The sequence below is a fragment of the Dipodomys merriami genome, unplaced genomic scaffold (genome assembly GCF_024711535.1).
Source record: "Dipodomys merriami isolate MVZ:Mamm:240054 unplaced genomic scaffold, mDipMer1.0.p SCAF_6, whole genome shotgun sequence".
NCBI lineage: Eukaryota > Metazoa > Chordata > Mammalia > Rodentia > Heteromyidae > Dipodomys > Dipodomys merriami.
Window position 1 is genome coordinate 18,528,012 of NW_027206179.1, and position 131,886 is coordinate 18,659,897.

At 40.8% G+C, this 131,886-nt stretch overlaps 2 protein-coding genes across 5 annotated transcripts; one reads left to right on the forward strand and one right to left on the reverse strand.

Moving 5' to 3' along the window:
* Positions 1-1,210: 1,210 nt before the first annotated feature.
* Mettl21c (methyltransferase 21C, AARS1 lysine) lies at positions 1,211-9,614 on the forward strand. 2 transcript variants are annotated; one of them, XM_070002655.1, is made up of 6 exons: positions 1,211-1,273; positions 1,970-2,011; positions 3,135-3,266; positions 5,729-5,880; positions 8,088-8,205; positions 8,660-9,614. In XM_070002655.1, the coding sequence occupies exons 3-6, from the start codon at positions 3,143-3,145 to the stop codon at positions 9,052-9,054; spliced, it is 789 nt and encodes a 262-aa protein (XP_069858756.1). In that variant the 5' UTR covers positions 1,211-1,273; positions 1,970-2,011; positions 3,135-3,142; the 3' UTR covers positions 9,055-9,614. The 2 variants fall into 2 exon arrangements, with proteins under 2 accessions (XP_069858756.1, XP_069858757.1); XM_070002656.1 differs by lacking the exons at positions 1,211-1,273; positions 1,970-2,011 and having other exon boundaries at positions 3,091-3,266.
* Positions 9,615-12,538: 2,924 nt separating this feature from the next.
* Positions 12,539-74,432, reverse strand: Tpp2 (tripeptidyl peptidase 2). 3 transcript variants are annotated; one of them, XM_070002651.1, is made up of 30 exons: positions 74,174-74,432; positions 66,304-66,432; positions 62,186-62,281; positions 60,552-60,656; positions 58,205-58,329; positions 54,032-54,195; positions 51,035-51,189; positions 50,163-50,239; positions 48,115-48,242; positions 47,295-47,394; positions 43,350-43,498; positions 41,563-41,678; positions 40,833-41,001; positions 39,893-40,050; positions 39,173-39,249; positions 37,777-37,883; positions 36,261-36,415; positions 34,932-35,048; positions 34,237-34,337; positions 32,183-32,279; positions 31,290-31,427; positions 29,558-29,802; positions 29,242-29,320; positions 27,513-27,551; positions 23,025-23,176; positions 19,878-19,974; positions 19,244-19,374; positions 17,186-17,393; positions 14,453-14,572; positions 12,539-13,454 (listed from the first exon to the last, which is right to left on the reverse strand). In XM_070002651.1, exons 1-30 carry the CDS (start codon positions 74,336-74,338, stop codon positions 13,365-13,367), a joined length of 3,789 nt encoding a protein of 1,262 aa, XP_069858752.1. In that variant the 5' UTR covers positions 74,339-74,432; the 3' UTR covers positions 12,539-13,364. The 3 variants fall into 3 exon arrangements, with proteins under 3 accessions (XP_069858752.1, XP_069858753.1, XP_069858754.1); XM_070002652.1 differs by lacking the exon at positions 27,513-27,551; XM_070002653.1 differs by lacking the exons at positions 12,539-13,454; positions 14,453-14,572 and having other exon boundaries at positions 17,275-17,393; positions 19,233-19,374; positions 74,174-74,400.
* Positions 74,433-131,886: the final 57,454 nt, after the last annotated feature.

Sequence of the window (131,886 nt, forward strand, 5' to 3'; positions counted from 1 at the left end):
TTGTTGTTGTTATTATTGGTGGCGGTGGTTGTGGGGCTTGATCTTGGGCCTGGGTGCTGTCCCTGAGCCCCACTTCTGGTTTTCTGACCGAATCCTTTCCTGCCTGGGCTAGCTTCAAGCTGTAATCCTCACATCTCAGCCTCCTGAGTAGCTAGGATTATAGCTGTGAACCATAAGTGCCAGCTTCTACTAGCCCTCATTTCAATTAAACAAAGCACAATGACTTCCTTTTGTTTTTTTTGAAGAATCTGACATCCTCTTCCACCCCCCCCCCCTCGCCAATCACCTTCAGTGCTACTCCCTGCCATTTTTTTTTTATTGTCAAGGTGATGTACAGAGGGGTTACAGTCATATAAGTAAAGTAACAAACACATTTCTTAGCTGGGCACCAGTGGCTCATGCCTGTAATCCTAGCTACTCAGGAGGCTCAGATCTGAGGATTGTGGTTCAAAGCCAGCCAGGGCAGGAAAGTCCGTGAGACTCTTATCTCGAAGGAACCACCGGAAGTGGTGCTGTGGCGCAAGTGATAGAGCGCTCACCTTGAGCTGAAGAGCTCAAAGACAGCGCCCAGGCCCAGAGTTCAAGCCCCACTACCAACCAAGAAAAAAAAAAAAAGGTATATTTCTTGTCAAACTTGTTACCCCTTCCCTCATTTTTCTCCTACTTTCCTCCCCTCCCTCCCATCTCCCTGCCATCTTGTAGACAGATTTCCTCTTTTGTGGCAATGCCTTCCTGCCCCTCTGTAGATTCAGGGGTCCTGGGCGGAGCCGATAGCAGCCCGGCCCCTGGAGCTAGGTGTACCAAGTGTTCAAGCCTGTGCAAAACCCCAGCTACCATCCCCCCCCCCCCAGTCCTTTAAATGTGAAATCGAAGTCTGCATTACAAATGGCAGCACAGCAACTGGATATGGCTGGAGAAGCCTCTGTTCTCCTGGAGAGATATTTCTGGATCTTTTATGGGCAATTCCATTTCATGTCGCAAGAACTCTGTGTGTGTGTGTGTGTGTGTGTGTGTGTAACAGACAGACAGGTATGTGTGTGGGAGGGAGGGAGGGAGAGAAGAGGGAGGGAGGGAGGGAGGAGGGAAGGGAGGGAGGGAGAATTCTAGCAAAGCAATATGTCTCTGAGTACTAGCAGGTAATGCTACCCTAAATAACTTGAGCTTCCACTGGCTGGCTTTTGTTCACAACAAGTGAATCCTTTCAGGTACAGACCTATATAAAACAGAGGGACGAAAGGACGCACTGAAATCGTGATCTCTTCTGCTTCGTAAGGTAAGTCAGCATTCAACTAACAGCTGGACACTGAAGAGCACTAATGAAGAGTCACTTGAAAAGACTGCAGCAGCTCTTGGCTACACGCTGGCATGTGATACAGATATGTTCTATTAGATGAGTCACAGATACTGAGTAGACTAAGCTGGTGCTTTTGACATTGCTTTTCAATTGCTTCCTTTCCTTGCATGCAAAAGAAATGTGGTCATTGTAATATAGAGCATCTCTGGTGGCAAGGGAGGGAGGGTTCTGTGTGCTGTGGCGAATCCACAGCTCTGGAGGGGACCATCAGCAGTTGTGGGTGGGTCAGTGCATGCTCTCATCTCCCAATGTGCCACCAAGATCGCATTTTCTAGACACTGCACAAAGCAGAGCCAGCACTATAGTTGACTTCTCCTGAGGAGAAGTCTCCTTCTAGGAACTGGGCAGTAACTAGTCGTGGGGCTAGTCAGTCATGGGACTTGAACTCTGGGCTTGGGCCCTGTCCCTGACCTCTTTTGCTCAAGGAAAGCTCTCTACCACTTTGAGCCACAGCTCCATTTCTGGTTTTCTGGTGCTTTATTGGAGATAAGAGTCTCACGGACTTTCCTGCCTGGGCTGACTTTGAACTGCAATTCTCAGATCTCAGACTCCTGAGTAGGCGGGATTACAGGCGTGAGCCACCAGTGCTCAGCTTAGTCTATTTTTTTTTTAAAGGTGGAACCATTAACTTGCAAGTAAGCTGTAAAGAAGGAAGAAGTAAGTATATGTGTGAGCAGAAAAAAATGCCCTACGGAAGCAGGAACTGTCAGAGCATGCTTAGACTGGTTTGGGGGGATTGGCAAACCAGGTCAAGAGAACCCGGTTTGCAAGGCAAGTGCTCTACCACTGAGCCACCTTCCCAGCCCACGAGAACCCGGTTTGAAATCAGGCAGTGGAAGGTGGAGGAGCCGGGGTCACAGGTAAATCCCCAGTGGGACACCTGGCTCTGTCACCTGCCAACCACACCCAGGAGAATTCAGTCTGGGAATGGAGTCTGAATCCTCTTGTGTGAGACAGTGTGCAAGGACATGTGTGCATTCTGGGGGTGGTGGACAGGATTCCAGGATGCCACTTGGTGTTCTAGAACATGCTTAGTGCTCTGGCCTCACGGTGTGGCTTTGATGCCAATACGTGCTCCCCACAGCCAGCCCTCCTGTCCCGAACCTGGAGTTTTGCTGGACTTTATGAACCACCTTTGCTCCTCCATTTCTCACCACCCACCCGGCAGCTGGGCAGAGCTTCTTCTGCCCTTTTGCCTGGGAGGAAATGGGCTCAAGGGGTAGCAGGATTGCCAAGTGTGGCGAGCTGGGCCAGGTCAGGCTCTCAACTCTGGCCAGCATTCTGCTGTCTTCCAGCAGAGATTCAGAGGAGAGCAGAGCTGCCTGGAGTCTGTGCCAGGCCAGGAGCCTGTGCCAGCCCAAGAGTCTGGGCCAGCCTGTTGGTCACAAATCCCCCCAGCATGAGGAGAAATAACACTTCACGCAGCACCGAGTGAGGTGTGACCAGACTTGGAGGTGGGGTGAATGATTGCAAACCATCCGTTCACACAAACTCGCTGTGGCTGCCTGAGCAGCCCAGTGCGGTCCCTGGCCCAGCCAACACTCTGCTCCCGTGGCTCCATGCGCATCGCTGCCCGCGTGTTGAATGGTCTTTCTCCACCTTAACCACATGGCCGTTCCTTGGGTGACTGCCTGGCCGGCCTGGGAACGAAGCCAACAAGCAGCCGTTCTTTTCAGCTCAGCAGATGCTAAGGCGATAAGCTAACTCCTCTGGAGCATTCCGGGATCAGCCTTGCCCTGGGCCAGGGGTGAGGTTCTGTCCAGTTCTTTGCTCTCTGCAGGCTCCGCAATGGACGCATGTCTCAGCTCTGCGCCTCAGCACCAGGGTCTGGGAGAAGCCACAAGCCACGACTGGTTAGAAGCCCCGGAGGTGGGGGCTTTCCAGGAAAGTGACTCCGGGGGACCCCCAGGAGGTAAATCCTTCTTCAAGGCACTTTTTTCATGGCCATGGTGTTTTCAAGTCAATGTCAGAGACTAGAATTTCCATTTTCTATTACTTCTGATAATGTAGTAAAGTGCCTTTATGAAAGCAACAACATAGCATTAAGAATGTGTCCCTGTGTGTTTATTTACCTAGTTCTTGTGCCTTGTGTGTATATATCTATCTATATAAATGCAAGAATGTTGCAATTATAAACAAAAACCTGAGAAGTGCAATCTGAATTTATTTTTGATAAAGTACATTTCTACCAGCTTCTTCCTAGAATGGAACCTTGTAACCACGACATTCTTCCTTTAGGACAATGTAAGAGTTGAAAGTTGCATTTCTGGACATGGATTCAGAAGTCACATAAATAATAGACATAGCAAAGGTGTAATCAAAGCTACAGAAAACACTTACATTCATTTACGGTGGAAAAGTCCAAACTCTATTAAATAAGGATATTCTTTACTTTTACTGAATTGTTGTGTGTGTGTGTGTGTGTGTGTGTGTGTGTGTGTGTGTGTGTGTGTGTGTGTGTGTGTGTGTGTGTGTGTGTGTGTGTTTAAATGCAGCTCTACCTTACCTTTAAAATGACCAGGCTGGCATAGCTAAAATCAATTAAAAGATTTGAAGTGCACTAACTAAACTTTTTCATCTGTGCAAAACGTAAGAGATTTATGGGGCAGGGTGAGTGGGAGAAAAATGAGGGAGGCTTAATAAGTTAGACAAGAAATGAGCTCACTATCTTATGTATGTAACTAACCCCTCTGTACATCACCTTGACAATAAAAATTTTTTAAAATGTATGGAACAAGAGTTGTATGCCAGCCTTTATAAATGATGTTGAGATGGGGGTGTGTACAATACACACCTGTAATCCCAACACATGGGAGGCTGAGGCAGGAGAATCATGAGTTCAAGACCAGCCTGGACTCCTTCCTTTTCCTGTAGCCTCCTTCCACCCCCCTTCCGGGCAGCAGGAAGTAACTAGAGGAGATTTGTGGGTCCATTAAAGCTCAGTGAAACTCAGCTTTGTGGTGGGGGTGGACGGTGGAGGCCGTGAAGGTGAAATAACCAACCTCCACATCCTGTGAGCTCAGAAACGACTCGCTCTACTCCCATGGGTCACGGACCATTTCCTGACGCGCTGTGTGCTCTTACTGTTGTCAAATGCGACAAGAATGAATTTCTAGAAAAATACAATGGAAACATCTACAAATAGGTAACACCCAAGCCTTCTGATCTTACTCAACAGACATCCGATAGGAGCGTTTTAAAAAGCACCTGCTGCGTTTCTGTACTGTGAACCTGTTGTGACGGCAGCGGGGATGCTAGAATTTGGGGTACTTGAAACCGCCATAGGATGGCCCCTGTTGACCATGACTCCATTCCCTGGGGGACACGGTGTTGGTGTTCCCTTCTTCCACCTCAGGTGGTCATTGCTGATGATAGCGTTTCACCTTCTCCCTCGCTGCCCCTGATCTAGCGAGTTTCTAGATTCCACCCCAGGGCAAAGACGACCTGGGCCACAAAGACAACTGCGATGCAGGTAGAACTGAGCCCCTCGCCAGCTCCACTGGGAAGGCCTCCCCGCTGGGGCTAGCAGCTCCTCCCCTGCCAGCCGCGGCACCCAAGGGTGCCCTGCTCAGCTTTCTCCCTCCTGACATTTCACCTCTTTGCTCTTGGAATTCTTCAATGCTTGCGAATATGTGTGGTGATGTGTGATTCCTGCTGCTGTGTGCTATCCCAGAGCGCCTCGCGTGGTCACGGGGTCAAAGCAGTATTTAAAGCAATAGAAACTTAATAGCCAGGGCTCAGCTGACAGCCACCTGCCCCACAACCGCAGGGTGGGCATGTCTGCGGGTGGCCCGTGCCTTTGGAGGGGCATTTGTGGTGAGCCTTTACAGAACATACTCCAACCAACACGTGCAACTGTGACTTCAAGACCTAAAACTAGTTGGGTCCACATTTATTTAGTTTCTCGTTCCAGAAAGCTCTCTTGGGCCATTTTGCTTCCTCCAGGCATCCAAACACGGGGTAGGAGTTGGATGTGGTGCACCATACCTGCAGTCCTGGCACTTGCGAAGTGGAGGCAGGGGTATCCTAACTTGGAGGCCGGCTTGGTCTTCATAGCCATGGCCCGCCTCAAACAAGGAAACCAACAAAACCCAGAGGGGGAGACGTTCCTCATGGCTCTCCTGGCCCGAGGAAGCAAACCCGAAGATGACCTCGGGCAGGGGGTCTCATTCCATAAATGCTGCCTCAAAGCTCCCTGCCCCGGGAGCTGTGTTATTTCATGCAGGGGTGGGGGTAGGCTAATTTGCTGCCATTGTGGGTGGCTGCCTTTATTGGAAGACTGTTGAACTCATCCCTATCTTGCTAACTGCACCATCAGTATATGTGCATGGGATTAATAAATCACGCATTTCATCTTATCTTTCTGCTTCACAGATTTGAACAAGACAGAGCCATCTCTTCAGAGCCTCCAGAAATTCATTCCTACCGACTATGCCAGCTACACACAGGAGCACTATTGCTTTGCTGGGAGGAAGATCGTCATGCAGGAATGCATCGAGAGCTATGGAGCGGTGGTGTGGCCCGGGGTGAGAGAACACTTCCATGGTGGTGGCGTCAGGCTCTGGGGAGATAAAAGCCACAGTCTGTCCAGGGTGTCTTGGGAACTGGTCCTCGGCTTTCACCTTGTGTGCTTGGGCTTTGCAGAGACCTGACATTTCTTCAAAGCATGCTTTAAGCATGCGCCTTTGTTTTTTGTTTTCTTTTTGTGGCAGTGCTTGGATGGAGCCCAGGGCCTTTTGCATGCTAGACAAACCTCTACCACTGAGCCACACCCATCACTCTGTTTCTTGAAACATTATTTTATGTTAAATAAACCTGACCATATGGAGAAGCAGGGTGCAATGTTCATGTAACTATTAAGAAAAAGATCAGGAATTAAGAATTTAGGGTCTGGCCAGGGACTGGTGGCTCACGCCTGTAATCCTAGCTACTCAGGAGGCTGAGATCTGAGGATCGCGGTTCAAAGCCAGCCCAGGCAGAAGAGGCCATGAGACTTATCTTCAATTAACCACCAGAAAACCAGAAGTGGCGCTGTGGCTCAAGTGGTAGAGCGCTTGCCTTGAGCTGAAGAGCTGAGGGACAGCGCCCAGGCCCAGAGTAAAAGCTCCATGACTGACCAAAAGAAAAGAAAAAGGAAAAAAAAGGATTTAGGGTCTGCAATATGTATGTGTGGGCCACAGTCACACCCTCACCAGCCGTTCACGACGTGGTACGGTCCAATAGAGGATCTAGGGCTACTATCTGTGGCCTGCTGGCTGGGTGATGACCGCGTCCACTGTCTTCACTTCCATAGGGCCTGTGTGGATAGTGGTGGTATCTAGCTCCTGACTGTGTCAACTGAATTACCCTCAAGCCCCCGTTAGCTGCAGTTATATCATTATTCCCACCTCTCAGCCGAGCTCTGGGGCCTCAGAATGGTTCTTGGTTTGGCAAAGCATTCTCCCGGAGCACTCCAGGGCCATCACCACCCCTCTCCCCACTGCTCCGGCTCCAGGGCAAACTTCTATTTGTCCTGAGTCACTCCGAGATCTTGTTGAGATGCTGTGACCCCATTTCCTGTGTCTGCGGATGAGCACTGTCTGGCCGCAGGTCCCGAGCTGGGTTGCCAGGATGGAGAACAGCGGTCTATCCAGCTGTCTCCATGGGCTCTCCACCTGGACTTGGCGAGTGGTCCAAGTGGGGTGGAGAAGCAGGGCCAACAGCTCCAGGTCTTAGGGCTCTGTCCCCCTAAACAGGAAGCGCTGATAACCGATGATGACCTGTATGCTTTGTTCAAAACTGTCTCTTCCTTAACAAGTTTGAAAATACTAAACAACTTCCCACCTTCCTACTCTCATGCTTTGGCACACAGACAATTCCAGCAGTGTATAACAGACATTAGAAATAGAGCGTCTGTGTGCTTGACTTTATTTTTTCTGTATTTTTTTTTTTTTTTTTGAGACAGGGTCTTGCATAGGGACCAGTCTTGAACTGCGATCCTCCTTCCTGAGTAGCTGAGGTTATAGGTGTGAATCATTGTGCCTGGCCTCCATTTCACTTTGATTCCCAATAAGGCCTTACAGCTTTTCATATACTCCATTATAATCATTGCAATCATTGTTATAATTGTTGCAAACCCAGTGACCTGTAATGTCTGTAGAACTTCAAAGGTACAGTCAAAGGCACAGAGAAAAGCTCTTTTATGAATGAATTTATGTTCATACTTGTGTGATTTCTAGGCCAGCCAACTGATGTCACCCCACAGACAGGCAGTCTCACGAGCTGTTCAGGACATTTGTTGGTTCCCTAAAGACAGAGAAGCACTCTTCTGTTAGAGGGGTTCTTAGACAAATCACTTAAGGGAGACTGCCAAAGGCCACTGATGTAGCAGGCTTCTAATGAACCTGAATTTTGATAGGAGACCTGCCATAAAACCAATGGAAGAGATTTGTTACGCATGCATAACCTCCATCTGTAAGAGCTGACAGCAACTAGTAACCTCCTCCCAGGCCCCTTTTTCTTGGACATTGGTCAACCAATGCAGAGGACAAATTAGTTTCTGCAGTTCCCTAGGCACAATTGTACTTTTCATAGAGGTGTGGCATGATGCAAAATGTCTTTCGGTTCTGGTGAACCCTTTGCTACAGTGACAATATTTAACATCTCAGTCTGTAACTCCAGGTGGGAAGGACTTGCTCCTGTAGGTGCCAGCATTCCAATCCCAGGTGAAAATTGTTACCCTGATGATTTTTAGGCTATGGCTCTGTGCCAGTATCTAGAGGAACACACAGAAGAACTGAAGCTCCGAGATGCTAAAATACTTGAAATTGGTGCTGGACCAGGCCTGGTTTCCATTGTGGCCAGTATTTTAGGTTTGTCTTTTTTTTTTTTTTTCACTTGTCCCCAAAGACCTATACTGTGACAGCAAATGGGGCCCACACTTCGCTCGGTCTCCCCAGCATTTCTTGTGGGCAGTCATTCTGTTCTCTGCAGCTATCATGAGCATTGGGTCAAGCCATTCCAATCCACCAGTTTCCACATGGCGAAGCTGTGTACAGAGGTGACTGAATTTCTGCTGGTCCTCACAACTGGGGGGGGAGGAGGAGGAGGAGGAGTGAAGTTTGGGTCCACTGGACCAGGTGGGTGAAGACTAGGGAGGGAGGTAATCATCCAACAGTGGCCAGGACATGACCACCCCCAGGGAAGGCTAGAGCCTGAATTGTGTCACATGTGTGCCGCCATTATGGAGACAGGGACCAGGTTGAGGAGGCCAGATCCATTTTCCTGTTTCTCCCCATGGGAACTGTGTGATCCTTCCTCTCTTAGGAGCTCAAGTCACAGCAACAGATCTGCCTGATGTGCTAGGAAACCTTCAGTACAATCTTTTACGAAACACGCTGGCACACACGGCTCACGTGCCCGAGGTGAGAGAACTGGTGTGGGGAGACGAGCTGGAGCAGAAGTTGCCCAAGTCGGACTTCTACTACGACTACGTGCTGGCCTCCGACGTGGTCTACCACCACTACTTCCTGGACAAGCTGCTGGCCACCATGGTGCACCTCTGCCAGCCGGGCACCGTGCTGCTGTGGGCCAACAAGTTCCGATTCAGCACTGACTATGAATTCTTAGACAAATTCAAGCAAGTCTTTGATACAACTCTCTTGGCTGAACATCCAGAGTCAACAGTCAAACTGTTTCAGGGCATACTAAAATGGGACTAAAGAAAAGAATGTTTCTTGGTAAGCCAGTGTTTTAGAGCTGTTGGAAATTGCATTAGGAAGATCTCTTACCAGCTTCCAAGTGTTGCCTGGAGATGCCTTCTTGCTCTAGAATAAACTCATAAATGGAACTTTAGCTCACTTGCTTCGCTGGCACTCAACCTGCTTAATTTACACTTCTAGCTGGCTTTTTGCTGGTTATTTTGGAGACAAAGTCTCATGGACTTTGCTGCCTGGGCTGACTTTGAACTGTGATTCTCAGCTGTTTCCTGAGTAGGTGAGCCTACCAGTGCTCCATGTTTGATGTATGCTATTTGACATCGAGTTTGATGGGGTTAATGTATCTTGTTAAAACTACACACACAGATTTTAGCTGAAGAAGGGGGTGAATAATTCAAGTCAGAAGACAATTATAGACAACATTGATAAAAGTACAAAGTTTGGAAGCCGATAGATGCTGGAATGAGGAAGTACATGTTGACTTAGGAACTTTTACCAGTGACAATTTCAAGTTGCTGAATTGTTCTTTTTTGTCTTCAACAATTTTCCAATTAAAATCCCTGAAACACCAGGAAAGAAGATTTTGTTTCTCTAGACTGTCATAAAAAAATCAAAATAAAATATCACACTTTAAATAAGCTTCTTTGCAATTTAAAATAAACCAGCATTTCAAGATTATGAAAATTTTTAGCTAGTGTAAGGAAATAAAGCTTGTAAATTTGACAGACTAGTAAAACTTGTACTATTCACAGGCAATATGGTATTAGGCCAGGCTCTGCCACTTTTGTTGCAAGGGTCAGACAGTAGTACTACCTTGGTAAGCTTAGGGAGCTGCAAACTGTTTCTGTAGACTATTCTTGGACTTCTTTTTCTGGCTTTTACGATCATTTCTAGAAAGGCAGGCACCATTTCTGGCCTGTGGAAACAAGGTATGGCCTGGATTAGCCGGCAGCTGGAGCTCCAGGCCAGGGATTCGCTGGGACTCACAGGATGTCGAGTGTGTGCCTGTGAGGTAGGCTGGCAGAGTGCGGAGTCTCAACCATCCTGCCCGACTCAACTTGCAGTTGCTTCCTGGTCATGTGAACGAGTATGGGAGATGAGTCCATCTAGAAATCAGTGGTTTGCCAGAATGAATTTCAGTCAAGTCAGTTGGTATAGGATAGTATAGGACAGCCATGCAGGTGAATAGAATATTATAGAACCACACGTGTGGCCAACCAGTAGTGACAGAGGTACTCAGCCCAATCAGGGAAAGAATGATTTTTTTTAGGCCACTGGTCTCAGACTACTTAAAACATATACAACTTTTAAACTTCTCTAATTTAACATACAAACCCAAACTCAGATCATACACCTACACTTACATTAAGAGTTAAAGCTACAAAAATGATACAACTTCTAGAACAGTATGAAATCTGTGACTATGGGATTAGATGACGACAGCTGATACCTCTGGTAGCAAATGTTCAACTCAGCAATGAAATTTAAAATTTGCTCTTCAAAAGACATCACACTGTAGGGTGGGGTTAGATTTGCAAAACATACCCAAAGAAGGGCTTGTATCCAAACTATAGATAAACGTCTCCCATTACTCATTAAGAGTACAATTCAACGGATTCAAGTGGCAGAAAGCCTTCAAGGAATAGAAATAAATGTGTAAGGTCAGTATTAAGAAAAACTGACTTAAAAAGACTCATGAGATTCTATAACGCAAGTACTTACAACAGTCAAAGAAGATGCAGATGGGGAAAACCTAGTATAGCCCCTTAGGAACAAACAGGGTTCTTACAAGGTTTAAGCAGCAGCATGCTCTGAAATAGCAACTTTGTTCCTAAGTATATACTCCGATGAATCAATCAACGGGTAACCGGATAAACAAAATGTGGCATATCATATGAATGGAATATCACTTAGAAGCAAAAAGGACTGATAGTCTTTACAGTGTGGACAAAACTCAAGAACATTTTTATGGTTTACTATGGAAATAGCAGATTTTCTTGGTTTCTCATATTCAGACTCCTAAAGTGTCCAGGGTTTCTTTTTTGGGTGGTCTGAAGAATTAAACTCAGGACCTCATGTTTGCAAACGAAGGCACTCTGCCATTTGAGTCACACCTCCAGCCGTCAATCTTGCTTGCTTGTTCCACAAATGAGAAATCCCAATTGAGAGGTGCCGTCTCCCCGGATGCCCCACGGGTGGGTTTCTTACATCTTTGGATGTAGAAAATGAAAGTGGGAACAAGACTCAATTCAATGCTAATTTTTAAGCGAGAGCCAAGGGAACACAGCTGTTTTTGGACAAGTTGCATGGTGGCCGAGTGTTTGGCTTCCAGTGCTTGAGCCAGCATTAGATTAGATTAGATTAGATTAGATTAGGGCCAGGCTGGGCAAATAGTCACCCAGCCATTGGGCATCTCGTCAGGGGAGGGGATGACAGAGGGAGAAAGGAAGAGTTAAGATTTGCCTTGGCTGAAAGGACCAGACCAGGCTCTCCTGAGATAAAAGAGCGGCTAATTCAGCAAGCGGGTGCTATTAACAAGGAGCAAGAAGTCCATGATGGAAAAGGCCTACCCGTGACCCTGGGTCCCGCGTCTCGCTGTTGAGAGGTATTGAGTGTGCGCACCCCAGGCACCTCTACCCGGCTCCTTCAGCTCTTTTCGGCGGGTGTGGTGAGCACTGGCGACACGGAGCAGAACAGTTTTCAAAGCACCCTTCTCACTTCTTGTGTCATGTCACACACTACTTCCATCTACTCTCTAGCTTACACAGGCCCAGCATCCTGCAGCCAGCACAGGTATGACCCAGCTCAACAGCACAGACACGCAGCTTTGCCAACAGTCTCCAATGACAGGACTCGTGTCAGTGTGCAGAACAAAGCAACGGCCAGTTACCCAAGATAATGCTTACAAGGAAAGGCAAGACCTGGTTTCTAAAAGTTAACTATTTTGGCAGCATGGCCCTGGGAAGACCGTATGCACTGGAGCCTGTCAGCTCCTCTAGGAAGCAAATCCGCATGGACGGGGCGGTGAGGGGCGAGGGACGCCGCCACTGGGAACAGCAGATGCCAAACTGTCTATGTACACTAGTGCTTTCTCACAAACGTGTTGCTTTAATCAGAGGAACACAAAGCTAGGACTAGAAAAGATTGGCTGATTGGTATGCTCCATCAAATTCTAAGGAAAAAAAAGATGGAAAAAACCACGTACACACAGTTGAGTATTAGACAAGTGGCCATACACTTTTTAATACTGTCTGTTTCTATTTATTTCATGAAGGCAGGATAAGAGAAGCAGGAGTAGTAACCAGAAAGATAAAAAGTAAAACATATACAATAGTTAATCATATAATAGGAGTTGGAAATATATTCAAATAATTGCAAGCCTAAAAGAAACACTATAAATTACCTCATGTCTAATTTGTCTATGAATTTAATATATTATTTTGTTGCAACCCCAAAGTTGATTTATAAAAAATTAAGAACAAATGCAAAAGCTTCAATATTCAGTTTTATTATTTATAAAAAAAATTAAGGTATCAGAGTGCATATGGTGTATTGGGACCATGGTTTTGCACATTTATTCATGTGTTTTACATTATTTCAACGTTAATAAACATACCATGTGCGCATCTTTACAATACCGGATAAAAGTTCAGCTGTCTGGCACTTATACATGTATTACTGATTCATTCTCTGCTATGCACTTCAGATGAGAAAGTAAAAGACTTGCCTGCCATAATCCCAAGACGAAGCAAATGAACCAAATAGTTATGTTCTGTTGAGCACCACCATTTGTGCCGGTTTTATTTTTCTCCCTTAACAATGCAAATGAGTAGCCAAAAAAAAAAAAATCTGGAAGTGACGTTTTAATTTTCAGTCCAATAAATAATTTTAGCTACGTTTAATGTAGCTTTTTAAGGCCTTCATACAATTGGGAAAAAAATCAAAGTCGAGCATTTTAAAACCCTGTTCATTTATAAAATAAAAAATAAAAATTTACAGGTTTGCAGTTAAAAGAAAGATAACCGTTGAGAGCCTCTCATGCACATTAAAAAGCTGCAGTCTGCCTCAGTGGGGCCGGCAGCCAGGCCACACCTCCCTCGCCAGCTGCGTGAAGTGTCATGAAAACACCATGACATCAGAGGTCTAGACTTACATGTATTAAGCCACAAGCCAGTGAATTCTCTGATAAATACACATCATTTTAATGACCAGCATTGGAGAGTGGATGAAAACATGCAATAGACTAAAAATGCCACAAATTTCTTATATCCATTCACTATAAAACTTTCTTTAAAATGTGAAGTCTTGTTGGTTTAGAATACGCAGTAGTCGGGAGGATACATGATGGGGAGCCAGTTTTCAGTGAAAGATGCGCAGTGGGTCCAGCCTAGCAACTTCATCAGCTACAAGACAACATAATGTGTTAGGAGAACACAGACCTCCCAGTCCACTATTCAAGGTAAATTCTGTGCCAAATACTTCGTAATAATAAAGTAATAGTATGTAGAACCTTCCTTCTATCAACCCACCCACTATCTTCCCTACTAACCTCACTGCCAAACAACCCAGGCGAACAGAACAATGCCCATACAGACATCTTGCACTACCGTACATGGTCACTTGCACACCCACAGCTTAGTATTACTACAAAATGTAGCTGCTCTTGACTAGAAAGTTCAGCTGTAATTAGCACCACCAACCCTTCTCCTCTCCCTCCTTTTTTTTATGAAGAAACTAATTATGTGTCAAAGACAATATGAGACAATTTCTGTAAAAATATGTTTTTATAAAAATCAACACAAAAAGCTCAACTATAGGATTTCTCTGAATATGAGATGTGGTAAACATGTTAAACATGGTCAATCCTGTTAAGAGTAAAATGAAATATAAATTCTACAAATCCCTGAGGTAAGGCATATATATATATAGTCAGTCATGGGGCCTGAACTCTGGGCCTGGGCACTGTTCCCTCAGCTCTTCAGCTCAAGGTAAGTGCTCTACCACTTGAGCCATAGTTTCGCTTCTGGCTTTGTCTGCTTATGTGGTGTTGAGGAATTGAACCCAGGGCCTCGTGCACGCAAGGCAAGCACTCTACCACTGAGCCACCTTGTAAGGAATATTTTTAAGATGTTTCTTTCCTAAAGGAAAACTGTCTTAAAAAGTATTTTGCCCTTGCTGAAAACATCTGAAGCTAATGTAAGTTCCCTACACAGGAGTGAACAATGTTCTCAAACGCTGCAGAGCTCACAATGGCATCCCATGCATTTCTACTAGCTCACCACTTGGAATCAAGTCCTAACGCATTGTGATGAGCCCCGACCCTGTCCTACTCTTCCTGGTAGACTCCGTGCTGTGTGGCACTGAGGAGACTCTCAGCAGAGATGACTTAAATGGCACTTACTTGAATACAATTCTTCCAGTTTTCTTTTGTTGGTTTTTCTTCCACAAGTTTAGTTGCAAACTTAAGGCCTCTCCCATACATTTTATTTACCAATGCATGTTTGTATGCAAATGTCAAAACCTGTAATACAAAACAAGATAAAATTATCTATGAAATATTTACATGGTAAGCCACACAGCTTTTAATAATGGAAGCAATGAGACTTTAACCAAAGTGTAGCTTCTGAGGCGAATTTTACATTCAACATTTCTAAAAAGAATACTGAATGTCTTCACAAAGGTCTGGTAGTTCCACAGAAGAAAGAATTTATTTGGGAGTAGAAAACTATTCTTAGGAGAAATCACCAGCCAACTTCAGGCAAAATAAACCAGAGTTGACGTAAGTAATGAACAAAAAAGGAAAATTAGAGTAGAAATTCTAAAGTTTAGCGAGTCATGAAAAATCACTACAATGTAAATGAGAATGAAAATTTTAAATCGGAGTAAAAAAACATGTGCCTTTTGTCTGCTAGTATCTGTCAAATGTGATTGTTTATTTGTTTCTATTCTCTAGAATGTGCAGAATGTTCTCCAGTAAGGAATTCTATAGCACTGATTTGTTTTCCAGAGCCAAAGTACTGGCATATACATAGTGAAAGGTGAGTAATACAACAGCCTCTAAGCTGGCAGCATTACTGCAAAAATGGAATTATCTGTCACAATCTCATTTTGAGATTCGCCAAGACAAGTTTATCAACCATTGTCATACCACTTCTAAAAAATAGGACCAAGTTATGATTTTCATGTGTTTGCTTCCAGTGGTTAGCAGTGTTTAGTATTCAGGTCTTCACTGTTAGGAAACTACTATTTTGTTGGGCCCTCCCATGAATTAATATTCACTCATCACATCCAAAGTAGGCTGTCCTCATTCAACAGGTAAGTGGAAGCATCAGTGTTCAGTCACTTGCCCCTAGAACTACAGGTAAGAATGGTACAAGCAACTGTCAAACTCAAGTGACCAAATCCATGATACAAATTCTTAATCTCTGTGCAGCACTGACTCCTGGAGAGCTCTGAAAACAACTAAGTATCGTTTTTTTTTTTTGTCGGTCCTGGGGCTTGAACTCTTAGCCTGGGCACTGTCCCTCAGCTCTTCAGCTCAAGGGAGCGCTCTACCACTTGATCTACAGTGCTACTTCCAGTTTCCTGGTGGTTTATTGGAGGTAAGAGTCTCATGGACTTTCCTGCCTGGGCTGGCTTTGAACCACGATCCTCCGATCTCAGCCTCCTGAGTAGCTAGGATTACAGGCGTGAGCCACCGGAGCCCAGCTGACTATCTTCTTATAAGGCGAGGAAACCTGATGTATACAGAAAGAATGGTTCCTATTCTAAGGGCTCTTTGCTGCAAGTTACCATAGCTACTTGAGAACCAGGGTCTCATTACTCCAACAATGGTCTGTGCTGAGTGAGGAGAATGTGATTCATTTTGTTTTCCTTCACCTACACAGGAAGACTGATTTAAAAAACTGTGGCTGAAGCCAGGCGCTGGTTGGCTCATGCCTTTAACCCTAGCTACTCAGGAGGCTGATATCTGAGGATCGCAGTTCAAAGCCAGCCCAGGCAGGAAAGTCCATGAAACTCTTAACTCCAATAAACCACCAGAAATCAGAAGTGGCGCTGTGGGCTCAAGTGGTAGAGTGTTAACCTTGAGCTGAAGAGCTGAGGGACTGTGCCTGGCCCAGAGTTCAAGCCCCATGACCACCACCACCAAAACAACAACAACAACAACAACAAACTGTGGCTGTATAATCTCTAATGTGAGAATCATAGTAGAGCTAAAGGGATTAAATTTTTTTTTCCCCACTTCTACTTTTTTCCTCTACTAATGGTCTCCTTGAGCTTGTGTGGTCTGTTTGCTTTGGTGGAGCTCTACAACTTGACCCATGCCCTCAAGCCCAGCTTTCTGATGATTGTATTAGACATGGAGTCTCATGGACTTTTCTGTCCATGGCGTCTTCAAATTGCAATCCTTTGGGTCTTAACCTCCTTTGTAGGTAGCTAGGAGTATAGACATGAGCCACCAGAACCAAGTGATTCAAAATATCTTTGATAAAACATCTTCAATGGCCAAATTCTAAACCAAGTTCATTGGTGTGCCTTTGCAAAACTGGGTTTTAAAACTGGTTGGCTAAGCTGGGTGCTGTTGGCTCACGCCTCTAACTTATTAGCTACTCAGGAGGCTGAAATCTGAGGACTATATTTCACAGCCAGCCTGGGTTAACTGGAGGCTCTTAGCTCCAATTAGCCACCAGAAGACTGGAAGTGGTAGAGGGCTTGCCTTGAGTAGAAAAGCTCAAGACAGCTCTCAGACCCTGAGTTTAAGCCCCAAGACTGACAAAGAAAAACAACAAACAAACATACAAACAAACATACAAACCCATTTGTCTAAAATTTGAGATTATTAGAAATCAGAGTCCTGAGGAGAATAAATAACATCTGAACCAACCAGGATCAGCTCTTCTTCCCTTAACAAACAAGTATAGAAGATCTGGTTTACCCAATAAGCTACTACATACGTTCTGAAAATGCTTCCAAAGTTATTGTTAATTAAGCAGACCTTAGCTGACATAAAATAATGGTGACCATTGCAAGCAGGAGTACAGGGTTGACAAGGGTACTTTCCTCCTTGGCAAGCAGACAAAAAGGAGTCTGTGAGAGGCCACTAAGAATTGTGCCCCAACAAGCAGAAGGTTACCTTGTTGTCAAAAAGATCTGTCCATTTTGTAGTTTCCCAAAATGTCTCTGACAGAGAATCCAAAGTGCTCTCGCCATCCTCCTCCTTTGCCTCCGCATCCCCAGCCCCTGCCCCGTCGTGAACCTGAGCGTGGAGCACGTGGTCTGCCAGGGCACACCCTTTCCGGCACAGGGCATCTACCAGGGTGGACTTCTGCTTGTCCATATCACTGCATGTCAAATCAAACACAGTTCACACATCAGTAACATTTATCCTAAAAGACTGTCAGATCTGAAATTAAATGAATGCAGGTTTTTTTTTTTGTGGCCTAACCTATAATACAAATATTTGGTATACCCATGTACATCAAACAAGATTCCTTATTAATAAAAAAATGAACCACTATACTGAACACACAGGTTAACAGCAATAATTGAAACAAAATGCCATAAGCAACAAGGTTGAAACATTGATTGTAATTTCTGTCAGCTATGTAAACCCTTAACCAGAGCAGTTACTTTTTAAATCTATGGATTTCTTACGAATACCAGGTGTGTGTACAAATGGACAGAGGCTCTTCTAGTCATGAACATGATTTTATATATAACCAGAGTAACAAACAAAATGCTTTCTCTAAATGTGCCAGTAACTATCTTAGCATTTTATCATTTTAATTCATTTACACTCAAAACAATCCTATGAGTAAGAAATTAAGAACTACCTGCATTTTGCAAAGAAAATTGGAGGTTACAGCCCTCCCATTAGCAAGCAGTTCTGAAATCTGTGCTTCTAGTACCTTTCCAGGCAAAGAATGCCTCCATGCATTCCAAGTGCCCAGGACCCTGCCTGCCTGGTACAGACAAGACAATCATTGTTGAAACAGTCACAGCTTCACTCCACAAGAAGGTATCAGTCTAACAGATGTTTACTTGAGACTTTCTGTCCACTCATGTCTGCTGCCTGAGGCCAGAAGGGCTGAGTGATGACGGGGAGGGAGTGAGTCTCAAGGATCGGGAGCTAAGTGTGCATCCTGTGCCCTGTGGGGGCTGGCAATGACAGCCCAGCGACTTGGGGGCTGGGCTTCTCCATAAGCTTACCCACAGGAAACCCAAGTAGGGGAAAATCTGTGGCTAATACACTGCCTAAGACCAGGGGACATTCTCACAGGTTCCAAGACCCTTTGATTCTGTGATTTAATCTAAGAACCCATTCCCAGCTTTAACAAATTTGCAAGGGAGATGAAACCATTCTTGTCAAGTCACTGAGAGTTCATGCATGATACTTTCAAAGTGCTCTTTGCCCTCTGTGTGCTGTCTGTTCCGCTGCTAACATTCACAAATCAGAAGTTTAAACAAGTGTCCAGCTGACCTTACCGACTCCAAAGGGCTGCTTGGTGTAGATGCTCCCTGGTCACTTGGCTGGGGAAGGGTCCTTCACGGAGGACCAGCCTCCCCTCCCCCATCGCCCTGGCCCAGGCACTGCCTTCTGGCTGCCAGCCTAGGCCAAGAAGCCATGATATTGGTGGTATTTTTCTCCTATCCTCCAGCTCTTGCTCATTTTTTCTCTCTTGGGAAGACTCATCTGCCCAGAAGCCAGGCAGGCAGGTATCTCACACATTTGGCTGGACCAACAGAGGAAGGGATGTTCTTTCTTCCTAAGTACCAGAGGCCATGCCACTCACTTGGCCATTTAACCGCACCCTACCCTTAAATTAATCTGCTGCCTCCTCAGATCTTACTGAAACATAATCTTCAGGCCTGGTTTTAAAGGGATCAGGAATCTTACAACCAAAACTCCTCATCCCAGCCTTAGTCTTGGAGGACCAACTTGTTTTGCTTTCTCTTCTACCTCACCAATAAATACCTAACGGTAGAGAAAGCAACGTACTTTTCTGGGCTGAATCTTAAAGAATTTAAGAAAATTAGTATAACCTTTCTAAAATGAAGTAACCAACTATTGATAATCCCTATTTGGAAGATTCTAAAAAGAATACAATAACAACAGTAAATGACAGTCCCTCATTTTTAAACAAGTAACTAAGAAATGAGATGCAAGGAAGATTATTTACTGGTTAGGTACTTTTTTATAATAGCTGCATCAGGCCTGGGGTCAGTCTTCATTGCAATATAAACCGCTAAGGCTGTTTGGTCTATATGAGAAATAACAGCATTTGCAGCTTCAACAATTTCAGTCAGTCTTTTCATTCGTTCCTGGGAAGGAAAAAAGGAAACAAAAAAGGAAAAGAAATGAAGGTACTACGGTATTTCACATCTGTGGTTAGCTGCAGAATGAGGTTGGTCGCCCCCTCCACACTATCTCCCCACGCAAGCACTGCACGTGCTAGCATTTTTAGAAACTTGAGCTCAAATGATGAAAACATCCAACTGACATCCCCTGCTTAACTCCTTGTGAAGACTCCAGAAATGTGATTGGCTGTAGTATTCCATTCCACCAAGAAGACACCAATAAACAACAGCTCCAACCCCCCACCCAATCCAGCTCAGCTGATGAAACAAATGCTCTACCATTCAGGAAAAAGAAAAGATAAAACAAACAAGATTACGATCAAGAGTCTAACTAATTATGCAAGTCTTTTAAGAATCCCCTTTCAACAGGCAAAACCCTGTACATGACCTTTAAATGACTATGGTTGGCACTTTCCTAATATAAACATTATAAACAAAGATTTATGAAAGAAGTAAACACATCTAACCTTTTCAGCATCCAACTGATGAAGCCGTGCGACGTACAGAGGAAGGTAAGAAGGGTATGTTTCTTTCAGTTCATTATAAATGTCACTAGAATCCAGCCTGAGCATGTAAGAGAGAAATATTCACTATTTTCTTTTAAAAAGGAGTTTTCCAACAGAAACTGTTTATCCATGTTTAGAAGCTCCAGTCAATAAAATAAGGCAATGATTTCAGAATGTAAGTATATTCACTGATGAACATTAGCACTCCTGGCATGCATACCCAGAACACCAAGAAAACCAAATCAAACTATTTCAATTACAAATCCTAGAAAACAGGCATGTATGCAGCTTAACAACTATTACTAGATATACTAAAAATGAGATCACATTTCTATTAAAAAGGAGGAAAATACATAATATCTACATGAGGAAAATTCTAAAGTGCTGAATGAAGAGACTATCCTGTTCCTCAGTAGGGAAGCTGAAGAAAACCATGTCCATTCTTCTGCACTGTACACATTAGGGTAAAAACAATTAAAATGAATATCCAAACAGTAAATAACTACAAAGAAAGGGTACTGATGGCAAATTCACTTAAAATAACCAAATTGGCAGAAACATGATGAAAAAGTTACAGAAACAAGAAAACTGAATCCACGCAACTATGCACACTAGTTCATACTACATTCAAGCTAGGAACCAGTAGCTTATGACTGTAATCTTAGCTACTCCTGAGGCAGTCATCTGAAGATCTCTGTTCAAGCCAACTGGAGGCAGGTAAGCCTGTGAGAATCTTATCTCCAACTAATCACCAAAAAACCAGAAGTGGAGCTGTGGCTCAAGTGGTAGAGCACTAGCCTTATCCAAAATCTGAGGGACAGTGTTCAAAAGCCCAGGACTGGCACAAAAAACAAAGAATAATTGAAACTGTTTTTCTTTTTCCCCTTTCAATAATTATAAAAAAATAAACTCAGCCCTTTTATATTTAAATTTACTGCAGCTTAATTATGGAGAATGCTATTTTGGCATGTGAATATACTACATTTTGGTTATTACTCTTTAGCTGATGAACATTTGGTCTCTACCTTGTTGGCCATTGTATGAATAATGCTGTGGGCAAGCATTCACATATGAGTTTGTTTAAATGCATTTTCTTCTGCACATCCTGGGAATGCAATTTCTAGAGAAAATGGCTTTTGAAAGAAGTTGCAACATTTGATATTCCCACCAGCAGTGCCTGCGATTTCTGCTTTCTCCAAACACTTGCCAGAACTGGCTATCACTTCACTTTGGGTATAAAGCAGTATTTCCCTGTGGTTTTAGACAGTGGTCCTGAGGATCAAGGATGTTGACCACCTTTCCATATGTTTACAAGCGGACTGTAGCTTCCTTTAACAGATGTCTACTTAGATTCTTTGCCCATTTAAAAAAACTGAGCCATTACCTTGCAATTACAGAGTTATAACATTTTTTTTTTAAACTGTAGTTTTGAACTCCTACATTGGTAGGTAGTTTTAGTAGTTCTACTGCTGATCTAGACCTCTAGTCCTCATCTATCTGATTTTTTCAAATTATTTTTTATTGAGATTAAGTGATTACATACATTTTACATACTTCACAGTATTGTGGAATAGTGATACAAAGTCACAAACACATTTTAACCTTCACAGAGCAATCTGTCATTATCACGGTCTATAGTTTGTGAATTCTATGAGATTTCTGTCTCATTATTTTGAGATTATGTCATGCTTCTAGTTTGGGTGTATGCCTGAATTACAATCTATCTTTTAGGCTCCTCTTCCACTGAAATGGAGTCTTTCAGACTTTTCTGCTTGCTGGCCTTCCATGGTGAGACTACCAATCTCAGCCTCCCAAGTAACTAGGATTACTCCCAAGTAACTAGGAATGATGCCATACTGTAAAGCACAGAACTTCTTTAATTTTGAGAAGTCCAAGTTACTTTTCATTGTACTCGTACTTTTAATTTCAAACTAAGAATGCATCCAAAATCATAAACCAGTATGTACTACTATGATACAATTTAGCTGTTAAAATTAGCCCTTCGATACATTTTGAGTTAATCTGTGTAGAATATATAAGGCAGGTTCTAACTTCCATTCTTTTTCTATGGCCAGGTAGTTTCAGCCCAACCCTTTACTAAAGACTTTTTCCTCATTGGATGGTCTTGGCCTTGACACCCTTGTCAAAAGTCAGCTGACCATAGACAAGTTTTCTTTGTAGACTCGTATCCTGTTTCATTCATCTATATTCATTGCCCATTGCAGTACAATATTGTCTTGTTTACTGTTCTTAGTAATTTTGAGATCAGGATTTTGAGGCCAACTTTGTTCTTTTCGAGATGGTTTGGCTACTTTGGACCTATGTCATTCCATATGAATTGTAAAACCAATGTTAATATTTATATGGAAGTCTGAAAGGACTCTGATGGGAAAGTGCTATATTACAATTAAGCCCATGAAAATAGGGTATTTTTTCCATTACTTGGCCCTCTTTTAATTTCTTTCAATAATGTTTTGTAGTTGAGTGTGTCACATATTTGGATTTAAATTTATTCCTACATATTTTCTTTGGGATTTTTTTTTTGTGGAGTTATTTTTTGAATTTCATTTTTTTGTTGATCTAGTTGGATTGATTTGATATTTTCCCTTTTATTGTTTTAACATCTTTTTGTTTTATCAGTTTCTCTCATATGGCTAAAGCAGTAGTCTTGCACAGGAAGAGGAAGGTCCTGATGTATATTTCACCTGCTTTACAAGACAGGACAGAAGCCAGCAGCATGGCCATTTATCATTACCATGTAATATGCAAGACTTGATATGCTCAGACCTCAATAAGTAGACTATGATGTATCATTCAGGTACATATGCAAAAAATTCAGGAATGTTTGCAGTGTCAGGAAGCTTTTTTTCTTTTGCATAATTCTGCAATAAAAGTCTCATCAGAAGCAAATTAGAATTGGATAAAAATAAAATTGTAAATTATTTTCTTATAATCAGAAAAGGGAATAAGAATAATTCAAAACACCTGTGATCTTACCATCTACTATTAATAACTTTGAATATAGTCTATGCGTATGTGCACAATATTACCATAGCTGAGAAAATGATACTAAGGATTCAGAAGCTTAAAATGTACTCAGAAACCTACTTTGTCATCCACTGAATTTTAAGATCTCGTAATGCTTCAGTAAACTCTTCTTTCAAATCTTTCTCTTTTTCTGAGTCTTTGTCTTTGTCTTTGCTGCCATTCTTAGTCTTCGTTGGTGGAGGTATTAGGTAGTAATGAACAGGGATTACATCCTACAGAATGTGAGAAGAAATACTTAAATTTACTTTAAAATCATCTTCAACAGCTGAACATCATGTAACAGGGGCTGAGTCTCATGTGTTACATTGCATTCCAGATTCAGAGTTCATGAAATAAAACCAACCAGTAAATAAAAGTCACTGTAGTTTTCTCCTAACGTACTGAAGCTTTCTAAATAGCTCCTTTAAATAAAGGAGATGAGAACAAATTTGACTGTAAATACACTCCATTTGAGTGAATTTAGTATTCTTAAGTTTTACTGGGCAGACTGATACAATTTTATTGAAGCTACTTTTAAATCTGAGCAGGAGTGAGAGAAGATAAACTAAAAACTAAACGAGCAAGCATCCTGGTTTTAGGTAAACTTGAGGGGTAGTTTATTCCTTTGTGGAGTTGATAGGAGCTGCTGTGCTCCCCACAGGCAGGAGAACAGGGCAGACAAGGCCTCTCCACCCTTACAAACACTATTCTAACTGGAGAAGTGAGACAAACGTACATGTTCGTTACATGGTTAGTTACATATATGACATGAAGAAAATAAAACATAAGAAAAGGATAGAGAATGACTCTGAGGTAAAGTACAGGAACCAATGCAAAGTGGTTACAGAAAGGTAAAGGAACTTAGATAATAATGTTTATAAATAAACTTGAATTATCTAACTCAACAGAGGAAGGAGCCTATCTGGTACAGAGTGGGTGTCTGCTATTGAAGATGAAGAAGTGAAAAATTCCAAACTTGGAACATGAATACTAGCCACAGTAAGGAGGGTTTGATGGGAGTATGGGAAAAATATACAAAATATGGTGCAATATTTGGAAATGAAGTCACATTAAGACTTGTTAGATTTGTTTTGTCACAATGACTGGCTGTCTTTAAAACATAATATTAAGTCAGTTTCCTCAAATTCCATGTTTAGGTTTGTATTTAAAAATCTTATATTCCTTTTAATTAACAAAGTTTCTAAACTGGAACAAATTACTTTACCAAAAAGACAGTCACTGCCTTCAACAGTGTGCCAGAATAATGTCTCACTGAAGTTCAGTCCACACCTGACAGTCCGCACTGCCACACCTGACTCCCCCACATGCAATTTTCAGGTATGAATCAATATATCCATGCTATCAACATCCTCAAAATAAATTTTGGGTTTTCAAATGACATAGTAGTAAATAAGAGGGATAAGGTTTCACCACAAACATGTATTATCTCTTTATGATCATTAAAACATAAAAATTCACTTTGCTATGCACTATCCATCCAAACCCATACACAGCCCATGGCATACTGCCCCTCCCCCGCAGGCCCGAAGCCTGAGCCTGCCACCAGAAGCTTCCATGAGACGCACTGCTGGTGCAACAGCTTAACTGCTTGGGCTTATTCTTTCAGGACTTTGCCATCTGTCCTTTTCCTCTCCTTGAAGATCACTCTCCTGGGGGCACTGCCCTGAGCAAAATCAAAGGTGCCTGAACACAAGGCTCTAACTTACAACCAATTCTTTCTACAACAGACTGCTTCACTGTCATGTGTTAAGCACAGGCAACTACCTAGAAAGTATAGGTCTAAGTGGCCTCCGTTATTTACTTCCTATGAATACAGTGCTGTTCCCTTTGGAATCGGACTGTCCATTACCTAGCATGTTAGAATGTGAATGACACTTGCCTGGCAGTCTCCATTCATTCTAACGGCAATGTGCCTTTCCTTAGTTTCCCAGGCTAGGAAGTCTATGTGCTGAGGCAATTCTCTCCTTACTGTCAAAGGTAAGGCATTGGCTATTATTGTTTTAATACAGAGACAGAAAATAGAATTGATTTTACACTAACAAAGACCTACAGAAACAGGAAGATAATAAAGATGGGGTGAATCTTATCAAAGTACATTCCATACATGTATAAAAATGTTTCAATACAATCTCGGTACAATTAATTTATGTTAATGAAAATTCTGAAAAATAGAAATCCTATCATGGCAAGCTTAAACTATCAATAATACAGAAGAGAAGATTATGACGAATTATCTTAGAAAAAATTCAAGTTCTTAAAACAACTGCAAATGTTATTACAATCTTATATAGTATTTCAGGAAAAGAATTTATTATTATTAAAAATTTTAATCTGTATTATTAAAAATTTTAAGTCTTGATCAAAAGAAAAATGAAACTGAGGACATGGCTCAAATGGTAAAATGTTTGCCCATAGCATGAGGCCATGAGTTCAATCCCCAGTAGTGTAAAGAGAAAAATATGGAGTAGTGGTTTTCACTTGCAATATCATAACTTTATGCTCTTGCTTCAACAGGTATTTTTTCTGCTCACTTTGCAGGGTCAGTTTCATGAAATCATCTATATCTTAAAGCTGGAAAAATCCTGATTGTGGTTTAGAAAGAAAGTTTAAGAGATAATCTTTAGTGTAGAAAAGCTATAAAAAGTTGTTTATAGTAGCTACTTAGCAGTACGTTGAAAACTTACTAGCTACTCACAAAATATTTTGAAAGTGTTCAAACTGAACCATATTATTTAGAAAGTTAAACTCACCCACTCAACCAGTAAAAACTCTTTGGAAAGCACAATGCATCATCATTTGCATTCTGGCTCAAAAACTACAATTTTCTTCGTTTTTAAGTTATTGTTAATTGTAAATTCAAAAATTTAAATTTTATACAAACTAAACTACATCAACAATGCCATATTTGAGTGCTACTTATCTGTCAAAAGTAACTTTTTCAATTATATTTATATATATATATATATTTCTATATTTTTTGTAACTTGCCCCACCCTGTTTATTCTTTAACAGCTTTTGTGCACTTGCCCAAAAGGTAGGAAGGAACGGGCAGAGGCAATTCTAGCCACCAGACAGTTAAAGGTAACTATAGTTGCTGAGTTCTTTATATAAAGCTTTACTAACCATAAATTACAATAACCTTCTTCATTCACCCCTTTCCTAACTCACACAACATAATCCAAACAAAATCCAGCAAAACTACAGGAAGAAAATTTTTAATGAGTTCCTAGAATACTGTTACCCTTTTCTCCCAACTGGTGACTTTCAAACTACTTTCACACTAGAGAAAAGATGCTAATACATGGATACTAATATAAGATACAGTTTTCTGAATGCTGACTGTCCCATTCAATGAGTTTTCATAGCTGCAATGGGTCAAAACCTCCAGTTGAGAAATACTCATCATTAGTCCTTTATCTGGGAAGATGATTCCTAGTGGTATATTTTGTTTGTGGAAAGTGCTTATCAATACACAGTAAGGTAGACATTTTGCTTGTTATAAAATACATTTTACTTATTATAAAATGGCATTCCCAGTGGATTATCACTATAAATCAAGAAACATTAGGCTGGGCGCCTGCGGCTCACATCAGTAATCCTAGCTATTCAGGAGGCTGATCTGAGGACTGTGGTTTGAAGCCAGCTTGAGAAGTCCCCATGAGACCCAATTAACCATTGTGGCTCAAAGTGGCAGAGTGCCAATCTTGAGCAAAACCAGGGACAGTGCCCAGGTCCTGAGTTCAAGCCTCATGACAGACAAAAAACAAACAACAACAAAAACCATGTGTTTATATTTCTTACTGAAACATTTTTTGAAGAAATCACTGAAATGCTAAATGATGTCAGCAGGTCCTCACCAGAAAGCCATTGAGTCTCCTGAAATATGTGTCCCTTCCTCTACGATAAACTTAAAGTATCAATTTTCTGTTTTGAGTTAAATTTGGCTAGCGGTCAATAAAAATTGTATAAAAAAGCTGCAAGGAATTCAGGCAGCCCACCACAGTTCTAAGCTCTGTGCTCTTGGGCAGCAGGTTTTAATCACTGTGCTTGTTATTTCTCTAATGCTCTCTCTCTCTCTGTTGTCTCTGCCTTCCCAGAATTTGGACATATAAAAGAGCAGGGAATAAGCTTTCCTTCAAAAGGATAAAATATTTTATTAATAATCTAATTTAAAAATATTTTTAGATTTTTAACTGCTTTTGCCTCTGTGACTAAGTTATCACATGGTTCTCTTTACAGGACTATAGACAGATATTAAAAGTTTCAAAATTTATTACTTAATATTGTATCTGGAGCAAGAAATGAGTAGCATTAAATTTTTTCTATATAACACGGGAAAAACAGGGGTCTTCCATCAATTTATGGTTGAAAAAACTGAGAAAATCTAGTAGGTATAGCTAATAGCACTATACTATAGAACATAAAGAAAGGAAACTAAGGGAAAGTTTGGGTTTTTTTTTTCTTTTAAAGATTTATAATAGTGACAGAAAAAGTTTATTATGTAAATAAGGCTTTAAGACATGGTTCTTAAAAACTGACAATCAGTACCTTTTTAAATTTTCCTTGTCGTTTTGCTGCAGACTGGCCCTGGGAGTTAGAACGACATTCTGTAAGAAAACATGCACAATCTACACAGGATGGAGACACCACCTCTGTCTAACTTTCCTCCAATCTACAGAATGGTCAGGTCTGTGATTAATATGGCATGTTTTTATATAAAGCAACATTGCCACATTTATTTAAAACAAAAATGTATTCAAATATTTAGCGACCAAACTCCATTAATTATGAAAACATTTTAAAAGCATTAAATTAAGCTGACAGTCTGCAGAGTCTGACTTCACAGAATTTTACAACCATCACAGGAGCCCTATGCATAAGAAACAGGGTTATTGTAAAAGTCCAAGAGAAGTAAAATTAATATTACTATCAAAAATGTAAGTAGTATAAAACTACTGAGGACAGACTAAACCATACAATGGAAACTGTTAATTCAAGTGCTTAACATTATTGCTCTCTTCTTAAAATGTCTACCTTTCTAACTACAGTCAATCCCACACACGTAAGTACTTTAATGTCACAACTGTCTCTCAAACAATGCAGCCAGGAAGCACTTTTTCTGCACTGCTAAAAGCATTTTAGCAGTTTCTGCTAAAACTTTTCAAAGGAGTGAATTCTTAGGTCATCTGAGTGAAAATTCACAACTGAAGCCTCATAGCTATACTTTCTATGAAATAAATCTAAAAAAAAAAAAAAAAAGACCACCAGGATTTCTAAAATCATGTATGTGTCCAGTATTAACTACTGATTTACTTCAAATTACACTAAAACATGAAAGTTTAAACTGAAATGAGATCTAAGAAACATCAATGGAAACAATTTTCCTAAGAGAAAATCCCCAAATTATGCTTCAATTAGTTAACAGATGATTGGTTCAACAGTGTAAATTGTAATTTTCAGGATGTATGAGCTCAACTCATTTTGATAATAGCACTTATAGATTCCAGCATTATGAAGTAGATTCACTTAACTTTTTATGATGCTAAAGAGAAATGCAAAACTATAAGAATGACAATGGTACTGAGCTGGGATACTGTAACAAAAAGCGACAGCTATGTAAAGACTGTTCTCATAATGAATTTACAATGAAAACACAGATGGAAAAAAGTTATACCAATAAAGTTGTAACATTTACTTCTATAAATTTAGAAATTAGAAAAATGTTTCTGATAAAAAAACAATTTCAAAATTTTTAAAGGCAACGTCAAAAGAAATACCTCATATTTACTTATATAATTATGCAAGATTCCAGTAAGAGGAAAGTATGTACAAATGTGAAAAATGTTCATTAGTAACAGTTGTTCTGATTGGGTTTTAGAAACAACTCAAGAGAATCTGATTTTTTTTTCCCCTTACTATACTACTACTTTGGTCAAAATTCTATCGTCTGCTCTAATTTTAAATATCTCACTTACTTAAGCCAAGTATGATCTGAATCTACTTATTTCTTAAGCTCAAGCACATCAGCCACTGAGGTATATGGGTTCAGGGCATAAACATGTAGGCTTGTAAAAACAACTAATATTTTAAAACCACAACACATTTTAAAAGGCAGCCCAAGTATAAATTTACCTCACCAGTAACTCAAGGGAAAACCAAACCAATTACAATTGTCTCCCTACACCTAGGAATAGCTTCATCTGGCCATTCTGAAACATTTTTAAACAAACAGAAATTTTGGAATGAGTACTTTCTGTGTAAAATATGTAATACTTACAGCTTTCTTGCCAAGTTCAGTCTTTGATAATGTTAAGGATCCTGCAAGGTAGCATCCAGGTCCCGCCCCTTTAGGTACTCTAATAAGAGAATTAAAGAAGAAAAAAAAGCAACAAGAGAAAGTTTCACAAAGATAATTAAGGGAAAACATCACAATTGCAAACTGAAATAATCCCCACAGCTAAGATTTCAAAATCAAATGGAGGAATAACTTCAAATGATTAATGACAGCATACTGTAAATCTGGTCTAATTAATTCACAATAAAGAAGACAGTATGTAAAATAGGTACTCTATATCAGTAATGTCATCACTTACTTATCATCAGGTAAGGAAGTAACAAAGAATGGCTGGTTATATTTAGGTGGCAATGTCAAATTGTTTGCTTTCTTCTTTCCTAGAAGTGCAAGGCTATGATTTTCATGAATATCTAAGCTCAAGGTATTAGACAACCTATGAGAAACAATAAATGGAAGATCTTTAAGACGCTCCAAATCACTGATTTGCTCATGACGAATCTGTAGTCGAATTGTATAATCTCCTTTCTCCAATTTCAAAGAATACTAAAAAAGAAAGACAACATTTGGGAAATATAAGTTTAGCCAAGTGCACTGGAAGGGGAAAAAGGGGAACAATTCCATTTGCAGAGTGCAGACAGGGTGTGAGGGACAGAGTGCCACTCCTCAGACACATTTCTACATACTAGGTGCCTAGTGTCCTGGAGGGCAGCCAGATCAGGGACACCAAGTGCTGTGCCCAAGGACACAGAGAGTAAAGTACGAGGGAGTTGAGGTCAGGTCTGAATCCACTAAAGACCTCCTTTTGCCCACAACAAAATATTCTCATGTATTCACTATGTAGTCAGTGTCTGCTCCAACTAACAATGACTTTTTGTTCAGAGGCTCTCAGAAGGACTGTATAATATCCACAACAAAAACACATTATATGTTGATCCATGTTGTTCTCTGGTAATCGTTACCTTATAATCAAAAGATCACCCCTTTAATGCAAACAGGAAAAACAAAACTAATAAAGATCAACGAATAAAAGCTACTTTGCTGGGCTGGGAAGGTGGCTCAGTGATAGAGCGCTTGCCTTGCATGCACGGGCCCTGGGTTCCATTCCTCAGCACCACATAAGCAAAAAGAAAAAAGCCAGAAGTGGTGCTGTGGCTCAAGTGGTAGAGCGCTAGCCTTGAGCTGAAGAGCTGAGGGACAGCGCCCAGGCTGAGTTCAGGCCCCACGACCGGACCCCCCCCCCCAAAAAAAAAGCTACTTTGCTTTTCTATGCTTATGAAGTCAGACGCTGCATTCTGTATTAGTTTTTTTCTGAGAAGGTTTAAAAAGTATCAAAGTAATGACACTATAGTAATGCACTACACTGATAAAACTGCTGCTTGCCTTGAGGAAAAAGGTATTATCATTCCTTGAAGGACTAACTGAAAAAAACTCCATGAATTAATGCTAGGCTCATTTTTTCACATAAAATTTCAATCATGGGTTAAATCTCCCTAAGTTATATAATTAAAAGACCTTTTCCCCTTCAATCTAACAGCCCAAAGGAGGTGTTCAATACAGTGTTCAACAATCAGCACTTACTACATGCTTTATCCCACTCGGCCCTGAGATGGAGTCAAGGTGCTAATATATGTCAGAGGATTTCCCACTACCTGCAGACAGGTAGAACAACAACAAACATCCATGCTGAGCTCGTAGTGCTGCTCAAAAGTAGAGTACATGCTTAAGATGTTCAAGGCCTTGGGTTTAATCCTCAGCACATAAGTGTGTGTGTGTATGCACACACATACAGTCAAAGCTATGCTTGTTGGTGTCTTGGAAGCACTGTTCTGTCTTCCACTACATGATGAAACCTTATCAGTCTGCTACTCAATAACTACAACAAGAGAGCGTCTTATAGCTTGTAAAAGTACTAAATGAAACATTATAATCTTTTGTAAATATGAATATTTTATCAGAATAAGAGATCAAAAATTAATCAGTTCATGAAACAGGTTTCCGTTAATTCAAAAATTTCACTGCAAATTTTATACCTGATGTGGATAGGCATCGCCTGAACCCATTTGCCTTTTGTTCTGGTCAAAAATAATCCATAGTTGGCTGTCAAATTCTGATTCATATAACAATTCACAAAGAAGTGGGCAACTTGGAGTTACTTCTCCACTCTTGGGCTATAAAAACAGTAAAATTGATTATTGATGTGTTTGTGTATGATTTCTAATATAGATTAACCTGATGATAGGCATAAGGTTTTTTGTTATAAAGCACTCAAAATATTGTCTTGTAAAATGTTTTTAAATGAAGAACATCAATTTTGGCACTAATTAAATGCACTTTATCTTTTAGAAACTTTTAAAGATACAAGCCAAGCTATATATAATAGCTTCATATTAACAAAGCAATGTATGTTATTGAATACCTACTTTAAAAACTGAAATGTAACAAGTTCACTGAAATCTCTTATCTCCTTAATATTAAAAGCAAATCCATATTGTACTACAATTGTTTTATTGAATGCTCACTGATCCTTAAAAAAAAAACTGTTTGGTTCCAATATTTGGGTGCCTTAATTTCAATTACTTTAATTGCTCATTCTACAAGGAGCAAGAGTAACCAGGCTTAGGATCATAATCAGAAGGGATGTGGCATCTCTGAGTCATCTCATCACTCCTGCTCAGGTGGCAATGGTGGATGTGCACCACTGATTATAAAATTGGAGGCTCAAAGGCCAGCTCACCACTAAACCACACGGATGTCACATCTGAATGATACTTAATTAGCATTCATAGTTACGTAAGAATAATTCTAATTAATGAGGATTAATAACTGGATTTTATTTCATAGATATATTATGTCCTTCTACTTTTGATTATTCATAAAACACAACATTCACTGTATGGTCATACTTTATTAGGCAAATATTTACCTGATGAAAGTTATAAGTCAGGACCATCTCATAAAGTTGACGATTATTTGGCAAGACATCTCTTGTTCCTAAAGGTTTTGTTTTTGCACTTACTGGGCTATAAGAAGGCAATTGCATAGTTGATTTGATTCAACAATCCGTTTAATGAGACTTAAAATTCTAAGCAACAAGATCTGTAACATACTACAAAAAGTGACATATCAACATTTCTGAAAACCTTTTAAGTATACTTAGTATTTTAATCACCAGCAAGTAATTTTCCTTCCTTGCATCATAGTAATATTGTCTAAAATTTTGCAAAAGGACAAAAAACTTGCAAAGATAAGCTTCATGATCCAAACACTGTAAACAGCTCTTACAATAACCAGAACCTAATACTAGGGTGATAGTCACCAAAAACATAGAAGGTATATTTTGATTTGTATCCTCCATTCCCAACATGTCTTAAAACAGACATGAGTCAGATCCAACCAGCACTCTTGCTGTTCTCCAAATGCTAGGCTGATGCCCAGTTGTCCTGACTCGCACTTAACCTTTTCAGTGTTTTCTAAGGCAAATTATTAAACTACAGATTTTTTTTTTTTTGGGTGGGTCATGGGCCTTGAACTCTGGGCCTGAGCGCTGTCCCTCAGCTCTTCAGCTCAAGGTGAGCGCTCTACCACTTGAGCTACAACGCCACTTCTGGTTTTCTGGTGGTCTATTGGAGAGAAGAAGTTTCATGGACTTTCCTGCCTGGGCTGGCTTTGAACCTCGATCCTCAGATCTCAACCTCCTGAGTAACTAGAATTACAGGCGTGACCTACCGGTGCCTGGCAAACTACAGATTTTTAAAAAGGAGAACTCAAACTGGGAGCATGAATGTGAAAACACAAGGCAGGTGCCCTGTGTTCATAACAGGAACTGCTGGGCACTAACAGTATACTACTTGAGTTTCTCCTATTCAGTAAGACTAGGCACTACTGCAATTTCTGAAAATTTCTCGCAAAAGATTCACAAAATAAAACAGAGAAGCTAAACTTGTTATTTCATGTCAAGGAATGAAAAGGCAGCCGGGCGCTGAGGCTCACGCCTGTAATCCTAGCTCTGGAGGCTGAGACCTGAGGATCACAGTTCAAAGCCAGCCTGGGCAGGAAAGTCTGTGAGACTCTTATCTCCAATTAAGTCACCAAAAAAGCCAGAAAGTGGCTCTGTGGCCCAAAGTAGTAGAGTACTAGCCTCGAGCGAAAAAGCTCAGAGACAGTGCCCAGGCCCTGAGTTCAAGCCCCTTAAAGACAGACAGACAGAAAGAGAGAATGGAAGAGAGAAAGAGAAAGAGAAAGAGAAAGAGAAAGAGAAAGAGAAAGAGAAAAAGAGAAAGAGAGAGGAAGGAAGGAAGGAAGGAAGGAAGGAAGGAAGGAAGGAAAGAAGGAAGAAAGGAAGGAAGAAAGGAAGAAAGGAAGGAAGGCAGGCAGGCAAAAGGGAGGGAAGGAGGGAGGATGAGAGGAAGAGAGGGAGGGAGGGAGGGAGGGAGGGAGGGAGGGAGGGAGGAAGGAGAAGAAATGGAGGGAGGGAGGAAGGGAGGGAGGGAAGGAAGGAAGGAAGGAAGGAGAAAGGGAGGGAGGAAGGAAGAAGAAAGGAAGGAAGAGAGGGAGGGAGGGAGAGAGGAAGGAGAAGAAATGGAGGGAGGGAGGAGGGAGGGGAGGGAGGGAGGGAAGAAGGGAGGGAAGGGAGGGAGGGAAGAAGGGAGGGAAGGGAGGGAGGGAAGGGAAGAAGGAAGGAAGGAAGGAGAGAAGGAGGGAGGGAGTGAAAGGGAAGGAAAGGGAAGGAAAAAGGAAAGGAAAAAGGAAAAAGGAAAGGAGAAAAGAAAAGAAAGAAAAAGAAAAGAAACAAAAAGGCTACTGACAATTGATCCTAAATAGCCATTTTGGGGACAGCTATTTTCTGCCCTGAACTTTGCCAGGCAGGTGAAGAGCAAGGCCAGAGACAGGGCCAGGCTGCCTCTCAAGAGACCTGCAAGGATTCAATCACTCTCATTAACACACAGTATCTGTAGCTTTTAAAACAAAGAACAATACCGTAGTGTCTGGACCCAGCTCTTCAAAGTTATGCAGGGAGCCAGATCTTCATATTTCAAGGAGGACTGAACATCAAAACGATTGATTCCTTCTGATGCATGCTACAAAGGATATTTAACAAGTTAATTCCTCACACTTCAATAGAAAATAGAATCTAAAATGAACGTTATTTAATATAGTTTGCCCCACATTTTAAAATTATATACATGTGTTGCACGAGTGGTTTTATTTCTGACATGTCCATATATGCATACCATGTACCTTGATCACTCACCCTACACTACCTAACCTAGTAAGTTTCACTGTTCCAGTTTCACAGATATACATAAAGTGCTTCAACTATACTCGCTCTCCTTCGTCTTCTGTTTGCCTCTCCTGCTCCCTCTCCCACGAATACTCTCCCCTCAGACAGGACCTGTTTTACATGTCTGTCATTCTTGTTTTAAAGTGCATCTCAACTGTTCAAAGGTGTGTCACTCAAGTGTACACAATACTTTAATCAGATCAAGGTCTTCCCAGTCATACTTTCCTTGTCATTCTCATGATTAACAGCTTTCAGTGAGTTCTGTTTTGTCATCTTCATTCATAGATACTATGTATTTCCAGGGTCTCTATTAAAGGTAAAACCTCAACAATGCAATTCTTTTTTCATAGTACATAAATGGCAGCAAAAAGTACAATATTGTACAACTTACAATGTTTAACTGAGGAGCAGTACACACTATGCCATGGAAAGAAATGGTATAGTCAATATTGACATCACTGAGACTTGCCCACCAACGAGCTATGCAAAACTCAATGGCTTTCCCACCCTGCAGATAAAAATAAAAATATATTATATAAAGTATAATTTGTGTTATACATATTATGATATGTGCATCACTTTTTAGGTTTTTTTCCTCAAACTAAAAAAAGTGCAATTCTTTTTATTTGTTAAGAAAACTCTTGAGCTTTTATCATTTGTATAAAGAATTAGATAAATCAAATTTGTGTAAGTGGGTGCAAGCAATTTAAATAGAATTAGTTACTACAAATCTTACTTCACTAGAAAATGTGTGAAGCAGCTTTTGAAAGCAAACAACATTGGAACAAAACAAAATCAAGAGAAAAGATATCACTATATAATGCCTATTCATTAGTTTGTGAGCTGCCTGGCAACTGAAGTGGAATGAAATTACGGTCCCTTACATCTTTCTTTTTGTTAAAAAGTAAAATTAAACCAGGTAACACCAGGCTCACACCTGAGATCTGAGGATCATGGTTTGAAGCTAATCCAGGCAGGACAATCTGTGAGGTTCTTATCTCTACCACAAAAAGCCAGAAGTGCCAGCCTTGAGTACAAAAACTCAAGGAGAGTGCACAGGCCCAAAGTTCAAGACCCTAGACTGGCAAAAAAGTAATAATAATTAAATAGAAATGAAAACGACTTAGGTTTTCTAGGAATTTTTGCATCAGAAAGTTTAAAAGAGATGAAATTAGGTAGTACAGATACAAAATACAAGTAAAGGGAGCATAGAGACCTGGGAAGGCTCTATAACCCGCAAGAGAAGCAAAGTAGCAAGGACAGACAGCACCTCAGAGCACCGGTGCACCCCTCCATTTACGGAGGGGGGCTGGGTTGCTTGTTGGGAGGCAATGTGCTTCACCTCAGATTCTCCACAGAGCCTTAGTAAAACAATTTAAGTGCTGTGTCATGAAGTTTCCCTGAAGAGTAAGTCTACCACATAAAGAAACGAGGAAGCCTAAATTGAGATCCAAATTATGAAGCGCCATAAACTGTCAGATTAGCATTATTCACTGACTGAATTATTTGAGATAATAATAAAAATAATAGTGATAAGGGCACACATGCACAAGGGCCTCAGCTCCAACCCCAGCACTCAACAGAAGCAGAATCCATTCAGATTTCATTGTTAAGTACTCTAATTATTGACTACCTGTCTTTCTACTTCATTTATTAGTCTTAGCCCATGTCAAAAAGGCAAAGAAAATACTTTGGATTTCAATCTGTGAATTAAACTTACTAAGACAGGAAAAGCTTCAGTCAGTGTTCCTTTTTCTGGAAGGGAACAGAACTTGTAGAATTCATGGCTTCGATAGGCTCTTTGCTTCACAAGCTGTACTGCATGAAGAACAAACTTGGCTGATACCTCAGAAGAACAGGAACACACGGTAACTTCTAAAACAAGGCAAAGTTTTAAACTGGTAAGATTTAAAATGCTCAGAAACTGGTGCTATACACTTCTTTGGTTATGTCAAGAATAAAATGGTGCATTCAAATGAAACCGCAGGTTTCTTTTAAAACAAAGCAACAGAATATTAGTAAAGCTAGAAGAGTAGAAGATATTCTACAGGAAATAAATGTATTTAAATAAACCACCACCCACTAAAAACTGCCCATTGATGCACACACAAGTATCTAAATAATGTTCCTTTTAAAATCCCTCATTTCCTTCAGTTTTCCCTGAAAATTGGGTGGGGGAGGGGAGGGAGGGAACCCAGGATGGTAAGTTTTGGAAAGATCTATTTATCTTTTTTTCTTTATTTAAATTTAATTTTATTTAATTTTTTTTTATTTAATTTTTTTTATTTTATTGTAAAGATGCTGTACAGAGGGGATCCAGTTACATAAGTAAGTTAGTGAGTACAGATAAATAGGATTTTTTTTATTTTTATAAATAGGATTTTAATGTTTAGAGAAGTTATACCTTTGAGTACCTCCCCTAAGGGTATCCTCCTTTAGTCTGATTGTGTGTGTGTGTGTATGCGTAGAGTCCTGTATAGGTAATCATGTCCAGTTATATTTTAGCTATCTATTTATCTTGCCTAAATTGCACTGTGTCTGTTCAACTTGTCCTTGCTTTTTCTCTCCTCTTGGTCAATGTCCAGGAAAGAATGACCGCCAGAAGCACATCTTGTAGCTTCCTGGTGAGGCACAGTGGGAGGTAAGTCAAGATCAGGCTGAGGCAAGTTTATCTAAAAAGTATCCTCAGAAAGGCACACTGCTCCTAAAATCTAATCCACTGTCAAGAACACAAAATCCAATGTTTCTAATTTGAAAGATGAGCCATCTGTAATACTTTCTTATCTGACCCTGAATAAACCTCACAACTTGGGAGACAGAGAGAGAGGAGGATCGTGGCTTGAGACCATCCTGGGTATGGAAGCACAGGCTTGTGGCCCCCAACTATCAAAGCTGGAACAAACAAAAAACTTAAGGCAAAAGGACTAGAATATGGCTCAAGTGATAAAACACGTGCCTAGCAAATGTGAGGCCCTAAGTTTAATCCCTAGTACAGTAAAAGTGTTAAAAAAAATCCTCTATTCCTAAAGTCACATTTAAGACATTTTTCAGTGATGGTACCTGTCTACCCTATAGGACTGTGACAAGGTAAAAGGCCTAACAGGATCGTGACCCTCACAAGCATTCAGTCATATGGGTTATGAATTTACATTCACTTCATATGTCTGTGAGACAGACAATCACTGAGAGACAGAATGCATATAAAAATAAGTGGTCCAGACAGTAATCTTTCTTACCAGCCCACGTTGCACCCTCAGGAACCTCAACAAAATGCCTTCGAATCTGACCAGGTTTAAAATGCACATCTGTGAAGGCCACATCATAATGTGATGACTCGCTCACTCTGAAAATTAACCAAAGTCAGTTATAGAAGGTAATTTTCTTATAAAACAGCTCTATGTACTTATAGGATGAGTCCACTGATGCTCTCAAACTTATCCAGTACTAGAAAAGTTCATTAGAAATAAACACTGGAACTTGTTACAGGCTGACTACAAACAGTAAGTACAATATTAGACCTTTTTTTTTTGTTGTTGGTCGTAAGGCCTGAACTCTGGGCCTGCGCGCTGTCCTTCAGCTCTTCAGCTCAAGGCTAGCTAGCGCTCTACCACTTGAGCCACAGTGCCACTTCCAACTTTTTCTGCTTATGTGGTGCTAAGGAATCGAACCCAGGGCCTCATGCATGCAAGGCAAGCACTCTACCACTGAGCCACCTTCTCAGCCCGAGACCATTTTCATGAAATATTAGCAGATATACAGAGTACAGATAATATTTTCTATTTATTATTTTATAATTTATAAAGCACATTATTCAAAGCTCACATTCTCTCTTTTCTGCTGAAGGAACTTTTTAACACAGAATTTTCTAATTTTAACTATAATGATTCCTAGATATTAAAAACAAGGGTAGTGTTTTATCACTAATACTGTTTTATACCTATGAATAAAACTGGTACCAATGCCTCTTTCAACCTTCAGAATGGTTTAATGCTATGAAACAGTAAGACAAACTACTTTTAGAAGAAATTAAAGAAACTATGGGAATATCCAAGTATATGCTAGTCAGCATAACAAACATTTAGTGTCTACTAAACAAGAATCAATGTTTCAAAGATAGGAATGTCTTTTATCCTTTGTCCTAGACAAACTAATGGGGAGAGAAAAACCATCAGAAATATTTAACACAATGTCTCGGGACAGAAAGTTGTGGGAAGAAAGAAAGTGTTAGGGAAACAGATACAGAATGCATAGTTCACTCACAGGTAGGCTGGGAAAGCTTACTGTGATAATGTTATTAGCTGATTATTGAAGGTATTATATACCAACTTTACATTCCCACCAAATTTCTAGGAACTACATGACTAAGAATTTAATTGTTAGGTAATATTCTTTGTGCAGGCCATTTAAAAAAATGTAATAGCCTTAATTTCTTCCTATGTATCTTGTGGGAAGAGATGTGTCACAAACTTATTAACAGAAACTGTTAAAACAAGCAGGAGGCAGTGGAAGAGTGTAAAGAAACTGAAGAAACCCTGTCATGTGTTAGAAAGGGATGGGGAAGGAGAAAGGTGAGGAGGTCCAACAGCCATTAACCACCAAACATACCAGTAAGCTGTGAAAGTTCTCACTTACTTTTCTGCTATAACTGCAGTGATCGGAACTCTGAACAGAGGACCTGCGTTAGGGGATGCTATGTCATAGCCACAGACCTTAAAAAAAGAATGGTGAGTCTCAATAGCCATAAACAAACTTATAAAATAGGAGACAATTATATGTATTCTATGTATCTATATAGTCACAGAATCAATTCATCTAATCTTAAAACTTAAGCTGAAGCTGGTATCAGTTTCCTGACTTAATTAACAGTAAAAAGCCCAAACAAATCCAGGTATCACAATCTTTGGAGTAAAATGAGACTTCAAGTAAAAAAGAATTGCATTTTAATTTCTCTCAACAGAAGACTAGTTCAAACTAGTCTTATAGACAACTTTTAAGATAGAAAGTAACAACTAGCATATGTTTAACAAATGTTTTCATCTGAGTATTAAAGGTAATTTCAGCCCAGTTCAATTGAACTAAATAACTGACAAATTAGAAACTTCTGTGAAAAAGCTTTGCAGTTCTGCTTCTTTCCCTGGCTTTCTTCAGAGGAGGATATCTACACATAAGACATTCTTAAAGTATCCAGCTGTTTAAATGGATGCAGAACCAGAAGAGCTGTAAAACTGGGCAAGTAAAAAGGTCTACTTCTTAATCAGAATGCAACACACTGCAAACACACTTGCAACTGTTTACTCTGCACTCTTAACATTTTAAAGAGGAAAGAAATGAAAAATGAAGCTGTGACAATACCTCTGTATAATGTAATCCTTCTCTTAAGCCCCTGGGATCCACACGGATGTTTATGTGTCTACATTGATTCATGAGTTCCAAATGGCTTGGACACTGAACCCAGGATGAATTTGAAGTTAAAGCTAAATGAAGCTGAAGGGATATTTTTTCAGAGTTTTCTGGTATTAAAAAGACCAAAAATTAAAATGAGCAATTTTTCCCCTTTCCTTCTATGTTATGACTACTTAGCAATTTAGTCTGGTCAGTTGTACAGTGTGCACTAGTGCCACCGAAAAACACAGCTTGCTTAAAAGTCAGACTCTTCCTTATATTTTAGTATAGTTATTAGACCTGTTCACACTTTCATCAAACACTGCTATGTGTTAAAAGAATATCAATGGATATCTTATAGCACCACATGCAGAGGTTAACATCTGTTGAAATACTGTCAAATATGCAGCGATAACTACTTTGATTTGTATCTAACTGAACTATAGCAGTCCTTGCCTGCTTCTACTACTCACTCTCATCTCAAAGCTGCTATAGTCATGGGGTAAAATGTGGAAGGAAAAGGAATTTGAAATATGCAGTGAAAACTACTTTGATTTGTATCTAACTGAACTGTAGCAGTCCTTGCCTGCTTCTACTTCTCACTCGCATCTCAAAGCTGCTATATTCATGAGGTAAAATGAGGAGGGAAAAGGAATTTGAAATTTCATTACCAGGTTAACAGCACTGTGGGCCACTGAACGTCTAGTCGGTCTAATGTTTTCCTTGGTCGCTGAGATGTTATCTGAATTGCCACAGTACTGGGACCCAATAGCCCTAATATTTTCCCTTAAGCCTATAGTTTTGGAACACATTGCCAACTGATATTTCCTCTTCGGAATATTTGCCCAACAGTATTCCTCTATTATATACTACTCTTGGGAATTTTACTTATTGCCTGACCATCACTTACCTGTGTTCTCTGGAAATGCAGGCTCAATGCCAACACCATGATCTGAAGGTGCAGCCACTTGCACAGGGTCTCGGAGGTAGATGCCACGGTTATTTCCAACAGTCACAGTAAAACCTAATCTATTTGCAAATGATGTATTCTGAACGAGGTAGTCATAGGCTTTATCAACCTAAAAGAATATAAATGATAAGATATAAATGTTTGGGTCAAGAAAATATTTTATTGCAAATTACAGACTCATTTGATTTCAGCTGTAGCAAAGTACAAGTAAGAAGTGACTTTCTATATTCACCTCTCCAAAGATATCCCAATTAAATCAACAATGGCATATTTTAAGCAAACTGCCAATCTAATTACACCCAACAAACCTACTCCACTCTTCATTCACATTTACTTCTCTTCTTTGGATTTCCAACCTCTACTTGTCCTCCATGTTACTAAATTCCTCTCAGCTACAAACTTGGTGTTTTACAACTAGATTTTCTTTTTCTTTTTTTTCTTTTTTTTTTTTTTTTGGGTCCGGTCGTGGGGTCTGAACTCTGGGCCTGGGCGCTGTCCCTCAGCTCTTCAGCTCAAGGCTAGCACTCTACCACTTGAGCCACAGCACCACTTCCAGCTTTTTTCTTATGTGGTGCTAAGGAATCGAACCCAGGGCCTCGAGCATGCAAGGCAAGTGCTCTACCACTGAGCCACCTTCCCTACAACTAGCTTTTCATGTAGACAGTAATACCTGAATAATACCATGTCCTTGGGCAAATACTTCAATATTGTCAGCCTTTACTGCAGTGTTTTCTAGAGCTCTTCTTACTGAATGAACTGTATATTCAACATTATTAGCTTTCAGACCTAAAATAAAAAACAAGAAAATTAGTGTTAGTAAGCTCACTACTTTATCACTATGATGACATGTACCATTTCTGGTTTTCATGTCATATTTCAACACCGATTTTTAAAATGTACTTTCTTAAAAGCAGTCCAAATAGTCATATTCAAACTGCTTGCATCATACAAAGGCTTCATTCAAATACATCACTGCCTATCACCAGTAATGCATGGGCATTACTGCAGGCCCATGCATGGTGACAAGCATGAACATAAAGTGGGCAGCTAAATACATCCAAGTAATGTTCTCTTTAAAGTACTGTTGATCAAACACATTGTCAGCAGGCCATGGTTTGCAATGTAAGTTCATGTTATAAGCACCAGGGAACTCAGGCAAAAAGTAGAAGTCTCATGACATATCAACTAAAAATCAGAATCTTTAAGGACTAGACACCAGCATGTGTTTTTAATAAAAGTGTTGCATGTGATTCTAACATGTGGCTGGGTTCAGAAGTCTAGGAGCCCAACAACTGGTCAGGCTTGACTGACTGTTGCAGAGATAAAGTATAAATAGTGCATCATTTTTGTCCTTTCCAGAGCATCAAACACAAAAACATTTATGAAACTGTAATAAGCAAACAATACAAACATGGAAACATCGTGATGCTGTAAGAGCAAATTGAGGACATGATCAATTTTGTCCATGAGAATCCAAGAGATGAAGGCCCAGTGGATGAACTGGCAGACAAGCTAGGTCTTATAGAATACTTGGGAGTTTGCCCAAAGAGAAAAGTAAGAGACCTTGACATATTTGATGAGCTTGAGAAGGACCAGAAAGGCGGGTGAAGACATCAGGATCCACCCTGATCCATCCTGAGAGTTCTGATTCAATCTAGCAAGTGACCTAACATTGATGACTTTAAAACAGGGAGTTTAATGTAATTTCCATCTCCTTGCTATCCTTTTAGCACCAAGGGTGGATGAATCATGAGAAGTAGCAGTCAACTATATGGTCAGAGAAAGAATGAATGAGAAAGGTAGCAAGAGCTAAGAGCCACATAGCCCCTGAGAAGACCTCACAGGTGACCCTGACAACACTCAACTACAAATCTCATCTCTCTTTCTTCACTTTGCTCCACAGCATTTATCATCTTTTTTTTTTTTTTTTTTTTTTGGGGGGGGGGGGTCCGGTTGTGGGGCCTGAACTCTGGGCCTGGGCGCTGTCCCTCAGCTCTTCAGCTCAAGGCTAGCGCTCTACCACTTGAGCCTCAGTGCCACTTCCAGCTTTTTTCTTTTTGCTTATGTGGTGCTGAGGAATCGAACCCAGGGCCTCAGGCATGCAAGGCAAGCACTCTACCACTGAGCCATCTTCCCAGCCCCGCATTTATCATTTTATAAACATGTATTATTAACATTTAAAAACGTTGATTCAAGTTTGTTTACCCTAATTATAATATAACTTCACAGGCCATTAAAATACTGCTTAACAATTATTAACAATATATATATATAGGCAGTAACTTCACTTGCTGCATAAATGAATTCATATTCAAGTATCATTATCACATAAACCATTTTCTACCTTAAACTTTACTCCGTCCCCAGGACGGTATCAGTTCTCCTTCATGCTCTAACCCCAAGATACACAGGAAACAGTCTGCAATAAGGGAAGAGAGAAATAAGCAATGTCCTCACCTGAAAGTATCAGGGCAATGCCTCCACATGCATTGGGGGAAGACATAGATGTCCCATTCATTAGCTGAGTCCCCCGCAATGTCCAGTTAGGAACAGAAGCAATAGCTCCTCCTGGTGCACTGATGCTCACACCAAGGGCCCCATCAGCACTAAACACAAAGTCATGAAAGTTTGAGTTGGTCAGTGAAAGACAGATATACACAAGCATTCTGAAAAAAGCCACCATTACAGTCAACATTATGGGCTAATTGTAGTCACTACAAATAATGACAAAGATACTACTGTGGGGGTATCATTGGTGGGGTAAGAGGAAGAACTACCCAGCACAGCTATTTCCCATCACAGTGCATTTATTTGTCCATTCTGGGTGGATTTTTTTCCATACAGGTGCTGATGACTCACCCTTGCAATCCAAGCAACCTGGGAGGCTAAGAATAGGAGGCTGGTCAATAGTTCAAAGCAAACCTAGGCAGAAATTTTCACTAGGTCTTTCTCAATGAGAAGTTTAAGAGATTTTTTTTTTGGCTCAGGTATGTCCCCAGAGAGGAAGTGACACCCTATCCTAAAAGTAGCCAATGAGAAACAGTGCTGGAGGCACAGTTCATTTGTATTGCCCCAGACTAGGCAAGCAAGAAGTTCAACCTTTAGTCCCATCAGACAAAACAAAACAAGACAAAATCTGTACATGTGGTGTACTAGGTTTATGTGTATGTGCAAGGCCAGAGAAATCAAGGTATATTTCAAGAGGAAAAACTGAGAAGCCTACTGTTAGGCTTTCCATCTGAGAGATCACCTCCAGCTTCCTTAATGGAGACAGAATCTCAGTCTTTTTTGCTAAACTTGCCTGGTACCTGGCCTTTCTCAGCCTTCTCTGTAGCTTGGAATGAAAGGTGGGTGCCAATCCACCCAGCTATGGGTTGAGAAGGCTCTTATGAACTTGTCTGCCCAGGCTTGCTTTCTTGATAAATATACTTTGTCCTCTTGATAAATATACTTTTCTCTTACCTAAATGAAAAGTTTTTCACTTTGTTTGAAGTCTTAATTTAGCACTGTACAACAGAAGTGTAATATGGACCTTATATACAATTACAATTCTGAAAGCCACATTTTGAAACGCAAGCTAACAAGTAGCTGGTTAATTTTAATAATATATTTCATTAACAATTCAAAATATTTTAACACATAGCTGACAAAAATCATTGAGACTGACCTCTTAAGATTTGTGGCTGCCATACTGGACAGCTTAAATCTAATAGGACCTCCAGTTGAGGAATTTGGCTGAGCAACATTTAGAGTTCAAGCCCTTGGAGTCCATGACTACATGGTATTCAACACAAGCTCTTTCCTCCATTCCAGGCAAAGTAGTAACCACAATGACATGCTACTGCCCTAGAGGCTCCTGGAATTTCCCTTTACGATTCCCCCCTAAACAGCTAGTATTTGTATTCCTGACTAGGAACATTTGAGAAATCAGTTTTACATTTTTTTCAGAGAACTGAAAGCAAGGTATGCATCTTTTATTTGAAAGAAGCTAGTCACCCCTTTCAGTGAATATCTTAAATAGGTTAAATATCAGCTAACAGGCTGTTCATACCATAGTCCTGAGTGGCAAAAGAGTACAAACAGTACAGTCTGCAACGAATGTCATTCTCAAAGGAAAATGAATGTTTCTTGAAGTGTCACCCATGTATACAAATCCCAGATGAGACTTAGGGCAACTTTTACTTTGTTCACTTATGGGGGAAGGGAGGAAAGGCAGTACTTAGTACTTAGGTTTGAATTCAGGGCTTCATGGTTGCTAGGCTGCTACTCTAGCCCTTCACAGTCAAGCCTTCAGACCTGCTTTCTTGCTGGTTATTTTGGAGGTAGAATCTAGTAACTGCTCTGCCCCTCTGGCCTCAGGCCAGAATTCTCCACATCTTGGCCTCCTGGGAGATGGGATTACAGGTATGAAGCAGCAGCACCTGGCTGATTTTTACTTTCTTGTTTGTACATTCCACATTATCTACCAATGCTTACAATGATATATAACTGGGAAAAGTAACTACAAAGACTCATGAACTTTAACTGACTAAATTGCTCTTAATCTTCCACTATCCCGCAACATAGCTAACATAAATTATTTCTCTAACGATTAAATCAATATTCTAAAAATTCTTTTAATGAAATGTTTCATTAAAAAATTTTTTTTGGTCAGTTGTGGGGCCTGAACTCTGGGCCTCGGCACTTCAGCTCAAGGTGAGCGCTCTACCACTAGGGCCACAACGCCACTTCCAGTTTTTCTGGTGGTTAATTGGAGATAAGAGTCTCATGGACTTTCCTGCCTGGGTTGGATTTGAACCACAATCTCAGATCTCAGCCTCCTGAGTAGCTAGAATTACAGGTGTAAACCACCGGTGCCTGGCTCATTAAAATAAAAAAAAAAAGTTTGTGATACCTTTGCTCTAAATTACCACGCATAATACAATCTCAACCTCCTTCATGTATACTCTATTGTTAACATAAAAGCAGATACTGAATACCTAAGTTCAATACTGATAGAGGAGCACTGGCTACCAAAGAGTACTATCAAATATTTAGGGTCCAATAATTATTAGTCCATGTTTTGTATTTCATATCCTAATAATTAAACTAAATCTATGCAGTAGTATTACAACTTGGGTTTTTGTTAATAAATTTTAAAAAATTGTTGGTTGTAGGGCTTGAACTCAGGGCCTTGGTACTGCCTCTGAGCTCTTTTGCTTGGAGCTAGTGCTCAACTCCCAGTTTTTGAGTGGTTAACTGGAGATAAGAGTCTCGAAGAGTCTCCTGTTCCCAGCTGGCTTCAAACTTTGATCCTCAGATCTCAACCTCCTGAGTAACTAGGATTAGTTGTGAGCCACCAGCACTTGGCATACTTTGCTTTTTATAATGACATGAAATTTCATTTATAATCAATTTACAAGTAATACATTTAATAATTTAACATATAATTTAACAAATAAAACTACTGCTGACCTTCAGTTCTTATCACTAAAACACCAAGGTGTAGGTACAAAACAAAGCTTTCTGATTACAGAAGACACACAGCCTGATGGGTTACAGTGACAAACATTAGTTTGCCAACAAACTACACACATCAGTTTGTAGAAAACTAGTTCAGTTTGCTTCTTAAATTACCTAAGAAAGACTAGGAGGACACCCATAACTCAAGAGAATTTAACATTATCATATTTGATGTGATTCCAATCAATCTTCTAATCTTATCTATAGTTCAAATATACCCAAGTACAAGCTTTTTCCTCCCTAAATCACTAAATTAGTTTACATCATGTTTTATGTTAAAATCTTAACATATAGACAGTTAAAATCTTAACATATAGACATACCTTCTCTGTCAACCTCTGTCAATCCTACAAGGCTGATTCCAATACTGTCTCCTCCATGAAAGGCTCAAATGACTGTTCCACTCTATGAGTCCTACCACCCTACGCTGGCATTCTCAACTCAGATCACGAACTGTTTATGCCTTGGCCACTTCAGACAGTAACATACTTGCTGCACTAAATTCAAAGTCTATTCTGCTTCTAAATTAATATCTAAGAGGTAAAGTGATTTGTTTTTCACTGGGCTCCCATACTCACTGATGTCATAATAAAAGTTAGGACTTAATATATCTCTCGGGAAAGACGATTAGTTCCTGGAATCAACAGGTGACAGAGAACTAAAACAGATTTTAGTTTTAAGTCAGAATTTGCTTAATTTTGTGTTTCACGCAAAATGTTCAAAGAAGTTCTAAGTTCAAAAGCACAAACACTCATAGGCAGCTTTGCAACGTCATAAACCTCAATCAACGATCAAATATCAAAATTATTTAAAACAATACCACCATTACTTACTTAAAACTCTTGTCCTTATCAATTACGCAAAGTTTAACTAAATATATGCAATGATCCCATCACCAACCTTGGACCTCTTGAAGACCATGTATATTGATTTGCAGGTAATTTCTCCCGTAGTGAGTACTCCGCCACCATCATATCAGGGGAAACATAAGCACCAACACCTGTGGGATGGGTTTTATTAACAAAACAAAGCAAAATGTACCCAGTATACCCTAAATTTCCCAAGGAAATTCATTCACTATTTATGTGGAGTTTTTTGGTCGGTCATGGGGCTTGAACTCAGGGGTTGGGCGCTGTCCCTCAGCTCTTCAGCTCAAGGTAAGTGCTCTACCACTTGAGCTACAGCCCCACTTCCGGTTTTCTGGTGGCTTTTATTGAAGAGTCTCACGGCTTTTCCTGCCTGGGCAAGAAAAGTATCTAGGAGTATCTAGGAGTATCCTGAGTATCTAGGACTAGAGGCGTGAGCCACCAGTGCCTGGCTTACTTATGTGAGTAAATCCACTCTTGCAATGCAGCTAAAAACCGACAAGGAAACAATGGAGATTTACATTATATCAAGTGCACTGCTTCTGGTTACAAAAATAACTTCCAGGATATTATGTAGATTAAATAATGCACATGTATGCTTCTATGAAAGCACTTATTCTGATCTTCTTTAAATTGTAGTAAATTCTGGATAAGCTAGCTTCTGAAGGCCTACAGTGTCAGGTATGGGAGAGACAATCAGCATATGATTAACGGGGTTCAATGCTTTGCTTTCCAGGACAGCCTCTATCTTGCAATCCCCCCTGCCTAAGCCTACTATTTGCCCTTTCTTTGTGTGTGTGTGTGGGAGGGGAGGGGGGTAATAAAACCTTCTATCTCTCAAAATAGGAACTTACCTATAACACTTGATGTGGTTCCACCTGGACAGCCCACTGTGGACAGGCAAGGACCATTGTTTCCAGCACTAGAAACATAGATGATATTGTGCTTCCATACTGCTTCATTGATTACTTCACAGATCCTCCTGAAAAAGAATAGCCTCTTTGAACAAACAGAACTGTCTCGTTTATAAAATTATCAAAATCAAATTACAATGATTGTTGGTGGCACATGCCTATAATTCTAGCTACTCAGAGGATGCTGAGATCTGAGGATTTCAGTTCAGAGCCAGCCTGGGCAGGAAAGTTTGTGAGACTCTTATTTCCAGTGAACGTCTAAGAAGTTGAAAATGGAACTGTGCCTCCAGTGGTTTTGTTAGCCTTGAGCAAAAAAGTCAAAGGACAGCACTCAGGTCTGTGTTCAAGCCACAGGATCGGCATCAATTCAAAAAAATAATTATAGTATGGGTTCTAAATTATAGGACCAAAACAGCAGCAATGTATGCTTTGGAAACAGTAGGCTTTCTAAAACTATACATACTCTGCCTCTATTCTTAAAGCATGTGTGTTATTTGTCTGTTTTATATAATACATATACATTTAGGTACACACATGCACACACACAGAACAAAAATCGTCATTAAATATGATTCTGTAAGGGCTGGCAGGTTTGCTTGAAATGAAAAATACAGCCTGCTGAAATGTCATGCCGTAGTTGGGTTTTAGTATCGAAGAGTAGTTATAAGGCTAGAATAACTGTGGGGAAAATGCTGGATGCAAAAGGGTATTTTGGAAAATATAATGCAAATTACTAACACTTCAGAAGTGACTGGATAATGGGGCAATACATGTTTTTATTTCTAGACTCCCCTTTAATATATTCAGGGAAAAAGAAAAACTTCTCAAGAGACACCTACATCTATTTTTGGCTAGGAATAATTTGACAAAAAGAGCTCGTATCGTTAGTGGCAAGGAAAACAAAAACAAGCTACTTAGGAGGCAGAGGCAAGAATATCTAAAGTTTAAGCCAGCCCAGGCAAGACAGTAGGGAAATCCCATCTCAATAAGGGCTGGGATGTGGCTCAAATGGCAGAGCATCTGCATTATACACATAAGGAGACCCCAGATTCAATCTCACAAAAGAAGTAGAAAAAATACATTTAGATGACAATCAATCATGAAGCACAAGCAAATAAGAGGCAAGTCTACACAGGATGAATGACTGGAGATCATGGGTACATACTTCAAGTGCAGTATAGTGATGTCTCCCAAGAACCCATAGCAGTTATTTGAGAAGAGTAAAAGTGACTTAGTAACAGGAAAGTACAGGCTATAGCTCTGGAAAACTTTCATTTTTACAAGACTTTATAAAGTTTTAGAAACCAGAAGACTGGTATTGTTTAGTGTCTTGGGAGGGAGAGATGACCAAGAAGTAAATGCTCTAAAGCAGGTAATTTCAAATAACCCTCACAATGAAGAAAAGTTAAAAAAGTTTTACCAGATCACTGATAAACCACAACACTGATAACACCACCCGGGAAGAGGGAAGAAGCTGGTGGATGGGGAAACACAGAGATGAGAAATGGAAGTGGATTAGGAGGAAAGGTGAAGATCAATGTCGGGGGTGGATAAAGGGAACAGAACAAGATTTGAACAATCCTGGTTGTCTGTCAGGCAAGTATTATTGAGGAAGGTGATTGTGGAATGAAAAATTATTAAGCACAGCTAACAACAGTACAGGAGATCTGACAGATCTATACTGGCTAACAAAGGGAGCATACAGTAGAGTCAGAAGTGAAAACAAACAAAAATCCAAACAAAACCAAAAACCACAGGGCTTGAGGGGTGTGAGCCTTAGAGCTACTATAGCCACTGAAGAGTGCAGTGCTGAGATTTCAGATATAATCAATCACTGGTACTGACATCAAAGGACATGAGTGGGAGTTCTGAGGTATAGGAAACATAGTTAAGTACATGACTGTTGTTTTTTAACTATGACATTTATTTACTTAAAACATCTAATGATCTTCATCAGACCAGTGTCAACAACTGTCAAAAACACTCACCCAGAATTTGGCCAGTGAGTTGCTTCTCCATAGCTGTAGTTGACAAGATCACACTTATGATTTATAACTTCTATCATCTATTAAAAAAATTAAGAGTCTAGTTTAGGCAGAAGTTTCTAGAAACAGATTAGTAAAGTTTTTGACAGTCCAGGAGCTTGAACTCTAAACATGGGTGCTATCCCTGAGCTTCTTTTGTTCAAATCTAGCACTCTACCACTTGAGCCATAGATCCAGTTCCGGCTTTTTCTGAGTAGTTTATTGGAGATAAGAGTTTCATAGACTTTCCTGCCTGGGCTGGCTTCCAAGTGTGATCCTCAGATCTCAGCCTCCTTAGAAGCTAGGATTATCAGCGTGAGCTCCCAGGGCCTGACCATTAAAGTTTTTTAACCACGCATATTCTTATTTAAAAATGACTTCTAGGCATATCATGATAAACAGAAGAGGTAGAAGGAGATACAGTAGCATAAGTAGTAAAAATAAAAACAAAAAAAAGCTATTATTTATAGGATGAAGTGGGATTAGGAGAGGAAAGAGACAGAGGCTTTAAAACCATTAAGGTCACATGATAAAATAAAGTACAGACTATCTGTGAAGTTTTAAATATCTTTTAGCTGATAGGAGTCAGCTGGCTAAGACAGCTTTTCAAAAAGTATCTCAAAATTGCTTATTAGTGTGGTTTTACTAGCAATGATAGATAAAACCAACATTTTTTACAAATAATTTTTCTGATAATTTTAAAGAAAAATAATCTTAAGATGATAAACATTTTATTATAAGCCAAGTTCTCATATACCAAATATAGTTCAATAAACGTCTACAAACATCAATGACTAATCTGTATCTATATCAATCAATAATTCACAAATACTCACAGCTCTGATGAGGCCCGTGCCTGTTTCCATAGTACTAAGCCGTGTATCACCGATCTTGATGGAAAGAATTTGAGCACCAGGAGCTACTCCATTCCGTTCAGGCTCTTCTGGAAAATGTCCAGCTGCTATACTGGCTACATGTGTACCATGAGCTCCTAGAGGCAGGAAGTATACATGGGGGAGAAAGAGGGACATCCTCACACATATGAAAATTTTAACCATTAATAAAACCTGCACATTAATCCTGGTTTAAATAGCCAAGTAAAAATATATCCTGATCTAATTAATCCTAAGTAATAATAATAATAATTCACAAAGAGAAAACTTTCACATTTACTTTCTGCTACCCGGAATTCTATTCTGTTCATGGAGAGCAAAATACAAGTCCCAGGGGTGACAGTGATTAAAATTCACTGTACTAATACACTCACTTCTGGAACTGAAATCCCTTTGCACAACTATTTAATAAAATGTATTTCACAAAAGAGGCCATTTCCACACATCAGACAAACCTATGAAATGATGCTTAATTTCCTTAGTGATCTGGGGAATTGCAAATGAAAGCCGTAAGGAGATACCTCTACATATTTTCAGGATAGCTAAAATTTTAAAGACTGACAATACCAAGTGTGGATAGGATCGTATATCACATGCTGCTTGTGAGAGTAAACGCTCAACCTAGGCACAACTCATTGACTCAGGGATCCTAACATAAGCTACATTGCAGAGAAATGTGTGCACATGAATACAACATATCCATCAAAATGTCCTGAAGCATTATTTGTAGAATTCAAAATCTAAACCTGATCCATTAACAGTAAATGAATATATGGTATATCAATTCACAAAATTGATCACTAGCGCTATAAATATGAATTGTTTCTATGTATTATGAAAATGAAACAAAAATAAGATTGAACTGAACTCCGATTCAAAAAATTTCAGTCATTTCATTTATATATAGAAATACTAATGAATGCATAGATTTCTATAAATGAAAGGCTAAATCATGTGAAATTGCCTGCTATTTTATCATTTCTGATGTAGACAAACAGCATATGGTAAAAAGTAACATAGTAATAGAAAATCAGGACAGTTAATCAGCTGACTTGCTGAGGATTACTGAGAACAAGAGCATGAAGCAGACTTTGTAATGTTCTAATTCTTGATCTAGGTGGTGCTACCAACAATTATTCATTTTAGCATAATTCATTAAGTACCCAACTTGTGATTTATAGAATATGCTGCATATATAGCCTATATGAATAAAGTAAAACAAAAACAAAACGTAGACGTTTTTCCCTCAAGTGAAAAAGTTTCTTAAGGCATGAATATAGAAATATCTCACTATTATCAAAAACAAACACATATGGAACCAACCCAGATGCCCCTCAGTAGATGAATGTATCAAGAAAATGTGGTATATATACACAATGGAATTCTATGCCTACATCAGAAAGAATGACATTGCCCCATTTGTTAGGAAATGCAAAGACTTGGAAAAAATTACATTAAGTGAAGTAAGCCAAGCCCAAAGAAACATAGGTCCCATGGTTTCCCTTATTTGCAATAACTAGTATATATCTAAGATAAGCAGAAAAGGTCAGATAAGATGATGTTAAGCGAAATGAACCCCAAGATAAGGACACAAGTGGTTTTTTCTTTCTTGCTATTGTTTCTAACGTATTTATAAGGTACCATGTGATTTTTGTTGTTGCTTTGTATGTCCCTCCCCCATGGTATAACTCGTTTTCACAGTATTTGATGTTGGTATAATTTGGGGAGTGGAAAGGAAAAAACAAGTTGCTTAAATAGGGACACAGGTTGACCCATTGCAACAATGAGATGTACAAGATTCTATGTCGAAAAATGAACTTTACAATTTAGGCGGAAAGGGGAGGGGGGGAGATGTAGTTGTGGAGATGGGAGGGAAGGGATAGTAGGGAAAAAAGACAAAGGAGGAGGCCACAATCCTTGGTAAGAAATGTACTCATTACCTTGCTCATGTGATTGTAACTCCTCTGTACAGTATTTTCACAATAAAAAACTTATTTAAAAAACACATAAACAAGCAATACAAGTACAATGATAAATGACAATGGGCCTATTATGTGGGAAGAGCGGAGAAGCAGAGCTCCAGGACCCTTCAAAGTAGGTCTCCACAAACTGAGACTCTCCTGCTCTGGACAGCAAAGGTTGACATGCAAGAAAATACATACCCAATATTTCTAATTCTCATTTACGTTTTCCAGTTAAAAATAGCAAAGCAAAATTTTAGTATTAAGTTTCCCCTCAAAAAATCTTGTCACCACCACCCACCAGTCATAGTGGCCATCCGAAGGGAAGACCAAGGACCCTGGGAGCAGGCAAGATGAAGGCCATCAGCAGCTTCCACCCTCTGTGGGAACAGAGGAGGCAAACCACCAACCTATTTTAAAAAGATCAATGTACTGAATCAGAATTCTCACCTATTGGCCCAGATAAACTATCAAAGTTCATACAAATTGTTAAAACAATCTAAATATCTATAAGCAGGTGAAAAAATAATATACCCATGTGATAAATGCTACTCAGCAATAAGGAGCAAACTGTGTGTGTGTGTGTGTGTGTGTGTGTGTGTGTGTGTGTGTGTGTGTGTGTGTGTGTGTGTGTGTGTGTGTGTGTGTGTGTGTGTGTGTGTGTGTGTGTGTGTGTGTGTGTGTGTGTGTGTGTGTGTGTGTGTGTGTGTGTGTGTGTGTGTGTGTGTGTGTGTGTGTGTGTAGAGTGAGAAAAAAAAGTCTAAGAAATACGAAGTAATTCAGAGTAACAGAAAGCAGTACAATGGTTGCTTGGAATGCAGGTGGAAGAGGTTGAAGAAGCCAGGCACCAGTGGCTCATGCCTGTAGTCTTTTAGTTGGGAATCTCCAGATTAAATTCTGTAAAAGGCTGTTTTGCACTATAGGATTTTATTATTCTACTCCATTACCATCTCTCATTAGTAAATACAAAAGAGAATACCTCCACTAGTCACAATGGAGAGCAGATTTCCCTCATCATAAATATTAACAGAATAATTCAACATCTCAGCTGTGCCAAAAGAGCCATATTCTTGGGCCACATTGTAGTTTCTCAAAACTGTGGATTTACTCAAATCTCCATCTTCATTGGAATCAATGCAGGCTCTGTTAAGTGAGAAAAACAGTTATTCAATTTTTTACCAATTTTCTTATCCTGAATGACACATAAGTCTCAGTTACCTATTCATCCTTTCACTCAAACACAATAACTAGATTCCTTTATTTCTGAGTCAGCAGTTAAGGCCTAGACAAGAGAGTTTCTAGGAATCACTGCTTAAAACATGCACAGATTGCTCAACAACACTGCCCATCGGTAACCTTCAGTAGAAAAATGATCTGGCCACCAAAGAACTTAGATCCAAAACTTAGGCTGGAATGTTGTATACTATAGGATGGTTTAGACAAAACCTAGACTCACTTTCTCCTATGTGAATCCAGAAGCTTATACACGTGTCCTCAACCTAGATGAACTCTTATCAGACTTCAGTCTCACAGTCCAAACAAACGAGCAATTATCAAAGTGTTAGGCATATGCATTTTCTATGTAACTTTATGGCTGTCCTTCTGCCTAATCTTTCTCTGCCATGTTTTCAATTTTAAAGACATATTTCAAAATTTGGTAGTCTAAGTAAATAATTCCAATATTAAAAAGTCACAAATGGGGTGCACAGCATTTAAAGATAAGTGTTACATTACAACACACTTTTTCATTTCTGTTTTTTGGTGCAGGTCCTAAAGCTTGCCCTCAGGGCCCAGATAATGTCCCTGAACTTTTTTACTCAAGCAAAGTACTCTAGCACTTGAATCATACCTCCAATTCCCTTTTTGGGTGGTTAACTGGAGATACGAGTCTCTCAGGCATGAGCCACCAGCATCTAGCTTTGGAACACATTTTTTAAAACAAAAATTGTGTTTTTCCAAGTTGAACCTCTTTAAGGTCCCACATTATCAAACTTCTACTTACTCCCCTGTGTCTTTCCTCACAAAATACCCCATGAAGGGCTGGGAAGGTGGCTTAGGGGTACGAGTGCTTGCCTTGCATGCATGAAGCCCTGAGTTCTATTCCTTAGTACCATATAAGTAAAACAAAACAAAACAAAAAGCCAGAAGTGGTGCTGTGGCTCAAGTGGTAAAGTGTAAGCCTTGAGCAAAAGAAGGGTCAGGGACAGTGCCTAGGCCCTGAGTTCAAGCCCCAACACTGGCAAAAATAAAATAAAATTCTTTTTTTTTTTTTTGTTGGTCGTGGGGCTTGAATTCTGGGCTTGGGTGCTGTACCTCAGCTCTTCAGCTCAAGGCGAGACCTCTACCACTTGAGCCACAGTGCCACTTCCGGTTTTCTAGTGGTTTTATTGGAGATAAGAGTGTCATGGACTTTCCTGCCCGGGCTGGCTTTGAACTGTGATCCTCAGATCTCAGCCTCCTGAGTAGCTAGGATCACAGGCGTGAGCCACCGACACCCAGCTAAAATTTTTTTTAAATAAGTTTTTTATTGTAAAAATACTATACAGTTACATGAGCAAGGTAATGAGTACATTTCCTATCAAGCATTGTTGCCTCCTTCTTTGTTTTTCCCCTATCATCCTTTCCCTCACACCTCCACAACTACATTCCCCACCCCTACCCCCCAAATAAAATTCTATGGCCATACTTAAATCCTTACACTTTGTCCAATGGCTTCCGATCTTTCCACCTTTAAAGTCGTTTCTCATCCTCTTTGCTTAGCTAAGAGTTTAATGTCTCAACTAAAATGGTGCTACTTCCCAGACTGGTTCCATGCTTTGCAGAATCCGGGACATGGAATAGCTTCTATCAAGTTTATCTGGTACAAAGAATCTACTTAATATTACTCACTAAATGGTGAAAGAACTAATGAATCAACATTAATAAAAATAGTGATGCATTTTTCATACACCAGATTCTTACAATCAGTATCGAATCAACAATATAAGCATCCCATCAAAGTTTAAGTAGTCAATGATTTCATGAACTCCACAGAGGGCAACATGAAAAGTCTTCAAAAATTATAACTTTCAGAAAGTTTGGTTGGTTTAATTTAAAAAGTAGCTGTTAAGGGGCTGGGAAGGTGGCTCAGTGGTAGAGTGCTTGCCTTGCATGCATGAGGCGCTGTGGTTCAAGTGGTAGAGCACTAGCCTTGATGTGAAGAGCTGAGGGACAGCGCCCAGGCCCAGAGTTCAAGCCCCACAACCAACAAAAGAAAAAAAGAAAGGAAGTTGACATTTCAAAAGTAGAAAAAAGAACACAGATAATACCTAAATCTTCCTTAGGAACTTTGGGGTCCTCAAGATTCATTTTACAAATTTTGGACCTTAAGCCATGTGCCAGTAGCCCACACCTATAATCTTAGCTACTAGAAAGGCTGAGATCTGAGGACTATGGTTAAAGCCACTCCTCAGTGGGAATGTCCATGAGACTCTTATCTCCAACTGACCACCAAAAAGCCAAAAGCAGAGCTGTGGCTCAAGTAGTAGAGTGCTAGCCTTGAACACAGAACCTCAGAGACAGCGCCCAGGCCCATGCCCTAGGAGCAGCAGAGAACTACAGCATTGATTATGTCATGCAAACAAGAACCACCTGAAAGAATAATTTTGCTGCATAAATTATACTACAATGTTCACAGATTATACTGCAATTTTCTAAAAAGTTCCCCAGGGCTTCCAATTTTTTTTCATTTAATCTTTGATTGAATTTCATTTCTAACACCAAAATTCTAAAGGTAATAGATATCAACAAACAAAAGAATCACTTCATCCAGAAAGTCTTCTGTAAACATAATGGCACCCTGCTCTTTCTTCTAAGCTAAGAGCTAAGGAGAAAACTAATTTGCAGTGATTTCAGAATCATAGCAAATACTCTCCAATTCCTATTAATATTTGCATATCTAAGTCCTTCTGTAGTATATTCAGTTTTGCATTTAGCATCGTCCTTACATTTTGCCTTATCTCGTTCTCCCACACCAAACTCATTCCAGTCTGCTTAATGAAGTAACAATCAGTTCAATAGTACACCAAGGGTACATATACTAAGACATTCTGAATTATACATGTAAATGACTTTATTTTATAAACACTGTGATGAACACTTTCTTTATAAAACTTAGGGGGAAAATTTCAACACCTGTGTATGCCTGCACACAAGCAAACCAAAATAGCCTATCTGAACACACACACACACACACACACACACACACACACACACACACACACACACACACACACACACACACACACACACACACACACACACACACACACACACACACACACACACACACACACACACACTGTTTGGATTCAAACACATATCTTATTAACCCTTCAATGTAAAATAGAACTTCTCATTAAATAGTAGCGAACAAGGCATAAGCCAGAAGAAAGCTCTTCCTTTAGAAGGCTGAGTGGTAAAAGTGAGCAGTCTCAACAGTTATCAAGCAATGATGTCATAATCCACATGGCCTTTGTGTAGGGATTCATATTGCAAATGCTTCTTAGTTACAGGGTTCAAAGAAGAGTCCTGGCATCTTATTGTGGGGTTCTCTAAAACATAAACAGGACTCATCTGTATTCAGAGCACATTTGCTTTCATGTAGATAGTAATGCAAGAAGAAAACTCCAACTACAAGAAACACATCTGCTCTTTACAAGCACTGAAAAAGAAACCAAATAATGTAACTCAGGGTTAAGTCACATTATTACTGGAGATGGTAGCAGAAATAACTGCAGAATAGCTTACATTTACTGATTCCTTACTGTATCTGGGAAGACTAATTTTCATAAGACATTTATACATACTACAATCACATAAATAGACAAGGAAAGGGGTTTAGAAAGGTTTAAGTGTTGTATTCAAAGTTGGAAGATTCCAACTCAGCCTTCAATCACTATGTTACAGTGCCTCTTTTGACTCATTACCCTGTCTCTATTTAAAACATCATCACCCAATTTTCCTCCTTTGCCATTCGTTTGTAGTAAATGCAGTGACTTTCAAATTGTTCAGGTGCAATGAGGAACACTATTGTGAATACCTATCATCAACCACCTATTATAACTAAGGAAATAAGTTTCTCAAAATAGCATCTAAAATACATGAAATTTACCTCCAAGCTTCACCATCATGCCACACCAAGCAGTCATAAACAGGACCAGGATCACTATACTTTTTCTCAAAACAATTTAGCAATTCCACTTGACTCTGAAGCTCTTCCTTAATTAGTTTATTTGCCTAATTAGAAAATAGATTAAAAAAAAAAGAAAGTAGATCAGTATTAGTATATTTTGTGCTTTTAAGTCCTGCTAACAAATGACCAGACAGTGGTTGACCAACAGAAAAGTCACTTTACCCTGGTAAAAAGTTTTATAAGAATTCAATGAAGCAGTAGCAATTTGTAAATGAAATAGTTAAGAATTCTTTTAGTCTCTCATTCATTCATTCCCTCCCCTTGCCTTCAATTTGTTATAAAATATGTTATCATCTTTATATCCAATTTACTTTTCAAGAACTCAAATAATCAAGTACATAAAATATCCGAATTTCTTTAAAAGTGTTATGTATAGGGCTGGGAAGGTAGCTCAGTGGTAGAGTGCTTGCCTTGCATGCATGAGGCCCTGGGTTCGATTCCTTAGCACCACATAAAGAAAAAGCTGGAAGTGGTGCTGTGGCTCAAGTGGTAGAGTGCTAACCTTGAGCTGAAGAGCAGAGGGACTGCGCCCAGGCCCAGAGTTCAGGCCCCACAACCAAAAAAAAAAAAAGAAAGGATTTAATGGGGCAAGGACTTAATGGGATTTTATTTTAGCTTTGTGATCATGAGACTAAACAAATGCTTCAAAACAGAGTATTAACACATTAAATAACACGCACCCCCTCCCCCAAACTCTTCTCTAACAAGAGCATGAAACATCATGGACATGGCATGCTTAAATAGAACATAAAGGGGCAATACAAAACCTTGTCAAAAATAACCAATTACAGTTTGAGTACAAAAACTTGTACTCATTACATAACTAGTAAGCTCTGGTAGAAGTTGAAAATTGTGTTGTGTGGACTAGGATCAGGTCCAGCTCATTTTAATCTAGCCTGAAGTTTAACTGGAGTACAACCATACCGAGCCAGTTACAAATTGCCTGTATTTTCATAATACAATGATAATGTTGCATAATCATGATGTTATGTTTACAGAAATGTTTAGCCACCTCTGAGAAACGTTTAGACTGTTCAAAAACCAATTTTCATTGTACAAATAATGTGGTATATATACTACCCTAGAGCTGAGAAATATGAATTCAAACCCAGTTTTGCCATTTATCAGCCACTCAATCCTGAGCACGTTTCTCATCCTCATGGCTGAGACTGGCAGGATAGTAGTTACCAAACTTTATTGTACATAATCATTTGAAAACTATACAGATGTTGAATCTATACAGATCATGCAAATATAAGTTAAATTTGTACACAGAAATATGGGAATAGGTCACTGCTTCTTTCCTAACATTGGCTGCACTTTTAATTAATGTTCCTTGGGAGCTTTAAAAACACCTGTCTCTCCCATATGGCTTGAATCTAATTTCTTTCTAGGACATGAACACTGGTATTTTGTATGATTCTCCAGCAGTGGGTCTACAACTGCTAATGAGAGTCCATTTTTGATTAGGAAAATGATAAATGTGGTATATTAAATGAACAATTCACAACCTTAAGTTGTGGTAAACATTCCTGGTCGTGGCAGTATGAAGGCTTTCTTTCACTGCTGCTTCATTACACTTGGTCATTCCAAATTGCTGAAATTAGCACATATGAGTTTTGTAATAGAGAAATTACTTTCATTTATAAATTGATTAAAAGTTAGTGGTTTTTTTTCATATAGTTCTGTTAGGAATACAAATTAGTATGATCACTTTATCATCCTCCAAAAGACATACTGAAGAATATTTAAAGCAACATTAGTATAAACAGACAAAAAACGAAAACTAAGTAAGTAGCTGTTGGCCAAACAGCTGAAGTGGTTAAGTTGTGGTACATCTACTAAATAGACTATCACAGAGGAAAGAATCAACTATAATGCCCCAGAGGTGAACAGATGCCCTAACATTATAAGTGCCAAACAGGACATCCTGTGCAGTTCACTTTAGAAAACCCAAGGTAGGAAAAATCACTCCACAGGGTAGAGGAGGCAGAATGGTGGCTGCCTTTGGGGAGGAGGAAGGAGCAGGGGCTTGGATAAGGCCCAGTGCAGCTAAAATAATACAGTTCATAATAACTGGCTGAAACCACTGATAAATAGGAAAATATCAACATAAATAATAAAAGAAAAATCAGTAATATTAACCTAGTAAGAGATAAACAGAAAAAAGTAAACCTGTGAAAAAGTAGTTTATGCATTTGTTGAGAATTCTAAAAAATAGGCTCTGTGGCAGTCTAAAACACAAACAAAAAAACTTAGCACCAACTTGGGAAGTGCCGTTGTTGCTGACATCAAATTCTTCCTGTTTTCTACAGGCTTCTGCAAGGGCCACCCTGTGAACCGGATCCCATATTTTTTCTTTCCGTTCTTTCTGCAAAAACAAAAGACTGACCTTACAATGGAACTGGAAAATCTGTAGGTAATCCTAGCTAGTAGTCTACACGGAGGCCTGTTGGCCAGCAGGTATGATGCCGTACAGCTATTTTAGAGCAAGTACCAAGACATGTCATGTTTAATGTAAATCCTTCTCTTCTATAATATTCAGAACCACCGCAAAAAACTGAATTCTCAGTCATTTAAAGGAAGAAAATACTGACCTCTCAACTCTGGCACTGCAAAATGCCTAAAGCAATGAAAGTCAAGGCTGGGTGCAGAGGATGACAACTACTGGATGGGCATGCAGGGACCCTCAGTCTTCATTACTCCTGACCTTTATTATCTTTAACACTCAGTAACTTCCAACGCAAGTGAAAAGAATCCTTTTTAAAATACTAATCAACTTGACTAAGCTAAAAGAAGGGTCCACTTAACCACTTTATATGTTTCAACAGAATTCATTAAATTTTATGTACTAAATAGCAAAGCCACAACATGTTTGTTTCAGGCTGAAAATTTTAAATAAAATAGTACTAAATATTATGTGCATTAGAATAATGAATTCTGTGTTACAGACCCCAGAGGAAGCATATACCACTGTGATGTGTAGGTATCATTCCTTGTTTTATAGCTGCAGTGCTAGACTTGGATCACTACTATCACCACAGCATTTTACATGTGGCACTGTCCAATATAGTACCCACTAGCCATAGTTACTATGTAAACTTACACTTTAAAATATTACATACAACTAACATGTTATACATGGATTTCAAGTCCTCATTGCCTACCAAGGCTGGTGCCTCCCTCCCCCAATGGACAGAAGAGACACTGAATGAACACTTTAAGCACTTGTGTGCTACAAGGAAGTTCTATTTTAAAGCAAGAGCCTCGCCACTCTTATTTAAGCTCTTCCTTCTCTAACGACAGCCTTGTGCTTCTTAGACCTCACGTCAGCAGCTGTGCTCTGATTATAACCCTACACTTAATACTCAATGGTGACTATAACTGTATAAGACAGATAGCCAGACAGCAAGAAATATGAAGCAAACTTTCTTAGAGACTTCAGGAACAGAAATAAATTTGGTAGTTCTAGTGAACCATGTTTAACCCTTTTCAAATAGAAAAGTCTTTCAAAAATCAAATGAAAAATCATTCCACTTCCCAGAAAGCACAAACAGAAAAGTTTGAGTAGATTTTCACTGTATTTAAATTCTTTAACCATGAGTCCAGGATTAAGAACTACTAATTTAAGTGGGTCACATTCCATTAACAGAATTTTTCTTTATGCAATAATTTTTTGAAAGTCACCCACTCTCCAAAATAAGGGGCTAGGATGTAGCTTTAGTGGTAAAGTGCTTACCTAGCAAGTACAACATAGTCTGGGTTTGATCACCAGTACCAAAAAAGAAACACCAAAAAAGAACCAAATTAATGAGATATTGTGAAACATCTTTTTATTTCTTTCAATAGGAATAAGGCCTCAGGAAGATTTACAAACCATGGCCACTGGGCTGTACATACCTGTATCCTTTCCTTGAGAGCCTTTGGGTAGAAGTCATAGCCATTTTTTATGCCAATATGATATTTGCCTGAAGGATTTGTCCAGCTTGTAGGTATCTACAGAGAAAAGGGAAATCATTCACTCACTCAATGTTTTCTAATACCAATGGTACACCCTGGGGTAGAAAGTAGTTTATATTTGTGCTTCATGACTAACACTGAATAAGCTGATCCTCTATAAGAGAAATATGTTTAATATTCCAAGTTTTTACTTAACATCATTATGGCTTCATTTTACACATCCATAAACAAAAGACTGCTCAGCCAAAAACCCTTTCATTTACACAGTGCTTCAGTTTAAAAGTGTTTTTCAAAAAACACTACTTCGTTAAACCACTAAGATTATTAGTATTTTTAAAATAATGCTGATACCTCATTTTACTTTTCACACTTGAGGAAGTGAGGAAATAATTTACAGAATATTCTCCACATCTGTAAGTCCACCCTTTACTCTCTACCACACCACAAAGATAATGCAGGGATGCTGAAAATAAATAAACAGCTATCTTAAACATGATTATAGTAGCCACAATATAATCAAATGAATTAGTACGACATGTATGTCTCTAACTACTATTTTTCTTCTAACTTCAATTTTTCTTCAATGCACCTCATATCATCATGTGTTACTGTACCAAGCAGTAAAAATCCTTGTAGGTTCCCCCTCCTCCAATTGACTTCAGACTCTATAGCCTGGCACATGCCAGTGCTCTTGAACACCATCTCCTCCAGCTGTCATTGCACCTACATGCGGTGCTAAATCTAGCCATGGGATTCAAGGTGACTGGGCTGGCCCTTTACATTTGTTGTTGTTGTTTTCTTAAAATATGTGAAGCTAAATAGTGATCATTTTAAAGTAGTTTCAACTTAAGTGAACAGAGTTAAAAATAAAAATAAAAAAAAGCACAGCGCTGTTCCTTTCCAAAATGTGTCTACAATTAGAATGGGATGGGGAACCACAAAGGACAAAGACATGAGAAGGTCACACTTTGAAGATTGCAAAATGGAAAAAAAAAAAAAAAAAAAAAAGGAAATAAAACTGTTGGAGAAATACTTGGTTCTGGGACATTGGGGATTCTTATGGAAAAAGAAAATAGGGCTCTTGTTTCAAACCAAGCATAAAATCTATTTGTCAAATTCTAGAACAAATATGAAGAGAAAAAGATTTTTAGAAATATAGAATATCTTCATGACCAATGTGCCAAAAAAGTCATAAGTTAAAAATCCTATTGAAAAGACAGATAATTTTTCAAGTAATTATTTCTAGGGGGTTGATAAGGGGCTTGAACTCTGGGCCTGGGCACTGTTCCTGAGCACTTTTTTTTTTTGTCGGTCGTGGGGCTTGAACTCTGGGCTTGGGTGCTGTCCCTGGGCTCTTCAGCTCCAGGCAAGCACTCTACTGCTTGAGCCACAGCGTCACTTCCGGTTTTCTAGTGGTTTTATTGGAGATAAAGAGTCTCACAGACTTTCCTGCCCGGGCTGGCTTTGAACCGCGATCCTCAGATCTCAGCCTCCTGAGTAGTTAGGATTACAGGCGTGAGCCACCGGAGCCTGGCTCCTGAGCGCTTTTGCTCAGGCTTGTGCTCTATCACTTTGAGCCCAGCTCTACTTCTGGTTTTGGGTAGTTAATTGGGGATAGAGTCTCACAGACTTTCCTGCCTGGGCTGGCTTTGAACTGTGATCCTTAGATCTCAGTCTCCTGAGTACCTTGGATTCCAGGTATGAGCCACCAGTACCCAGCTTCAACTAAGTTTAGAACTTGCATTCATCAAGCTAAATTATGTGAAAAGTAAAAAATGTATTACGTGTAAATAAAAATGTAGACTGAGAGAACACATATACATGCGATATGTATAGCAATACCACAGCAAGAATGCACGCCTGAGGTTCAAGATTCAAGCCCACGATAATGGCACAAAAGAAAACAGGCAACATACATATATACATACATACAACTACACATAACTGAAGCTAAGAGCAAAGACAAAGAATATTACCATTATCCCAGAAACTTCTTGCCTTCTCTCAGATTACAAGCAATTTAAACTTTCATGGTAATAATTTCTTTCCTTTGCAGTCTTACTACTTACTTAAAATTTAGTTGTAACTAGTTTTGAACTTTATGTAATGACTTCATTTCTGTATAATTTTACAGTCTCATTTATCTTTCCTTTGTAGTGCCTGGAGGATTTGAAATTCTTTGATATTTATAACATTTGCCCACAACATGTAGCAAGAATGTGTTCACTTTCAGGGCTGTGATGGCATGGCTTGTTTGTATACAGAACATTCTACCCATTCTACTGTAATGTCTAGCTTGAGACTGTAACTAGCAATTCTTTTTTTTTTTTGGGTCTGGTCGTGGGGCCTGAACTCTGGGCCTGGGCACTGTCCCTCAGCTCTTCAGCTCAAGGCTAGCACTCTACCACTTGAGCCACAGCACCACTTCCGGCTTTTTTTTTCTTTTTGCTTATATGGTGCTGAGGAATCGAACCCAGGGACTCAGGTTTGCAAGGCAAGCGCTCTACCACTGAGCCACCTTCCCAGCCCATCACTAGCAATTCTTTAGAAAGCTTTCTTATACACATTTGTTATGCATGTACGTAAGTCACAGAGACACAACTTCATGCCAAGCTTCACCCTTGATATTTTCAGATTTTTAATTGTTTTAAACATGCTGAAGAAATACATCAAGTTGGAAAAACATGTATTTATTAATCTTATCAAAGGTTTTCACCTTTCTTAATGAGAATATATAGACATTATCCATGTAATTTTACCTTTGAGCATTAATGACATCAGTTCATATGGTGTATTCTAAACAGGCTACTAGAGCTATCTAAAAATAAATGACTAAGAATAATACCTGATACGGTTCTAAATCTGACTTACTAGGAATGCCGTTTCCGAAAGTAGTATAATTCATTCCAATCTAATTCTTTTTATTAGCTTAAAAAAGACTAAGAAATTATAATCAATTTTTTTCCATCCTCCACACTCACTTAGCTAATATCTCATAACTACTCTTGTGCTTGTTTTATAATTATTTTTGGTGGTAGTTGTTTATTTCTCTCCTTTTTTCTTTGTCGGTCGTGGGGCTTGAACTCTGGGCTTGGACGCTGTCCTTGTGCTCTTCAGCTCAAGTCGAGCACTCTACCACTTTACTTGATCCACAGCACCACTTCCTATAATTATTTTTTATGTTTAGTTTATTCAAGTCTTTCTAGCAAGGACACAGAATAAAGGCCAAATATTTAAATTTATAGTTATTATGGCATAAATATTCTTTCCAGTCAACTGAACTGATAAAACTTTAAAGGGATAGGAAATGATGAGGTCAAACTATAGGGGATCACTTTCTCCACTATTTAAAAGTGGAATTTGTCAACCTCATGAAAAAGTAACTCCAGCTCTAGGTGTTTTATCTAATAACAAAGCAAACAGCTTCTTCTACCATGGTCCTAATGATCCACATCTTGTAATATTATGAGATTCTTTCCCCTCAAACGTATACTGGAATTATTGACTTACTCTGAATGAACAGAATTTAGTGAAGTGATAGATATCACTTTCAGAATTACTTAATAAAGGACTGGGCTCTTACTTGCCCTAAGAGAAGATAGCTGCCATGCTTTATAAAGCACCATGGTAGAGAGGCCAAGAAATGCCTAAACCCTTCGAATAAGCTTGCTAACAGCTACACACACATACATACGCACACATGTGTGTGTTAAGCCTTGCTGTAGCCAATGATATGCAAGTTTCTCAGAGAACAACAACAGGAGGTTATCCAGCTTAGTCACACCTGGATTCCCAAATCACAGAAACTTCTTTTGGGGGTACAGTCGTGGGGCCTGAACTCTGGGCCTGGGTGCTGTCCCTCAGCTCTTCAGCTCAAAGCTAGCACTCTACCACTTGAGCCACAGTGCCACTTCCGGCATTATTTTTTTCTGCTTATGTGGTGCTGAAGAATCAAACCCAGGGCCTCAAGCATGCAAGGCAAGCACTCTACCACTGAGCAACCTTCCCAGCCCAACAGCACAGAAATAAAAAAAATAAAATAAGAAGCTAACACTAACCTTAAGCACTCTTCCTGAAAGACCAACAATTTCACCATCTTTTGGTTCCACTTCTGTAGCAGTATTCACGTCACCACTTCCTGTTGTATCAATGATATCAATGATTTTTGGTTTTCCATCAGTTGTAACCTAAAAATTGAAACAATATGAATTACAGTTTTTAACCTTTAAAGAAAGCAATGCAGCTGGGCGCCAGTGGCTCACGCCTGTAATCCTAGCTACTTAGGAGGCTGAGATCTGAGGATCATGGTTCAAAGCCAGCCCGTGCAGGAAAGCCCGTGAGACGCTTATCTTCAATAAACCACTCAGAAAACCGGAAGTGGCGCTGTGGCTCAAGTGGTAGAGTGCTCACCTTGAGCTGAAGAGCGCAGGGACAATGCCCAAGACCAGAGTTCAAGCCCCACAACTGACCAAAAAAAAAAAAAAAAAGAAAGAAAGAAAGCAATGCAAACCTATGTACATGTACACATGTATAAAATTTCCCACAAAAAATTTTTCTTTATGTGATTTGGTATTTCAACACCCTAAATTTAGATGCTGGGGACACAGCAGTGATCAGTACATGATTATCTCTGATCTCACAGATCATATAGTGAGGAAGCAATCAATAAACTAATAGGCTACAGATAGAATAATAATAATAAAAAAAAAGAGCATGAGGTTCATGTGCTTTTAATTGTAGCTTGGCTGGCCAGGGGGAGGTCTTACTGGTAAGAAAAATCTGAGAAGAGAATGAAATGCCACACTAGCACTTCAAATTTATCATCTACCAAGTTCAATGTAACATGGGCCCAAATCTGTTTTTCTCCAAGCTTTGCCTTCTCAGTAATCACCACACAACTCTGCTTAAGCCAGAAACTAAAAAAAATTATTTTCTTATTTTCTACTATTTCTACTATTCCCATTGTTACTATTATGACTTGTGCCACATACTGTCAGGAAGACCAATTAATTCTTTCTTTAAAATAGTTTAAATCTGGAAGTAGCGCTGTGGCTCAAGTGGTAGAGCACTAGCCTTGAGCTAAAGATCTAGGGACAGGGCCCAAGCTCAGACTTCAAGCCACGACCGACCAAAAAAAAAAATTTAAATCCATCATATCATCTCTGATTTTTCACTACCCATTACCCTAATTCTCTCACTTGTGTCTCTTGTCTTTGCCCTCATATATAGATCACTTCCTTAGCATCCTTTTCCACTGTTGGCCCCCACCAAGTACCATAGTAAAAACAAGCTCTCCATGGATTCATGGAGCGCTCAGAATATAGAAACTGTGCACCACTGACTGTTGCCACTCGTCACTCACGACTGCTAACCACTGTTGCCTTTCCCAACTCCTGCAATGTAACAACCATTTCCCTGACTCATCACTTTTTCACAAGGACTGTTGTGCCTGAAATTCTCTAGCCCTGCAGTGGTTCAAAGATTCAATGCAATCTTTTGGTTTTCTAGTGAAATGTCCTTCAGGAGCTACCTCTCCTCCTCTATGATTGCCATCTGTATCTTGAATTCGTTCGCACTTTGCACTTCGTGTCCTCCACAGAACTTAAGTCACTTTAATTATCGTTTCTCCTATCAGAGAATAAGCTCCATAGGGGCAACAACTCTTCTATTCACCAACCAATATCCAATTCCCAACAGCGCCTGTTTAGCACTCAAAAAGCCTTTAATTACTATTAAAACACTACTTATTAACATTTATATAGTTTTTGCAAGGTATAGTTTCTTGCCAGCCACAATGTTTTATCTGTACCACAAGCCTGTATAGGAAACAGCTGCACTATATATTCATGAGAAAATTCCAGACACTTTCTGGAATAGCTTTGCAAAAGCTATTTGGTGAATTTAAAATGTGTATTAAGCTAGATTCTGGTAGCTCACACTTGTAATCCTAGCTACTCAGGAGGCTGAGATCTGAGGATTGCAGTTCAAAGCCAGCCCAGGTGGGAAAGTTTATGAGACTTTTTTTTTCCTCCTGCTGGGTCGTGGGCCTTAACTCATGGCCTGGGCCTTGTCCCTGAGCTTTATTGCTCAAAGCTAGCAGCTGTACAACTTTGAGCCACAGTGCCACTTCTGATTTTCTGGTGGTTAATTGGGGATAAAAATCTCATGGACTTTTCTGTTCGGGTTGGCTTTGAATCAAGATCCTCAGATCTCAGCCTCTTGAGTAGCTAGCATCACAAGTGTGAGCCACCAGCACCTCGCTCCATGAGACAGACTCCAATAAACTACTTAGAAAAAAGCTGGAAGTGGTGTGGTAGCTCAAGTGGTAGAGCGCTAGCCTTGAGCAAAAAACTCAGGGACAGAGCTCAGGCCTGGAGTACAAGCCCCTAGCAACAACAACAACAAAACCCAAACAACACAACCACCACCAACACCACCAGCAACAAAACTAGAAATACAAATAAAAAATATAACAAAATAGAAACAAGAAGAAGTCAGTGCTACACATTAAAACTAGCATTATCAGTATTTTCAAAGATGCAATTTAAAAAATACACAATACTATTTCTTCATCTTTAAGAAGGGAACCATCTCTATGACTTAAAATCAATAACAAGAGATCACAAATAGGTCAGAGTCCTCTCATCAGAAACCTCATTATGAGCATATGAGCAAAGGAAAGAAGCCTAATGGGATTTAGTGGCTTATTTACCATCTACTAAGTCAGGTATATCTTGCTCCTTCTATGTTCCCATCTTCCCTACTCTCTCTCCCCACTGCTTCCTCCCTCCTCCTCTCTCCTTGCTTGCCTTGCATCATATACATACACATTTTCATTAAAAATTCTTGTACGTGCAGTTTTCTCACCCATTTTTTATTTTTATTTAATTTTTTTTTTATTTTTTAATTTTTTGTGGGGCTTGAACTCTGGGCTTGGGTGCTGTCCCTGAGCTCTTCAGCTCAAGGTGAGTGCTCTACTACTTTGAGCCACAGCACCACTTCCAGTTTTCTACTGGTTTATTGGAGATGAGTCTTATGGACTTTCCTGCCTGGGTTGGCTTTGAACTGTGATCCTCAGATCTCAGCCTCCTGAGTAGCTAAGACTACAGGCATAAGCCACAGGCGCCTGGTTTACCTTTGTTTTTTAATTTTAAAGTGAAAAACAACCATGTCACTTAAGAAAAGACAACAGTTTTTAAAGCTAGAATTAAAAAGAAAGAAAGAAAGAAAAAAAGCCATGAGAATTTTGCAATGGACCTGTAGAAGTGAAGCTGGAGGCTCATGCTTATGATCCTCGCTACTCATGAGGCTGAGATCGAGGATCATGGTTCAAAGCCAGCCCAGGCAGGAAAGTCTGTGAGACTGTTATATTAAATTAATCACCAGAAAACTGGAAGTGGCACTGTGGATCGAAGAGGTAGACTGCTAGGCTTGAGCAGAAAAAGCTCGGAGTCAGTGCCCAGGCCCCGAGTTTACATCCCACAACTAACAAAAAAAAGCAAAAAAAAAAAAAAAAAAAAAAAAAGGAAGAAGAAGAAATTGAACTACAAACATTGGAACTAAGTCCTCCCTCCGTCTCTGAGGAGGGAAAGGTGCCCAGTAGGTGAGTGACCAAAAGCCTGGACAGAGAAATTATAGACAGAGCTCAGATAATATGCTCTGTCCTGAATGGAAGACTGAAAAATGCTTACTAGCCAAATGAACGAAATTACCCAAAAGTTTTCCCCCAAATGTCAATGTCAAAAATCTCAGTTACTGGGGCTGGGAAGGTGGCTCAGTGGTAGAGCGCTTGCCTTGCATGCATGAGGTCCTGGGTTCGATTCCTCAGCATCACATAAGCAAAAAGAAAAAAGCCGGAAGTGGCACTGTGGCTCAAGTGGTAGAGCGCTAGCCTTGAGCTGAAGAGCTGAGGGATAGCGCCCAGGCCCAGAGTTCAGGCCGTACGCTGACCACCCCCCCCCCAAAAAAAACACAGTTACTTTATACCTCCAATATAACCATTATACTGAGGGAACTGATGAGGTTTGGGAACCACTCACTGAGGCATTTGTAGAAAGGAGTCGAACATGAGGGCAAAAGTAGAAAAACATTCCAAGCAAAATCAAGTGAATGTGTAAGTATTTACTTGAGATATTGAAAATGTGCTCTCGTGCAAGAACATTTTCTTATTCTGAGAATATATGCTAAATGGATAAGAGGATCTTCGCTTTCAGAAAGTTTACCATCATTTGAGAAGATAGACAAGTAGAGAAAATAACACAATTAATAATAAAGGTTAAGGACAGCATATAAGAAAGAATCCAAGAACATAAAACCTAGCTTTCAAAAATGGGAAAGAGCTAACTGAAAGAGAGCTAACAAAAATTAAAAGCAGGCTGGCGCCAGTGACTCATACCTATAATCCTAGCTCCTCAGAAGGCTGAGATCTGGATGCTCATGGTTTAAAGTCAGCACTGGCAAAAATGTCTGAGATCTACTCACTTCAATTAACCAGCAAAAAGCAGGATGGAAGGCTGGCTCAAGTAGTATTGTGATAACCATGAGTAAGAAGGCTGAGTGAGCTTGAGACTATGAGTCCAAGCCCCAGTACCAAACAAGCAATCAACATTAGTAACCAATTATATTATACAATTACTTCTTCTTTCCTCAAATACTTTTTCCCCATAAGAAAATCACAAGCCTGTATTATGCACATATATTACACATATACTTTTCCTTAGCAGAAAATTGATCATTATCAGATTATATATAAATTATGATATATGCTTTCAAAGAATTTTAACTTAACCAGGAAAATGGAACGTAAATAGAAATGCAAACTATTTTAAAGAGGATATGAACAAAAAAGAGGGAAAACCCCTAAATGTGTCTTAATAGGAAATAAGCCTTATTAATCTTGAAGTCACAGACCCTCACGAAATGGCTAGTACATACAAATAAATATCTACTGGGAGGCTAAATTCAAGCAGTGATTTCCTAAAAAGTGATGACGTCAAGACACAGTTGAGTCCTAAAAGCATTAGGCAGGAGTTTACTGGCAATGGGAGAAGGCTTGCAGGCAGATTAAACTCCACAAGCAGTGGCATGTGGGTAAGTGAAGAGTAAAGGGCAGCAGCTAGCAGGCTGCAGACAGATGAAATGGTGGGAACTTCTAGCCACATGAGACTCGAGTTGGATGCTAAGGGGTCTTATAATATAGCAAGACACAAGTTTTTATAAATATTTAATCAAAAGCAATTGGGATTTCAAAATGGTTTTGATCAAAATTGTAATACAAGGTTTCTTTGTAACATGAGTTTGTAATACAAGTGTGACAATGTGAAGCAAGGATCAAAGAGAAGTAAGATTAGTGGCATGGAGACCTGCTGACACCGTCTGGTCTAGTCCACGTTCCATCTTGTCTGTGAAATCCAACTGGTCAGGCCTCTCCCTTCAGCCCTTCTCTCATCTCTGTAACAGTCCCCACAACACAAAGCTTCACACTAAACAACTGAAACGTTAGGCCTCTGGAAGAATCTTCAAGTTTGTGCTGAAAACATTTAATCACTACTCATTTGTTACTCTTTTATTTAATCACTACTACTATTTAATAACTACTCATCTAGTGCTATCACCTACTTCTTGACATACCCAGAAGCCAACTATCACAAAAGAGAACTTGGCCAAGGAAGTCACCAAAGAAGGAGACAACCATACTTCTTCCAAGTTTGTACTGTGTCTCCAGGTCTTGATTTAAGACTTGCTTGACAAATGATCGATTCCACCTCTTCTTCCTGTCTTAGTCTTCCTTCCTTTTTTTATTTTTACCCACTTTATCTTAGGGAGGTATACACAAATTACTATTCATGTTTGAAAGCCATCTTAATGAATTTCTTTCAACTACCCCTATTTGGTCAATATCTCAATTACAGTTATTAAGGAGTTATTTCCATTTGATTTCAAATATATTTTACAGCTTGAACATTTATAGTATTACGGGTAATTAGCTAACACATTTTCCATTTATGTGTTAATCAAAGACAAGCATTCAATTCTTCCTTAGTAGTGTTTATTGTTTTTAAAATGATATTTAGTACTTTCCTTGAGCACTTAAGTGCTCTAAGTCACATGTAATTAATTTTTGTAACAACACTGAGGGGTGAAAATGATTACTTCACAGACAGTAAGAGAAATATTGGACAGGCAGAGTACTGAGCAAAATTGCTCCAAACTCCTGATTGCTGATCTTCATTATCCTGACAAAGGAACCAGTGAGCCTCTTACCCAGCTATTCGTCACCCACTTAGCCCTACAGAAAGTAAACACACAGTGCACAAAGGGAGGCATAACCACTCTACACTAAAGCCACAATGAGGTGATGCTGTCACTGTTCTAAGTCTCAGGAGTTTTTAATACAGTAATTATAGTTACCAGGAGGCAGCTCATTACAGCTCCTCTTCTAATTCAGATGCTGCCAAGCAAGACATCACAAGTATGCCATTCTTCCCTAAAGAAAATCCACACCAGGAAGCAAGATTCCTGGAAGGTTTGTATAGGTAGGTAGTGGCCAGATTGACTTCCTCATGTTTTTCTTTTTAAATTAATTTTTTTGTTATCTTTCAGCAGTTGTACAATGGGCGTTTTGATTCAGCATGTCTATACAACATAACTTGATCATTCTTCCATCAGTCTTCTCCATCTTTCTAATCATGTTCATACCCTCAAATTGCCTGGGTCCATTTTCACATTTGTACATTGAATATCATGACTGCATTCACCCCTTTGTATTACCTACTGTCCTCAAAACTGCCACCTCACTTATCAGAGAGGAGTGAAGAACCCAGAGGGGAGGAGAAAGAGAATGATTAAGTACCAGGGCTTAGCAGGGAAAGGGGGCCAAGGAAACAGAAGAAGTGACCAGATAAAGAAGTGACCTATGGCCAGCAGGGTAGACTTTGGGAGACGGATCCCGACCAAGTTTATTTTTTGCTTGCTGGTACATTTCAGTAAAACGTGAAGTTTACAAAAGTTTAAAGACAGAATGTTAATAACGACATTTAAGTTAAAAAAAAAAACTACTTCTCAGTTTGGCACCCTGGGACTAAAGATTTTTAAACTGCCTACGGCAAGACTGACATTTTAAACTGCATGGAAAAGTAGATTCTCTTGGTGTTTTGAGGTTTGGGACGAATACAAGAATATTTTTCATAAGGCCTGAACAGTTCGTCCGAAATGAAGGAAATTTGACTTCTTCTGTAAAAGACGAAGCTGCGAGCTTCAACGACCTCTAAGCAAATACACTCACCGACCGCTTAAAAATAGAATACACAAAACTATCGGAAGGGGGCACTTCCGGAAGAGGACCGAGTTAACTTCTACAAAGCCGGCCTCGGCGCTGAGAGATTAAAAAAAAAAAAAAAAAAGACTATTCTTTCCAAAAACCAAAATCCCCCGAACCACGGCAAGAACAACTCTGTCATGTCTTTGGCTCCCATCTATTTTCTTCTCCCCACTACTACTACCGCTGCTGCTGCTGCTACAGCTGCTGCTGCCGCCCCCCCCCCCCCCCACCACGATTAAAAACGAACATTTCCGTCTTTAAATCACCAAGCCAGGCTCAGGGTGCCGGAGACACTTGGGAGTGAACCCCCCCCCCCTCCCAAGAGGAGGTGGCGTGGTGGGAAGGACCCCGGGGAGATGCCCGGCCTTGACATCTCCCGGGGAAGACGGGGAGCCCTGCGGCCCGGCCTCCCCCACCACCATCCGCCGCAGGCACTGCGCTTTTGTCCGGGGCGGGGACCCCCCCCCACCCCCGCACCCCCTCCCGCCCGACTCTGCCCGCCCCGGCCCCGGCCCGGCCCTCAGGGCTGGCTGAGGCCTGGCGGGCCGGGGACGGCGGTCCCGCCTGGTCCCTCACAGCCCGCGCCGGGGCCCTCGGGGCGGCCTCACCTGCATGCCGGGGGCCCCGGGGTCGACCCCCGTGTCCAGCACGGCGATGAGCACTCCCCGCCCGTCATACTCCGGGTAACGGCAGAGGAACGAGGCGGCTCCGGTCTCTTTCTTCGGCAGGAGACCGTGGAAAGGGAAGGGCTCCTCGGTCGTGGCGGTGGCCATGGGCGCCGGCGGGAGGACGACGAGGAAGAGGCAAACCGCCAGGCCGCGCGCGACGAGCAGCGCGAGGACACCCAGGCGACCGAGGCCGGCGGAGCGGGCGAGGGGCGGGGCCTGTCGGCCGACAGCCAATCAAGGCCCGCCAGGCCGAGGCGACCAATTACGCCTCGCTACGTAACCTAACGGCGCCGCTCTGGGTAGCCGAGTGCCTGAGTTGTCCTGGCTGCAGAGAAGGGGGCGGAGCCTCGGTGCGTTGTTGATGTTGTTGTTGTTGTCGTTGGGCCTGGTTCTCGAACCTGGGGACTTGAGAGAGAGAGAGAGAGAGAGAGAGAGACACCCACGGTTGGGGATCTTTGAGGATTTGGGGATTTTGGCCTCGATGCATAGGGTCCTGCCGTCCTAGACGGAGCGCCGCCCGCCGGAGAGGCGGGGACCTCGGGCCTGGAGGACGAAGGTCTCCACTTGAGGTGGTGGCCGAAAGTTTCGGGGCCCCGCTGGTGTCGCGAGGGCCGCAGCCCCGGGGCGCGGGCCGGGCACGGGGGCAGGCGCGCTTCTCTGCGCCTCCGGAGCCCGCGGATCGCGGCCCAGTCTCCAGCACTCGTTTCTGTGAAAGAGAGCCGTCTTGGATTTGGTGGCGAAGGTTCCTCGTGCTGGGCCTGGTCGCGCGTGGCGAGGGCAGCGCGGCAGGCAGTGGGGTGTCGGCCGTTCTGTTGTCTGTGTGGCCGGTAACAAAGCCCGAGAAGGAAATGGGTCCTTGCTATATTAAGTGCTTGCCCTTTGCCTCCAGGATTGCTGAAAAACATTATCTCCCCTGCACACCACCCCCACCCTACCCGCACCCCTAAATTGAAGTTCCTGATTGCACCTTAAGGCTGGCGGGGCGACTCTCCACACAATCAGGGAGACATATTCTGCAGTTTTTCAGATTCAGGTTCACAGTAAGAACCATCTGTCGCTGCACTTGAGAGATCTGGCGGCCCATTTCAGGGCAATCAAGGCTTTTTTCGTGTGCCAGATACCCCTGTGGCCATCTGACCTGGCCTCTGGGCAGCACTATTTTTAAAAGTACCTCATGAAACCTATAGGATGATAAGGGATATTAATTGTAAAAGGCACTTTTCAAGAATTCTGTTTCAGTAGCTTTACATAGATGTGTGTGTGTGTGTGTGTGTGTGTGTGTGTGTGATTGCAGGTGTGCTTTCTGCATTAACGGGAGCTAGTACCACGTTTAATTCATACCACAATTTCAAAGTAGTAAAGCAAGCATAAATGGCACTTGGGCATATTTATCTGTAACAACTGCACACTTAAACTGAATTTTACTGATGAAAGAGTAAACTGCAGTACCACCCTCTGGTTATTGTGTACTTCTATGGTTACAGGAAATATTCAATTAAGAGGTTAAAATACAGATGCTTTTTAAACCCCATTGTATTCTATTTAGGGACTCCCAAGTTAAGAATGACTGGTAAAGAGAATGCCTATATGTGCCAGTTTCCAAACAAGATTTAGGAGACCATGAATTCTCAGTAACTGCCCTATGAGCTATGCAGTAGTTCCAGCTATTGTCTTGATCATTTACTTATTCCATAAGATCAGAGAAGCGTATTCTCTTTAGTGGAGAGTAAAAGAGAAAAGCTAATTATTTTCCTTTTTAATTCCCATTGTTGGCCATAATATCTATAAACAAATCTTTAAGCACTTGGACAGAAAGAAAACATATATAAGAAACTCAGAAGGCATTTAATGTAGAGCCTATAAAGATAGAATGTTCCAGATAAACTCTAGTCCAATCACTTTTTTTTTTTTACAGACATGGGGCTTGAACTCAGGGCTATAGCACTGTTCCTGAACTTCTTTTGCTCAAGGCTAGCTAGCACTCTACCACTTGAGCCACAGCACCACTTCTGGCTTTTTCTGTTTATGTGGTACTGAGGAATTGAACCCAGGGCTTCATGCATGCTATCACTACCACTGAGCCACATTCCAAGCCCCCCAGTCGCTTCATTTTACATAAGGATACAAAAGGGATAATGATGATGAATGAAAACCAGACCTGGAAGAGCTGGATTACTGTTTTCATGGATTTCCCCCAGTATTTCCTACCATTACTTGTGTACCTCTGTGTTTCAGTATGACTTTCTATCCAAAGAACAGGGAATGAACTATTTATTATGAAACCTAAGTGTCAGGCTATTGTTAGACTCTTGTAACAGTATGCTTTATGTTATCACTATTATTATTTTGTTTTGGCAGCACTGGAGTTTGAACTCAGGGCCACTTGCTAGGCAATTGCTTGGCTACTGAGCCCTTCTAGCTGTTTCATGGACTGCTGAAAATGGGCCCGGACAATGATCCACTTATTTTTGGCATTCTATCATATTTGGGGTGGCAGTCACACACCACCATACCCAGTTTCTGTTGAGATAGAGCTTCTGGACTTTGCTGCCAGGGCTGTACCTGTCTCCATCTCAGCCTCCTATGTAGCCAGGATGATAGGCCATGCCACACCTCCAGCTATACACGAAGGAGTCTTGTTAACTTTTTGGACTGGCCTGGGTTAGAACCATGATGCTCCTGATCTCAGCTTCTGAGATAGCTAGGATTTAAAAGTGTGAGCCATAGGTGCCTGGCAGGTTGTTGTTTTTTACTGTGTACTGTACAAAAGTGTTTTAGAAAAATTGTATATCCCTTTGTACAGTTGAGGATGATACCAGTATTTGTCATTAATTTAGAAAATTATGAACAACATAATTTAAGGCATATAATACATTTCATGAGTTTTTATAATCACTCATTTACATATATCCAGTTGAATATCTGATGTTTCAATACCTATCATCATTTATAAAATAACCAGTTACATGCTTTACATCACTGTCTTAAAACTTTATTACCATTCTACATAGGTCATAATGTGATTTCCATTGGACCTATTGTAAGTAAAAATCATTCAAATATATCTGTCAGTATATGTATAATCAAAAACTGTCCATTAAAATTTTTCTTTTGGATTATTACAAAGTTGATCAAAATAATATGAACAGATTTCAAACTGCTTTAAAATGACAGAACATGGGGTAGGAATACAGATAAGAGATAGTACACTCCTAGAATGTATAAGGCTCTATGCTCAATCTCTAGTACCTTAAAAAGAGAAGGTCAAAAATTATACAAAAGGCTGGGCACCAGAAGTTCATGACTGTAATCTTAGCTACTCAGGGAGCTAGATCTGAGATTCAAGGCCAGCCCAAGCAGGAAAGTAAATAAGACCATTAGCTCCATTTAATGACAAAAAATATCTGTAAGTGGAGCCATGGCTCAAGTGGTAGAGCACTAGTTTTGAGGACAAAAGCTCAGGGACAGGGTCCAGGCCCTGAGTTCAAGCCCTAGGACCAACACGCATGTATGCATGTGAGCGCGTGGGTGCACACACACACACAATTGTAGAACAAAAAAAGTTGAATGGAAAAATTTTTATTGGAAAATGTAGCTATTAAACAGATACATTAACAAGTCATACTTGCATTAATGACAGGGCTAGTCTAGTTACAACAGGGTTTTCATGACTGTTTTTCTTGTAAAACTGGAACCATCAGCTGCTAACCTTCCAGGAAGCATGACTGGGGTAGGAAAGACTTGTATAACTTGCCTTAAAGGTGACATTAACGAGATTTAGAAGCACAGCTGCTCCCATTTTATGAACCACTCATCTGACAAATGTCATCTTTTGCTATAACCTTTGCCTAAATTGGAGAAAAGGTGGATTTAATGAGACAAATGAAAAGTTTAACATAACACACAGTAGAGCACTGTATGCTGCTATGCTTTTGTGTTTATTTCCTAGTTCTTGTTCCTCAAGGTAGATTCTGGAATGATTTGAAAGACTGTACCCTTTTTTCTAATAATCATACTCTTAAAATTTGTTCTTGGTTACAAAAACCAAAAGATTCATGGACCAGGGGATTGGTGGCTCATACCTGTAATGTTAGCTATTCAGGAGGTTGAGATTTGAGGATCACAGTTCAAACCCAACCTGAGTAAGAAAGTAAATTAGCCTCTTATCTCCAATTAACCACCAGAAAAACAGAAGTGGAGCTGTGTTTCAAAGTGGTAGAGGAAAAAAAAATTCATGGGAAAGGAAGGTGAAGGTTGGAGGATGGAGGCTAGCCTAGGCAAAGTAAGACCCCCATCTTAAAAAAAGGGGGGGTGAATGGCTCAGTTGTTAGAATGCTTACCTTGGCACCAGGCATAATACCTAGTACAAAAAAAATAATGAAACAACACATAGGCACTGGACTTTGATTAAACAAAGCTTCAGGTTGTGTAACTCTTGCCCTATAAAAAGTGAGAGATCGGGAGGGTGACACTGTTCAAAAAGAATTGTACTCCTTACCTGACTTATGGAACTAACCCCTCTGTACTTTACCTTTACAATACATTTTTTTCAAGTAAGAAATCCAGCCATAAAAATAGGAAGTGCAAAGGAGAACCAATGTGACCGTTTGCCAAATACATATTGTCAGGATCTTTTAAGAATCTAAAAATTATGTAGGAATTATTTGTGACTTGAAGACTACTATTTATTATACAATGCTTGAAATCACTTGAATTCAATACAAAGTCATTTAATTCATTACTTTGTCTTTAAGTTATAGTGTTTTACATGTTGTTTGTTTATAATTTTCTTTTTTGATTTAATGTTATTCCAGCTTCCCCGGGGGCGGGGGTTGGGAGGGAAAGGGGGAAGAATATCTAAATGGTAAGTCAGTTTGTGCTACTTGACAACATGCCCATTCACTGAATGTGGAAAAGAAAGGCGATAGAGGGTAGTTGGCAAGGAAGAGGCAATATAGATACATAAAACAAGACTTAGGTAGAGGAGGAGAACAGGGAGGAAAGAGCAAAATAAGGTCATTAGACCAAGGTGTCAGTAACACTATGTAAGATAAAAACTCATACCCCAAGTCTCTCACATACCATTTTCCAAAGCAGGAAGTGTGGAGACAGATGTCATTAATGCTCCCTTTTCCATGACTTGTCCCATTTGACGCTGCCAGTCAATGCATAGGTGCAATGAAAGGCAATATTACTGCACCATATAATTTTTTTAAAGTGTGCACATGTGCGTGTGTGTGTGTGTGTGTGTGCGTGTGTGTGTGCGCGCGTGCACACGTGTGCACTGGTTTGAACTCGGGACCTAAGGTTTGAACTCAGGACCTGGGTGCTGCATCTCTGACTTTTTTGCTCAAGGCTAACACTCTATCATTTGAGTCACACCTGCACTTCTGGCTTTTTTGTTGCTTAATTGGAGATGAGTCTCATGGACTAGCTTCAAACAGCAATCCTCAGGTCTCAGCCCCTCAAGTAGATAGAGTTACAGACATGAGATACCAGCACCTGGCCATTTAGAGAACATTTTAAAATCAAATTTCCCAAACTATGTAGAGATTGTATAGGTTCCAACAGAATTTGTAGCAAGGCCATACCTCTCTTTTTTGTACAAATATTCGCATATTATACTAGTCGCACTGTTTTGCACCTTCATTATTTCACAATAGTTTCTGGTGAATGTTATTACACAGAATTATTATTCTTTCTTTGTAGGCATGCCTACTATTGTTTGGACATGCTATTGTTTATTTAATCCCAGGCGTGTGTTTTAAAATGCCTTGTGGGGGCGGCAATGGGTGTTTCTTGAAAGTACAGTTGTTTCCAAAACACAAATCTTTCATGAAATAAACTTCTTCATTTCAATTCTGACAAAGTCAGAGTTTCATATGTGTCTTATTTAAATCCAATTCTAATACTTAGAAAAATCTAACCTGTGATAGTGACATGGTCAGGGAGTCTTCAACCTGCATACTTTATGGCAATTAGTGATTGGCAGGAATGGACTCCTGGAATAAAGCAGACAGAAGGAAGCAGGCAAGGGATGTGGTGGAGGCTTAGACTGAGGTTTAGGAAAGTTGTGTTCCCAGAGCCTGGTGTTGCCTATGGGCCACCATGGCTTCCAGATCTCTCTGTGGTTCTGCTTCCAGAAAAGCCCAGACCCAGGAGCCCTTATTCCTCTGCTTCCCTTGCTTCTTTACGTGGAGCACTCTTGCTTGACTTTCTTTGGAATTTTCTCTGACTTAAAAAAACTATAATGCTAATAGGGCATACTATATGTATAAGACAGTATTCCATACTAGAACAGATACATGAGATAATCAATTTATATATATTGATATGCTTTCAATGTTTGGGTCTATTGCTCTAGGTTCATGATGGTAGATTATGGTTGGAATGCTTAGTGGAACAAAGCCACACTCCTCATGACTAAGAAGTGAAAGAAGAAAAGAAGATAGGGCCAGGGTCCCTTTATCCCCTTCAAGGGCACACCTCTAGTGACGTACGGACCCCTCCCACTCATCCCCACTCTTAAATCCACTACCTCCCAATGGTGCCACTCTGGGGACCAGTCCTTTACAAGATAGGCCTTTGGGGGGACAGTTAAGATGTTCATGATGGCATTACATGACTTTTGCTTGAACCAGTTCATATATATCAGTTTCCCTGCAAAAAAACATACTGACTTTTTCTGACAGTCACCATGGTGGTGATGACAATGCTGTGGGAAAGGACGGGAGTTACTGGCTGAGGTGTGGTCCCCACCCTGCAGGCTCCACTGCAGGAAGCACCTTAGGGAATCCTGGGCCTCTTCATGTACTCAAGCCTGGATCTGCCTAATTGGATGCTTGTCTTTTGCAACATCTTCTGTGGTATTTCATAACTTCTGACCATCTGCCTACGCTTGAGGTGCCAGAAAAACATGTTAGGTCTAGGAATCCAATTAAAAGCCAGTCCAGATAATGGCCTTAAGCCTTCTGAACTGAGAAAGAGAGGCAGGGGATATGGATGCAAGGCACATTTAGACCGAATTTAAACAATCTTCCAGATCTAGTTCTGCCACTAATTAGCTATGTGGTCTTTACTAAGGCCCTATTTCCTCAACTATGTATATGGGCATTTTATAATCGTTAAGGAGAAAAATAACTTCCACAGAATACCTAATTGTTATTATTAGCATGTGGCTCGTATACAATATAGATCCAATAAACAGAGATCAGTAAAGTTTTAACGTTCTACAACTTCAGGTTAAGACCAAGTATTTTTTAAAAGGATTAGTAAGTTTGCAATTTTTTCTTTAAAAAACCTCACTTTAGGTGTATGGTAAAGAGCCCTTGTAAGTCCATTTCCCTGAGATAACAATTTGTAATTTGTGAAACAATAAGAACAAATACTTTTTTAACTTTCTAGAATTTATCTTAACAAAATACATCTCTGATCTTATAGCATTATTCCTTTTTCTTTTAATGAAAGAATGTTGCCAGATGCCAGTGGCTCATGCCTGTAATCCTAGCTACTCAGGAGGCTAAGATCTGAGGATTATGGTTCAAAGCCAGCTGGGACAGGAAAGGCCCTGAAACTCTTATCTCCAATAAACCACCAGAAAACTGGAAGTGGTGCTGTGGCTCAAGTGGTAGCCTTGAGCTGAACAGCTGAGGGACAGCGCCCAGGCCCAGAGTTCAAGCCCCAGAGTTCAAGAGTTCAGTGGGCATCTGGTTATAAAAATCATTAGTTATAAAAATGACAGGCTGGGGGCTGGGAAGGTGGCTCAGTGGTAGAGTGCTTGCCTGACATGCAGGAGGCCCTGGGTTCGACTCCTCAACACCACATAAGTAGAAAAGGCTGGAAGTGGTGCTATGACTCAAGTGATAGAGCATTAGCCTTGAGCTGAAGAGCTGAGGGACAGCACCTAGGCCCAGAGTTCAGACCCCAGGACTAACCAAAAAAAAAAAAAAAAAAAAAAAAATCACATAGGCTGGAGTGGCAGCCTCTTAGGGTGACAGACTGGGAATTTTTCAGTCATTTGAAGCTGTCATTTTTTCATTGGAAACATTTTTTCATAAATTCATAAAGCAAAGTTTGTAAGTGTAAGCCTTTTTCTACTAATTAATGGATTTCTCTAAGATTTTCAATTATTATTTTGAAGCAAAAATAATGTAACAAAATCAGGGGCAGTTATAACATGACAACTGAAAAGATATTTCCTGAACCAGTATCACCAAACTTGTCAAAAGATTTGAATCACCCCAGGATCTCTTATGGGAGGGCCTCCGAACCCAGGGGATTCTTAAAATCAGAAGAGTTAGGGAGAGTCTGAATTTACCAGTATTTCTTTGCTGTACTTGGTTCTAAGACAGCTGTGTAATACAATTAAAGCTAGAAAGTTTTTCTAATATTTTTTATTCCATTAGGGATGTACCAGTTGTAAATTAACTGCTTTTCCTCTTCAAATCCACCCTTTTCTGCTTGGCTGTGTGATACCAGGCCTGGAACCTGGATATATGTCCCCTTATCAGCTGGAATAACCCTAAGCTTTCCCAAATTTCTACACTTATTGTCTCCAATTAACCTCCTGATATTAAGAACTTTAGGATTAGGCTCTCCTTTTTCCCTCTGAAACCAGAATCTGAAAATATTTCTTTGAAACTGGGTTTCCCTGGAAACCCACGAGGATTATGCTTTGCTTGAAATGGTTCATTCACGCACCTCCATACTGCTAAATTGGAAGGTGGAGTCTCATCTTTTCACTTGGCTGGGAGCGGTCTTTTACAAAGTCAAGCTGTTTTCAGAACAAAATGCTCCCTGATGTCTTCCTGTTCTCTTTGTTTCTGTCTCCTCTGCTAGTTCTTCCTGCTCTACTGACCTCTGCTGCCAGCATGAACTAAAAATCCGTCTACCTGCACTGAACTCTTTCAGTGATGGACTGTAGTTGCATAGTTTGAAGTAATGTTATGTTCCGAAGACAGCAACATTGAAATCACCAGATGGACCACTCTCCCAAATTCCAATGGCTACCTTAATTATTCCACTTGGATATCTAGTGGGAATGTCAAACTTCCCTGCAGACTTTGCTCAGTTTTCTCTTTCTGCAGACTTTCCCCAATCTCAGTTACTAGAAATGGGGTATTTCCAGCCACTAAGGCCAGAAGAATCTTGTCTCCTCACTTTCCTCTCTCATACCACATCGGATCCATCTACAAAGTCTATTGGCTCTGACTTTCAAACACACCAGGAACCATATCCCTTCTCATCACCTCCACTGCTCCAGTTTCATCCCCGTCAGCAGGATGCTTCATCTCGATCGCACAGCTGCTTCCGCTCCCGGGACTGGGCTAAGTGATGTAATCAAGGCTGTCTCCCAAATTGAAATGCTTTACCTGTTATCTCTGTCTGGCACAGGCATCCTTGCCTCATTCTCTGACATCTTCTTTGTAGTCCCTGGCTTGTAGAGAAGCCAGAGATGAGCACATCGCTGGGTAACTATGTGGTGGTGGTGGAGGGAGGGGGCAGGGGGCATCAAGAACACAGTGGGTAGTGATAGGATGGCTCTGAGAAAACATGGCTTCTCTGCTTCCATGTCATTGGGTCAGCACAACCACCGGGGTGGGGGGGGGAAGGGGGGTGTTACAGGACAGGCACATACATACAGCTGATTCTTGCCATACTCCATCAAGAAGTTGCACTCTACATGGTTGTCGTCAACCACATATTAACTCAGGAAACACTGGGGTCAGTTTTCTGTGAAGCTCAGGTGAGCACATTTCCATCCACGGTAATGCCCTGTGCCAACATGCTGTAAAACAAGTCAGTCTCGTCCGTGTTAAAACCCTGTCTTTTGACACAATCCTCAGGATGGTATTAGTAGAAGCAAGCCTTATCCTGGGACTGGCTCAGTGGCAGCTTTTTCTGCCGTCCCCCAACCCCATCTTGCTTCAGGCTGAGTAGAGAAAGCACCTCCCTTTCCTGTTTGTTGAATGTCATGCAGTGATGGGAATTAAGTGCATGCAGGACAACATACCCGGCATGTTGGCAAAGAAGGCAGGCTGCACCTTCATCCTCACCAGCTCCACTGAGCACAGTCAGGGATAGATTACCTTGGGCCACAGCTTCGCCCAATAATCCAGTTCCAAACCGTGTGTCCCAGCTGCATGACTCAAGAGCAGTAGCTTCTCTGGTCCTGTGAGCTCAGGGGTCCCAGCAGCTATTTCTCCATTCCTTTTAAGCCTCCTGGTCTGCAGAACCAGCCCCCTTGCCACACTTTACATTTCTCCTGCCATCTGGTCTTTGCAACAAGCCAGCCTGCAAGCACTGGCTGAGAAGGGTTTCACGCTTTTCCTACCCTAGGGAGCATGACCTGAATTATGTTTGGCTTTCCAGCACAAAACAGCTTTGCTGCATGCCATGGACGTTCACTTTGGCACTTTGTGGATTGGCATTACATACAGATGAACACATTTACTCTTACTTTACATGGACGTACCACAGTGTTGATTTGCTACCACTGAACTATGGCTGATAGCACTTACCTAGCAGACATAATTTTCCACATGGCACCCCACAGCCTTATTGTGTTTAAGAACGCTAGACAGTGCATTGGCAGTAAACTTGGGAACCATTTTTCATAGCAAATTACCTACAAGAAGAACAACCAAGTTCATATGCACACACACAAGTCAGCAAACAGAAGTTGAAGAGGACTCGTTTAGGATGGGGAACTAAAACACAAAGACAGATTGTTGCTTTGCTTTCATGTCAGTTGAGATCTTGTCCAATGGTCAATTCCATTTTTTCCCCTCTACCTTGAATTCTGATTTTGGAGTAACAAATAAAGTTGGAAACATGGAATCCATGGGTAAGAAGCCTCTTTTATATCATCTTCTCTCAGGGAGAGCCTCCATATTTTCATAAACAGGAGGAGAAATGGATCACACTCCCAGACTGTCCTCCCTGAGTAAGACTGCCCCATTTCTTCACTGTCCTCTGTCAGCCAATGTCCTAATGTAAAACTGAAATCCTGCTGCTTCTCTGAAGCAGCCTGTGTTGACTTGGAAGAAAGGCCGAGGGCTTTCAGGGTTTTCCAGAGCTTCACTATGGCTCTGTCTGTCTCCCTCTCCTAGCTCCCCTTAGACAGCGTGTTCCCTCTACCCTGGGACATTCCTCCCTTGGGTCTTCCTCTGGCTGGCTTTCTCTCCTCTTTCATTCATTGATCAAGATGCATCATGTGGAATTGAAACTCTTTCATACAACTAAAGATAATAAAAAAATTATAACCTTCCTTTTCAATTTCTTTCAAATTACCCTATTTCAAATTGTGTAACCTTAAAACTGTAATAATATAATTATTATTACATGATATTATTTATTATTATCATTATTATTATTATTTTTCTGCTAGGGCATCAAAAAAAGGGACCTTGGTGCTGTTCTTTAGTTTTTTTTGCCTACAGCTAGTAGTTAACTGGAGATAAGAGTCTCAGGGACTTTTCTGCCTGGGCTGGCTTTGAACTTGGGTTCTCAGATCTCAGCCTCCTGAGTAGAGAGGATTACAGGCATTAGCCCTAGCGCCTGGCTTCTAATAATGTCTTTTGACTCTAGCACATTTTATTCTTGTACCCACCCAGTACTTGTGCTCACCCAGTTTTTAAAAACATGTTCTCACTGTAAGCTTCTTTGTAACCCCTGAGTGAAAAGTTGACAAGTACTGGAGAGGTTACAAATGAAGTAAGAGCTAAAGGTTCAAATTAGCCTAGAGAAAGAATTTTAGATTAAAGGAAATAGATGCAATACAGAAATTATAAGTAGAATTTTCCTGTATTTTCATTTAATAATGATTAACAATAATCATTGTGCTAGGTGTAGTTAAATATTGGAGCAGTAATTATTGTTAGGATTAGATGAAGGAATGAGTGGAGTTTTGAATAAAGGGAGGTACATACTCTGGCAGGAAGAAAAGAGGGCCTGACGTTTGACAAAGGTGTGGCTTTTCTAGTTAGGGGTTTTTGTGACTGAGGAATGGTAGTTTCCTGCTTGTTTGACTTTCAGAGCTTGTCAGGAGAAATGTGTACATATTACCACCATTACTCAACTCTATCAGGGAACCAATAGCGCTCAGAAAATATTTTACCTTAGATAAGATGCTTCACACAGTGGCTTAAGATAGTACTTTTGAGTTTGGTGTCAGTGGCTCATGTCTGTAATCCTAGCCATTCAAGAGGCTGAGATCTGAGGATCACAGTTCAAAGCCAATCCAGGCAGAAAAATCTCCATGAAACTTAATCTCCAATTAACTACTCAAAAATGGGAAGTGGAGCTAAGGCTCAAAGTGGTAGAGTGCTAGCCTTCACCAAAAAAGAGCCCAAGGACAGCACCCAGGCCCTGAGTTCAAGTCCCATAACGGACCCCCCCCCCAAAAAGAAGGTAGTACTTGAGCTAGGCAATGGTAGTTCATGCCTATAATCCTAGCTACTTAGGAGGCTGAGATCTGAGGATCATGACTTAAAGCCAACCCAGACAGGAAAGTCTTTGAGGCTCCCATATAACCATCAAAAAGTCAGTAGAGCTGTGACTTAAGTGGTAAAGTGCCAGCCTTGAGAAAAAACAAAAAAGCTAAGGGATAAAGCCCAGGCCCTGAATTTAAGCTCTAGTATCAGAACACACACACACACACACACACACACACACACACACACACACACACACACACACACACACACACACACACACACACACACACACACACACACACACAATATTACTTGGTATATAGGAAGTATTCAATAAAAAGTTACTTTTCTGGGGTTTTGTGGGTTGAACTCAGGACCTTGTACTTGCTAGGCAAGTACTCTACCACTTGAGCCATGCTCCAATCCTTTTGTTTTTTTAAGTTTATTTTTCAGATGCACAACTGTCTGGTCTATCTTGGATCTTGATGCTCCTACCTCCTGACTATCTGGGATTTGAGATGTGAGCTATCATGCTTAACTAAATAGTTGCTATTAACAACAAAATCAGAAATGAAACCTAGATCCTCCATTTTCTCTGTTAGGCACCTTAGACGTCTCTTTTAGAGTTGTTCAAAGTTGTTGTAGAACTTTCAACAATTATTTATAGTCTGTTCCGTGTATGTCACGTGAACAGCAGGAAAGAAGAGTAGAAGCATGTCCCTGTCATCCAAAATGAGGACATGAAGGTGAGAAGTCAGGTGCTGTTCAGCCGCTAAGCAGATTCCCTGAAATGCTCTTTACCAAGTGACTCTTAAATCCAAATGGAAGCTACACTTCTGCAGCCTCTGGAGAATCTGGACTGGTTGGTGGCTCCTCCGAATTTCTGGCTGAGCAACTCCCAACTATTTCTATTCTACAGGCATTGTAGACAGCATGTTATTTTGCTGGCAAACTTCAAAAATACATTTTTAATAGCAATTCATTGCAATTGTAAATAAGAATATACTTTTTTTTAAAGTACTGAGATTTGAATTCAAGGTCATATGGTTGTTAGGCAGTTACTCTCCCACTGAGCTATACTTCCAACCCTTATTTATTCTGGATATTTTTTAAGATGAAGCTTCTTTTCCTTCCTAGCTATGTGCTTGAACTGCGATTTGCCTGGCTAATCCTTCCTGGCAGGCAAACACCACCACACCAGGCTGCTTTGTTGAGAAATAATCCTCTGAACTTTTCTGGGCTAGCCCCAAACCTACGATCCTCACAACTTCAGCAATCTATGAAGCTGAGATGGGGGTTGTACTACTCTGTCCAGCTATTGGATGAGAAGAGGTCTCCTTTGTATACATAGACTGGCCTTGAACTCCAATCCTCCCAATCTCTAACTCCCAAGGAGCTCATTCCCAAGGTGAGCCAACACATTTCTTGATTCTTCCATGCACAAAAACTTTTATCCCATATCTATTCTGTTTATGTGTGTGCATAGGTGTGTGAGTCAACTAGCGGATCAAAAGCAATGTAGTGTTTTGTTCTGTTTTTTTTTTTTTTTAATTCAGCATTTGCTTTGCAATCTCGCCACCTTCTGGTTGGTGTCTGCTTTTACAAGCTAGACTCCAGTCCAGATTCATTTGTAGGTGGTTGGTTAAGTGTGATTTTCGTTCCTGGGAAGGTCTCAAGGTAAACAGGCCTGGCAGACTATTGCTGAAAATTCTTTCCCGAAATGTGCCAGAAAATGAAAAAGAACACAGATAACATACAGAAATTCGACCTAAGAGCTGTAAACATACAAAGAATTCAATATGGGTTAGCATGCTTGGTTGCTTTTGTTTGCTCATTTCTCTTTTAAGAAAGAAACAAATGGAACTAAGCTGCAGAAAACCTCAAATAAAATAATTGATTCTAGATGGCTAGTGTCTTCCTACAGTTTTGAAAAAAAAACAGACTTTGTCATGGGTTTTATTTGTGATTCTGATAATGAATTAGTTTGAACCTTTCCTCTTTGTGCATGGTCCTTTATGTTTCCTACTCAGGTCCTCTGCTCTTTTGACTGGTTCATATTGCTTTCCAGGAGAGCTGCATGTCATTCCTCTTTCTAGACATGCAAGAACTGGCTTGGTGGGTTTCATGTTCAATGTCACCAGAGTAGGCAAGGAAGCCTTCTTTTAAGCACAGTTTAATACATCTGCAAAGCTGGATATTGAGAAACAAACTGTTGTCTACCAACATCAACCTTGATTGATATTGATAAAAGCTTCAAAGTTTTGATTGCTAGAGAACTCTTCAGACCTATGAAAAGAAGCTGGTTCAAAGCAAAGGAGTAGAGTTATCTTTTATCCACTTTATTCCTTTGATCTTCTCTTTTTCTTACAGTCTCTTCTAAATACTAGTTTATTTTTATAAATTAAAATCAAGAGGCTAGGAGCCAGTGGCTCATGCCTATAATCCTAGACACTCAAGAGCTTCAGATCTCAGGATTCCAGTTCAAAGCCATCTCAGGTAGGAAAATCCGAGAGACTCATCTTCAATTAACCTCCAGCCTTGGGTAAAAAGCTTAAGAATAGTATCTAGCCCCCCCTCCTTTAACAATAAATGCTTAAGCAACAAAAAAAAAAAGCGGTGGCTCAAATGGTAGTGTGCTAGCCTTGAGCAAAAATAAAAGTTCAGGGATAGTCCTAAGGCCCTGAGCTTAAGCACCAGGACTCACACACACACAAAGAGAAAAAGATTAGTTATATTTCTGAATATACATATATAGAGGAATAGAATAGAACAAACATCTCACAGTATATACCAAAAGAACTCAAAATGTCTAGCTACTCAGGAGGCTGAGATCTGAGGATGGCACTTCAAAGCTAGCCTGGGCAGGAAAGTCTATGAGACTGTCATCTCCAATTAAACACCAGAAAACTGGAAGTGGCACTATGGCTCAAAGGGTAGAGCACTAGCCTTGAGCTGAAGAGTGCAGGGACAGCTCCCAAGCCCTGAGTTCAAGCCCCATCACCGACAGAAAAAAACCCACAAAATATATTAAAGATTTTAGCAAAGAATCTGAACTGCAAAACCACTAGAAGAAAATACAGGGATAAGAATTCTTAAGATATGACTCTAAAAGCTCAGAAAACAAGAGCAAAATTATGGGATCACATCAAACCAAAATATATTGGCAGAGCAAAAGAAACAATAAAGAGACAAACTATAAATGGAAGGAAATATTTGCAAACCTTACATCTGATAAGATGTCAATATCCAATATAAAGAAAGAACTCAAGTAATTCAAAAGCAAGAAAACAAGTAACTTCATTTACAATTTAGCAAAACCATTATGTTAGTAAAATAAGCCAGACTGAAAAAGACAGAGAGCATATGTTCTCTTTCATATGTGAAATCTAGACCTAAAAAAAGAATGATCTAGGTATAAAATGGAGGAGGCTGTTTTGGGGTAGAATCCAATAGGAGGGGAAAGAGAAGGAGAAGGGGGGCTGCAAAGGTACATACATGAAAATGGAACTTAGAGATGGGTAAAATGGGAACAATGGAGAATTCACACTGATCAAGGTGCATAGGACACAAAAGTAGACCCACTAAGTTGAAATCTCTTTGTACAACTATTTGAGGATAATAATCTAGACGTCCCAAACACATTAACTGTAAGTACACTGCTTATGCTTCATCCTTTTAAAATGCATTTAAAGCATCATTCTTACAGCAAAGTTCAAAGGCTTCAGTAAGCTGTTGTACTCAAAATTATTAGCTAGATGTAGGAAATCCTTTTAATATTGTGATGCTTTTAAGCAAAAGAAAAATTGCAATTATAATTCTCAATCATGGAAATGGATGGAATCTTTTTAGAGATAAAAATGGGTTCTTAGAGAGTTAGCTGAAAAATTTTAATTCTTCAGTTGCCAAAATTTTCAATAGAAAAATATAACAGACTTAGGTTTCTTTCTTTCTTTCTTTCTTTCTTTCTTTCTTTCTTTCTTTCTTTCTTTCTTTCTTTCTTTCTTTCTTTCTTTTCTTTCTTTCTTTCTTTTTTGGTTGTGGAGTTTGAACTCAGTGCGTGGGTACTGCCCCTGAGTTTTTGTACTCAAGGCTAGTTTTCTACCACTTTGAGCCACAGCACCACTTCTAGATTTCTAGTAGTTGATTGGAGATAAGTCTCATAGGCTTTCCTGCCTTGGCTGGCTTTGAACCATAAGCCTCAGATCTCAGCTTCTTGAGTAGCTAGGATTACAGGTGTGAGCCACTGGTTCCCAGCTGGAGTTAAGTATCTCTGATCTCACTGTGAGGCATACCAAATGAATCTTATTCTTGGATTGATACAAAGATGTAAGAAATGTGTGATTTTTCAACTCTTCTCTAAAAATTTGGTAACAAGCAAAACTCTTAATCTGCACACATATATTTATATATTCTACTTCATCCAAATTTCAGTCACTAAGACTAATAAGGAGACGTGGCAGATCAGATCTGGTGGCTCATAAACACAGATTTCCTTCCAAGAACAAGGGCCTCCGCTTACAACAAACAAGGAAGAGCTGGGGCTGCCCCAGTTCCTCATCTATATTTGGACTTGTGAGATCATTAGTCAGCATATTATTTATCTCCTACACAAAAGTATTTCAAGGTCTGTGGGAGGATTTTTTTTCCCCTACTTCAGATGATCAATTTTGATTGCTCTCAGTTTAAAGCTTCGCGGATGGTGAAGTTGGTGAAGCTTTTTTAAAAAATCTATTTAAGAGAAGTTGGCAAATCCTTTTCAAATCTGCCCTCCTGGGTCTGTTGCAAAGACCTGACTTTATACAGCTATTGAAAAAGGAACACTTGAGGACTGGGAAGGTGGTTCAGTGGTAGAGTGCTTGCCTTGCATACATGAGGCCCTGGGTTCCATTCCTCAGCACCACATAAGCAGAAAAAAGCCGGAAGTGGCACTGTGACTCAAGTGGTAGAGCCCTAGCCTGAGCTGAAGAGCTGAGGGACAGTGCCCAGACCCAGAGTTTAGCCCCCATGACCCACAAAAAGAAAAAAGAAAAGAATAAAAAGGAACACTTGAGGCACTTTCTTTGAAAGTCTACAGACACAATCACAGTGTAGCATATCACATAACACTGAAACAGTAGTTATCCTGAATACAGGATGAGAATTTCATGGTAAACTCTAATTGACCATAAAGAAAAGGCTATAATTAATATAATTATATTTCTATTTGAAGGCATTGGTCTTAGAACTAGGCTCTCATGCTTGCTGAGCACGCATCCTACCACTTGAGCCACCACTCTGGCCCTTTTAACTATAGGTCATTTTGTTGTTGTTGTTGTTGTCATCATCATCATCGTTGGTGGTGGTGGGGCTTGAACTCTGGGCCTGGGCGCTGTCTCTCAGCTCCTCAGCTCAAGGCTAGCACTCTACTATTTGAGCCACAGTGCCACTTCATTTTTTTTTTTTTCTGGTGGTTTATTGGAGATAAGAGTCTCACGGACTTTCCTGCCTGGGCTGACTTTGAACCACGATCCTCAGATCTCAGCCTCCTGAGTAGCTAGGATTACAGATGTGAGCCACAGCAACTGGCTATAGGTCATTTTTTAAAATAGGGTCTTAAGCTTTTTGTCCCAATTGGATTCCAACTACCTGATCTCTGCCTCTCATGGAGCTGTGGTACCAGGCATGACACACTGTACCTTTCAATGTCTGCATTTTTTCATAAAACTCAAATCACTGCAGGAAGCTAGCCCCTAGATTTCCCGGTGACTAACATTGCTACAGATGACCTACAGTGATAGGCTAGATGCCTTTCCTGTGACTGCAAATCAAACTTCCTGACCTTGCATTGTTATCCTCAAGTGCTACCTTGGGCGACATTTTCCTCACTACTTACCGCCCGCTGAGGATGCAATGGTATGATCCACGTGTCTTCACCGAGAAGGGACCCGTCCCTCCTCACGTGTCTTTGCCTCTTCCAAGGCCACTGCCACTGCAGGGTTTCTGTCCCCACCTCTGATGATGAAAGAGTCTCAGACTCTGCTCTGGCGGAAGCAGTGGGATTTGTCTTGGCCTGAGCTCTGCTCGGTTCCCTTTTTCAGGTCCCTTTGTCTATTGCCAGAAAAAGATAACAAGAAAGAAACATTAACTTGGGAGGGAAGGATAGTGGGAGAACAACAAAGGAGGGGGTAACAATGCTCGACAAGAAATGTACTCATGTAACTGTAATCTCTCTGTGCAGCAGCTTTACAAGGAAACAAAATTAAAATAAAAAAAGAAACATGAACTTTAATAACTGTGTCTGTACTCTGATTCTACGTTGTGGCAAGGCATGGATGCTTGGTCTAGTTACTTTTCTTTATGAAATTGCTTAAGTTCTCTCAAACTCCTCTGCTTTTACACTTAAATTTATTCGGTACATCCACAATGATTAGCCCTTCAAATCCTCTTGCAGAGGCAATCCAAATGAAGACTTGTAGTTACCAGGGCTTTCAGCATTCTGCTTCAAGTGACTCAGTGGTAGAGTCTCATGGGAAAGAAATCCACATAGTCTGTAATAAGTGTTCTACTAGGAAGATTGCTCAATGCCTTTAGGTTGAAAAATACTTCTTATACACCCTGAACATCTTTCATTCAAAAATGTGAAATCTATTGAAAACTTTTTGAGTGTAATGATGGTTTTTTTTTTTGATTGGGGGTATTTTACTGGTAAAAATCTATGCAAACATCCACAATTTAGAAACTTCAAAATCTGAAGTTCTTCTAGTTTTTGGTATCTCAGACAAGTAACATTTGACCTATATAATATATCTATATATCTAAATCTATATTATCTCTCTCTCTGGAGTCAGTGTCCCTTGAGCCACAGGAAACCCCTATAATTAGGTTTGTACATGGTCCTTATTCAGATATTACCTGCGGTTTCAGTGTCCTCTCTATCTTCCATAGGTTTTCCTTGCTGAGGAATCACCCTAATTATCTCCCCCGGATTCACCCATTTGGCTGAACTTCCCAGGATGCAAAGCTCCTTAGCTGAAATGAAGGAGTGTGGCCATAGTGGGAGACATGTATTGGCTGTTTGGAAAAGTCATGAGCTAGGCGTTGGCATACATACTTGATACCATAGACTTAGGCTTCCTAAGCACAGAGCCTTGAGCAAGGTACTTGAGGATGACGTACATATTTAAGGTGAATGGTTTCTAGGACATGCCTTATGTAGGCTCTATTTGTACATCATCCTTCTGGCTAGAGAAAACAAGCAAACTCTGTATTTCCAAGTATGAATGTACCAAAGGAAAGCTGGTCATGAAGTTCCTGCCAGCTTGCAATTTCCAAATTTTGTTTATGTTGAGTTCTGTGGAGTATACATACATGAAGCCTGCTCACATGCTTGGTGATGCCCCTCCCCCCAATGGAAAGGCATCTGTTTAGCCTAAGTTGGGAAAACCCATTAAAAATATCTCCTCTAAATGTTCATCATCCCTGGTGGTGAAGGAAATGCAAATAAAGACAACCCTGAGATACTACCTTACCCGAGTCAGAATGTCCCACATCCACAAATCAGCCAATGACAAATGCTGGAGGGGATGTGGAGAAAGAGGAACCCTATTACACTGCTGATGGGAATGTACACTTATACAACCACTTTGGAAAGCAGTCTGGAGGGTCCTTAGAAAGCTAAAGATTGACCTCGCTTATGACCCAGTCATACCACTTCTAGGCATCTACCCTGAACAACAGGAACCAATATACAAGGACATGTGCACCTCCATGTTTATTGCAGCACTGTTCACAATAGCTAGGATATGGAAACAACCCAGATGCCCCACCACAGATGAATGGATCCAAAAATTGTGGTATCTATACACAATGGAATATTATGCAGCCATTAGAAATGACAAAGTAATGGCATTTGCAGGGAAATGGATGGAGCTAGAAGGAATCATGTTGAGCGAGGTAAGCCAAGAGCAGAGACAAACGGTACATGGTCTCCCTGATAAGTGGATGCTAAATCCAAAATGTTAGGTGATACGACAAAATTAACAGGACTTAAGAAACAAAGAACTCCCACTCATCTGGTCGAACCACTACTAAATATCTCTATGCTGCTGATCACATGTATGGTATATATGTGTACACCATTATATATTATAGACTGTGATAGACAATTTGCTCCAGGAAAGTTAGAATGAACTTGTGACTTTAAATGAGAATCATTATTCCACAATACTGTGAAATTTGGGAAATTATGTAATCACTTAATCACAATTAAAAAAAAAAAGAGAACCTCGGGGAAGGTAGGGAGGGAAGGGATGGTAGGGGGAAAACAATGGAGGGGGTAACAATGCTCAATAGGAAGTGTACTCATTACCTTGCTCATGTAACTGTAACCCTCTGTATAGTATCTTTACAATAAAAAATTTAAAAAAAGCCAACCATCAGAAAGTACATAAAATGCAAAAAAAAATCTCTTTGACATAATGTTAGCTTATTGAAAGAGTACGTACTTCCAACTAGAAATTTCTTATTTTTATTCTTTAGTAAAGTATTTTAGTCATATTATCCATTTTTGGATCAACCAAAAACTTTGTACTTAATATGAAGAGTCTACTAGCTAAAAATAAGTGATTTTAATTTTAAAGTGATCAGAAAGATTTCTTAGGTGAGTACTTCTTAAGTATGTAAGTCATGTTGAATAAGGAAAGCAAATACAACATTACAAATTAATGAAATATTTAAAAAGCAGTAATTATGTTGTCTTTTTTAGGCAGAAATTATTAGTTTGGTTTTAAAAATTAGGAGTATCAAGGTACACAGTGGTAAATCTTTTTTTTTTTTGTCACAGAGCTTAAACTCAGGGCCTGGGTACTGTCCCTGAGCTTTTTGCTCTAGGTTAGCTCTCCACCACTTAGAGCCATAGTTCTACTTCTGATTTTCTGGTGGTTAATTGGAAATAAGAGTCTCATGGATTTTCCTGCCTGGGCTGGTTTTGAACTGCAATCCTCAGATCTCAGCTTCCTGAATCACTAGGATTACAGGTACAAACCACCAGGACCTGGCTAATCCTACACATTTTTAAAAGCTTAAAATCAATTTTTAAAATTCTTTGGTGCCAGTCCTGGGTCTTGAACTCAGGTCCTGAGTGATTTCCCTGAGTTTTTGTGCTCAAAGCTAACATTCTATTACTTGAGCCACAGTTCCACTTCTGGCTTTTCTGATAGTCTACTGGAGAAAAGAGCCTCACAGACTTTTCTGCCTGGGCTGGCTTTTAACCTGCAATCCTCAGATCTTGGCCTCCTTAGTAGCTGGGATGACAGGCAAGAGCCACTGAGCTCATGTGACATGGTATTGACAATGATAATATAATGATTCTGATATTAAAAATACATAAAATCTCCTTAACGAGGACTAGGCAGATTCAGATGTCTAGAGAAATTGGGGCACAAAACAGATATACTTCTGTAAAGGGTTGTGGGGAGCTGGAAGGGTGTCAAGAAGAAATCACTGTGTGGCACACATGGGTGAGGAGGTCCCAATGCACTGGGAGATGCCAGGGAAGAAGGCCTAGAGGATTATCTCCAAGTGCCTTGGAGATTCTTGCAGAGGGATTTGCATTCCTGGGATCCTGGTTGCCAGTGAGCAAACTCGGGGCTCTTCCTACCTTCCGGCACAAAGGTGCATGTGGGTTGTGGGAGGGATGGGAACTGGGTACATGCAGCGGTTTGTATCCAAGCTTTAGTGTAGCCATGCAGGGAGGAACCAGAAGCAAGCAGATTATTGCTCACTCCCCAATAGTTTGCCTTCTCAGCCTGTTGTAACTGTTGTAACATTTCTGGAAGTTTCTCTTTATTCCTGCCCACCCCTATTGGAGTCTTATTCTCTTTGGACTATCTCTTAAGGTCATATGGCCTTATTCTGTTGATTTGGAAAAATGAGTCAAAGGAACTGGCTGTACTTTACTCAAGAAAATAATGTTGCTGGGCGCTGGTGGCTCACGCCTGTAATCCTAGTTACTCAAGAGGCTGAGATCTGAGGATCACGGTTCAAAGCCAGCCCAGGCAGGAAAGTCCGTGAGATTCTTATCGCCCATAAACCACTAGAAAACCGGAAGTGGTGCTGTGGCTCAAGCAGTAGAGTGCTCACCTTGAGCTGAAGAGCACAGGGACAGTGCCCAGGCCCAGAGTTCAAGCCCCACAACCAACCAACCAACCAACAAACAAAAAATAATGTTAAAAGGCCAAGGAAATGTTGAAGAGAATTCAAGAGGTTGAAAAGAAAGTCATATTTTGAAGAGATTATTTTGCATAAATTTGTTAACAGTCTCAAATTATTGTCTATTTTTCTGTAGACAGAGTATTTAATCACAATAATTGAGATTTTTTTTTATTGCTAGGGCAATTTCGTGTTTTGTAAAGGTTTCACATTGACTCATTATTGTCAGGGAGCAGAGAAACATAGAAAACCGTTGTGTGAAGAGAGGTAGCTCTTTAAAACCAAAGAGACTTCCATGAACCTTGAGGAACAGCAGCTATTCCAGAACTAAAGCATTTCATGGAAGCAGCTATAGGAGATTCATAAACACAGAAGCTTGCATACCACTAGGCTGACGTGGGCTTGAAATACTGCAGGGAGAAAGTGAATGTGTTTAAACACTTCTCAGCTCCAAGGCTGTTGTTAGTCACTTTCCACACGCTTTCCCTTCTTGAAATAAGAATTCCCTGTGCCAGAAAGTGGCACTGTGGCTCAAGTGGTAGAGCACTCACCTTAAGCTGAAGAGCTGAGGGACAGTGCCCAGGCCCAGAGTTCAAGCCCTATGACTGCCAACCCGAATATGACACCCTTTATCATCTCTATGTGAAAGTAGCAAGGCGGCTCATACAGGGTCTCTCCATCATGTCACCAGACTTCTGAGATGACATGATAGAGTTCTGTGGAGTCCTTGGCCTCCCTTCATTGCTGGGGAACTGTAACTCTCTGGGGAGAGGGGACATGTTTATGCCTAGTCCTTATAATCAATCTGCAATGAATAGTTCTTTTCTTTCCTACTCAACGGTGAAGTATCTGAAGACAGTCTGTTTTTCAAACTTTTATCTATCCAAGAAGCAAGCAAAGCACAAATAACTTTTCCCAACTCTGATTTCCTTTGAAATGTGTCTGCCCTTGAAATGTTTACACATTAAACAGCGTCAAGAATTATGGCAATTATGGCGTGTATCTTCAAATATGTTTTTGTTTGTTTTGTTTTTCTGCTTATGTGGTACTGAGAAATCAAACCCAGGGCTTCATGCATGCTACGCAAGCACTCTACCACTGAACCACCTTCCCAGCCCATATCTTCACATATTTTTTTTTTTTTGTCGGTCGTGGGACTTGAACTCTGGGACTGGGCGCTGTCCCTCAGCTCTTCAGCTCAAGGCGAGCGCTCTACCACTTGAGCTACAGCGCCACTTCCTCTTCACATATGTTTAATCACCTCTTCCCAAACAAGCATGCACTTCTCAGTGGTGCTGATTGCTTGTGTGTTGATACCTTTCTCTTTTTGCTGGCTTAAGAGCCAGCCTTACTTCTTATCTCTCAACTGCGTCTTGATTCTTTACGGTTGGGCCACAGTGTATGTACGTATTACATAATACATACATTACACAACCTTACTTGTAAGCTTTTGATTTATCCTGTCTGACAATGTTCTTTATTTCACTACTTACACATCGGTACAGAGAACAGAACAAATATATGGCTGACAGTACTACTAAGTAAGAGTATATGATAAAAAAATTAAAAAGTACAGTTCCAGGATGTCTGGGTTGCTTTTGCTAGAGCTGTGGCTGTATCTGGTGCTTTCTTGTTGAATTGCATGCTGGGAAGGAGACTGATAGGCTTGTAGGCCTCCTCAGGGAGTTCATCATCCCAGTGAAATTTATGTGGATGAGTTTAGACAGAAAAGATTTTCTCCTGAAATCCAAGTGAGAGAGTCTGAGTACATTCTATCTGTTCTGGAGAGATGTACATGAAGCATTAGTACTTAATTTAGATTGAATGGCTAATCCAAGATAAAATACACTTTGAGAACTGTCCAATTTCCTTTAATTTATGAGCAAATTATGGTTTCATTTTCCATTGGGCAGATACATACGGAAGCCCTTGTTGCCTTTGACTCACGGATCATTGTCCTCATTTTCCCTTTCTTGATTGGTAGCTTTCAGGCAATCGGATTCTCTATTTGAGTGACTGCAGGGTAGGCACCAGTTGGTTAATCGGTGAGGGGAAAGAAGAGAGCTCTACAACAGGCATTCTGAGAGAAATAGCAGTCAAATCAGTCCTGTGTTCCTACCAGTAGTGAATCTGGTCTCTGTGCTACTTTTCAGGGCTCCCAGTGTCAGGGCCTCAGGAGCCTCTCTGGCCCCTCAGAAGGTTCTGCTTCTGGGGCTTCAATAGTGATGGCTGAGGAGGTGTTCAAGGTGGGAGTCAGGGGACTGGAGCTGCCTAGGACCATCCATTAATCCCCAAAGGGCCTACAAACCTCACCTAGCTGATGCAGGCATGCGCAGAAGCACTCTGAAGGCCCAGAGAAATGATGAAGGAAGTATGGGAATTAAATTTTGCTTGAAACTTTTTTCTGTATAAAATTTTGGAATGTTCCCATTACTCAGAATGGTGAAGACAACTCTTCAGTCAACTCATAAAACAGCTGTCTAAAATGTCCTTTTATTGATTGATTGATTGATTGTTGGTCGTGTGGCTTGAACTCTGGGCCTGGGTGCTATCCCTCAGCTCTTCAGTTCAAGGTTAGTGTTCTACCACTTGAGCCACGGTGCCCCTTCCAGCCTTTTCTGTTTATATGGTACTGAGGAATGGAACCCAGGGCCTCATGTGAGGCAAGCAAGCACTCTACCATTGAGCCACGTTTCCAGCCCTCCATTTCACATTTATATGCTAGTTAGATACTGTAAGCTTTGGTCATTGAAGTCATTAGAGAAATCAGGGAAGATTAAAAAAAACCTTTAGAATTGATAACAATGAGAACACAACTTACTACTAGAAAATTTGGGACCACAGCAAATGCAGTGCTAGGAGGATTGTTATGGCTCAGTGCCTTCATCAAGAAATCAGGGCGATCCCATAAAGTAACCCAAGGATGCAACTCAGGCTCTTAGAAAAACAAGATTAAGTTAAGTCCCTAAGCAGTAGATGAAAAACAAACAAGCAAACAAAAAAGAACAGTGAAGAAGTCAATGGACTAGAGATGAAAAGAACAATACAAAAACAATGGCTCTTCGAAAATGTAAACAAGATTGACAAACACATAGCCAAACTAACAGAAGCAAGAGGAAGAGGACACAAATGAACAAGATTATAGATGAGAAAGAAGACATAACAAATGCCAAAAAAATTCCAACAATCACAAAGGAAGACTGAAAATCTGTCTTCACACAAACCAGAAAACATGGAAGAATCTGAGGAGTTACAAGATATATATGAGGCAAGAGGATTTAAAGGACATAAACAGATGCATGGCAAACAATGAAGCAAAAGTAAATAATCTCCCAACAAGGGAAGCTGGGAGGATTTTTCCTTGTCTTGGTGGATTCACTGTGGAATTCTATTGAATCGGGAAAGAGCTAACACCAATGCTCTCAAACTTTTCCATGAAAAAGAAAGGGAGGGGGCTGGGAAGTTGGCTCAGTGGTAGAGCGCTTGCCTTGCATGCCTGAGGCCCTGGGTTTGATTCCCAGCACCACATAAGCAAAAAGAAAAAAGCCGGAAGTGGCGCTGTGGCTCAAGTGGTAGAGCACTAGCCTTGAGCTGAAGAGCTGAGGGACAGTGCCCAGGCCCAGAGTTCAGGCCCCACAACTGGACCCAAAAAAAAAAAAAAAAAAAAAAAAAGAAAGGGAGGAAATGCTACCCAAATCATTCTATGAATCCAGTATTACACAGATTCAAAAATCATATATGGACTAACAAAAAAGAAACTTACATACTTTTTTAAAAACAAACATAAATTTTTAAAACAAACATAAAACAAACATTTTTTAGTAAATTATTGTATACTGAATTGAGTTGGCTTCACTCCAAGTAATGCAAGATGGTTCAACATATGCAATTGCACACCTGTAATATCACACACAAACAGATCATCTCAACAGATTTGACAAAACTGAGAATCCCTTCACAATAAAAGCCCTGATGAAACTACCAACAGAATGAACAAGCCTCGACCCAAATAATGTTGAAGACCATATACTGAAATAGATTCGGATTTGGTTTCTAAGTTCAGTGTCAAGTCTGGGAAGAAGCTGTGTGCACACCTGCTGTTCTGTGGACCATGGCCGACTTTTGCTAATTTTGATTATTCATTTTTGAGTGGAAAAAAAAGAAAAAAGGTTTACATAGCTGGGCACTGGTGGCTCAGCCTGTCATCCCTGATACTCAGGAGGATCTGAAGATCTGCAATCTGAGGATCATGGTTCAGAGCCAACCCCTGGCAAAAAAAAAGTCAGGAAACACTTATGTCCAATGAATTGACAAAAAGCCAGAAGTAGAGCTGTGGCTCAAGTGGTAGAATGCCATCCTTGAATGAAAAGCTAAGGGACAGCAACACCCAGACCATGAGTCCAAGGCCCAATGCTAGCCAGAACAAAAAGCTATTTTAAACAGCACACATACCTTTAGTGGATACATTTTTGAGCTGAAAAGTTGCTTTGCTCTTTGTTTTTCGAAGTGTGATCCTCAGACTAACAGCATCACTAGCTGGGAACTTTTGAGAAATGCAGTCCTTAGGCCCTTCCCAGACCTGCTACATCACAAACCCTGGGCCTGGAGCCCAGCCATCTCCCAACTCCTGGTAATGCTCAGGTGTGCTCAACTTTCCGGAAGCTTCCAACTTCCACAGCTGCTCCCCATCTGGGCCCTGCACACCCTCCTGAGAGTGGGTTGCTGCTGCCATCTAGTGGGAACTGGCCAGAAATTGCTGCTTGGGCTACAACCCTATTGTGCCCCTAAAAGTGACCAAGAATTAACGAGTCCAAAAGGTCAGTAGTGCAGAGGCTGAGAAATTCTAGAAGAAATCCTTTAGGGCATGCTTTTCACGAGTCAATACATATACCCAACAGAAAAGCAGGATGAATTGGTGAGGGTCTAGAATTCAAGTTCTGACCCCGATTAAGAACCCTTGTGTGATTTCACGTTGTGTTCCCTCAAGCCTCAGTCTGGGATGTTGCATTAATGGGAATAATCCCTGGCTATTGTTCAGATGGCTACGAGGGTCAAGGGCGATGACGTGACGTGTGAACACATGAGTAAACTGTAATGTGGATTAAATTGAGCCAACCCAAACCCAGAGGTGTAAGATGCTAAAAATGGTTAGAGCCTCTGAGTCAGCTGCTGAAATCATCCAGCTTCCTTAATGTAAAGATGCCTTGCGATCAGCCTTGCGATCAGGACTGTCCTGTCATGACTTCCCCTTTGCTTTGAAGTGTTCACTGCATTGCCAGTTTCTCTGAACCATGGGTCAAAGGTCTCAAACTGAAGCCTGCATAAAAATCACCAGGAGATTCTTGTCAAACCTTCTCAAATACAAGGATCCAGACATGAACTATATACTTAGCTATATGCATATATATATATATATATATATGCACATACTGTATGTAGAACAGGATTGTACTGGTGGGTGTATTAGGAGGGAAGAAGATGAGGGGGATAAATGAAGAGAAATAGATGGAGGATGAATCATATCAAAAGGTATCACCTTTATCTATGAAGATGGCATAAAAAAATCATGGAAATTTGTAAAAGAGTGGGATAATGAGGGTCAGGAAAGAAGAGCAAGGCAGAGAGTTAATCTGGCTGAAATATCATATGTGCATGTTAAATACCATGGTGACACCCTTTGTATAATTAATATACACTTACAAATGGTAGGAAGCTCTATACTAGTAGCTCATGTCAGTAATCTTAGCTACTCAAGAGGTTGAGACCTGGTGAATGGTGGTTCAAAGCCAGCCCTAGGAAGAAAGATCCACAAGACTCCATTTCTCAAATAACCAGCAAAAAACCCACAATTGTTCTGGAGGCATGGTTCAAGTGGTGGAGTTCCAGCTGAGCAAAAAAAGCTGAGTAAGCGTGAGTTCCAGAGTTCAAATCCAGGTCCCAGGTGCTGGGGGTAAAAAAAACAGGAAAGCAAAACAGGGGTGAGTAGGAGGCAAATAGAAATGAAACCTGTTGAAATTGCTCCAAGGAGTGGGGAGGGGTCTGAGGGAGAGTGACCAAGGAGGTGAATTTGATGGCTTATATTGAAGGCAGCCATGTAAATATCACAGTAGACTCCCTTGTGCAACTAATACATAGGAATAAAAAACATTTTAACCTTTTCCTACCACCAGAGTTTCTGACTCTGGAGGTCCGGGCTGAGCCTCAGCAATGACATGCTCTGGAATTTTCTAACAAGTTCTCAGATGATACTGAGCCTGCTCCCTTGGTGTCTAGATTGTTAGGAGCCACTCTTGGCCCTGATTTTGCTAAAGTTCTGAGGAGAAGGGTTTGATTACTAATGTCTAATTGTCACTGGCAAACTTTCGCTCTGCACATGGCCCACGGGACCTCCTGGCTCTTTACATTTTGGAGCTTCACTGCCAAGCCTCCTTTGACATAAGGAACGAATCTCTATTCCCGGCGTGTAAACATATCTCTCGAACTGATTCCTTGCCTAACAAGGCACACTTACTTCCCCATCTTACTCCCAGTGGTGTTGGTGATTGTAATGATTTGTGTTGGCAATGGCTTTGGCTTGTTCTCCCTTGAAGCCTTCCATCTGAGCGAGTGTATTTGTGGCAGAGTGTATACTTGGCAGGCCCAAAGACAGGATGTGCCGATGTATTGTAAGTGAAGAATAATTTTGTTTATCTTTTTTAGTTAATATATTTTTATTGTAGTTACATGAGCAAGGTAATGAGTCCATTTCTTATTGAGCATTGCTACCCCCTCCTTTATTTTTCCCCTACCATCCCTTTCCTCCCCATCTCCCCAACTCCTCCCTCCCCTTCCCCTGCCCAAAGTTGTAAAGTTCATTTTCTACATACTGTCTTGTACATCTCATTGTTACAATGGGTCATCCTGTATCCTTATTTCACCATTTTAAAAGAACAGCAAGAAAGATAAAATTTCTCGTGTCCCTATCTTGGGGTTTATTTCACTTAGCATCAGGTTATATGGTCATATATACATAATTTTCACTTCTGCTTATCCTAGACATATACTAGTTATTGCAGATAAGGGAAACCATGGGACCTATGTTTCCTTGAGACTAGCTTACTTCACTTAATTTAAATTTTTCCCGTCTTTCCATTTCCTAACAAATGGGGTGGTGTCATCCTTTCTGATGGAGGCATAGAATTCATCTCTCTCTCTCTCTCTCTCTCTCTCTCTCTCTCTCTCTCTCTCTCTCTCTCTCTCTCTCTCTCTCTCTCACACACACACACACACACACACACACACACATTTTCTTGATTCATTCATCTACGGAGGGGCATCTAGGTTGGTTCCATATCTTAGCTATGGTGGATAATGCTGTGATAAACATAGTTGTGCTGGTAGCTTTAGTATGGCCTTGTTTGTGATCGTTTGGGTAAATGCCTAAAAGTGGGATTGCTGGGTCATAGGGGAGCTCTATGTGGAGTCTTTTGAGGAATCTCCATACTGCTTTCCAAAGTGTTTGAACAAGTTTACACTCCCACCAACAATGCTACATCCCTTCCAGCATCTATTGTTATTAGATTTCTTGATTATAGCCAGTCTAACTGGGGTGAGGTGGAATCTCAATGTTGTTTTGATTTGCATTTCTTTTATGGCTAGAGAAGTTGAGCATTTCTTCATGTGTCTATTGGCCATTCTTATTTCCTCTTCTGAGAGGTCTCTCTTTAAGTCTTTAGCCCACTTATTAAATTTTTGAGGTCTAAGTATATTTTAGATATGAGATCCTTGTCAATTGAATGGCTAGTGAAGATCTTTTCCCAATCTGTGGGCTTTCTATTGATCTTGCTTGGTATGTCCTTTGCCATGCAGAAGCTCTGCAGTTTCATGAAATCCCATTTGTCCAACCTTTCTTTGATTTGTTGTGTTTCTGGGTCTTTATTAAAAAAATTTCGGCCTGTGCCAAGGAGCCTTATTCCTATTCCTATTCTCCTATTCCTTCCTATAATGTTTTCAGGGTGTCTGCTTTGGTTTCAAGGTCTTTGATCCATTTGGAGTTTTCTGGTGCAGGGTGGTATATAAGGATCTAGCTTTAGTTTTCTACAGCTGTTGAACCAATTTTGCCAGCACCATTTAATGAAGAGGCTGTCTTTCTTCCATTCTATTTTTTTTTAACTCCCTATTGAAGATTAGGTAGCTATAGGTCTGTGGGTTCATTTCTGGGTTTTCAGTTCTATTCCGTTGGTCTTCAGGTCTGTTCTTGTGCCAGTACCAAGCTATTTTGATTATTATGGCTTTATGGTAGAGTTTGAAATTTGGTATTGATATTCCTCCAGTACTGTTCTTCCTGCTAAGGATTGTTTTTGCTATTTGGAGTCTTTTATTGTTCCATGTGAATTTTTGGATTGCTTCTTCTATTTCATTGAAGAATGAGGTTGGAATATTGATAGATATTGCATTGAATTTTTAGATAGCCTTTGGAAGTACTGCCATTTTCATGATGTTAATTCTCCCAATCCAGGAGCATGGGAAGTTTTTCTACTTCCTTAGTTCTGCTTTAATTTTCTTTTTCAGGTTTTTAAAGTTTTCATCATAGAGGTCCTTCACTTCTTTAGTTAACTCGTAGGTATTTTTTTTTGTGGGGCTACTACAAAAGGAGTTGCTTTCCTGATTTTAGCTGTGCTCTTCTCATTGTTGGCATACAGAAAAGCCATTTTTTTTTTGTCAGTCCTGGGCCTTGAACTCTGGGCCTGGGCACTGTCCCTCAGCTCTTCAGCTTAAGGTGAATGCTCTACCACTTGAGCCACAGTGCCACTTCCGGTTTTCTAGAGGTTTATTGGTGATAAGAGTCTCATGGACTTTACTGCCCAGGCTGGCTTTGAACCGTGATCCTCAGATCTCAGCCTCCTGAGTAGCTATGATTATGGTCATGAGCCACTGGCACCCGGCTAAAGCCATTGATTTTTGAGGGTTAATTTTGTATCCTGCTCCTTTGCCAAAGTTTCAAATCAGCTCAAGTAACTTGGGGGTGGAGCCCATAGGGTTCTTTAAATACAAGATCATGTCATCTGCAAAGAGGGAGGGTTTTACTTCATCTTTCCCTATTTTGATCCCCTTTATGTTTGCATCTTGTCTTATTGCTCTTGCTAGGCATTCTAATACTAAATTGAAGAGAATTGGAGAGTGGACATCCTTGTTTCATTTCTGACTTTAGATGAAATGGCGTTAGCTTTTGGCCATTAAGTATAATACTGGTTGTAGGTTTGTCATACACAGCTTTATATTGAGGAATGTTCCATGAATTCCTAGTTTTTCCAGAGCTTTCATCATAAAGGCATGCTGGATCTTGTCGAATGCTTTTTCTGCCTGTATTGAGGTAATCATGTGGTTCTTATCCTTGCTCTTGTTGATGTGATGAGTTGTATTGATTTGTGTATATTGAACCAGGTTTTTATCCCTGAAATGAATCCTATTTGATCATGGTGTATGATTTTTTTTGATGAGTTGTTGAAGTCGAATGGCCAAAATTTTGTTGAGAAGTTTTGCATTGATGTTCATCAAAGAAATGGGTCTATAGTTGTCTTTCTTTGATGAGTCCCTGCTTGGTTTTGGGATGAGGGTTATGATGGCTTCATAGGAGTTTGGTAGTGAACTTTCACTTTCACTTTCATTGAAGAGTTGGAGGAGTATTGGTGTGAGTTCTGCTTTGAAGGCCTTGTAGAATTCAGCTGTAAATCCATCCAGTCCTGGACTTTTCTTGGGTGAGAGGTTTTAATTTCAATGCTTGATATAAGTCTTTTAAGTTGGTTTAACTCATCTTGATTTAGTTTGGGCATGTCAATATTTGCTAGAAATTCGTCCATTTCTTCCAGATTCTCAAGCTTATTGGCATAAAGGTTTGAGAATTATTCCCTTATATTCTGAATCTTGGTTGTTTCTGTGGTGATGTTACCATTCTCATCTCTGAGTTTGTTTATATGGGTGTGTTTTCTTCTTTTTCTAATAAGATTTGCTAAGGGTCTGTCAATGTTGTTAATTTTTTTTTGAAGAACCAACTCTTTGTTTTGTTGATTCTTTCTGTGGTTTCATGGACTCTAATTCATTTAATTCTGACTTAATTTTAATTATTTCATTCCATCTTGTGGATTGGGGTTTAGCTTGTTGCTCATTTTCAAGGAGCTTTAGGTAGCTTGTTAAATTGTTGGTTTCAGATCTTTCCAATTTGTTGATGTAGGAACTCAGAGCTATAAACTTGCCCCTGAGTACTGCCTATGCTGTGTCCCAGAAGAACTGGTGTATTATGTGTTCATTTTTGTTAAATATCATGGACATTTGAATGTTCTTTCTAATCTTTTCCATGACCCACTGGTGGTTCAAGAATGTGTTGTTCAGAATTTTCTTTGGTGGCTTTTGGTGTTGAATTCTAATTTTATACTCTAGTGGTCTGAGAGAATGCATGGCATAATTTCAATGTTTCTGAATTTGGACAAATTTGCTTTGTGACCTAAAATGTGGTCTATTTTGGAGAATGTCCCATGTGCTGCTGAGAAGAACATGTATTCTGATGCTGCTAGGTGAAATATTCAGTAGATGTCTGTTAAGTCTAGTTGATAAATGCAGTTGTTTAGGTCTGAGGTTTCTCTGTTGAATTTTTGCTGTGTTGACCTATCCAGTGGGAAAAGTGGTATGTTAAAGTTCCCAACAATTAATGTCTTTGGACCTATGTATGATTTTTAGGGAAAGTAGTATTTCTTGGATAAATTTGGGTGCTCCATTGTTTGATGAATAGATATTTAGAATTGTAATACCTCCTGAAGGAGCGATCCTTTAATTTGTAATAACCTTCCTTATCTCTTCTTGCTAATTTTAATTTGAAGTCTATTTTATCTGATATTAGGATTGCAACTCCTGCCTGTTTATGGGGGCCATTTGCTTGGTAGATTTTATTCAAGCCTTTCACTTTCAGAATGTTATTTTTTGTGGGCAAGGTATGTCTCTTTTTTTTTAATTTTTTTTTTGGTGCCAGTCCTGGAGCTTGAATTCAGAGCCTGAGCACTGTCCCTGCGCTTCTTTTGCTCAAGGTTAGCATTCTACCACTTGAGCCACAGCGCCACCTCTGGCTTTTTCTGTTTATGTGGTACTGAGGAATCGAACCCAGGGCTTCATGCATGCTAGGCAAGCACTCTACCACTAAGCCACATCCCCAGCCCAAGGTATGTCTCTTAAAGGCAGCAGATAGAAGGATCTTGCTTTTTGATCCAACTAGACAGTCTATGTAGCTTAATTGGAGAGTTAATTCCATTAATATCGAGACTTAGGGCTAAGAGGTGTTTGGTAATTCTTGCCGTGTTATCTACATTCTTGGGGGCTATGCCAACTAGGTTCTTCCTATCCTTCTTGGACTCTCTGATCAGGGGCTGTTTCTTGGCTTTTATTATGGTCTTGTTGGTTTTCTATGTGTAGGACATCTTTTGTAGGGATGGTTTGGTGGAGATATAGTGTTTCAATTTTTCTTTGCTGTGGAAGGTTTTTATTTGACCTTCTATTATGAAGGAGAGTTTAGCTTCGAGAAGGACCTGCACCTGCATTCCCCAGGCTGCCCCCAGGGAGGGGAGGTGAATCCCTGCACATGTATTTTGGCATCTGTGGGCAGTCAGGGTCCAGAGGAGCAAACACCCACCCTGCAGGGCAGGGCCCCCACGTGGCCTGGGCCCTGTGCCAGCGGGCTGTCATACAGAGGAGCAGGGATGGGAGCTCTTGGCCCAGGGCCCTGGAGTCTACAGGGATGACACAAATCCCCAAAGTCCAGGAAACAGCTGAGAGGTAGCTGGCAGGTGTGAGCAAGCTAGCATCCCAGGCATGCCATGAAAATGCCCAGGGCTGCTGCAGCCTGCAGTTCATGCCAGGCGGCATCCATGTTTGGACCACTTGAGCATTGCAGTTGTCTACACAGGAAGACTCCCTGCAGGATGAGATGAGGCAAGGGAAATAAAAACATATCTGAGCTTCTGGAGGTGTGTGTGGGGGGTGTGAATGGGGAAGGACAGGGAGGGGAGGGAGGAGCTGAGCATGCGCCCTGGAAGAGTAATCCCCCATCCCTGTGCCCATTGTGGGTGTAGATTCCTCACAGGCAAGAACAGAGTTTTCAATCCAAGTTCTTAAATATATGAGAAAAAACAATCCAAGAATTTTAGGGCAACTTCTTGGGGTAGGGGGGAAGAAAAGACACACGTGAAACAGATTTAAATTTATTTCCAATATCACAGTCATGTTTGGGGTCTAAATTATATACTCCAAAAGGTAGCCATCAGAAGTATTCATAGCTTGAATAGATTGCAGACAGCAGGAGTATATACATTGGCAAGTAGAGGCACCTTTCATTAGGCCTAACATTACCTAGCACTCTAAATGTACCAGGTGCATCCTGTTAGGTATTAAGAACCATTGAGCCTCACACACCATAAGGAGAAGGTGTGTGTGTGTGTGTGTGTGTGTGTGTGTGTGTGTGTGTGTGTGTGTGTGTGTGTGTGTGTGTGTGTGTGTGTGTGTGTGTGTGTGTGTGTGTGTGTGTGTGTGTGATAAACTGAGTGGGTTTGATGGCACTCAAGTTGTCCAGGAGATCCACACGAGAACATCTCCTCTGTGTGGACTGCTGTTACCTGAGCCAGGTAACCTCTGATATCAGAAGGTGTGTGAGGGATGAGCTTGCACAATGGACACCTGCTATCCCCGTGCTTATGAGAAGGATCCTTATTTTTGTCGGTACATGGGTAATGGTGAAATGCAGGAAGTGTGTGAACACAGCCATGGACCATAGAGGGTACAGACTCCACAAGATTTGCTCTGTTTTCCCTCAGGCCTCAGCTGGCAGGGAGTCTTCTATCTCTGCCATCAGGTCCAGTTGAGGAGGAACAGTCAGAGGAAAAGGAGATCACCCAAGAGTGAGGAGCACTAGATGATGGGAAAGGTTCTAGAAGGGAGAGCTGCGTGCCTCAGAGTGTACTTAAGAAAGTTCTAGTGTCTGATTTATCCACAGTGAACTTGTTAGGCAAGAGGGTTCCCTCCCCTCTTTCTTTCTCTCTCCCTCCCTCCCTCTCCTTCTCCTCTCTCTCTTCCTCTTTCTTTTTCCCTCTCCCTCTCTCTCTTCTCTTCACCCCTCTCCTCTTTCCCCCTTATCCCTCTCCCTGGTTCCACTGAAATAAGTGGTAGCTTTGCCCTTCTACCTTGCAAGTTACTGGAAGTTCTACTGGTCATACACAGTTTGATGGAAAATGCTTTTCTGTATTGTAACTCTTCTGTGTAACTATGTTACATCTCTATAGGTCAGATCCTCCTTTATTGGCACTTACCATGACTCCAGGCCTCTCACATTTACATTTAAGAGAATTTTTGACCTGACCTTGAAATTCCCACATTTTGTCACTCAAGGTGTCAGAGATGACTAAAGCTCATAGCTGTAAATTAGATGTTTCCCTGAGGGCAGCAGCCATGACACAAATCTGTTATCTAGGACTTCCCCATGCTTACACCTGAGCAGGTGATGAGTACTTGTGGATAAATCAGTATATTAGGAGTTAAGCCTTTATTGTTATTATTCTTCTATAAAGGCAAGGCCTGTGAAAGTCCAAAATGGATCTTTTTTCTATTTGGTATAGTGGAAAGTCATTGCTATATTCCAACAGCTTTATTGAAACATTATTGATGAACAAAGACCTGTTTGATTAGGGCAGGTATATACCACAATTCATGAGTGCCAGCACCTCCCACAGTCTTGTTCTCTCCCTTGATGGGTGTGTGCTTGGTTTTTGCTCTTCATGGTAAGGACATGGAATGCCCGCTCTCCGCTCGCTGTGGACTTCCCAGTGCAAAGCAGGGAGGAGCCTGGACATATGGCAGTCTCTGTGGAGCAGATCTCTAGCAGTGGCTTGTGATATCTTATACTCATTGATTGGCTACTTCCCCTTCCATATTAGGTGTTTAGTGGTAATCATTTTCAAAGCACTTCTAAGATGTGTGGTAGGCCTCTAAACGCAACTAGAAGTTATGTGGGAGGTGCTTGTGGCATGCTTTTCTTTTCCAGTCTTGTTTTCCTTTTGCTTTATGAAGCACACGTTATCCCAGAACATTAGTGAGGGGCTTGCTCTGGTGGTCTCCTGTAGTTGACTTGGAAAGTGCAGGAATGTGTGAAGGCCTGGGACCAGTGCCCTGAATGACAGGTAGGAAGTGTCACCAGGACATTAAAGAACTTGGACTCACAAACATGGAAGGAAGTATCTGACTTTCCATTCGTACACTGACAGCTCTTAAACAAGTTAGTTTGCTTTAAGGAACACCAGTGGCTCATACCTGTAATCCTAGTCATTCAGGAGACTGCCATCTGAGGACTGAGGTTTGAAGCCAGACCAGGCAGAAAAGACTATGAGATTCTTATCTCCAATGCAAAATCGAAAAGCTGGAAGTAGAGCTGTTTGGCTCAAGTGGTAGAGTGTCAGCCTTGAACAAAAAAAGCTTGGGACAATGCTCAAGCCTAAGGCCCAACACTGACACATGAAAGAAAAAGAAGGGTAGAAAGGAAGAAAGAAAGAAGAGGGGGAAAAAAACATAGAAAAAGGCAGGTGATGCTGGGAGATTGGAAACTGTGGTACTGCACTGTGGGTTATGGGAAGAGTCTGGAAGCGTATGTGTGGTAATGGAGTGACTTAGCATGGACAGTCCTATCCTGGTGACCTGCTGGGATGACCCTCTACCTTTGCTGTCTCCTTGCCGTGCATATCAGACTCCTTCTTCATCAAAAAGAATGGCATTGCTCCATTTGTTAGGAAATGCAAAGACTTGGAAAAAATTATATTAAGTGAAGTAGCTAGGCCCAAAGAAACATAGGTCCCATGGTTTCCCTTATTTGCAATATCGAGTATATGTCTGAGTCAAGCAGAAAAGGTCAGTTAAGTTGATGTTAGGGAAATGAACCCTAAGATATGTATTCAAATGTTTTTTTTCTTTCATACAATTGTTTCTAACACATTTATAAGATTATTTCTTTGTTGCTTTGTATGTCCTTTCCCCATGGTATAACCCCTGCTTTCACTGTATTTGATGTTGGTATAATTTGTGGAGGGGAAGGGGAAAAACAAATTGTTTAAATAGGGATACAGGTGGACCCATTGCAACAATGAGATGTACAAGTCGTTATGTTGAAAACGAACTTTACAATTTTGGTGTGTGTGTGGGGGAGGGGATAATTAGGTGGGGAGGCAGAGGGAGGATGGGAGGAGTATGGGAGGGGATGGGAAGGGGAAACAAAGGAGGAGGCTACAATGCTTGATAAGAAATGTACTCATTTTCTTGCCCATGTAACTGTAACCCCTCTGTACAGTATTTTCACAATAATAAAAAAAACTGCTCCACGGGCAGTGCAGGATTCTCCCTGTCTTTGCTGACTTTTGGAATGGTGACGCAAAAGTTGTCCTGCACTCATAGTCAGCAGACTGCTCCTTTATACAGAGAGCCAGAGCTCAGGGCATGAGTCAATTTCCATCTTCCTAGTGTGTGTTAGTAACAGCATCAGGGGAAGTGTGGATTTAAAGGTTATTTACAAGTGCAACTGAAGGTTTAAGACTCTTTTTTCAGGGAAGAGTCATGCCGATTGCATCCCACGTCCCACTGTGCTTTGTAGGTCACAGAATCATAGCTCTGTATTCATGAATATCTGTTATCTACTACCAGACATTTATCGCACCTACATTTTCTTGAAATCACTGAGTGTTAACCTGAGTGTCATTGTGGAAGTCAGTGGGAAATTCCTTTTTCTGACTAGCATGCTGGTCAGTGCTGATGGAACCATTAGCGTCAATGGAACCAACCCCCTAACAGGTCTAGAACCTTCTAGAACATCTCACTGTCACTTCACAGATGGAAAATTGAGGCAGGACCACTGGTTTTATTTTTTTTGGCCAGTCCAGGGGCTTGAATTCAGGGCCTGGGCACTGACCCTGAACTTCTTTTTCTCAAGGCTAGCACTCTACCACTTGAGCCACAATGCCACTTCCGGCATTTTCTGTGTTTGTGGTACTGAGGAATTGAACCCAGGGCTTCATGCATGCTAGGCAATCACTCTACCACTAAGTCACATTCCCATCCTTGGTTTTAATTAAAAAAATTTTTTTTCCTGCCCATGGCTATCCTAAGATAAGCTTAGTTTCTCATCAGTAGAAAAAGTCTGAGCCACCCAGATCGTTGTTTTCTGGCTGTATCAGACTACCTATTTCCTGTTCTTAGGCAAAACAAGCTTTTCATCTTTTTTTTCTGCTCATGCCATTCTGTTCTTCCTCCCTGGGAGAGCGCACTCCTCCTTTGAATCCCAGCTTGGCAAAGACTTTTCTGACCTAATCTCATTTAATGCTTATCCTTTTTCTCTGAATTCCTACAGCAGTCTAACTCTAGACTCTCTATGGTATTTCTCATCCCACTGTATGAGAGGCATTGTCCCTTCTCATGGCCTATATTATTTGTAGAGGTTGCTCATGGTAAATGGAGGTCTGACAGGAGGCTATAGTATCAGGAATTCAGGACCCTGCCTTACTCATTTGGGATGTTTCCTAGAATGTCTGTGGCATAAATTCTTGCTAGAATGGAGCATACACACTTGTCAAAATTGGAAAGCTGGTCTTGTCACAATGGAATGTATGATCAATACAGTGGCTTTTGTTCTGATGGTAATATTAGTATGAACAGAAAACAGCTAAGTGAGTTTTATTCCCATGAATGAAGTAATTTGCTTATGGTAGGGGATTAGCAAGGCTGACACTCCTGTCAGCCACCATCTTGTCTGCATCAAATATTTATTGAACCCCTGAAACTTACAAAGAGTTGAATTTGGTGAACTTGCTACAAAAATTGTGAGCAACTAACGGAAGCTTTGTCAATTAAAAATACTACGCTCTGTGTTTCACATGCCTGATCATTTACTGTTCCTAAATAATCCTGTGCTTCTAATTCTGCACAACCCCCTTGAGAAATTCAGGTACCTGAGATTTGCATGCCGTTTGTAAAGTCATTTAGGCATAGGTCTCAATCTGATGTGCATTTCAACAAAATCATCCATCTATTACTGAGGACCTACTACGTAGAAGGAATAAAAAAATAGTATTTGTGTGCTGGGGGCCAGTGGCTCATGCCTGTAGTCCCAGTTACTCAAAAGGCTGAGATCTGAGGGTTGCAGTTAAAAGCCAGTCTGGACAGACAAATCCTCAAGACTCTGATGTCCAGTTAACCAGCAAAAAGCTGGAACTGATGATGGGTTCCAGTGGTAGAGTGCTAGGCCCTGAGGTCCAGCCCCAGTGTGAATGAGTGTGCAAGTGATGATAAAATCTTGTTCTATAAATTCTGTAAGTGCGAATGGACAACACCAGGCGGTTTCCCAGTGCCCTAAGTGTGTATAGACAGTTGGAAGGTGGGTTCAAAGCAAGCAGTCTGCAGATGTGAAGTGGACTCTTGCCACTGCCTCTCATCTGGAACAGAAGTCATGAAGCTGTTACCTGGCTGAGGCTTCCTTCCTCAAGAAGATGAATAACACAATCCACTTGTATTTTTAATCTGGGCTTTGGAATGATACTTCTCATCAACTGGCTCACCACGCTTGTTCTATCATCCTGACAGGAACTGGGGACCAGAAAGAGTCCTGGCAAATGCTCTTGCTTCTAATATTAAAGAGGGGGTGGGATGGGTGGGAACCCCCAGAATGAAAATTAGATTACCCTGGAAAATCATGGGGCACTTTACCCTTTGCACCAAGCACTGGCTTCCATAGCTCTCGGGGCTATGTGCAAACCTTAGGGTTTTCACATGTGTGTGTGTGTGCATGTACGGGCGCGTGAGCATGAGTGTGTGTGTTCATATAGCCTCTTGCTGAATGACTCACCATGGGGTTGTCACGGAGGGAAGATGGAGAGATGAATCAGTTTCACTGACTCCACCCACGAGCATGCCATCCTTTCTGGAAGCTTTCCCCTCCTCAGGACTCGCAGCAGCACAGGCCATGGAAGACAAAGTGGAGCTTTAAAGAAAGTTCGGAGTGTGGGCCAGCCCAGGTTTTTATGGATGAGCCAGCCAGGGATGTTTTTGGCAGAGAGAAAGAACGGAGTGAAAGCAATAGTTCCTTGTCCCAGTGATTCAACAGGATCCAGTTGTCCAAGTGAGGCCAAGTGCAGACAGCCCCTGGACTCCTGAAATCATTATTGCTGAGATAAGCAAATGGAAGTTTTCTTTATGGTATTTCGTATTCGCCTGCTCCATAGTTTGTTTTGGCATAGATAAAATGCAAGTGTTTCCTCATATCATAATATGTTCTAAAAATATTTTTAGAGGATGATGACATTTTTCATAAAGAAAATGATACTGTCTCTGTTTAGTTTTTTTAATATATATTACTAGAGTTCAGTAAATATCATATTAAGCTAGATAACAAATTTTAATACTTTCCTGTTTAATTTATAATACATGGTCATGTAAGAATGTGATTTTTCTCCAAACTGTTAAGAGTCTCTCCTAGTTGCTGTCTCTGTGTCTCTCTCTATCTGCCTATCTCTCCCTTTCCCTCACCATAGACACATATAAATATACACAGATACTTCATTTAAACATGCAGTTAAAGATAAGAGTAGCTTCTAGATTTGTTCATCTGATCTTAAAATTTTATGCCTATTTCTTGGTGACTGAATTTTTATGAAAATGAGATTGAAAGTTTTTATCTTCTTGTCCCAAGGATCTATGACTCAAAATGATTATGAATTAATGCATTAAATGGTATTGAAAATCCTTAATAAAGCTAACAATTGTCTCCATGATTAGGAAATACTTGTTTTTGCTGTTCATGTAATGAATATTTTCACTGACATCTGTGTTGTAATCAAAAGTCATACAGTGGAAAATATTGTTGCATTTTTCATCCTTTCCTTCTTGTGGGTATCATGGCTCCCCCATGTCCCATGCTGTGGGCAGCCAGTTGGTGGATGCGTTTGATGGCATTTGATGGCTAAATGATTGATCTCAAATCTGTTAAGTTTGTGTCAGAACATTTCCTTTTCAAATCCACCACTTCCTAATCCATTTTCTGTGATTTAACTCTGTGATATAATGATGGTTCTCTGAAAAATTTATCAGAATGAATATGCAATTTACCTGATTGATCATTAATATTACCAAAAACTAACTGGGCATCTTTCCTCAAGATAAATTTCTCCTGTGCGTGAACTCCATTGTGAAAACTAATTTTTCCAAGGTTGTTTCTTAGTGGAATAGATATTAGAAAAGATTCCAGTCAACTCTGACCTTCAAAGATGGTCCAAAGGCAGTAAAATGTTTTCCATTTTGAAACACTGACGGGCCCAGATTTCAGCTGTCTGGCATTTGAGCTCCTAGTAGAGTGGTGGACACTGTGTCAGGTCCACATATGTGGACAATGGCTCTGTGTGGGCAGTCCTGATATTCCAATTCACTTTCCAGATATGCTTCCCCTCTTCTGGTTCCTGCCCAGTGATCACCCATCTGCTCCTTCCACCTGGGGATTGGAAGAACCAACCAAAGGAGGCAGAGTACTCAGAGACTTCAGGAACTCCTGTTTGCAAGTTGAGATGATCGTTTATCAGAGTTTCTAAAGCTAAGCTTGAAGGAGGAATGTCCAAATGTGTGCATGGGGGACTGAAGAAGTTAGGGGACTTATTTGGAATGTATTTAGGTCGTTTTTGTACCTCGCCCCTTTTCAGAATGGAACTTGAGGCCCAGGTGTGGCCATCCCTAGCTAAAAATCCCAGCTCTGTAGGAGGCAGAGGTAGGAGGATCACAGTGTGAGGCTAGCCTGGGTGAAAAGCAATCCTATATCTGAAGTATAACTAAAGATAAAAAGACCGAGGCATGGATCAAGTGTTAGAATGCCTGACTGGCAAGTGTGAGGTCTTGAATTCTGCTTGTCTGCATCATCGTTATCATCATCATCATCATCATCATCATCATCATCATCATCATCATCATCATCAATGGACCTTTGAGACAGTGTCTCATGAAATAAAATGGCACCACGATGATAAAGAAAACAACATCTCCAACAGTAAACAGTGATTCTGCAGTTGTTTAGAAGTGGGTTTGAAACCATTTAGGCATCATTTTGTGCATGATTATGTTACCTGCTCTACTTGGCCCCAGTCTCTTCATCTGTTGAGCATAGGGATGAAGCACAGGTATGTCAAATAGCTCTCTTGAGTACTAAATTATTATGTGGTAGATAGAATTAATGGAGCTCATGGTAGACAGCCATGGGACAGTCTTCATGGCTGACTCCATACTCTTCAACAGTCATGACAGGGAGGAAATTCTTTTATTTTTTATTTTTTTATTGTGAAAATACTGTACAGAGGGGTTACAATTACATGGGCAAGATAATGAGTACATTTCTTATCAAACATTGTAGCCTCCTCCTTTGTTTCCCCTTCCCATCCCTTCCCATCCTCCCTCCGGCCCCCCACCAATCCTTCCCGGCCCCGTCCGCCCCCCCCCCCCCACCAAAGTTGTAAAGTTCGTTTTCAACATAACGACTTGTACATCTCATTGTTGCAATGGGTCCACCTGTATCCCTATTTAAACAATTTGTTTTTCCCCTTCCCCTCCACAAATTATACCAACATCAAATACAATGAAAGCAGGGGTTATACCATGGGGAAAGGACATACAAAGCAACAAAGAAATAATCTTATAAATGTGTTAGAAACAATTGTATGAAAGAAAAAAAACATTTGAATACATACCTTAGGGTTCATTTCCCTACATCAACTTATCTGACCTTTTCTGCTTGACTCAGACATATACTAGATATTGCAAATAAGGGAAACCATGAGACCTATGTTTCTTTGGGCCTGGCTTACTTCACTTAATATAAGTTTTTCCAAGCCTTTCCATTTCCTAACAAATGGGGCAATGTTATTCTTTCTGATGGAGGCATAGAATTCCATTGTGTATATATACCACATTTTCTTGATCCATTCATCTACTGAGGGGTATCTGGGTTGGTTCCATATCTTAGCTATAGTAAGTAATGCTGCAATAAACAGTCATTCTGGTAGCTTTAGTGTGGTCTTGTTTGTAAACATTTGGGTAAATGCCCAAAAGTGGGATTTCTGGGTCATAGGGGAGCTCTATGTGGAGTCTTTTGAGGAATCTCCATACTGCTTTCCAAAGTGGTTGAACAAATTTACACTCCCACCAACAATGCAGTAAGGTTCCCTTCTGTCCACATCCCAGGGAGGAAATTCTTTTAAAATGTATGTGTCATGACTTAAAATGAGAACTGGAAAAGTTAGGCAGGCTGCTGCACTGGTGAGGTCACTGGACATAAGAAGAGCTGTAGAGCCAGGTGCCAGTGGCTCACGCCTATAATCCTAGCTACTCAGGAGTCTGAGATCTGAGGATTGTGGTTCAAAGCCATCCCAGGCAGGAAAGTCCGTTAGTCTCTTTTTAAAAAAAAATATATTTTTTATTGTAAAGATACTGTACAGGGGGGTTATAGGTACATGAGTAAGGTAATGAATCCATTTCTTTTTGGGGGGGGGTCCGGGCATGGGGCCTGAACTCTGGGCCTGGGTACTGTTCCTCAGCTCTTCAGCTCAAGGCTAGCGCTCTACCACTTGAGCCATAGCCCCACTTCCAGCTTTTTTTTTCTGCTTATGTGGTGCTGAGGAATCGAACCCAGGGCCTCATGCATGCAAGGCAAGCACTCTACCACTGAGCCACCTTCCCAGCCCATGAATCCATTTCTTATCGAGCATTGTTACCCTCTCCTTTGTTTTTCCCCTACCATCCCTTCCTTCCTCACCTCCCCAACTCCTCTTCCCCCCTTCCCCCTGCAAAGTTTTCAATATAGTGTCTTGTACATCTCATTGTTGCAATAGGTCATCTTGTATCCTTAGTTCAGCATTTTGTTATTTCCCTTCCCTTCCCCAAATTAGAAAAATGTATATACAAGATGCAGGACACCAGAATCAAATACAGTCACAATAGGGGTTGTACCATGTAGAAGAACATACAAAGAAACAAAAAAAAATCACATAGTACATTATAAGTACATTAAAAAGAACAGCAGGAAAGATAAAATCTCTGTGTCCCTATGGTGGGGTTCATTTTACTTAGCATCAGGTTATATGGCCATATATACATAGCTTTTGACCTTTTCTGCTTGTCCTAGACTTACACTAGTTATTGCAGATAATGGAAATCATGGGACCTATGTTTGAGTCTGGCTTACTTCACTTAATATAAAATTTTCCAAGCCTTTTCATTTCCTAATAAATGGAGCAGTGTCATCCTTTCTGATGGAGGCATAGAATTCCATTGTGTATGTGTGTGTGTGTGTGTGTGTGTGTGTGTATATATACACAAAAATATCACATTTTCTTGATCCAGCCATCTACTGACGGGCATCTGGGTTGGTTCCATATCTTAGCTATGTTAAATAATGCTGCAATAAACATAGTTGCCTGGTAGCTTTAGTCTGGCCTTGTTTGTAATTATATGGGTAAATGCCTAAAAGTGGGATTGCTGGGTCATAGGGGAGCTCTATGTGGAATCTTGAGGAACCTCCATACTGCTTTCCAAGTGGTTGAACAAGTTTACACTCCCACCAACTATGCAGTAAGGTTCCCTTTTGGCCACATCTCCTCCAGCATCTGTTGTTATTAGATTTCTTGATTATAGCCAATCTAACTGGGGTAAGGTAGAATCTCAATGTTGTTTTGATTTGCATTTCTATTATGGTTAGAGAAGTTGAGCATTTCTTCATGTGTCTATTGGCCATTCTTATTTCCTCTTCAGAGAGGTCTCTCTTTAAATCTTTAGCCCACTTATTTATTGGGCAGTTGTTTCTTTGAGGATTTGTTGTTGGGGATTTAATTTTTTGAGTTCCAAGTGTATTTTAGATATGAGACCCTTATTCATTTTATGGGTAGTGATGATCTTCTCCCAGTCTGTGGGCTTTATTAATTTTGCTTGCTATGTCCTTTGCCATGCAGAAGCTCTGCAGTTTCATGCAATCCCATTTGTCCAACCTTTCTTTGATTTGTTGTGTTTCTGGGTCTTTATTAAGAAAACTTTGGCCTGTGCCAAGGAGCCCTAGAGTTTCTGTGAGACTCTTCTCTCCAATTAACCACCAGAAAACTGGAAGTGGTGCTGTGGCTCAATTGGTAGAATGTTAGCCTTGAGCTGAAGAGCTGAGGGACAGTGCTCAGGCCCAGAGTTCAAGCCCCACAGCCAACAAAAGAAAGAAGAGGTGTAGAAGTTATACAGACAAGTATATGATTATGATATGGGTATGATATATTGTATGATTATGATATATGATTATGTTTATGATATAATTATTATATATGACATGATATATATGATTAAATTATGCTTTTCCAATTTCTTTGTTAGATTTTTCTGTCTTTCTTGGAATCAAGAAATAACAAAAGCAGTGAAAACATGTTTTGAGATAACTATTAAATGTCATTCTACCACTTGAAAAGTTTATTTAGGTATAAATGAATAAGTCTTTATAGTTCAACCACTAATTAGAGTTGTAGAAAATATTGTTTTATATAATATACTTAATATATTATATCATACATGTGTTTCATTTATGATATACATCATTATATAATTATATTCTATAATATGGATTCTGTGTAAGTTCAGAGTAAGTTGAAGTACTTACCTGACTAATGACAAAAATAACTGACACAGTTACCATATGAGTTTGTCTGCTCATGCATAACTGAAAAAAGTCTGCCTTTTAAATTGAGAAATAAGAAGTGATTAGCAGGAATTGTAAGTGATTGAAAATCAGAGCTGTGTTCCATTGTCATCCTTTGTCTTCCTTTTCTTCTCTTCCTCTTTCCTGTTTTTCTTCATTCTCTTCCCCCTGCCTTCTTTTTAGTATTCTAAAGTCCACTATTATTATTATTATTAATCGGTCATGGGGCTTGAACTCTGGGCCTGGGCGCTGTCCCTCAGCTCTTCAGCTCAAGGCTAGTGCTCTACTACTTGAGCCACAGCACCACTTCTGGTTTTCTGGTGGTTTATAGGAGATAAGAGTCTCACGGACCTTCCTTGCCTGAGCTGGCTTTGAACTGGGATCCTCAGATCTCAGCCTCCTGAGTAGCTAGGATTACAGGCATGAGCCACCAGTACCTGGCAAAATTATATTAAAGTTCAGTTCATGAAATAGTTCTCAGGTTTCATTGTTCTCTAATGTAGCGTGCCTCTTTTGTTTCATATTCTTTATTTCAATTGCAAATTCTTCTCTATGCTCTAGCAGCACTATGAAAATCCCCCTTTTTGTCTCCTCTTCCTTCTCCATTATGGAGGTTTGAGCTCAGGACTTCAAGTTTACTAGGCAAGTTCTCTACTCCTCCACAAATCTTTCCACCAGACCTTTTTGCTGTGGTTATTTTTGAGGTAGAATTTTACTTGTGTCTGACTGATCCTGGACTTTGATCCTCCTGTTGATGCTTTGCAGCATAGTTTGATGACTGGCATGTATCACCACACCAGGCATGATTCCCGCCCCCCTCTCTCCGCCTGCCACATAACTGAGATGATGGATACATGCACTATGCCCAGCTATTGAATGACACCGGGGGAAGGGTTCTCATGAACTTTTTCACTGAGCTGGCCTCAAACTACAAACCTCCCAATCTCTTCCTCCTGAGTAGCTAGGATTACAGGCATGAGCCACCAGAGGCCAGCTGTGTTTGGAATTTGAGATTAAGTGCTGGGATGCTCATGCATGGATGGTAAAATTAGAAGAATACTGGCAACATTTCAGTTTTTTCTTTTCTTGTCTTGGCAGTCCTTGTACTTGAACTCAGGCAGGACCTGGATGCTGTCCCTGAGCTTTTATGCTCAAGGCTGATGCTCTACCATTTGAGCCACAGTTCTGCTTCTGGTTTTCTGGTGGTTAATCAGAGATAAGAGTCTCACATACTTTCCTGTCCTGGCTGGCTTCAGATTTGCAAGCCTCAGATCTCTGCCTGCTGAGTTGCTAGGATTACAGGTGTGAGCCACCATCTCTCAGTACCACTTCAGTTTTTAACTCCACTAGTGACAGGAAAACAACTGATGGTCCAAGAGAAATGTGTGAATGAGCTATTTTAAAAAACCTTTGTTCTAATAGTATATACATCTGTACATAACATTTTGTTCTTTCAAAACCGTTTCCATGAATATTATCCCATTTATTTTGCAGAGTGACTAGCAGGATAAGTATTATTATCCCTACTTTCACACAGATGGGAACATTGGAACTTTGAAAGGTTTAGTGATCTCCTAGCCCAAATAGCTTATAAATTCTCACATGCCAGCTTCCTTTTAATAAGGATTATCAGGGTGAAAATTGTGAAGGATAGTCTTTTTCTAATCTGTTAATTCTAGTTCTCTTCTCACAAAAATTGCCTGCAAATAGCTGTTGTAATATGCCTCCTTTTTATTGACTAGAATTATAACCAGCCCAGATAATTGAATAATTCCATATGTAAGAAGGAAGCTTATGGATGGTTAGACATGATTTAATCCGATTCAATAATCATAAAACCATCTGGGCACTGATATTCATCATTTCATTTCTAAGGGTAAATAATGCTAATATTGGCCTTAAACAATTCTTAGTATATTTTGTTCTTATGTCAACATTTAAGAAACAGAGAGAGTGAGTTTCAGCTTAGAATTATAAAGAAGGAGTGGTGGTGGGTGAGGGGTGGGAGGGTAGGCAAAAAGCTGACTCACTTTCCAGAATTATACATCTTGAAGAGCACAGCACAATGAAGCATTCGGCTCTTGACATTCACAGTGAATACAGAAGGAAAGGACTCACAGTAGCACAGTGCGCCTGGCCATCCCTTACTCATTTGTTCACTGGCTAGAGGCTGACCCTTTTTCATAGCGACCTCTACCAAGATTCTAGCTCTGAAGTCCACAGGCTCCCAGGAAGCAGAGCTAGATGGTATGCAGAGATCGAAACATGGTGTTGGTTTCTATGAGAGCACTTGGGAGTCAGAGAGGCTGACAATGGCTCATACTGTTGAAGATGACAGGTTGTGAAGTTAATGTCCTGTGTGTTTCCTCTGTCTACCCGAAGTGGAACTAATGCCCTGCAACCATAGGGTCCAAGAAAAGTTAGGTAGAGTGGATGAGAGAGAGAGAGAGAGAGAGAGAGAGAGAGAGAGAGAGAGAGAGAGAGAGAGAGAGAGAGAGAGAGAGAGAGAGAGAGAGAGAGAGAGAGAGAGAGAGGGAGAGGGAGAGGGAGAGGGAGGGAGAGGGAGGGAGAGAGAGGGAGAGAGAGGGAGAGAGAGGGAGAGAGAGAGAGGGAGAGAGAGAGAGAGAGGGAGAGAGAGAGAGGGAGAGAGAAGGAGAGAGAGGGAGAGACAGAGAGGGAGAGAGAGAGAGAGAGAGGGAGAGAGAGAGAGGGAGAGAGAGAGAGGGAGAGAGAGAGAGAGAGAGAGATTGAGCTCATGAAAATATTATTTCAGTACCTGATCTATGAAGACACTGTTGTTGTGTATGGACTTTTTGTGTGATGCCAGGCAGGTGGGAGAAAACAAGAGTATGAAAGACCTTCGCTAGGCAGAGTTTACAACTACACAAGGAAGCATCTGTCCAACCCCAGATATCCAGTCTTCCATCATCCTGCCTAGTGAATTGGCACCCCGTCTAAGGCCAAGTAATAAATGGTACAAGGCCAAGTTTGTTTTTTTTTTAAGATTTCGTTATTATAAAGGTGCTATACAGAGGGGTTACAGTTACATAAGTCAGGAAATGAGTACCTTTCTTTTTGGACAATGTTACCCTTTCCCTCATACAAGTTGAATAGTTTATTTTCAACAGTGTCTAGTGAGTACCACTGCATTTGTTCACCCTTGGTCCCTCCATGTCTATGTTCCCCGTATCCTCCCAAAGACAGATAAATGAGCAAACAAGACAAAAAAAAAGAAAGAAAACAAAAGCGACAACAAAGAAAAAAACTTTTGTTTCATTTCTTGGAGTTCATTTTGATAAATACTATTTTATATGCTCGGGGCACATAAACATCACACCTTTGTGTTCCTCCCCCAAGAGCATCCTCCTTTGGTCTTGCTGTGGGTGAATGTCTAGAGTCCTATATAATTTGTCCTGTCCCGGTGTATTTTAGATCTGGCTTCTGCCTATGAGAGGAAGCATGTGGCAAGGCTAAGTGTAAGGGCCAATGTTACAGGTGCTTTGACGTTCCGGGACAACTGGGCATGTCTCAAGTGTCTTCACCGCAAGCTCCCACCCCCTTCTGTCTCTGTGAATGGGATCCGGGGCCCAGGCATGGTGGGCATCTGCCCCTCAGGAGTAGAGTTCAGTTCCTTACCCCTCTACAGGATTTATTCAAATGCACACACAAAAATCGCACACACTTGTGGAAGTCGGGGTTACCTGGCCCTCTTGGCACCATCCTGCCGGCCTGGTGCCTATGGCAGTCCCTAATGCCCTCCCTAGGTGGCCCTGCATGGAACAGTGTTCTGGCCTCTTAGACCCTGAGTATTTTGTAAAACTCACATCCAGTGCTGGACAGTGTATGGGATGCCATAACCCTAATAGAAATCTTTCTCTCAGCCGTGGGGTAAAGATGAGACAATCAAAATCATTAGATACCTAGATAAAATTCAGTCTTAGAAGGATCTACTCACTTTTTAATTTAATCTTTAAGTAGTTGTACATAAGAGTTGTCCTTTAAGAACCTACTTGTTTCAAGGAGTTCAAACATGCATGGGAACTCAGAAATGACCACCACGAATGTAGACTACTCTTTGAAGTAATGGAACACAGAACAGATATAGAAAGGCAAACACTTTATATTGCTATGCACTTTCTTTTTAAAATCTTAGTTTCCTGATTTGAGAAATGGCTCAATAACATTAGAACTTGATTATGGATGAGTTTTATTAATCAGAGCTATGAATCAATAGAAGGCTATGGAGATTGAAAATGGCTCTTGAAAATTGGTATTTCTTGGTTCAAACCATGGGAGTGTTCAATTTCTCATCTGTCAGCTTTCAGTCCTAGCCTTGGTCAGACAAGCCTTGCAGAAAATTATTCATCTTCGTGTTGAACAATCTTCTGGGAATGGTTGGTACACACCTATAATGTGTCTCTGGCTACAGCTATGGCTTGTGCACCCAAGTAGTGCTGCTACTTGTTTCCTTGAAGCAACACTTCTATGACTAAGGACAAACTCATCACTTACCTCATCCTAATTAACTTATATTTTCACTTCAGTGAAAAGCAAACAAATCACAGTCTGGCAACCTGGAGATAAATGCTTTTCAAATCAGATACTTGCTGTGTTTCTTGGGCCCTGGGCCAACTCAGCTGTGACAATGAAGAGTTGAAATGAGCTGGGATAACTGTTACTTAACTGGACAAGGAGGAATCGGAGTAGAAATGTGTAAGCATATAATAAAAAAGTCATCAAAACGGCATATGGTGTCTGAGGAAGTGTTGAATCTGAAATTTGCTCTACTTGTTGGCCTAAGTACTGCGACGAACGCCTTCTCGACCAGCGAGGAAGAACGACCACCACACCAGGAGTCTTCTCAGATCACGCTTTACTGGAGAGCCTTCTTACATGTAGGAGAGCTTCAGCGTGAGAGAGCGTGCACAGAAAACATGGCCGCTTATATAGGGAATAGGAACACGTGTCGTCCTATCATTGGTCGTCTGCCTTTCACCGTCACCAAGTGCCATGGGATTGGCTGGGGACTCTCCATGGCTCGCACATGCACAAAGCCCAGGACCCACCATCCCGCCAAGCACTGCCTAATATGGAGTTGTTTACCTCAAAGCTGCAAGGGAGTGGGCGGAGCCTTGTAATGGCGTTCGCCCTGGCTCCCCGCAGTTCCCCCTTTTTGTTTTTGGCAACAGGTAAGAGTAGAGGTTGGGCCTCTGTCTAAAACATTAATTAGAGGACCTTGCACTGGCCTTCGCCTGAGGGGCGCCTTCCCCAGTGATGACCAGGCCCGTCCGATGCCTTTTTTGCAGAGGTGGGATCTTGGGCATCAACCCACTTGCAACCCAACATGCTCTTCTTGAGGAGATGGTCCTCCTCAAGTGCAGTGCACTTGCCTCGCACCCTGTCCCAAATTGCAAGTTGCATACCTGTCCCGGTGCAATGGGATCCCCTGATCCCTCGGGGTGCTAAGGCTATGCAGAATGGTAAGGCTTAATTGCCTCTCAGGGCCGACAGCCAGATCTGCGGTGAGGATCCACTCTCCAAGGCGGCTAATGCTTGCGAGATAACAACCTTGTCCCTTCTGGTTTGGGCTCGAAGGCGACAGACCAACCATAGGCAGACCACGCATCCTCCCAGGCAGCAGGCTAAAAACATTCCGACTCCCACCCACTCTTTAAACCAGGAGACTGCAGAGGAGATCCAAGACTGGAGTCCCTCCACCAATCCAGGGTCCACTCGCGTTGAATTCACGGTCACAATGGCAATCCGCAGCTGATCCAGCATTTCATCAAACTCACCAGTCCAGTTACCTAGAAGATAACTCGACAACTGTTTAGATAAGTTTGCAGCTCGGGTAAGGTTATCATACTGAATGCTTGTCACACATAACCCCTCATACTTCCACTGACAGCCAAGCTGAGCAATTTGCCAAAGGGTGTCCACTTGTTCCTGGACGAGATCAATCCTTTGGTTGACCACCATTAACCCTCCTCGCAACTGAGAATTAATGCCCCTCTGAACTGGACCCATAATTTGCATTTGTCCATTGATTGCACGCAAGTCATGTAGCAATCTCCACTTTCCGGATTTCCTTTTTATTACAAAAATAGGAGTATTCCAAGGAGAAACAGAAGGCTTAAGGTGCCCCAGTTCTACCTGTTCTTGTACTAGAGTTTGAGCAGCAGCAAGCTTTTCCGAGGGCAGTGGCCACTGAGGCACCCATACTGGATCCCCCGTCTTCCAAACTATGGGAATGCCCGCCCCAGTGGCCGCTATGAAAAACCCAGTCCCTGTTTGTCTAACTTTTGTTCGTGAGTCTATGAAACTTGAATCTTTCTACTATCTTACTATATCAATCAAGAAATTCAAAACACTTAGGATCCAATTAAAACTAATCAAAATTTGTGTTTGAGTTATAGGAAACTTACATTCAAAATCAACCTGAATCCAAGCATTTTTTCCTCAAGTTCCTGAGCAGGAACTTCGAAAATAAAGTCATTAGAAAGCTCACAGCAGAAGAGTCAATTTAAGAAAGGGAATTATAAGCTATAACTGGCCTACTGAATTTAAAGAACTTCTAGCTTTTATTTCTAATTAGGTATGAAAGAAAATAGGCCTGCAGTTTGGTTATGTTTTGTCCAAATACAATGCTAATTTAATAGATCCTTTCAATATCTAAATGCTAGTTACAAGGTATGACAATGATGAGCAGTAAAATATAACTCTTTCAAATATGATTCTCAGCGGCCCCTATGAAAAACCCAGCCCATGTCTATCAAGTTTTCGGTGGGCATCAATAGGCTCTTTACAGCCTTGCAAGTTTTTTCCTAGTCCTTGCCCTGGGCAGTAGCCCATTTGTAACATCATTTCCTTTGAGGTAGGGCTCCTGGACACTATGAACCAAGGAGCTACAATGTTGCATTCCTCAAGGAACCTCCGTAAAGTATCCTTTTTTAACTTTAGTCCTTTTGAGCGAAGCAGCTCTTCCAGGGCCAGAAAAATTGGATGTGACGTGGCGGCGCCCATCTTAGTTGTTTTTTTTTGTTGTTGTTACTTTCACTTTAGGCCTGTATTTTATTTCTTCCCGGGTTTCCATTCTCTTTTATCTACCGAGAGGAGCAAAAAATCCTTCCCGCTTTTATCGCGGATCCCCTCTTACCTGGGAACTTACCCCCGCTCTTGTCGCGGATTCCCCCTTTTCCTGGGAATTTACCGGTTCACCACACTCTCCGTGTGTTGAGTTCTGGCTCCTGCTCAGCCTCTCGCGTGGGTCCCGGGTTTTGGCACCACTTGCGGCGAACGCCTTCTCGACCAGCGAGGAAGAACGACTACCACACCAGGAGTCTTCTCAGATCACACTTTATTGGAGAGCCTTCTTACTTGTAGGAGAGCTTGAGCGCGAGAGAGCGTGCACCCAAAACATGGCCACTTATATAGGGAATAGGAACACGTGTTGTCCTATCATTGGTCGTCTGCCTTTCACCGTCACCAAGTGCCACGGGATTGGCTGGGGACTCTCCGTGGCTCGTGCATGCGCAAAGCCCAGGACCCACCGTCCCGCCAAGCACTGCCTAATATGGAGTTGTTTACCTCAAAGCTGCAAGGGAGTGGGCGGAGCCTTGTAATGGCATTCGCCCCGGCTCCCCGCAAAGTACAAGGCTCCCAAACCAAGGACTGATGTCATTATTGAGAGTCGCCAGCTGCCACTCTGACTGTCAGCATGTCACCGTGTGAGTCTGGAGAGTATAACATATGACTTAGAATACCTTTTCTATTAGATTCTGGTGTCTTTCAACTTAGGAGTATTCCAGTGCTATTTTCCTATGGGAGTAGGAGAGGAACAGGGAGATAAGAAAGGAAAAAGAGAATGAATGGAGTTGGGGATAGGGAAACTCTAAAGTCAGATTTTACTGGAACTGTATTTGGAGACAGCCAGGAAAGAGACAGGGAAGGACAGATAAGAGGCAGATGTAAAATTTGATAGGACTTAATGATTCTAGCCAAAGTCTGACAAAGTCTGCTGGAGGACAGGCAGTCTGGGCACTATTTATGTATAAGGTTAGGAAAGGCTCTTAACCTTGACAGCCATAGAATCACTGACAAGTTAAGAAACAAATGGATAATACTTGGATTCTGTTCCTGAAATATTGATTTCATCATCTAGTTTTCCTCTTGAACATCCAGAGTTTTAAAAGTTTTCTGGGTACAGTAATGTTTGAGAGCCCAGAGTTCAAGCCCCACGACCGACCAAAAAAAAAAAAAAAAGCAAAAAGTAATGTTTGAGAAACACAAAATTTAAATCTTCTTACAACATTATAAGTTAAGTATTATAATCCAGTTTTTTTTGGGGGGAGGTCTGGTCATGGGGCCTGAACTCTGGGCCTGGGCACTGTCCCTCAGCTCTTCAGCTCAAGGCTAGCTCTCTACCACTTGAGCCACAGCGCCACTTCCAGCTTTTTTTTTTTTGCTTATGTGGTGCTGAGGAATTGAACCCAGGGCCTCATGCATGCAAGGCAAGTGCTCTACCACTGAGCCACCTTCCCAGCCCCATAATCCAGTTTAAAAAAAAAAATCTTTGTGTCTTGGTATTGGGATATTGCTCAAGACTGGTGCTCTACCACTTGAGTCATACTTCTAGTCCAGCATTTGTCTGGTAAAGTGGGAATAAACTTGTCTGTTCAGGCTAGCTTTCAACCTTCATCCCAGATTTCAGCTTCCTAAAGAGGTAGGATTATAGCCACTGTTGCTTGACATAATGCAATTTTTAATAGTGTTATAAATAAGGTTCAGATAAAGTAATGATTCAAAGTCACACAGACAAAAAATGTCAGGAAGGGCTGGGGTCTTCTGCTGTCTAACCCTTTGCTGGTGCTTTTCCATAAGCTCATCTCCTATTTTGATTATATTGGAGGGCAAGGCAGGAAAGATGGAGCCCTGTCCTGCATTGACCAGAGTTCTGCAACTCATTATTCATCTTTTTTAACTTTATTTATTTTTCCAGTGGTGGAGGTTGAACACCTGGCCTTAGTTTTGCTGAGCTGGTGTTCTATGACTTGAGCCACATCTCCAGCCCAGTTCTTTTTTTTTGTTGTTTGTTTTTTTTGTTTTTGGGTCCAGTCGTGGGCCTAAACTCTGGGCCTGGGCGCTGTCCCTCAGCTCTTCAGCTCAAGGCTAGCGCTCTACCACTTGAGCCACAGTGCCACTTCCGGCTTTTTTCTTTTTTCTTATGTGGTGCTGGGGAATCGAACCCAGGGCCTCATGCATGCAAGGCAAGCGCTCTACCACTGAGCCACCTTCCCAGCCCTCCAGCCCAGTTCTTTGCTAATTATTTTGGAGCTGAAGTCTTGAGGACTATTTCCTCTGGGCTATTTTTGAACTACGATCCTCTGAATCTCAGCCTCTTGAGTTGCTAGGATTACAGACATGAGCCTCTGGTATCCAGCTTCATTATTTATCTTTTGTATTAGAAACGAGTTGTACATTGCTCCCATTGCACAGCCTGGTGTTTACAAGCTAAACTGCTATATATTAGAGATGTCAGAGATGAGGTTGGGTCTCTGTGGTCCTTGATGGTAAGAAAAGAAAGGTTATTGATATTCCTCCAGCACTGTTCTTTCTGTTAAGGATTGTTTTTGCTATTTGGGGTCTTTTATTGTTCCATATGAATTTAACCCCTGCTTTCACTATATTTGATGTTGGTATAATTTGTGGAGGAGAAGGGAAAAAACAAATTGTTTAAATAGTGATGCAGGTGGACCCATTGCAATAATGAGATGTACAAATCGTTATGTCGAAAAATGAACTTTACAACTTTGGTGGGGGGGGGAGATGGGAAGGGATGGGAAGGGGAAACAAAGGAGGAGGCAACAATGCTTGATAAGAAATGTACTCATTATCTTGCCCATGTAATTATAACTCCTCTATAAGGTATTTTCACAATTAAAAAAAAAAGAAGAGAAAAGAAAAGAAAGGTTATATTGGAATCATATGGGCTTCTACTTCAAAGATAGTAATCAGTTCTCTTCAGCTTTATGAATGAATTATAGTGAATATATTTGGCATTTTATAATTTGTCTTACGTCCCCTATTATCGTTTTTTTTTTTCTTCAGGCTCACTTTTCAAGTGACAGAATGATTTATCGACCGTGTTTAAACATTCCCTTGTGCTGAGCCAATGGTGAATGTGAAAATCCACCACTTGACCCAACCCTGACTCAGATATTCACAGGCTTCATTTGATTAAAAAGAACTCATTGAAGTGGAAGCTAATAAACGCTAGCATCTAAGAACATTGAGAAAATTCCAAGACTTATTCCTTCAAAAGCCACCAGGAAGCACTCTAAATTACATTTTCTTTGAGAGTGACCGGAGGCAGAGATGGCTTTTGATTTGTAAATTACATGTTTGAGCCTACATTTGCCTGTTCCCCACTGACTCTGCTATTGGTACCTAAGGAGCCAAAATGTGTGCCCATGTTTCAGGCAACACTTATTGAATACCTCTCTCCTACTCTTCCTGCCAAAATCCAGAGCAAATTTACTTGCAGGAGGAGTTAGCTATGCATCCCCAAAGCAAAATCAAACTTCTACATTTGTTTAGAAAGGGTTTAATTAGAGGATCTGGAAGTAATTTATCAAAGGCACTCTACCATGTGGGCCACAGCTCCACTTCTGGCTTTTTGCTGGTTAACTGAAGATAAGAGTCCTACTCGTTCTTCTGCCCAGTCTGGCTCCAAACTGCGATCCTCACATCTCTGCCTCCTGAGTAGTTAGGATTACAGGTGTGCACCACCAGCCTCCAGCTCAACAGGTGTCATTTAGAGAGGAGTAGAATGAGCATTGAGTCAGGACAGTGCAGGGCAATGGCACTGGAAGGGCACTATTGGTAGTGTGACCTTGCTTACAGGCAGAGGACCAATCAAATAAGTTCATTCAGAACAAGAGGATTCAAGGATCTTAATAGAAAAGTGCTCCACATATTTAAAGGAGAAAATGAGGAGGTGCATGGTGGTGTGGATTTAGAAGTGTTACGTGTAAACTCTTGATTTTTAATGTAGGCAGGAAATGGAATCAATGTAAACACAAATGTGTTCACGTGTTTATAGACATATGCATATGTATGTGTGAGTTCACATGTGGCATGCTGTGTGTTCATATGACTGGTCTCCTGTGAGATGCTGAGAGTAGCCCTGTGGATGTTGAACCTGGCTATGACCGAGATTTTGGCTTCTACCCATTCTCCACTCTAGGGCAGTCCTTCCATTCTGTTGAGGAAGGGCTGTG

Excerpts from the sequence above, each read along its gene's own strand:
- Mettl21c (XM_070002655.1), top strand. The coding sequence starts at position 3,143 with ATGGACGCATGTCTCAGCTCTGCGCCTCAGCACCAGGGTCTGGGAGAA. Across the intron at positions 3,267-5,728 it reads CTCCGGGGGACCCCCAGGAG|ATTTGAACAAGACAGAGCCA; the intron begins GTAAATCCTTCT and ends TCTGCTTCACAG. Across the intron at positions 8,206-8,659 it reads CATTGTGGCCAGTATTTTAG|GAGCTCAAGTCACAGCAACA; the intron begins GTTTGTCTTTTT and ends TTCCTCTCTTAG.
- Tpp2 (XM_070002651.1), bottom strand. The coding sequence starts at position 74,338 with ATGGCCACCGCCACGACCGAGGAGCCCTTCCCTTTCCACGGTCTCCTG. Across the intron at positions 50,240-51,034 it reads GCACGGGCCTCATCAGAGCT|ATGATAGAAGTTATAAATCA; the intron begins GTGAGTATTTGT and ends TTTTTTTAATAG. Across the intron at positions 41,002-41,562 it reads AAGGACATGGTATTATTCAG|GTTGATAAAGCCTATGACTA; the intron begins GTATTACTGTCT and ends ATATTCTTTTAG.